Here is a 144,179-nt window from a genome sequence, read left to right on the forward strand (position 1 = left end):
GGCAGTTAGGAAATTTAAATTCAATTAATTAAATAAAATCTGAAATTAAAAAAAAACAAGTATCAGTAATGGTGACCATGAAACTATCGGATTGTCGTAAAAACCCATCTGGTTTACGAATGCCCTTTAGGGAAGGAAACCTGCCGTCCTTACCCGGTCTGGCCTACATGTGACTCCAGACCCACAGCAATGTGGTTGATTCTTAATCGCCCTCTGAAATGACCTAGCAAGCCACTCAGTTGTACAATCTCGCTACAAAAAGTCATAAGAAGAATAAAACCGGACGGACCACGCGGCATCAGACCACTAGGCACCGGACACGACAAAGGCAAACCAAGCCCAGTCGACCCTGCAAGGTCCTCCTCACTAACACCTGGGGACTTGTGCCAAAATTGGGAGAGTTGTCCCACAGACTAGTCAAACAACAGCCTGACATAGCCATACTCACAGAATCATATCTTTCAGCCAACGTCCCAGACTCTTCCATCACCATCCCTGGGTATGTCCTGTCCCACCGGCAGGATAGACCCACCAGAGGTGGCAGCACAGTGATATACAGTCAGGAGGGAGTGGCCCTGGGAAACATCCCCATTTCTTAGTATCACGTGGAGTGAATCGAATTGGCTGAAGACTGGCTTCTGTGATGGTGGCAATATCGGGAGGAGGCCGAAATGGCTGAGTGCACTGGATACAACGAAGGCTCTGGGCCCCGATAACATCCAGGCCGGCAGTAGTGCTTAAGACTTGTGCTCAAGAACTAGTCGCGCCTCTGGCCAAACTGTTCCAGTACAGCTACAACACTGGCATCTACCCGACAATGGAAAATTGCCCAGGTATGACCTGTCCACAAAAAGCAGGACAAATCCATTCCGGCCAATTACCGCCCCATCAGTCTACTCTCAATCATCAGCAAAGTGATAGAAGGTGTCGTCAACAGCGCTATCAGGCGGCACTTACTCACCAATAACCTGCTCACTGATGTTCAGTTTGGGTTCCGCCAGGACCACTCGGCTCCAGACCTCATTACACCCTTGGTCCAAACCTGGACAAAAGAGCTGAATTCCAGAGGTGAGGTGAGAGTGACTGCCCTTGACATCAAGGCAGCATTTGACCGAGTGTGGTACCAAGAAGCCCTAGTAAAATTGAAGTCAATGGGAATCAGGGGGAAAATGCTCCAGTGGCTGGAGTCATACCCAGTACAAAAAAAGATGGTAGTGGATGTTGGAGGCCAAGCATCTCAGCCCCAGGACATTGCTGCAGGAGTTCCTCAGGGCCGTGTCCTAGGCCCAACCATCTTCAGCTGCTTCATCAATGACCTTCACCCCATCATAAGGTCAGAAATGAGGATGTTCGCTGATGATTGCACAGTGTTCAGTTCCATTCGCAACCCCTCAGATAATGAAGCAGTCCATGCCCGCATGCAGCAAGACCTGGACAACATCCAGGCTTGGGCTGATAAGAGGCAAGTAACATTCGCGCCAGACAAGTGCCAGGCAATAACCATCTCCAATAATGGAGAGTCTAACCACCTCCCCTAGATATTCAACGGCATTACCATCACCGAATCCCCCACCATGAACATCCTGGAGGTCACCATTGACCAGAAACTTAACTGGATCAGCCACATAAATACTGTGGCCAAAAGAGCAGGTCAGAGGCTCGGTATTCTGCAGCGAGTGACTCACCTCCTGACTCCCCAAAGCCTTTCCACCATCTACAAGGCACAAGTCAGGAGTGTGATGGAATACTCTCCACTTGCCTGGATGAGTGCAGCTCCAACAACACTCAAGAAGCTCGACACCATCCAGGACAAAGCAGCCCACTTGATTGGCACCCCATCCACCACCCTAAACATTCACTCCCTTCACCACCGGTGCACTGCGGCTGCAGTGTGTACCATCCACAGGATGCACTGCTGCAACTCGCCAAGGCTTCTTCGACAGCACCTCCCAAACCCACGACCTCTACCACCTAGAAGAACAAGGGCAGCAGGCACATCAGAACAACACCACCTGCACGTTCCCCTCCAAGTCACACACCATCCCGACTTGGAAATATATCGGCGTTCCTTCATCGTCGCTGGGTCAAAATCCTGGAACTCCCTACCTAACAGCATTGTGGGAGAACCTTCACCACACGGGCTGCAGCCGTTCAAGAATCATAGAATCATAGAAAATAGGAGCAAGAATAGGCCATTCGGCCCTTTGGGCCTGCTCCGCCATTCAAAATGATCATGGCTGATTGTCTAACTCAGTACCCTGTTCCCGCTTTTTCCCCATACCCCTTGATGCCTTTAGCATTAAGAAATATATCTATCTTCTTCTTGAATATATTGAATGACTTGGCCTCCACTGCCTTCTGTGGTAGAGAATTCCACAGGTTCAACACCCTCTGAGTGAAGAAATTTCTCCTCATCTCGGTTCTAAATGGCATACCCCTTATCCTGAGACTGTGACCCCTGGTTATGGACTCCCCAGCCATCGGGAACATCTTCCCTGCATCTAGTCTGTCTAGTCCTGTTAGAATTTTATATGTTTCAATGAGATCAGCTCTCATTCTTCTAAACTCTCGTGAATATAGGCCTAGTCAACCCAATCTCTCCTCATTCGTCAGTCTTGCCATCCCAGGAATCAATCTGGTAAACCTTCGTTGCACTCCCTCCATGGCAAGGACTTCCTTCCTCAGATAAGGAGACCAAAACTGCACACAATACTCCAGATGTGGTCTCACCAAGGCCCTGTACAACTGCAGTAAGACATCCCTGTTCCTGAACTCAAATCCTCTTGCAATGAAGGCCAACATACCATTCACCTTCCTAACTGCTTGCTGCACCTGAATGCTCGCTTTCAGCGACTGGTGCACATGGACACCCAGGTCTCGTTGCACCTCCCCTTTTCCCAATCTATCAACCATTCAGATAATAATCTGTCTTTCTGTTTTTACAACCAAAGTAGATAACCTCACATTTATCCACGTTATACTGCATCTGCCATGTTCTTGCCCACTCACCCAACTTGTCTAAATCACATTGGAGCCGCTTTGCATCATCCTCACAGCTCACATTCCACCCCAGCTTTGTGTCGTCTGCAAACTTGCAAATGTTACATTTAGTTCCCTCATCCAAATCATTGATATATATTGTGAATAGCTGGGGTCCAAGCACTGATCCCTGTGGTACCCCACTAGTAACTGCCTGCCATCCGGAAAAAGCCCTGTTTATTCCTACTCTCTGCTTCCTGTCTGTCAAACAATTCTCAATCCATGCCAGTATATTCCCCCCAATCCCATGTGCTTTAATTTTGCACACTAACCTCTTGTGTGGGACCTTATCAAAAGCCTTCTGAAAATCCAAGTACACCACATCCACAGGTTCTCCCCTATCTAATCTACGAGTTACCTCCTCAAAAAACTTCAGTAGATTTGTTAAGCATGATTTCCCTTTCATAAACCCATGCTGACTTTGTCCCATCTGGTTAATGCCTTCCAAGTGTTCTGTTATCACATCCTTTATAATAGACTCTAGCATTTTCCCCATTATTGATGTTAGGCTAACTGTCCTGTAACTCCCTGTTTTTTCTCTCCCTCCTTTTTTAAATAGTGGGGTTATATTTGCCACCCGCCAATCTGTAGAAACTGTTCCAGAGTCTATAGAATTTTGGAAAATGATCACCAATGCATCCACTATTTCCAGGGCCACTTCCTTTAGTACTCTGGGATGTAGATTATCAGGCCCTGACGATTTGTCAGCCTTTAGCCCCATTAATTTCCCTAGCACTATTTTTTTATTAATACTGATTTCCTTCAGTTCCTCCCTCTCACTGGACCCTTGGTTCCCTAACATTTCCGGGAGGTTGTTTGCGTCCTCGTTTGTGAAGACAGAACCAAAGTATGTGTTTAATTGTTCTGCCATTTCTTCGTTCCCCATTATAATTTCCCCCGTTTCTGACTGTAAGGGACCTACATTTGTCTTCACTAATCTTTTTCTCTTGACATATTTATAGAAGCTTTTACAGTCAGTTTTTATGTTCTCTGCTAGTTTACTCTCATACTCTATTTTTCCCCTCTTAATCAATCTCTTTGTCCTCCTTTGCTGAATTCTAAACTGCTCCCAATCCTCAGGCTTGCCGCTTTTTCTGGCAATTTTATATGTCTCCTCTTTGGATCTAATACTATCCCTAATTTCTTTTGTAAGCCACGGTTGAGCCACCTTTCCTGTTTTATTTTTGCGCCAGACAGGAATGAATAATTGTTGTAATTCCTGCACACGTTCTTTAAATATTAGCCATTGCCTATCCACCATCATCCCTTTTAGTAAAGTTCCCCAATCTATCATAGCCAACTCACACCTCATACTTTCGTAATTTCCTTTATTTAGATTCAGGACCCTTGTTTCGGATTCAACTACTTCGCTCTCCATCTTAATGAGGAATTCTATCATGTTATGGTTGCTCTTCCCTAAGGACGGCTCACCACCACCTTCTCAAGGGCAATTAAGGATGGGCAATAAATGCTGCCCTTGCCAGCGACGCCCACATCCCATGAACGATTAAAAAAATTCAACTGTGAGGTCTTTCTGTTTAATTTAGTTCCTAGCTCCTGATACTCCCTTATCATGACCTCCTCCCTGTTTTTCCCTATGTCATTGGTCCCGACATGGACCACGACAACCGGGTCTTCCCTCTCCCTTTTCAGGTTCCTCTCCAGTTGCTCCGGACACCAGGTAGGCAACACACTCTCCTGGACTCTTTGTCATGACTGCAGAGGATGCTATCTATCCCCTAATTATCGAGTCCCCTATGACTACAACCTTTCTATTTCTATTTTGTTCCTCCCCCAGACTGCCTCTTGCTCCATGTTGCCATAGTTAGCATTCTGGCCATCTTCCTTGCAGCCTTTCTCCTTATCCCCACAACATTGTATCTGTTGGATTGGACCAGTGTCTGCAGTACGTCCTTCTCTGCCTCACCTCGGTTCCCCCTACCCCACTGACTGACAATCACACACTCTTATTGGCAAAAGAATGTGTAACCACCCCATTGGGAATGAAGTATGAACTATCAACATTGCAATGCATGCAAGAGAATTCACCACTATTTTACAGCACTTGGCTGGTGCAAACATTTAAATTTATCTGGTGTATGAAGGATTAAGATTAATGCACTAACAACGTCATGTATTTCCAAAGGTTACACAATAAAATATCCTGAAGCGGACCCAACAGGTGTCAAAATCTTTTTGCTCCTAATGACAGCTAAAGTCAGTTTTATTACATTATGTTTGCTGTTGTTTAATCACTTCTCAAAATCGTTTCTATTTTCCAAATCACTTCAATGTTTCTGCAATACCTTTTTCAAAGGAATGCATGTTTCCCTCTGGTCCAGGCTATTCAAAGTAACCACAGCAAACAATTCCAATTACACAACAGCTGGAGAATATGCAGGGCTCCAGGGAGGGGTCAGGCCAACTCATGCTTTGACGTTCATTTGTGTTTATTTTATTAATATCAAAAAAAGAGAAGGACATTGAAATAAATACAGAATCTTTATGACAAACCTGTTCAGAATTTTATTTATTTTGGGGGTGTTCCTGAAGAATGTTATCAAACTGCTCTTTCACCATTAGAATCTGGTTTGAATCCCACTCAAACTCTTTCTTCTGCCAGCTGTAAGGGTGTAAAGTGAAATGTCTCAACTCAGTTCCTGGTGAGCAATGGGCCACAGCACAAAACTGTCCATTATTTAGACTTAAATTGGCAATCTCATTCAAAAAAGCTAGAGGAATGGCTGGTGTAGGAAATGGAAATGTCGCTCTTGTCCACATGAGTTGCTTTTCTGAAGTTGGCTTTACAGCACATTATTGAGTTTCTAACCCATGCTGTTCCTGACCTAGGAGCGTTTGATGGGACAGTGAAGAGGGAGCTTTACTCTGTATCTAACCCGTGCTGTACCTGCCCTGGGAGTGTTTGATGGGACAGTGTAGAGGGAGCTTTACTCTGTATCTAACCCGTGCTGTACCTGCCCTGGGAGTGTTTGATGGGACAGTGTAGAGGGAGCTTTACTCTGTATCTAACCCGTGCTGTACCTGCCCTGAGAGTGTTTGATGGGACAGTGTAGAAGGAGCTTTACTCTGTATCTAACCCTGTACCTGCCCCGGGAGTGTTTGATGGGACAGTGTAGAAGGAGCTTTATTCTGTATCTAACCCGTGCTGTACCTGCCCTGAGAGTGTTTGATGGGACAGTGTAGAAGGAGCTTTACTCTGTATCTAACCTATGCTGTACCTGACCTGGAAATGCTTAGTTTCAACACAGGGTGACCAAAATAAGGATGTATTCTGTACACCAGCACTGGCATCTTCAAATTCAGAAATGTAGTAAAACCGTGAGGAGGATAGTAACAGACTCCAGGAGAACACAGACAGGCTGGTGAGGCAGGCAGACACATGGCAGATGAAATCTAATGCAGAGGAGTGCGAAGTGATTCATTTTGGTAGGAAGAATGAGGAGAGACAATATAAACTAGATGGTGCAATCTTAAAGGGGGCGCAGGAACAGAAAGAGATCTGGGGGTGTATATACACAAGTTTTTGAAGGTGACAGGACAAGTTGAGAAGGTTGTTAAAAAGGCATACAAGATCCGTGGCTTTATAAATAGAGGCATCGAGTACAAAAGCAAGGAAGTTATGCAAAATCTTTATAAAACACTGGTTAGGCCCCAGCTGGAGCATTGTGGCCAATTCTGGGCACCACACTTTAGGAAGGATGTCAAGGCCTTAGAGAGGGTGCAGAGGAGATTTACTAGAATGGTACCAGGCATGAAAGACTTCAGTTACGTGGAGAGACTAGAAAAGCTGGGGTTGCTCTCTTTAGGGCAGAGAAGGTTAAGGTTAAATTTGATAGCGATGTTCAAAATCATGAAGGGTTTTAATAAACAAGGAGAAACTGTTTCAAGTGGCAGAAGGGTCAGTAACCAGAGGCCACAGATTTAAGGTAAATAGCAAAAGAACCAAAGGCGAGATGAGGAGAAACTTTTTAACGCAGCGAGTTGTTATGATTTGGAATGCACTGCCTGAAATGGTGGTGGAAGCAGATTCAATAATAAGTTTCAAAAGTGAGTTGGATAAATACTTGAAGGGGAAAAATTTGAAGTGCTATTGGGAAAGGGTAGGGGTGTGGGACTAATTGGATTGTTCTTTCAAAGAACCGGCACAGGTACAATGGGCCGAATGGTCTCCTTCTGTGCTGTATCATTCTATGATTCTATGAACACATAAATCGCCCAAAAATTCAAAGATTAAACCTTAGTGTGGATGAATTAGTTAAAACAATGCTGGGAGGAGACTAGAATTTAAATCACAGCCTCAGTCTACATTTGTACTCAGGAGCCTCTCCTCACAGGTGAGTGCCAAACTCATCTGTGTTGGATGTGGGGGGTGGGTGGGGAAAGAGGAGAGGGAACTTGCCTGGTTGAGATGGCTACCTCCACCTCTCTGATATTTAGGGGACTTTTGACCAAGAAGATGTACTGATATTGCCCATAGCAATGAGAATGTGGTAGGGTAGCCTAGAGGTTATGATATAGGATTAGCAATCCAGAGATCTTGAGTTCATAATCCCACCAATTCAAGTTGTAAAATAGAATTCAAGAAATCTGGAAATTTGTGGACTAGCAGCATAAAAAAGCCCAGCCTGTTCACTAATGTCCTGTTACCCCTACATAGTTTGGCCTACATGTGAATTCAGTCCCACACAATGTAGTAGCCTCTTAATGCTCTCAGGGCAACTAGGGATGGGCAATAAATACTGCATTGTCAATGTTAATGACAAACCAAGAACAAATAATACTGGATCATCTGTTTTTCACAATGGTCAGATAACATGGATGGGGAGAAAATAGACGATAACTGCAACAAGCATTTTAAGTCTGTTACTATTTTATTTCCCCATTTTTTTAAACAACTTTTCTTTTTCCCTCTTCTTCAGCCATTTTCTGCCCCCTACTTCCTTGAAGGCACTAGAGTATAGCTCTATGGCTGTCAGGCACCTCCTGTACATAACCCAAATGGCCTTTCTCGACATGTAACCCTAGACAGTCAAAGTCAGTAGACTATACGGTCCTTAGACATAAGAAGCCAAGTCCAATCCTATCCCCCCCCTCCCAAATATCTCTCCAAGACTATACTATTGGGGCAGAGTGGGAAAAATGCTCCCATGGTGATATCCACTGCTCAGAACTGAGTATATTTTGAGAATATTGTTATATAGATCAACCCTCCTCCATAATGAGCCTTTGCGGATGTGTGTTGCTCCATCTGAGCCTTTGATGATGTCTCTTTCCCTTTCCTCACATTGAACCTTTACGGATATTTCTAGCTCCATATTGAGCTTTTGCGAATATCTCCTCCTCCATTGAGTGCTTGCGATGTCTCATCCTCTACCTCCATATTGAACTACGGATTTGCCATGTCTTCTCCTAGATATTCTGCCCTGCTCTGGGACTGTGGCAGTACATAGGCCAAAGCCATCCATCAGCATTGTGTTGTGCCTTGGTGATACAATTCTGTGAAATTACTCCTTGGTATCAAGGAAGTCAAAGAAACACTCCAAAATATCCAATTAATTTCAAAATCTGCATTTGTCCACCTTGAATGAAGCATTCCAGAAAATACGTTTGTATGCTCTCAGAATAATTAGGCCTATTCCAATTTGAGTATTTGAACAGCAATGCTACATTTGTCCTTTTACCATAATCCTGACCTCAACAGATAATCCTGTCTCTCCTTTTAAAGGATTTGATCAGCACAGTATTAATTGCTTCTGAAGGAGTCTACTATATGTCACTACTTTGTGGAAAAAAGAAAATTCTTCTCATCTCTAGCCTTGCTTACAACGTTAATTTGGTACTTCTGTGATCACGGTTTAAACTAGTCTCCATTCCCCTCAGCATTTGAGAAACTTGAATCCTGTCCTTCAATTGTCTTTTCTCAATTTAGAGTTCTAAATTCTGGAACAATCCTTGTCACTCTTCTCTGAACCCTTTTCAGTTCATCAATGTCCTTTTGGAATAAAAATAGAAAATGCTGGGAACATACAGAAACCTGACAGCATCTGCAAAGAGAAAAGACAAGTTTGTGTTTCAGATGAAGATCCTTTTATCAGGATCACAGCACATCTAACAGTGTCCCCACCCAAAATATTGCTCTGATTCAAATGCTGATAAACTTGCTGGATATTCCCAGTTTTTTTTCATTTCTTTTTGAAGATAAGGTGACCAAAACTGCACAAAATATTCCAAATGAGTTATATAGGATTAAAGTAACCTTTTTAGCTTATAATCAAAAGCAGCCCAGCTGCACCTTAGTACTTGAATAACTTTGTCATTAATTGCATACTAACTAAATACTTCCAATGAATAATCAATAATTGCACCCTTTATTAAATTTCTTCTCGAGATTTGGGAGATGCAGTATTACATGGATAGACTAAGTTGCAGTATTACATGGATAGACTAAGTTGCAGTGTTACATGGATAGACTAAGTTGCAGTGTTACATGAACAGATTGTGTCACAATATTACATGGAGAACTAAGTTGCAGTGTTACACGAACAGACTATGTCACAGTGTTACATGGATGGACTAAGTTGCAGTGTTACATGGACAGACTAAGTTGCAGTGTTATATGGATAGACTACGTTGCAGTGTTACATGGATAGACTAAGTTGCAGCATGCAGCGTTACATGGATATACTAAGTTGCAGCGTTACATGGATATACTAAGTTGCAGCATTACATGGATAGACTAAGTTGAAGCGTTACATGGATAGACTAAGTTGCAGTGTTACATGGATAGACTAAGTTGCAGTGTTACATGGATAGACTAAGTTGCAGCGTTACATGGATAGACTAAGTTGCAGTGTTACATGGATAGACTAAGTTGCAGTGTTACATGGATATACTAAGTTGCAGTGTTACATGGATAGACTATGTTGCAGTGTTACATGGATATACTAAGTTGCAGTGTTACATGGATAGACTAAGTTGCAGTGTTACATGGATAGACTAAGTTGCAGTGTTACATGGATAGACTAAGTTGCAGTGTTACATGGATAGATTACATGGATTTATGGACCTGTCGCAGAGTCTATCCACGTAACGCTGAAATGCAACGTACCCAAATAATGCTACTGTATAATCCACCCATAAGTCATGTAGTCCTTCCATATAATGCTGAAACATGGTGCTTCCAACTAATGCTGCAGCATAATCTACCCCTGTAACATTGCGATATAGTCTACGCATGTAACTGCAATAAGTTGTTGTGTTATATGGATGGACTAAGTTGCAGTGTTACATGAATAGACTAAGTTGCAGTGTTACATGAATAGACTAATTTGCTATGTTAAATGGATAGACTAAGTTGCAGTGTTACATGGATAGACTAAGTTGCAGTGTTACATGGATAGACTACAATGCTGCATTATGTGGATAACTAAGTTGCAGTATTGCATGAACAGACTATGTCGCAGTATTACATGAATAGACAATGTTGCAGCGTTATGTCGATAGACTACATCGCAGTGTTACATGGATAGACTGTGTTGCAGTGTTAAATGGATAGATTGTGTTGCAGTGTTAAATGGATAGACTGTGTTGCAGTGTTACTTGGATCGACTGTGTTGCAGTGTTACATGGATAGATTGTGTTGCAGTGTTACTTGGATCGACTGTGTGCAGTGTTAAATGGATAGACTGTGTTGCAGTGTTAAATGGATAGGCTAAGTAGCAGTATTACATGAATAGACGATGTTGAAGTGTCGTATGGATAGACTATGTCACAATGTTACGTGGATAACTAAGTTGCAGTGTAACATGAATAGTCTGTACCGCAGAGTTACATGGACAGACTATGTCTCAATATTATGTGGATAACAAAGTTGCAGGGTTACATGGTCGAATTATATTGCAGTTACATGCGTAGACTATATCGCAATGTTACAGGGGTAGATTATGCTGCAGCATTAGTTGGAAGCACCATGTTTCAGCATTATATGGAAGGACTACATGACTTATGGGTGGACTATACCGTAGCATTATTTGGGTACGTTGCATTTCAGTGTTACGTGGATAGACTCTGCAACAGGTCCATAAATGCAGACTACATTATGTTACCATCGGTGAACTCGCAGCAATCCCTGAAGTCTAGGATGTACTGCACAGTGTCACTGAAACAGATGAAGAATGCACTGATTTCCATGGTAAGATCCACCCACTGTATTGGAAGCAGCCATATGTGTACGTTAAAAATAAGGAAGGATAACATCCCCTTTACAACCACACCTCATAATAAATTTTATGGCCCTGAGCAAATGGTTTAAAAGGTGTGATCTCTGTGTGATCATCTTCTCAGAAAGGTTTCAAGTTTGGCCATCACCGAACCCGGTCTACCATGGGGCTGTGGAGTATAACAATATGGATGCTTAGCTGGGCTGTTTCATATACGTTCTGTGTGGATATCAAACATGGTGAGCTTGAATAATTGGAAAAAATTACTCTTTTGCAGGGTAGCAATAATCTGTTTAATTTAGGGATTTAATTAGGGATTTAAAAAGGATGAGAGGCAGACACTATGTTATGCAAAGACTTATGAAAAATGAGGGAACAGTTTTATTTTGCTTTATCTCATTTTGTATATTGCAGCTGTTTCTCAGTCTGTGTGTTTTTCACTGCCTTTACTAAATTTTAGACTTTGTATTTTGCAGCCAGATTACCTAACCACAGGGATCATGTCTGCAGCACGTGGGGAAACAATCACTTTAAGACCTTCGATGGGGATGTTTATCAGTTTCCTGGAACTTGTGCCTATAATTTTGTGTCTGACTGTAATCAGCGCTATAAAGATTTCTCCATTGAAATTAAACGTACCTTCTCCAAGGGGCACCCCAAGATACATTACATCATGACAACGATCAAGGATATTGAGATTTATATGACACCCAAAATTGTGGTAATCAATGAAGCAATGTAAGTGAGACAGTAAAATAATTTGTACTGAATATATATTTAATGGCAGTGTCTGGGCAGACCATGCGTCTTGGGTCTCAGGCAACTTATGTTACCCGTAGTCAGACCTCAACTGTACCATGTTCATCAACAAAATCCGACTTTTAACAAAGCATTTTCTCTCTCTCCTTTATGCCCCCTCCTGTCCTAAAGTCATGGAGATAAATTTTTGTCGTCGCCTACCGGCAGTAACCATTTGTTTCAATGGAATGAAAATTGGGCAGGTTCTATTATGGGCATGTGACCTGCTCCACCAGATGACTGCCCATGCGGTGAAGATGGAAATTCATCTAATTGACTCCTTGCTGGTGTAAAGTTCTGTGAGTCCATGAACCTCTCCCAAATGGTCATTGTTCTTGTGTGAGCCAAGACATGAATGTTAGCAGGCTATTTGACCTCAATAGCCATCACAGTGAACCTAATTCAGCTAACATAAGCTAACTCAGCATAGAGCAGATATGAAATTTAGGACCTGGTCTGCGTGGACCAGCTGCTGTGACACCAGGAAAGCCCAGAAACGAAATCCTAATGTTCAGTGTTTAATTAATCACTTATGACCAGCTGGGTCACGCTGGAGAATCGAGAACAGGCAAGTCAGGGTTTCTTCACCCTTCAATCAGTCTGTAAACTGCTTTAATCCAGGTTTTTTCTGCTTTTACTTTTCAGTCTGTGCTTCACAATATCTTGTGTTATCAAACTTTTACAGCATAAAAGAAATACTGCTAAAGGTTTCTTACTCCCCCTTACTCCCAATTTCCCCCTTTGCATCTCACGGATGGCTCAGGTGCTGTTCCACCATGCACTGGGAGCCCACCACTATCTCTCCCGAGTGCGAGCCCAGAGAGTACATCTTGGAAGGCTATTTTACTGCACAGGACATATCCGAGCTGTGATCCTGCCATATCCCCAACATCCACACAGATAATCTCAGTGGGGGTCACTGGATAGTGATCTGGGGTAAGAACCCCAGACAAACATCCACTCGTAATCCAAGGGTGCTCAGGCCAATTGTAAATCCCAAATCATCGATGTGACAGTGACGAGCTAACTCTGGACAGTTCTGTATGGTTGAGCTAGTGACTGCCTAAAGAGTATAAGAGTTTAAACAAGGAAAAGAGTTAATCATCCATTGCCAGGTATATTGCGGCAGGGGAATGATCAGTCCAACTCTGATTTGGAGTGTAAATTCTCTTGGGTCCTGCCTATCTGATGCCAATTTAATTTGAATGTCCTGTACTCAGTAAATCAGGGCACTGTATATTCAGATTTAATGAGCAATTACAAAATAAAGCACTAAACAGAAAGACAGTCAATGTATATGGACAGACTGGAAGATAGTATATAAGACAAGAAAACATGAGCAGAAAGGACAGTCAGTGCATGCAGACAGACAGGAGTTCAGTCAGTGTATGTGGACAGACAGGAGGACAGTCAGTGTACGTGGACAGACAGGAGGACAGTCAGTGTACGTGGACAGACAGGAGGACAGTCAGTGTACGTGGACAGACAGGAGGACAGTCAGTGTACGTGGACAGACAGGAGGACAGTCAGTGTATGTGGACAGACAGGAGGACAGTCAGTGTATGTGGACAGACAGGAGGACAGTCAGTGTACGTGGACAGACAGGAGGACAGTCAGTGTATGTGGACAGACAGGAGGACAGTCAGTGTCTGTGGATAGACAGGAGGTCAGTCAGTGTCTGTGGACAGGCAGGAGGACAGTCAGTGTATGTGGAAAGATAGGTAGACAGTCAGTGTATGTTGCCAGTCAGTTGGTCAATCAGTGTCTGTGGACACACAGGAGGTCAATCAGTGCATATGGACAGACAGGGGGACAATCAGTGTATGTGGACAGGCAGGAGTTCAGTTTATGAGGACAGACAGGGGGACAATCTGTGTATGTGGACAGACAGGAATGTCAGTGTACGTGGACAGACAGCAGGAAAGTCATTGAATGCGGACAGACAGGAGGTCATTCAGTGTATATGGACAAACAGGAGGACAGTCAGTGTATGTGGACAGACAGGAGGTCAGTCAGTGTCTGTGGACAGAGATGGAGTCAGTCAGTGAATGTGGACAGACAGGAGGTCAGCCAGTGTCTGTGGACAGAGATGGAGTCAGTCAGTGAATGTGGACAGACAGGGGTACAATCAGTGTTTGAGAACAGACAGGAGTTCAGCGCATGTGGACAGACAGGAGGATAGTCTCTGAATATGGAAGACAGGGGCCAATCAGTGTATGTGGACAGACTGGAGTTCAGTTTATGTGGACAGATAGGGGGGCAATCACTGTGTTGTGGACAGACAGGTGGTCAGTCGGTGTATGTGGACAGACAGGGTGACAATCAGTGTATGTGGACAGATAGGAATGTCAGTTTATGTGGACAGACAGGAAGTCAGTCAGTGTATGTGTTACAGGCAGCAGGAAAGTCATTGAATGTGGACAGACTGGTGGAGAATCAGTGTATGATTCTCCACCAGTCAGTGTATGTGGACAAATGGGAGGACAATGTATCTGGACAGACAGGAGGTCAGTCATTGTATGTGGACAGTCAGGAGGAAAGTCAATGAATACGGACAGACAGGAATTCAGTGTATGTGGTCAAACAGTAGGACAGTCAGTGATATTGGACAGACTGGTGGACAATTAGTGTACGATTTTTCACCAATCAGTGTACGTGGACAGACTAGATTCTGATTCGGTCCCAGTGAATTGGAAGGTAACAAATGTTAGCCCGCTGTTCAAGAAGGGAGGGAGAGAGAAAACAGGCAACTACAGGCCAGTTAGCCTGACATCGGTCATTGGGAAAATGCTGGAATCCATTATTAGGGAAGAAAATCATAATATGATTAGGCAGTGTTAACTTGGTTGTATGAAAGGGAAATCGTGTTTGACAAATTTATTAGGGTTTTTTGGGGATGTAACTAGCAGGGTAGATAAAGGAGAACCAGTGGATGTAGTATATTTGTATTTTCAAAAGACATTTGATAAGGTGCCACGGAAAAGGTTGTTACACAAGGTAAGGGCTCATGGGGTTGTGGGTAATATATTAGCATGGATAGAGGATTGGTTAAAGGACAGAAAACAGAGAGTAGGGATAAACGGGTCATTCTCAGGTTGGCAGGCTGTAACTAGTTGGGTGCCGCAAGAATTGGTGCTTGGGCCTCAGCTATTTACAATCTATATTAATGACTTAGATGAAGGTCCGAGTGTAATGTATCCAAGTTTGCAGACGATACAAAGCTAGGTGGGAAAGTAAGCTGTGAGGAGGACACAAAGAGTCTGAAAAGGGATATAGACAGGTTAAGTGAGTGGGCAAGAAGATGTCAGATGGAGTATAATGTGGGAAAATGTGAGGTTATTCACTTTGGTAGGAAGAATAGAAAAACAGGATTTGTTTTAAATGGTGAGAAACTATTAAATGTTGGTGTTCAGAGTGTAAAAAAAAGGTCAATTTTTTTTTTATTCGTTCATGGGATGTGGGCATCGCTGGCAAGGCCAGCATTTATTGCCCATCCCTAATTGCCCTTGAGAAGGTGGTGAGCCGCCTTCTTGAACCACTGCAGTCCGTGTGGCGAAGGTTCTCCCACAGTGCTGTTAGGTAGGGAGTTCCAGGATTTTGACCCAGCGACGATGAAGGAATGGCGATATATTTCCATGTCAGGATGGTGTGTGACTTGGAGGGGAACATGTTGTTTCCATGTGCCTGCTGCCCTTGTCCTTCCAGGTGGTAGAGGTCGCGGGTGATGTTGATGGTGGGGGATTTGGTGATGGTAATGCCGTTGAATGCCAAGGGGAGTTGGTTAGATTCTATCTTGTTGGAGATGGTCATTGCCTGGCACTTGTCTGGCGCGAATGTTACTTGCCACTTATCAGCCCAAGCCTGGATGTTGTCCAGGTCTTGCTGCATGTGGGCACGGAGTGCTTCATTGTTTCACCACTGTGTGTAGTCAGACAGGAGGACAGACGGCGAATGTGGACAGACAGGTGGACAGGCAGTGTATATGGACAGAGAGGAGGACAGTCAGTGTATTTGGACAGACTGGAGGTCAGTGTATGTGGAGACACAGGAGGACAGTCAGTGTATGAGACAAGCAGGACAGTCTGTATGTGTGGACAGACAGAAAGACAGTTAGTGTATGTGGAGAGACATGTGGAGAAGAAAGTCACTCTACGTAGACAGACAGGAGGACAGTAAGTGTATGAGACAGGCAGGATGATAGTCTGTGAATGCAGGAGGACAATCAGTGTATGTGGACAGACAGGAGGACAGTCAGTGTACGTGGACAGACAGGAGGACAGTCAGTGTACGTGGACAGACAGGAGGACAGTCAGTGTACGTGGACAGACAGGAGGACAGTCAGTGTACGTGGACAGACAGGAGGACAGTCAGTGTACGTGGACAGACAGGAGCACAGTCAGTGTACGTGGACAGACAGGAGGACAGTCAGTGTACGTGGACAGACAGGAGGACAGTCAGTGTACGTGGACAGACAGGAGGACAGTCAGTGTACGTGGACAGACAGGAGGACAGTCAGTGTACGTGGACAGACAGGAGCTCAGTCAGAATATATGGACAGATAGGTAGACAGTGAGTCTATGTGGAGAGACAGGTGGACAGTTAGTTTATGTGGACAGACAGGTGGACATTAAGTGTATGTGGTCAGACAGATGGTCAGTCAGCGTATGTGGACAGACATGAAGACACAGTCAGTGTATGTGGACAGACAGGAGGTCAGTCAGTTTATGTGGAAAGACAGGAGGTCGTTCAGTGTTTGTGGACTGACAGGAGGTCCATCAGTGTGTGTGTACAGAGAGGAGGTCAGTTGGTGTATGTGGACAGAGAGTTGGTCAGTCAGTGTATTTGGACAGAGAGGAGTACAACCAGTGGATGTGGTCAGACAGGAGGGCAGTCATTGTATATGGACCGACAGGAGGACAGTCACTGCATGTGGACAGGCAGGAGGGCAGTCGCTGTATGTGGAGAGAGTCAGTCAGTGTATATTTGAGAGGAGGACAATCAGTGAATAAGGACATAGAGGAGACAACGCCAGTGGATGTGAACCGACAGGAGGTTAGTCAGTGAATGTGGTCAGACAGGAGGATAGTTAGTATATTTAGACAAACACTTGGACAGTCAGTGTATGTCGATAGACAGGAGGATAGCCAGTGAATGTGGACAGACAGGAAGATAGACAGTCTATGTGGACAGACAGGCAGGCAGTCATTGTATGTTGACAGAGAGGAGGACAGTCATTATATGTGGATAGAGAAGCAGGAAGCTTATGTCATATTCCAAGAGCTCAATACTGCAGAAAAGGATAGACCAAGTAATTACAGACCAGTCAGTCTAACGTCGGTGGAGGGCAAATTATTGGAATCAATTCTGAGGGACCGGATAAACAGCCACTTAGAAAGGCACAGAGTAATCACGGACAGTCAGCATGGATTTGTTAAGGGAAGGTCATGTCTGACTAACTTGATTGAATTTTTTGAGGAGGTAACAAGGAGGGTCGATGAGGGTAGTGCATTTGATGTAGTCTACATGGATTTTAGCAAGACTTTTGACAAGGTTCCACATGGCAGACTGGTCAAAAAAGTAAAAGCTCATGGGAACCAAGGGAAAGTGGCTAGTTGGATCCAAAACTGGATTGGTGGCAGGAAGCAAAGGGTAATGGTTGATGGGTGTTTTTGCGAGTGGAAGGCTGTTTTCAGTGGGGTCCCGCCAGGCTCAGTACTAGGTCCCTTGCTTTTTGTCGTATATATTAATGATTTGGACTTGAATGTGGGGGGCTTGATCAAGAAGTTTGCAGATGATACAAAAATTGGCTGTGTGATTTATAGTGAGGAGGAAAGCTGTAGACTGTAGGAAGATATCAATGGACTGGTCAGGTAGGCAGAAAAGTGGCAAATGGAATTCAATCCAGAGAAGTGTGAGGTAATGCATTTGGGGAGAGCAAACAAGGCAAGGGAGTACAAGAGCAGCAGGCACATGGGAACAACACCACCTGCATGCTCCCCTCCAAGTCACACATCATCCCGATTTGGAAATATATCGCTGTTCCTTCATCGTCGCTGGGTCAAAATCTTGGAACTCCCTTCCTAACAGCACTGTGGGAGAACCTTCACCACACGGACTGCAGCGGTTCAAGAAGGCGGCTCACCACCACCTTCTCAAGGGCAATTAGGGTTGGGCAATAAATGCTGGCCTCGCCAGCAATGCCCACATCCCATGAACAAATAAAAAATAAATAAATGGGAGGATACTGAGAGGTATAGAGGAACAAAGGGACCTTGGAGTGCCTGTCCATAGATCCCTGAAGGTAGCAGGACAGGTAGATAAGGTGATTTAAAAGGCATACGGGATACTTTCCTTTATTAGCTGAGGCACAGCATATAAGAGCAGGGAGGTTATGCTCAAACTGCATAAAACATTGGTTAGTCCACAGCTTGAGTGCTGTGTACAGTTTTGCTCACCACATTACAGGAAAGGTGTGATTGCACTAGAGAGGATACAGAGGAGATTTACAAGGATGTTGCCAGGGCTGGAGAATTTTAGCTATGAGAAAAGATTGGATAGGCTGTGGTTGTTTTCTTTGGAACAAAGGAGGCTGAGGGGAGATTTAATTGATGTATATGAAATTATGTCGGGACTAGATAGAGTAGATAGGGAGGACCTATTTTCATTAGCAGAGGGGTCAGTGACCAGGGGGCATAGATTTAAAGTAATTGGTAGAAGGATTAGAGGGGAGCTGAGGAGAATTTTTTCACCCAGAGGGTGGTGGGGGGTCTGGAACTCACTGCCTGAAAGGGTGGTAGAGGCAGAAACTCTCAGCTCATTTAAAAAGTACTTGGATGAGTACTTGAAGTGCTGAAACCTTCAGTGCTAAGGACCAAGTGCTGGAAAGTGGGATTAAGCTGGATAGCTCTTTATTGGCCAGCCGGACATGATGGGCTGAATAGCCTCCTTCTGTGCCGGAACATTCTGTGATTCTACGATTCTGATTCTATGACAGAGAGGAAGACAGTCATTGTATATTGAACAACAGGAGGACAGTCAGTGTAAGTGGATAGAGAGTTGGTCAGTTGGTGTAGGTGGACAGACTACCGAAACCTCCACCCATATCATCCTGTGGCTCAGTTGGTAGCACTCTCGCCTGAGTCAGAAGGTTGTGTGTTCAAGTCTCACTCCAAAGACAGAGTGTAGAGTAGCTTTACCCTGTATCTAATCCTTACTGTCGCTGCCCTGTGAGTGTTAGACAGGACAGTGTAGAGGAAGCTTCACTCTGTCTCTAACCTGTGTTGTACCTGCCCTGATGGTGTTTGATGGGACAGTGTAGACTGTCTCTAACCCCTGCTATGCTTAATTTGCCAGTGGTTGATGCTGACACTAGGGGCAAACACTAAGGGGGTGAATCACTGCAGGGATTCTCCCAATCAGCTGTTGCAATTTCAATAGAAGAGCTAGGGAAACCCCAGAAAAATGATATAAATCCCATTTTCGTCCTTTTTATGGGGTTTCTGTAGCTCTTCCATCAAGATACGGTGGATAATTGGGAGAGCCCCTGCAGAAATTCACCCCAAGTATTCTCAATACACATACAAAATCAGTTATAAAAAGGGTAAAATGTCATTTTATATTTCACCATCAAGCATTCCCAGATCCATTCTCCCATACATCAGATAAAAAGATAAATCTCACTCTTCTCTGCCCCAATAGTGTCTTTACTCTAACATCATGTACCAAACCCTACTGCACCCACGCCAACCTTTTTTTCCCATTTCAGTGACACGACTTTCTGTGGACGATACTCCAATATCCTCTTTTAGTGATATTGATCACTTGGTAGCACTGCCCTCTCTAAGTGAGAGTGCTAATTTAGTTTAATATTTAGAACTTATACTGTGTGGGCCAGATTGAGCTGTGAGCGCCAGCCGTTCGTTAGACTTGCACTTGCCCATAGACTTTCTATGGGGTTTTGTCTGGCAAGTTCCTGTCAGCGGGACATCCAAACAGTGCAGTGCATTCTTCAGGGCATCTGGGACCTGTGTGAACAGGGCAAGCAACTGTGTATCTCCTTAACCAATCAGATTGAAGAATTGTAAATGAGCAACAAAGAATCTGAACCAGGAAGTGAAAGTTAGAAGAGTGAATTCAATGTCAAATTAGGTACAGAAAGTGAAATAAAGAGAGGGAAAGAAAGATTGGATTAAGAGAGATAAAAAAGACAGAAAGAAAAAGTAAAAAACAATGTTATTTAATTTTAAAAAAAATCTCCAACAACAATTAAAAGCTGAAGGAATGAGACTCCACACTTGTAAAAGTTAACTTTCAGTGCCAAGGAGGTTGTTTGGCAGTAATTAAGACTTACTACACTGTTAAAAGGGTACTTACACTGGAATCGACAAGCCCTAACTTTTTGTGGCGAGTTTAATCCGTATCTACCACATCAGTTCAGGAATTTCACACATTTGAATGGGGAACCGGAAGCCGAGAGGCCGTTTTCGCACAGCTTGCGGAGGGACAGCGCATCTCAGATAGCAACTTCCAGATTTTCGCGTTTAATTGCGCAGGTACGCTCGCCGGAAGTTACTGTCCGATTTGCGCAAAATAACGGTGAGCACTGTTAACCTCATCTTTATTTTCACAGCAAAATCCAGCCCACTGTTTTTGTATATGTACCATGTAAACAATGATAGTCATACAAAAACTGAAGTAGAAGTTTAGCCTGCCCACGTCTTTTACTCTGATAGTTTCAGTATATTTGTAAAATATTTCAATACATTTCTCGCTATCATCATAAAGAGGAATATCTGAACATAACCTGTTAGCATTAGTTAACATTAGTGTCAAAAAATGACTCAATGGCCTTAGGCCTTGCCTACTGTTTATTGAGCACATGGATCAATGTATCGCAATATGACTTCACAACGTTGTCTAAAAATGCACATCTGTAGATCCTGTCATATTCAGTGATGCACTGGTGTTTCTATAGTTGTAACCGCAGCACTAAAATCCAAGTAGTGACCTATTGGTGTCAACCCCACTTTGGACCTGGGTTGAGACTACCCAGACTTGTTTCACTTCGAACCCTTTCGGCCACCAAACAGAGGAGCCTTTCATCCATCAGTCCAAGCTGAATTTGATCTTGAGTCTGGAAGTTGAATAGCCAATGCGCTAAACTGTTACCTCACCTTGTCCCCTGGCAGAAGCTGTTCCCGAATGACAGGTATTAGGGTGGAGTTTGGGCCTGAGCAATTGTCTCTGGTTTCAGAACTTCATCTGTGAGCATTATGCAGGAAGTCTGGTAATATGTCTTTTAACTGATATTTTTCAGAGTCTCGCTCCCTTACTTTGGACCTGGTCTGTATGTAGAACGAAATGCTCAGTACACTAAGCTCTATGGAAAATTTGGGTTGTCTCTGATGTGGAACAGAGAGGATGCTCTCATGGTAAGTACTGACATTGGAGAAAATTTTATAAACAATTCGATAATTGTAATATGTTGCAACATATTATTATATTTGTACAGTATCGTATGTGGGTATAGGGAGGGAGGAACACATTACTTGTGTCATAAATTGTGAGCACTGTACAAGGTTAGATCTCTGTAGCTATCATGAACTCACTCACCATACAGTGTTTGGACTGAGGTCAAATCCTAGTGGAGCCAGTATGCTGTGTAACTGTGAGAATATTTTTAAAGCATATACAGTGTCTGCTATTCTCTGTAATATACACGGGCGCTGCTATTCTATACAATATACACAACACACTATTCTCTTGAAATAAGTACACAGTCTGCCACTCTCTACAATATACTCAGGATCTGCTGTTCTGAATAATACATAGGATATGACATTTTCCTGCAATCTACATAGGATCTGCTATTTTCTATCATATGTTTTATTTATCATATGTTTGTGATTTTACTATAAAGCAATGCACAGGAAATTCCCCCCCTTGTGATTAGTTAAAGAGTGTAATTATTTCTCAGTAAATTGGAATGCTCGGTTACACGGGGCTCACTCGGTACTTGGATCATGTGCACAGTCAAAAGCTATCCTATGTAGGACAAGCTGTATCATTCCTACCCTCATGTGTAAGGAGACACTGAAAGGTACCATTTGACTGCCTTTGGTGGTCATCAAAGCAACCCTGCAGAGGATGAGGTCACTAGTTTAGACAGGACCCTAACTCGGGTGAAGGGCATATCGAATAGACTGGAAAAGATTGTGCAAAGGGAGGAAGGGCAACCAGTTATTGAGGTTCAAGTGGGAGCCAATAATGTAAGGAAAGACAGGCCTGAATTGAGGAGATTCGTTAACAAACTTCAAGGAGCATTACTTCATGGGTGGTAAACTCAAGATTACTTCCCCATCTGTGCGCTAGAATAGGGAAGGACAGGAAGATTCGGGAGATCAATGCAGGACTAAAGGTGTGGTGTCAGGAAGAGGGAGTCCATTTTGTTGGGCATTGGCACCAGTTCTGGGACAGATGCGAGCTGTTCCGCAAGGATGAGCTACATCTGAACAGGCAAAACATTTGAATAGGGAAGGTTTTTAAACTAGGAAGGAAGGGGTGCTGAGATAATAAAAACAATCAGGTAATAGAAAAGGGAGAAATAGATGAGGATAATATTCATGCAGAAAACAATTTAGCAAGACGGATATGGAGTAGAGGAATAAAATCAAATGGACTAAATATAAACAGAGAAAAGATTGAAGTGAAGGTAGGGGGTAGCTTAGACAAAAAAATCATGGGAAAATGAGTAGTATTAAAAAACAAAAAACAATAAATGTTAAAATGCATATATTGTAATGCACAGAGTGAGGGTAATAAACTGGGGTGACTGGAAGCAATTATTTTACAGGAAGGTCTAGACTTAATAGCATTAACAGAAATCTTGCTGCAAACTAGACAAGAATGGAAAATTAACATATTGGGATATAATACATTGAGGTGGGATTGAAAAAGATAAGAAAGGAGGTAGAGTGCAATATTGTTTAAAGAGGGGATACATGCTGTAGGGAGGGTTGATATGGACAAAAAAGGGGTACAGAGAGAGTCAATATGGTTGAAGCTCAAAGATAAAAAGGGCTTGTTACATTGGTAGAGATGTATTAAAGATCTCCAAATTGTGGAAAAGAAATTGAAGAGGAAACCTGCAGTTCGATTAGAGTGATAAGTAGGAATAATAAAATTATTGTTCTGGGAGATTTTAATTATCCTCTTTTTGATTGGGACGGAGCGCAAGTAAATGTAGAAAAGGGAATGCAATTCCTAAAATGTGCACAGAAGTCCTTCTTTAAGCAATATGTTAGTTGGCCTACAAAGACGAAGAGATGCCGGTGATGGACTGGGGTGGACAAATGTAAGGAATCTTACAACACCAGGTTATAGTCCAACAAATTTATTTTAAAATCACAAGCTTTCGGAGATTATCCCCTTCGTCAGGTGAATGAGTTCTCAAATCGCTTATCTTATACTAGGCTGGGACAGCATCACACCAATCAAAAGGTGTCAACCGGAATCTTGGGTTCATGTCACGCTACACGTAACCCCACCAGCAAAAAGGGGAAAAAAAAGTTATGTTTTTAATATTCTCTCTCTCTCTGCCATTTGGGTTTCTTTCTGTCTGTCTGTGTAATTGACACAATGTATATCCAGTGTACTGGGACGTGCTGTTCTCCGTGACTGGCCTGTTTGAATAACAACGACACCTTTTGATTGGTGTGATGCTGTCCCAGCCTAGTATAAGATATGCGATTTGAGAACCTTTTTACTCATTCACTTGACGAAGGGGATAATCTCCGAAAGCTTGTGATTTTAAAGTAAATTTGTTGGACTATAACCTGGTGTTGTAAGATTCCTTACAAAGACGAAGGCATTGCTGGATTTGATTGTGACTAATGAAGTAGGTAAATGAGCTAAATGTGGGTGAGCACCTTGGTAATAGTGATCATAATATGACAAAACTTAAGATCCAACCAGAAAAGGAAAAAGTCAGGACAAAAACTCAAATACCAGATTGGATTACGGCAGATTTTAGAAAGATGAGGAGTGAACAAAGGTAAGGTGGAAGGAGAAATTGGCTGTAGAGCAACAGTGGGATTTTTACTAAAAATGAGATTGCAAACATACAGAATAAAAGGAGCAGTAAGGTATTTTACAAATATATCAGTAAAAAGAGAATTGTTAAAGGCAAGGTGGGATCCCCGAGAGGAGAGGTTTGTCAATTTGTACAGGATGATCAAAAAATGGTCGACGTATTTAATAAGTACTTTGCATCAGGCATTACTAAAGATGAGGATATTGGAGAGGAGGTGAATCCTGAAGTGGTTGAGAGCGACAAAGTACCACATGAGAGATTACTGGAGACGATTAAGGGGAATGGAATTAGGGGGAGGATTGCAAACTGAATTAAAATTGGTTCGAAGGGAGAAAAAAGAGAATAGGTGCTAAGGGTGGTTTTTCAGAGTGATTGGAAGTGAGTAGTGGTGTCCCTCTGGATTCATTTCTGGGACCGCTTCTGTTCACTGTGTATATCAATGATTTGGATATAGGCCTAGAGGAAGTGGTGTTGAAATTTGCAGATGATACCAAAATAGGAGGAATAGTTAATTCTTAAGAAGACCAAAGGAACTGCAAAGAGATGTTGATAAAATGGGGGAATAGGCTAAAAAGTGGCAGATGGAATTCAATGTCGGTAAGTATGAAGGGATTCATTTTGGTAAAAAGAATTAACAGCAGTAAATATACTCTGAATGGAAGTAGGCTCGGTGCTGTAGATTGAGGGACTTGGAAGGTACAGGTTCACAGAACATTAAAGGCAGCACCTCAAATTGATAAGGCTGTAAATAAAAAGCTAATAGAATTCCAGGTTGTATCTCAAGTGGTATGGAATATAAAAGGGGTGATGATGAACCTATATAAAACCTTAATAAAAGTTCAGTTAAAGTACTGTACGCAGTATTGAGCTCCACATTCTAGGAAGAATATTAAGGCTTTGGAGAGGTACAACACAGATGCTGCCAGGTATGAGGAAATACAAATAGAAGACTTGAAAATTGGGTCTTTTTTCATTAGAAGAATGCAGATTATGGGGCGATAATATAGAATTGTTCAAAATTATGAAAGGATGGGACAGGGTAAATAAAAGCAGACTGTTTCTAATAGTTGAGGGGTCAAGAACGAGGGGCCATAAATACAAGATTAAACCTAAGAGATTTAGAACAGACAGCAAGAAAAATTTCTTCACACAAAGACTTGTGAGGCTGTGGAATTCACTCCAGGGTTAGCGGTTGAGGCAAAAACTGCTCTCATGGAGGGTAAAAGTCGACACAGGCTGGTTAAGCCAAATAGACTGTTTCCGTGTTGTAACTTCTATGTATTTCTATAATAAACTCTGGTGCTTAAAGACACATCACAGTTTTCTGTTTGGACAAATAACATTCTTTCTCCCAAATACAGTGTTTTGATTGGAATCAGATCCAGGGGAAAGCAAAGCTTAGGCTCAGACAGTTTATTGCATGTCTGGCACCATTATGATGCTGACGTGGACTAGTTGGGCTGAATGGTCTGATTCCATGTTGTAACTTCTATATATTTCTATGAATTAACCGTCACTGAGTTGACAGCCATGTTTGACGTGCACAAAAGGCAATATAAGGTCATAAATAATCTGTGTGGAAACCTTGAGACTCTCTCATCAAATTAAGTATTAGTCAAATATCAATCAATTTATTATTCCATTATTTTAGGTTGAACTTGATGTAAAATTTCACAATAGGACTTGTGGGCTCTGTGGAGATTATAATGGCATTCCTTTATACAATGAATTCATTGCAGATGGTAAGTCAAGAACTCTTAAGTCTTTTCAAACTTTTTTGGAAAATAACCTTTTTAAACTAAATAGTTTTAAACTTTAACTATTGTGTTTTCATAAATTGCAGGACGGCAATTTTCACCCATTCATTTTGGAAACCTGCAGAAAATTCATCAGCCTAATGAGAGATGTCAAGATGTAGATGAGCATCTGCATAAGCACAAGAGAGAAACCAGTGCTTTGTGTGAACAATACGTAAGCTTTTGCTGATTTGTTTGAAGATTTTGATGCTGTATCCAGGGCTAGGAAATTCCTTGGAGCTGCTCCCACTCTGCTGGAGTTACTTAACTTGAAATTTTGTATCTGTGTGTAAGTGTTGGCTAAGGCATGGAATAGGTTTAGGTGGAGCCCGTCCCACCGGTACAGCTCCTCCCTGTCCCAGTCGGTTCAGTGGATAGGCCTGCTAAAGTCAAATAGTTAGTTAACACTCAGTACCTAGGCTTACACATGAGGAAAGACAACAAGAAAGCTGTTGCCACCTCTGGGACTGTGCCCTTATCCTGAAAAACTGCCTTTAGGGCAAAAAGAGTAAGCAGAGAAAATTTGAAATTTTAAAAGAAAATATCTCTGGGAATTGTCCTAGGGAATAGTTTGTAAAAGGTTCTCCTGTGAATATGTAAATATGGGTGGGATCAAACAAACTCACACACACTCATACATACTCACATTCACACCCAGACTCACACTCACACACTGATGCACATACATTTACACATCTCATATATACTCATACTTGAACTCACATATACAATCACAAACTCATATACACACACATATACATACTCACACATTCTCAATAACTCATGCACAAATACTCATATATACATCATTTTTAATGTATCTGCTGTATTTTTCAGACAATGAAGTTCTAAATATTACATTCATGTTTTTCAGAGAGAGGCTTGTGAAAATCTTCTCTTAAGAAGTGAATTCACAAGTTGCAAGTCCCGCTTAAATACTGAACTTTACATTCAAGCCTGCATGCAGGATATGTGCAGCTGCAACAAAGTTTTAGATTCATTCTGCCTGTGCAGCACAGTCTCTGAATATTCCAGGCAGTGCTCCCATGCTGGAGGGAAACCAGAAAACTGGAGGACAGAGACATTTTGCCGTAAGTATAATATCAAGGAACTGATCCAGTATAAAAGTTGGTGCAAGCAAATTGTTCACCTTGGCAAAGGGGGGAAGAGGAACATTAAACATTAAGAAGTTAGGAGTAAGAATGCACACCCAGTTACCAGGGAAGGCCATGGAAGCAGAAATAGTACACAGAGTTTCAAGAGGGAAATAAGGGACTAATTCTGTGATTCTGCTTTCCCAGCAGGGAGCCATGCTTACAGGGAGGGCGGGTTAGAGAATCGCGGCTATCTCTGACCTGAGCTCCCTTCCCCACGGGGAGTGTGGATTTAGCTCATAATTGTATTTCTAGTGAAAGAAAAGCTTGAGGGATATGGTGAGGATCAGGTGGGTGGATTTGACAGAGATGGGCTTGTTGTACCTGAAGATCTTTTTCTCTTTCTTAAATACATATGATCCTCCGGAGTCATATGCTTTAACATTTGCCAAACAGAGACTTTTAAACAGCAGTTATCACTGGAATACCAATCCTTAGCACTTTCCAGCAGCTTATTTCAGAAACTTTCTAAATAAAAAGATAAATTAAAAAAACGCATTCCTGAATCATCTCAATGTTTAGAGTCCTAGACTAAGGAAGGACAGAATGAAAGAGAGAGATAGAGGAAAAGAGAGAGACAGAGACTTTAAAAAGGATCAGCTGGCACTGGAACATGTTTTAACCCAGATTGATCTGGGAACCAACCCCTTATATGCACAGCTACTTTTCACTAAAATAGCAAACTGAGGAATACAGACTGCAATGCTTTTAACTGTGGAATACCTAATCTTTAACTACCTTTATGTAAGCAGATAGTGTCCAGTGATTGGAGAACCAAAACAGCTGTGCAGGTAGCTTCAGCCCCAATTTTCAATCTGTCACTTCATAGAAACATAGAATGATACAGGACAGAAGGAGGCTATTTGGCCCATCGTGTCTGTGCTGGCTCTTTGAAAGAGCTATACAGTTAGTCCCACATCCCTGCTCCATACCCATAGCCCTGCAAATTTTTCCCCTTCAAGTATTTATCCAAATATTTTTTCTAACTTTCTCTTTTGAAAGTTATTATTGAATCTGCTTCTACCAACCTTTCAGTCAGTGCATTACAGATCGTAACAACTCGTTGAGTCAAAAAAGTTTCCTCATGTCACCTCTGGTTCTTTTGCCAATCACCTTAAATCTGTGTCCTCTGGTTATCGACCCTTCTGCCACTGGAAACAGTTTCACCTTATTTACTCTATCAAAACCCTTCATGATTTTGAACAACTCTATTAAATCTCCCCTTAACTTCTCTGCTTTAAGTAGAACAACCCCAGTTTCTCTAGTTTCTCCACGTAACTGAAGTCTTTCATCCCTGGAATCATTCCAGTAAATCTCCTCTGTACCCTCTCTAACGTCTTGACGATCTTCCTAAAATGTGGTGCCCAGAATTGACCACAATACTCCAGCTGGGGCTTAACTAGAGTTTTATAAAGGTTTAGCATAATTTCCTTGCTTTTGTACTCTATACCTCTATTTATAAAGCCAGGGATCCCATATGCCATTTTAATAGCCTTCTCAACTTGTCCTGTCATCTTCAAAGGCTTGTGCATGTACACCCCCAGGTCTCTCTGTTTCTGCATCCCCTTTAAAATTGTGCCATTTAGTTTATATTGCCTTTCCTCATTCTTTCTTCAAAATAAATAACTTCACACTTCTCTGCAATAAATTTCATCTGCCATATCTACCCATTTCACCAACCTGTCTATGTCCTCCTGAAGTCTGTTATTATCTTCCTCACTATTTACTACATTTCCGAGTTTCGTGTCATTTGAAAACTTTGAAATTATGCCTTGTACACCCAAGTCCAGTTCATTAATATATATCAAAAAGAGCAGTGGTCCCAACATCAAACCCTGAGGAACACCACTGTACACTTCCCTCCAGCCTGAAAAACAACTGTTCACCACTACTCTCTGCTCTCTGTCCCTTAGCCAATCTCATATCCATGCTGCCACTGCCCCTTTAATCCCATGGGCTTCAATTTTGCTAACAAGGAGAAGATAAAAGGAATAGCTACCATACATTTTCCTAATTCTTACCATCTCAAATTTTGTCATTATGATGTGTACTGAAAGTCAACAAAATAAGAATAGGAGCCCAAGGCTGATCTGTTGTGATTAAAGAAACTTGGAGAATGATTCTTGAAGGTATACTTGTGGATTTGTACCTGATTTGATTTTGAGAAACAAGAAAAGACCTGTCAGCCCACCCAGCTCAGCCTTCTATTAGCCAGCTCACCCCATCAACCTTCTCCCCACTAGCCAGCTCACTCCATCCCCTTTCCCCACCTCCCATAGGTTAACTCACCCCTTTTGCTTAGAGCCTTCCTCTGGAGAACTTTCTGTCTCCCTCAGCCACACCTCCCTCTACTTCCTCCTAAATCAAGAATCTGCACGGCTCCTTCTCACTGTTTCCACAGAGTCCATGTTCACAGAGTCAGCAAGTTCCAGAAATGAATGTCAGTAAGCCAATTGGACAACAATGACCAAATATAAAATTATATCCCAAAACCGAATGTTCATGTACAAAATATTTGATGATTTTGAAAACTCAGTCATTGAAATCACAATCTCTAATTTGGGCTAATTGCTACATTAACATTTTTCTTGCTCACATCACAAAGTACGATTTCCACCCACATGAGATTTTGAATATTTTCAGTGACCACATGTGAACAGCTCAAAAACAGTAAAATTCATTGAGAATCTGCAATATTTATTCTGTCTGCAGTTCTGGTGCTGGTTGTAAATCTTTTCTATTAAGTTAGGAACTCTTTAGTATGAAGCGATTGTTCCTTGAAGTGGAAGGTGAGTCTAAGGCAGGTTCTTTTTCTATAAATGACACCCCCATTTCACAGGAAAAATGAATAGGGCTGATTCTCCTCATCCATGCCCCCAGGGAATGTTCAGTTCCTGGGTGCAAAGGTAAAATAAAAGGGACAGACCTGGAATCTGGGGCTTTGCTGGAGGGCATAGCTTGGCTTAAGCGCAGGCCAACAAATCCATCTAAATAAGATGGGAGGAGCATTCCTAGTTTCTCACCTCATTTTCCGTATTGAATGCTTGCTGGAAGCCCAGAGAGGGGGGTGATGAGAAAAGATGGTGCTGTGGCCTACCCCAAAACCCTGCTGACCAGAGGGTCCACAGTGATCCCAGGGGCAGGATGAGGAATTACAGGTAGGACATTAGAGTTTATGTTACCCTTTCCACCCCCATCCCCCAGGATCCTGAAGTCCTAGCGGGAATTTCCAGCTACTGATCTCCATCAACAACCAGAAGGTCCCAATTACCCGGGCCAGACTCACTGGTGCAGGCCTCCGAGGTGCCCTCGGGCAGTGTAAATGACCTGGGGCAGAAAATCCAGGCAATTCCGGGTTGAACAGGAAGTGTGCTGGGCCAGAGAAGGTCCAGAAATATCGGTCCTAATATGCTTAACAGAACTTTGTCTGCATCTCTAACCGACAGCACAGGGCCCCGTGTCTCCAGATCACTTGTCAGGCTAGATAAAAGTCATGGTCCCTGTTTTTGCCTGTGGATTCACTCAGGGACACACAAGGAGAATTCTGTAATGCCACTGCAGTGACCTAGCACAGAGGGAGACTTAATAAGCGGTATTCATGCCAGCTGTAAAATTGGCATTTTTGCATAAACATCAAAGGAAATTCTAGTGTTTGCTTTGTAATGCTCCATATAAAATGGGGAGAATATTCTCCCTCGATTTACATACCCCCACTAAATTACAGTAAGCTTCTGGCTTCTTAAGATTAAAGCTATATTCATTTTACAGGGATTACATCAGAATATATATCTTTTTGACAATCTAACCTCATTGTGTGTGTTATTTTGCAGCAAAGAAATGTCCTTTAAATATGATCTACAAGGAAAGTGGCTCTCCCTGTATGAACACTTGTTCTCACCTCGACACGACCAGCTTGTGTGAGGAGCACTTTATGGATGGCTGCTTCTGCCCACCAGGTATGCAATTGTGTCACCGCCTCTTCAAACAAAATATCTGTAATCATCAGCTTCCCTCCCTCACAAAGAAGCCTGCAGCAACCTCAGGATCTGCCCTGTTACTGAATGGTAGTATTGATAATGAATGGGAAAAGGAATCCTCAAATCCACATCCAGATTATTGCTTTGCTGATTTGTTTTACAAATCTATACATGGGAAGAAAAAACAAATCATCTTTGCAGATGTATATATGATCCACCCTTGGCAGATATGTGCACTGAATACAGAAAAAAGTGGCGGGCCATAATTTTATTATTGAGTTTTAAGCTGGTCCACTGCTGGCATTGGTTGTCCAAATTGGCTCACACATAGATGCCTTGATTGGCATTTCTGAGCATGGGACTTCTAGTGGGGATATAATTTCCAATCCCCATTGTGTGGGCCAGTAAGAACTTACATCTTGAGGCGACTTACCGTAGATTACTGTCTGTTTTGGGCTGATAGCTTCTGCTGACAAGTTACTTTGTGTCACCTTGAGTATTGACCACTTACATGCTGATCCTAGCAGTACAGAAATATTATAAATATAATAATTTTGACACAGGCAAAAATCCATTTCACCACATCTATAATCCCTTTGCTAACTTCTTATCCCGAAGTCTATGACTTTACGTTTATCTACATTAAATTGCATCTGCTGTCTTTCACTTCCACAGTTAAAGTCTTCCTGTAGCTTGTTCCCATCTTCCACTATATTAACCATTCCTGCTATTTTGATGTAATCTATAAACATTAAGATGCTGAAGAGTACTGGTTCCATCACTGAGCCCTGTTGGACGCCACTCATCACACCACTCCCCTAGAACACTTCCCATTTACAAAGACCCACTGTTCCTATCACCCAGCCACAATTTGCTCCGTCTCAACATGCTGCTGCCAAAATTGTGCCTGCTAATTTTCTCAACTAAGTTTCTGTGAGGTACCGTATCAAAAGCTTTACTAAAATATAACTCTGTATCACACTTGGAAATAATATATAAAGAGGAAGAAATCTAGTAATTTGCTGCTGGTTTCTTTTGACGGGGCAACTACCAATCTGCAGAAAAACTTCCTCAACAGCGGAAAACACCCTGCAGTTGATCTCAGGATCCTCAGCAACAGAAAGCATCTTTGAGTTGACCTAATAGCAATTTGCACCAATTTACTTCAGAATTTGTGCCCTTAACCATTACATGATATAATTCTCCTGTCCTTATAAAACTATATATCCTTTGCCTTATTGTGAGCAGTGCTATGGGAGATCTTCTTGTATTTAATTTATTCAAATTCATTTTGCATCTGTGTTCCACAAGCTTTAGAGTTCTTGAGTAGATCAGGTTACCTGCTGTCTATCTTGCTCCATAAGGGAGTGGCCAGCTTCTGGAAAATCCCACCAGTCACAGAGCTAAAACTATGTGATTTGACACTAAGAAGGAAAAGTGTTGGCACTTTAATTCCATAGCACCAGTAAACCTTTTCAAATCTTTTATCTTTTTAGTGTGGTCTGAGCTAAATTATTCCAAAACTATTAAGGGCCAAACTGCTGTCATTTCCTATAAAATCCTACACTTGCTGTGAAGCTACCGATGGTAGTGTCAGTTAATGCATTGGCCTTCAACACTCGAGGCCTAATTTGATTCCAGCCCAGATTGAAGGAATAAAAGTCTCTTTTTCCTAGCTGTCTATAAGGGTCCCATGTAAAATGACTTTGGGCAATCCGACTCCACATGGGCATGGACAAGTGGCATAAACCCGTCTATAATGCAGTGCAGATCAACAATCTCTCTCAGAGACATGATAAGAATGGTTGATGTCACACTAACATATAATGGGTGTTTGTCTGAAGTTGGTGTTAAGGTATATTGTTGGCACAGTGTAGAGGGAGCTATAACCTGTATGTAACCTGTGCTACACCTACCCTCAGTACTTGACGATTGAAGAAATAGCAAAGTGTTCCATTCCTCAACTTCAACACCCTTAACCTTGACAAGCACATAAGACTTGCAAAATATTTTGAAGTATCTTCCCTCCCGTACAAAACAACTTGAAGTCCATATTATTAATTATAGACATGCTTCATTTTTTCAGGAATGGTGATTGATGATTACTCTGATACTGGGTGCATCAGTGTGAAGGAATGCAAATGTACAATGAACGGCAAACATTACAATCCAGGCACCTTGATTTCAACAGAATGTGAAGAATGGTATGGTCAACATTAATTCTGATACTGTAAAAAAAGTACTTACAGTACTTTTCACTGCACTGCACTTTATTGCATCCCCATACAGCTTTTAATGAATGTACTAAATTGTTGTCCCTTGTGATTCAAGTGTCTGCAATGGAGGTAAATGGCTATGCAAAAATCTACCTTGTCCGGGTGTCTGCTCATTTGAGGGGGGAGCACATGTCTCCACTTTTGATGGCATGAAATATACATTCCACGGTGACTGTTATTACATTCTCTCCAAGGTAATACGGTCTTTTAAATATTTCTTTCTGCTACATGTTCAATTATGTGTATACAACAATATTAAGAAACATTTGTATCTGTTTTTCATGGTTGTACAGGTAGATCCAAAGGATATTACACCAATTGTACTACGTTGCTATTTTTGATACTTTTCCTCCTTTCTGATTTACTTTTTCTGCTGGGGGTTGGGGGTGGGGCTACCAGATATTATTCCATGACTGGAGGGTGGTTACAGGACCTGCCAATAAAACTATTAAATTGTCTGATGAAGGGGAATTGGGACCAAGACCCTTGTTTATCATACTATGGCTCCATGCATTAATGCATCAATGTGCTATGCCACTGAACTGTGCTCCAAAGCCAGAAACATTCTCATGTCTGCAATATCCTTTTTAACAAATACATCTTCTTAGTAATGTTCCTTCAATAGTTCTGTGGTTGGACCAACCTTTCAGTTTTTCTCTGCAATGTCTCTATGGCTGGCTGTTCTGCAGTCTTAGAAAAATATAGTAAGATGGTTTAAACAGCTCCAGAATTCATCTTGTGATGCTGTTGCTAATGTGATATCATTTCAGTACATCATGTTAGTGAGGAACTTAAATAAAGCAGTGCCTTGAAGCCCTGAAATACAGAGCAACATCTTTTAGACGTGAACTTAGAAGATTGGAGTTGAGAGGATGTGATCTTTTCATGACAATTTTGGTATGGCAATATTGAGTAAGAAACAAAAATGTGTAATCTACATATAAGTCTTGACTGATACATGTTCATCACACTCCAAATGTTACAGGTGCAAATCAATTTTAGACCTGGAGCATGAAATTTACAAACAATTTACTGACAACTAATTGACCTCGGCTACAAGCAGCTACAATTTCATAAATTTCCACAGGGAGTATTTGAACAAAAGTAAGCTTCAGACACCAGAGGATCCATGAGCAATGCCACAGGAGATGCACTAGTATAATATTGATTTTCTCCAGCATCACCACTAATCGGTACAGAATTGTTGCTGATTTTGTTGCATGGAGTAGAGGGCAATGGCACCACATGTGCCTGCTGGGCCTGGAGGGGGATATAACTAATGGATGCAGAGTGTAGGATAGAATTCAGAATCAATTGAAGTGGGTCAGAAAGCTGTACAATATGACAAAAATCAGTTAGCTTTATTTCACTAGTGCATGTGCTTTTTGTTCACCCACGAGAATCGAGCAAGAAAAAGCTGTTTGCTCCATCGAGTCTACTCCTAGCACGTGTAATCTGCACTTTCATGGATTCTCTCTAACTTACTTTATCTTGTGAGGGAGGTAAAACTTTCAAGAAAAGAAAACTCTCTGAAATTTGTCCATTTGACCTTAGCACCTGTAGAAAAGACCAGCCAGGGTTTCAACTCCTGTTAGCTATTCAATGACTCCTGCTAGAAAGTGCATGTAGGTACATGTTAGATGACGACAGGATTGGGTTCAGCTGTGATGCCCTGCCCCAGATGAATAGCCTGCCAATGCTTGCCGATCCCTATGTGCCTGCCGCTCGTTAGTTATAAACTGAACCACTAACTATTTGCGGGCCTTTGGGCGGTAACTTGCTTCAATGGTAAGCTGCAAAAAGTGCAGCTTTTTTTTCCTGGTGTTCTGTGAGCTGTGAGAGAGGGGAAATGATCGCTCTCCCCCCTCAACCAGTGAGCTTGAATCATCATTGACAAGTAACACAGAGTCAGGACCAGGAAGTGAAAGCTACGACAGTTAATTCAATGTAAAACCAGTTAGAGAAAGGAAAATAAAGAGAGGGTAAGAAATATCAAATTAAAAGACAGAGATAAATGAGACAGACAGAAAAAGTTTTTAAAAATTTAACATTTCTTTCATAAATTCCAACAACAATTAAAATCGGAAGTAAAGAGACTCCACATTTTTAAAAGTTAATTTTCCGTGCCAGAGAGGTTGTTTGGCAGTCATTAAGACTTACCACACCGTTAAAAGTTATTTAAACCTAAAAACCCAGCGTACCTTTTGTATGGATAGATTAGTTCGTTTCCAGCTGGGTAGGACAGCAAGTTCGCACTGGTCCATTCATTCAGCCAGCGAGCTGTCCTTCCCACGCAGCTTTCAAACGAGCAGGGCAAATGGCAGAGCAATTTCCAGATTTCCACGTTTGACTGCGCATGTGTGCTCGCCAGATATTACTCTTCCATTTGCCCTGAAATAACCTCACTGATATTTTAAGAGCAATTTTCGGGCCAATATGTTTAGGTAAGGAGAGGAGTGATGTGGACATTTGTCCCTGAGTCCTGAAGGCATTTGAGGGAAAATAACTGGTATCAATCAAAAATCTGAACTTATAAAATCAATTCAAAGCATCAAAGATGCCATAATGTTCAGCTTAAATTCATCTACATATATTATGTGTGTGAAACTGCAGGAATCTCTGCAATGTTATTAAAAAGAACAACACAGGCTCCTGATCTCACAATGAAGTCAGCATTTGGACCCACCCAAGTCAGAGAGAAAGCAATCAAAAGTATAATTTATGTTTTGATATCACACAAGACATAAGTTTCTTTGGAGTCCGAACATAGTCAAAGTCCAAGATGTTCAGTTCAACCTTGAAACATTCCAAAGTCTCTCTCTGACAATCTTCCATGACAGCCAGATTAAGACTGTATAGCTGTGCTGTTCAGCATTTGGTCATCTATGTTTATAGTTATCTTTATAACCTCCACTTCTGTAAGTAATCAGACACATTTTTTTTATAGGATCGAATCAATAGAGGATTAACTATGCTTGCTGCAATCTATTCCACATATCGAGCACTGTTTTGTTTCAGTCATTCTTGTTTCTGAATCTCAACTGATGGATAATAACCATCTTCATGTTTCTGTTAACAGGACTGCGATAAGCAGCAGTACACATTATTGGCAGAGATAGTTCCATGTGGAACAATACCAACAGAAACCTGCTTAAAAGCAGTCGTGTTATCAACTGACCACAAGCACAATGTAAGTTCCTTCAAAGCTACAGTTGCAAGCCGAACCAATAGCTATCACGATTAGCTTTTGATGCCTCCACTCTTAGTCCTACTTCATCTATTGCTATTCTTGGCCATTATATGTCTTCTGGTCTCAAATGGAACTCACACATTACCTCCATCACTTAAGCTGCCCCAAGAATCTTGTTTTCTTTTCATTTTAGCCAAACACTTTTTTTCCTGTCAGTTGCTCTCTACAACGCCCAAGTCCATCTAAAGCTAGAATATCGATCTCATAACTGAGGATGCTCTTCTAATAGATCTCTCATACTCCTCAAATGGATACAAGAGAAGGCAACCTCTCTGCCATCTATAGCCTAATACATCTCACTCTATTGTAAGCTTACTTGTCTCTTTATCTATTTTATATGTACTATTATGATCAGTGTTCCTCTGTTCCTTCCTCTCTTACACTGTCCAACACCCTCCTCCACCTCCCTAAAGGGAAGACTCATCGCACTACTCTAACTCATTGTTTCCACAACATCTCAAAATTGTGGCAATCCTTCAGTCTTTCTCCCTCCTACAATCTTCACACTTTTAAAACCCAATCCTGTTATCACCTAATCATTATTGCCTGATGTGTCTCATCTTCTCTCTTATTCTTTTTCAACTTTAAAAGTACGAAGACTGTATTATGTTCCTTGGCCTTTCACCTTAGTTCCTTAATAAGAAAAGGGCACTTGCCTCAAGAACGAAAGATTGTATTATCTCTTCATTCAAATCTTAAATTTGTACTTTGCTACATTCATCTAAAATTATTGTTTACATTTTCAGGTTCTAGTTTTTAAAGATAACGGGAATGTTCTTATTAACGGAGTAAAAGCGACATTACCACTGGTAACAGGTAGGAGCCAGCCCCTATGAAACTTGCTGCAGGCACCTTGTCACTGACTTAAAAGAGAGCTACTAGTATTGTAGGGTCTCAGAATACATCTGTATATGAATTCAGTGGAGCTTCAGAATTTATTTCTGTCACCAAACAGCATCACATAGACATGTTTGTCAAAATGTGTGTCAAGGAAGTATCAGTATTAGATCTTGTTATCAGAGGCAAGATTATCTGATTCAGCATGTTCTGCTGATAGTCTGATAATGCTTGTTTTGACAAATATTTTGGCATATGTAAACGAGGGATAAAAAGATGGATTCACAATACATTACATCATAATACAAAGATGGTCTGTGATCTTAGTAGTAGTATTACATGATGATCCTCTTGACAGTACAGCTTATGGAATGTGAATCGGGCTAAATTGAGATTCTACTAATAAGAGAGAGTATAGCAAGCATAGCAAGTTTAATTATTTAGAACACAATGAATACATTATAGCAGCTGTAATGCTATTTATCTTTAACTAAGCTGCTGTGGGCTGTTCTGCTATTTCATCAACTTTAACAACAACAATAACTTGCATTTATATAGCGCCTTTAAAGTAGTAAAATGTCCAAAGGCACTTCACAGGAGCGTTATCAAACAAAATTTGAAACCAAGCCACGTAAGGAGATATTAGGACAGGTGGCCAAAAACTTGGTCAAAGAGGTAGGTTTTAAGGAGCGTCTTAAAGGAGGAGAGAGAGGTAGTGAGGCGGAGAGGTTTAGGGAGAGAATTCCAGAGCTTAGGGCCTAGGCAGCTGAAGGCACGGCCACCAATGGTGGAGCAATTAAAATCGGGGATGCGCAAGAGGCCAGAATCGGAAGAGCGCAGAGATCTTGGAGGGTTGTAGGGCTGGAGGAGGTTACAGAGATAGGGAGGGGTGAGGCCATGGAGGGATTTGAAAACAAGGAATTTTAAAATTGAGGTGTTGCCAGACTGGGAGCCAATGTAGGTCAGCGAGCACAGGGGTGATGGGTGAACGGGACTTAGTGCGAGTTAGGATATGGGCAGCAGAGTTTTGGATGAGCTCAAGTTTGTAGAGGGTGGAAGATGGGAGGCCGGCCAGGAGAGCATTGGAATAGTCAAGTCTAGAGGTGACAAAGGCATGGATGAGGGTTTCAGCAGCAGACGATCTGAGGCAGGGGCAGAGGCGGGTGATGTTACGGGGGTGGAAGTAGGCAGTTTTGGTGATGGGGCAGATATGGGATCGGAAGCTCATCTCAGGGTCAAATAGGACGCCAAGGTTGAGAAAGGTCTGGTTCGGCCTCAGACAGTGGTTAGGGAGAGGGATCGAGTCGATGACTGGGAACAGAATTGTTGTGGGGACCGAAGTCAATAGCTTTGGTCTTCCCAATATTTAGTTGGAGGAAATTTTTGTTCATCCAGTACTGGATGTCGGATAAGCAGTGTGACAAATCAGAGACAGTGGAGGGGTCGAGAGATGTGGTGGTGAGATAGAGCTGGGTGCTATCAGCGTACATATGGAACCTGACATTGTGTTTTCAGATGATGTCTCCGAGGGGCAGCATGTAGATGAGAAATATGAGGGGGTTGAGGACAGAACCTTGGGGGATTCCAGAGTTAATAATGTGGTAGCAAGAATAAAGCCATTGCAGGTGATTCTCTGGCTACAACTGGACTGATAGGAATGGAACCAGATGAGGGCAGTTCCACCCAGCAGTATGATGGAGGAGAGGCTTTGGAGGAGGATAGTGTGGTCAACCGTGTCAAAGGCTGCTGGCAGGTCGAGAAGGATGAGGAGGTTATAATAGTGCACCATGGTCACAGTCACAGAGGATGCCATTTGTGACTTTGATAAGGGCCTATTCTGTGCTGTGGCAGAGGCTGAAACCTGATTGGAGGGGTTCAAACATGGAGTTGCAGGAAAGATGGGCACCAATTTGGTCCGTGTTACAAATTTCACGGCTATGCACTAGGTATTCCCTCAGTGTCACTGGTCACTCCCAAAAGCTGACTGTGTGTTCCCTATGATCTAGATTACTGCTCAATATCTATTCATATAATAGCATAACCTGGGGATCATAACATTGACCTCTTATGAATTATAGTGGATCCCATGATCTTGCATGTGCTGCCACGCACGGTCTCCTGTCTTTGTAACGTCAGACTGAAAAGCATTCTAGTGAGATGAGTCATGATTATAAAGCAACAAACCAATTTATTTTACATAGAAACATGAATGAACAGAATATCGTTTTCCAATGAGATACATCTATTTCCTCGTAACATAAAAATAATACATGTACGTGATTCTACCAATATACTAGCCAAAATCACTTTCAAGCTTACCATTCCTAAGCTAAAAGGTCCTAAATTCCTCTGTTGCAGGCTAACTCATATTGACTGTCTTTCTCGCTTTCCAGAGAGAAAGAAAATAAATGTAGTGTTCCATTTAAATAATGCACATGTTACGGTGACATTTTGAACTGAAGATCACTTCAGGCAGCACTTTGTATGTCGAGTGGAAGCTGTTGACAGTCTCTCCCTCAACTCTGTGGGTCAAGGATTGGCCGAGCAATCATTAAAGGTTACCATCTTGAATGAAATACTGCCCTCTTGATGTGGGAGCTTGCTGCACCTTCATGTTCTGTTCAGACAATGCCCCTGCTGGGCATACTGAATGAAATTCACTCTATCAAAATGGAGAGAAATACTTAAGAATCAAACCTGTTGCACTTCATTGTCTCAAAGCTAATGTGAGATGTTCATTTTCTCAAAGCTATTGTGAGATGTTTGGCTAATTAATATTCTAAATGATTTTAAATATTAAGTCAAAATCTGTACCTTCTGGAGTTAACCCTTTGTAAGCCAAATTTAACCTTTATAGCAATATTACAACATGAATTAAAACAAATTCTCTTCAGCCATGTAGGTAGAAATGCTATAGTCACATTGGGAAATGTATGGGTTTGAAGATAGATATCACATTACAAGGCATACGTTATAAGTAATAGCTAGACAGTACGGTGCAGAGCCATAGAATAGTCAGGCACTAGCTCAGCATCCACGATTCCTCACACAGCAATCTATGGCTTTTGGAGCAGGAGGAGTAATCAACTGAAGGGAGATCAAGTGTTTTCTCACAGCTAACTCGATACCACGTGGTGGGTGGAATGGAAGCAGGAAGGCTATGGAAAATCTTCCAGGATAGTTACAGAAGACAGGAATTATAAAAATATTGAACCATATTTATTTTCTTTTGCAGCAAATTATACTGTTTTCAAACCATCATCATTCCACATCCTGTTAGAGACACATTTTGGCCTGCAACTGCAGGTCCAGCTGGTTCCTCTGATGCAAGTCTACGTAACACTAGAGCAATCACACAAGGGGAAGACATGCGGTAGGTATTATACTCTAGGGTCTGGCATTGTTGAAAGTCACCTCCACTCACAGGCAATTCAAACAAAAGCAATTCCTGGTTCTAAATAAATCTTCATAGGTTTCCAATTAACCCTTAACCCAATCCTTCCTATCAAGCCATTTTTGTTCTGTGCAAATCTGTTTTTCCTGTCACATTTTTGTCTAGCCTCACATACTCCAATGCTACACTCCTATTTTATCTGTTTGTGATCTTCTCTTTTTGCTCTTTTTAGGTAAGTATAAAAAGGCATTAGGTTTAACATACTCTTGTTTTATTTCTCCTAGGTTTCTGTGGGAATTTTAATGATATTCTGTATGATGATTTCAAGGCAAGTAATGGCTTAGTTGAGGGGACAGCTGCATCCTTTGCAAACACATGGAAAGCCCAGCTGAGCTGCCCGGTTAAATCAGATCGTCTGGAGAACCCCTGTGCTATCAGTGTTGAAAACAGTAAGAGCAAAAGGGAACGACTTTGGGCTAGGGCTGGCAGGGGTAATTTCAAGTCAAAACTTTAAACTTCTGCCCTGTTTCAAACAAAATTCTTGGTCATTCTTCATACGGGGAAAAAGCAACCGAAATATTTTCACAAGATATAAATTTGTTCCCAGAGAATAGAAAGCTACTTCAATCTGAGGTAAATTTCGGTATTTATGCCCCAGCCAAGAACTAATCACCCTATGACCTGTGAACCTGCGGGCATACTTATATGTCGGCGTGAGTAACATTCAGCTGTTTAGGGTATGTGACTTTTATATCAATGTGAGCGGTGCAGTGAAATTTACCTATATTTACAGCAGGGTAGTCTTCTGTATGGGACTCAGGAAACATTCTAAGATATGTCCAAAATTCTCTTCCAGAAAACTATGCTGAGTATTGGTGCTCCCTTCTAAAAGAGCCAGGAGGGGATTTTTCTCCCTGCCATTCCACCATCGATCCAAACGAGCACTTCAAGGTAGGTCCATAATGTTTTATTTCCGCTTCTCGTGTTTTTTTCCGGCATTGCACTTCCTCTCAAGATACAGAAAAATTGTCTCCCACACTTAAAGTAATTAAATGCTCTAATTTTCCAGTGCTTATGTAACAACACCGACAAGTTTTTCATTGGATGTCCCTGGCCTATGCTGATGTGCATACGTGGGTGGATTATGGGATGGTAGAAGTGACTGTATGCTCCAGATTTTACCCCTTGTTAACCTCAATGGTGCAAGGAAGAAGAAGAATGAATGAATAATAATTTTCAAAAACACAGTTGTAACATGTTGATTTGGATTGCCACCCTGAAGTCAGGTATTCACGCAGAAGTGAAGATGAAGCAGTGGTTTTACCTTAACTCGCCACTCCAACTTATCTAGCCTTCGTGTTGTTTTTCTTGAAAGTACAAAGTAGTATTTGCTTTTTTTCTCCCTTTTTTTAGAAATGTACATATGACAGCTGCAACTGTGATAAAAATGAGGACTGCATGTGCGCTGCCCTCTATTCATATGTTCGAGCTTGCGCAAGCAAAGGTGTCATGTTAACCAACTGGCGGTCAAAAGTGTGTAGTAAGTAAGCTTTCATTATATTCATAATAACTTAGTCAAGCCAGACGCAACCATAACAAGCACATTCGTCTTAGAAATTTGACTCTAGTCGAAAATTGTACTGGGTTGGCAACTGGCAACAGATTTCCCATAGCTCCAGAAACTATGTTCAGCAAGTAACGACTAACTCTGTGTTCGAACATTTCTGCATAACAACATAGTTCTAGGCAATGGCAATGTGCCAAGAAAGAGAAGCAGCGTAAAGCATCAGTGCTTATATTCTGTTTGTATGTAGGTGTTTTTAAATAGTTCGTGCACCCACTATTTAAAAGAGTGGAGTTTGACAGAAGATCTTTGCATGTGAGATCACAGTGCAGTGAGAACATCACCATTGATATTGGCATTCATTACATCACTGATCTAGTCACATTTCCACAACAACAACAACAATAACTTGCACTTATATAAGAACATAAGAACATAAGAAATAGGAGCAGGAGTAGGCCAATCGGCCCCTCGAGCCTGCTCCGCCATTCAATAAGATCATGGCTGATCTGATCCTAACCTCAAATTTAAATTCATGTCCAATTTCCTGCCCGCTCCCCATAACCCCTAATTCCCTTTACTTCTAGGAAACTGTCTATTTCTGTTTTAAATTTATTTAATGATGTAGCTTCCACAGCTTCCTGGGGCAGCAAATTCCACAGACCTACTACCCTCTGAGTGAAGAAGTTTCTCCTCATCTCAGTTTTGAAAGAGCAGCCCCTTATTCTAAGATTATGCCCCCTAGTTCTAGTTTCACCCATCCTTGGGAACATCCTTACCGCATCCACCCGATCAAGCCCCTTCACAATCTTATATGTTTCAATAAGATCGCCTCTCATTCTTCTGAACTCCAATGAGTAGAGTCCCAATCTACTCAACCTCTCCTCATATGTCCGCCCCCTCATCCCCGGGATTAACCGAGTGAACCATCTTTGTACTGCCTCGAGAGCAAGTATGTCTTTTCTTAAGTTTGGACACCAAAACTGTATGCAGTATTCCAGGTGCGGTCTCACCAATACCTTATATAACTGTAGCAATACCTCGCTGTTTTTATATTCTATCCCCCTAGCAATAAAAGCCAACATTCCGTTGGCCTTCTTGATCACCTGCTGCACCTGCATACTAACTTTTTGATTTTCTTGCACTAGGACCCCCAGATCCCTTTGTACTGCAGTACTTTCCAGTTTCTTGCCATTAAGATAATAACTTGCTCTCTGACTTTTCCTGCCAAAGTGCATAACCTCACATTTTCCAATATTGTATTGCATCTGCCAAATCTCCGCCCACTCACCCAGCCTGTCTATATCCCCTTGTAGGTTTTTTATGTCCTCCTCGCTCTCTACTTTCCCTCCCATCTTTGTATCATCTGCAAACTTTGATATGTTACACTCGGTCCCCTCCTCCAAATCGTTAATATAGATTGTAAAGAGTTGGGGACCCAGCACCGACCCCTGCGGAACACCACTGGCTACTGGTTGCCAGTCCGAGAATGAACCATTTATCCCAACTCTCTGCTTCCTGTTAGATAACCAATCCTCCACCCATGCCAGAATATTACCCCCAATCCAGTGATTCTTTATCTTGAGCAATAATCTTTTATGTGGCACCTTGTCGAATGCCTTCTGGAAGTCTAAATACACTACGTCCACTGGTTCATTTTTATCCACCCTGGACGTTATATAGTGCCTTTAATGTAGTAAAACATCCCAATGCGCTTCACACGGAGCGTTATCAAACAGAATTTGACACTGAACCTCATAAGGAGATATTAGGACAGGTGACCAATAGCTTGGTCAAAGAGGTAGGTTTTAAGGAACGCCTTAAAAGAGGAGAGAGAGGTGGAGAGATGGAGAGGATTAGGGAGGGAATTCCAGAGCTGAGAGCCTAGGCAGCTGAAGCCTTGGCCGCCAATGGTGGAGCGATTAAAATTGGGGATGTGCAAGAGGCAAGAATTGAGATCTCGGAGGGTTGTATGGCTGGAGGACGTGATAGAGATAGGGAGGGGTGAGACCATGGAGGGACTTCAAAACAAGGATAAGAATTTTAAAATCGAGGCATTGCCAGACTGGGCGCCAATGTAGGTCAGCGAGTACAGTACTATTATACTAGTCTTTATTTAGCACAACTTCTGATGTTAATTTTGAGCTTGAATAATAATAATCTGAATTAAAACTAATTGTTTCTGAATATAAAAGTACTGTGGCGTCGCGATATTTTCACACAAGGACTACTCTAGGTCCTTTTCACACAAGAACTACTCTGTCATTAACTGTCAGCAAGGATTAATAGACATTACAGCAAGTTTCTTTGGCAGACTAGCCTTTTCTTAGCCTTGACTTTTCTTTGACTAATTTGTTACAGACTCTTACATAAAGACCTGCCCCGAGACGCTAACATACAGTTATGATATGAAGAGTTGCAGGCGCACTTGTCATTCTCTGAGTGAGAAGGATATTACATGTGGAATCCAACATGTACCAGTGGATGGATGTGGCTGTGCTGAAGGAATGTACATGAATGACAAAGGCAGATGTGTGCCCTCATACGAATGCCCTTGCCTCTATCAGGGCACCCTCTTGAATCCTGGAGAGATGATTCGTCAAGGAGATACCCATTGGTAAATTAAAGTGGCCGCTGTAGTGATTTTGCCCAATAATGATGATCATATGGAACTTATACAATTTGATCTTACAATTCTCCACCTATCTGTTACAGTGTGTGTCAAGATGGAAAAGTGCAGTGCATGACATCACTATATAGAGTGAATAGTAAGTCTTGCTGTCCAGTTTAAGATACATTTGTTCACAAATGCCTTGTTAATTTAAATATTAATATTTGAATATATGACACGACCTTACAAGCATTTTGTGTTGTACAGAGTGTTTCCCACCTAAGATCCATTTCAGCTGCAATACTACAGAGCCGGGCACAACAGGGGCAGAGTGTCGCAGGACTTGCGGAAACCAGAATCTGGACTGTGTGGGTATCCTGAGATTCATTTTCATAATGAAGTATTATAATTGTACAATTGTACATATATATCTAGATTTTCACTATTCTAGTCGGGGCCACAATATAGGGCTGTTATGAAATCAGATTTATGAGTTAGCATTAACAAAAACTGTTTATGCCATTTTGAAATGTTCTGTTCCTAGCTGAAAGTCTAAGTTGTATGAATACATCCTTAAATAATTAATTAGCATCCAGCCACAGAGTGTGAGAGTGGTTCACATCAAAGAGATTTTCTTCATCCTCCCCACCTAGGTGGAGGTATCACATCCCTGCTCGATTCCTCTAACAGACTGACCACATGGGTAAGATCAGGAACTCACTGTGATTGTGAACTGTAGAAATGAGACACTCTCCTGTTAATTCATGGCATTAGAATCTCTCGGTACAATGCTTAGCTCCATTTAAAAAAAAGGCAAATAAAATACGTAGTTTCATTGCCAGGGACGTAGGAGTAGATTATAATCCTTGGGTAGCTCACCTGCGGAGTGCGCTGGCAACCTGCCAGTGCTAAGACCGAAGAGGCCCGAAGCCATTTAGAGGCCCGGCTTCATTTAAATGGAACCAGCGAGTGCAGCTCACCAGGTCTGGGCCGGTGCAATGTTGGGCAGTCTGGAGGAACGGCAATCTATTTCCAAGTCAGGATGGTGTGTGACTTGGAGGGGAACATGCAGGTGGTGGTGTTCCCATGTGCCTTCTGCCATCGTCCTTCTTGGTGGTAGAGGTTGTGGCTTTGGGAGGTGCTGTTTAAGAAGCCTTGGCGAGTTGCTGCAGTGCATCTTGCAGATGGTACACAATGGTGCACCGGTGGTGAAGGGAGTGAATGTTTAAGATGGTGGATGGGGTGCCAATCAAGCGGGCTGCTTTGTCCTGGATGGTGTCGAGCTTCTTGAATGTTGTTGGAGCTGTACTCATCCAGGCAAGTGGACAGTATTCGATCACACTCCTGACTTGTGCTTTGTAGATGGTGGAAAGGCTTTGGGGAGTCAGGAGGTGAGTCACCCGCCGTAGAATACCCAGCATCTGACCTGCTCTTGTAGCAACAGTATTTATGTGGCTGGTCCAGTTAAGTTTCTGGTCAATGGTGACCCCCAGGATGTTGAAGGTGGGGGATTCGGTGATGGTAACGCCGTTGAATATCAAGGGGATATGGTTAGACTCTCTCCCGTTGGAGATGGTCATTGCCTGGCACTTATCAGGCGCGAATGTTACTTGCCACTTATCAAGCCTGGATGTTGTCCAGGTCTTGCTGCATGCGGGCACGGACTGCTTCATTATTTGAGGAGTTGCGAATGGAACTGAACACTGTGCAATCATCAGCAAACATCCCTACTTCTGACCTTATGATGGGGGGAAGGTCACTGATGAAGTAGTTGAAGATGGTTGTGCCTAGGACACTGCCCTGAGGAACTCCTGCAGAGGTGTCCTGGGGCTGAGATGATTGGCCTCAAAGTACAACTACCATCTTCCTTTGTGCTAGGTATGACTGGAGAGTTTTCCCCCTGATTCCCATTGACTTCAATTTTACTGGGGCTCCTTGGTGCCACACTCGGCCAAATACTGCCTTGATGTCAAGGGCAGTCACTCTCACCTCACCTCTGGAATTCAGCTCTTTTGTCCATGTTTGGACCAAGGCTGTAATGAGATCTGGAGCCGAGTGGTCCTGGCGGAACCCAAACTGAGCATCGGTGAGCAGGTTATTAGTGAGAACTTGCCGCTTCATAGCACTGTCGACGACACCTTCCATCACTTTGCTTCAATCAGGTAGATTGGTGAGGAAGATTTTGGGGCCTCTCCTGCAGTACCACCAATAAAACTGGACGAAGTGTCTCTCCCAAAATGGCAAACAAGATCCTATGTATGTTTTAAGACCCTAATTTGCATTTTAAAAGAGCCTATCCCCTGAAATAGGCGGGCGCTTCAGCCGCCCAGTGGTAAGCCCCACTAAAAATGCTGACGACCGGAGCATCGGGGTAAATGATGCGGTAAGTCCACTGACCCCATCTTAAGGCTGTTAGCGCCTTGTTAATGCCGATTTGGCCAAGTGAAAACTGGCTCCATAGAGTGAAAACCGAAAGACGTTGTAATGTTATTATATCAGGATTTGGTCACACTCCATCCATAGTACTGTGCACCATTTTGGTCATCTAATCATAGGAAGGACATTATTGGTATTGAGAGAGCAAGGAGGTGAGCAGTAAAGGTGATCCCAGGTATCAGGAATATAACTTATGAAGCAATGTTAAGGAAGTTGGCTTGTCTTTTTTCAAAAAGAGACCTCGAGGTCATCCAATTGAAGTTTTCAAGATCATGAAAGGAATTGACAAAAGTGATATGAGCAATTTTTTTCTATGATGACAGGTTCAGGTCCCAAGAGACACAAATTAAAATTTTGGAAGTTAGGAATAAGAAGGGAAGTCAAGGGAACTTTTTCACCCAAAGAGTCATAGAGTTGTGAAATAAGTTCCCAGGGAAGGTCATTGAAGCAGACAGTATAAATGGCTTCAAGCAACAATTGGATACAATTCTGGAGAAAGAAAGGATTGAAGGATTTGATAAGAAGGTGGGGTTATTTCAATAAAGAAAGAAGGTGGACTTTTTTCACCTTCCTTAAAACTCTTTTGTTCTTAATGCACTAGCGATAAGCAAAACAATGACTTGTACCTTATTCAGTTCGATTCCCACCTAATAAATATTACACCTCACGGGCTCCAAGATGTATTTCCATTTAAATACAGCAAAGAAAGAGCTACTAGAATAAGAATGCACTTAGGTCCTAAAATTTGTTTGAAAAAAGAGAGATAATTTTAACTTTCGGCAGTGGCATTAAATTGGATAGGCCACTCATTTATACATCCCGCCCGATTCTCCTTCACATGGAAAGGAAAATTGAACGGGGTGTATATTGGGCAGCCCGTCTGGTATCACCGGTTTTACGCCACTTTCAAAAGTTGAAAATTACCCCCAGAGACTCACTATCGTAAGCTGAAGTATAATCTTGATCTGAGGCAAGAATTGTCCTTTCTCTGCTATTAATTTTAATCCTAAAACCACCTGTTTCTTGGTTTCTACAGTACAGTGAGAAGTGTGTATCTGGCTGTGTTTGTCCTGAGGGGCTGCTGGACAATAGAAATGGAAGTTGTGTTATTGAGGACAAGTGCCCCTGTATGCACAATGATTTCAGTTACCAACCTGGAAGCAGAATCACAGTCGACTGTAACACCTGGTAATTTTCTAACTGCATTATAAATCTTTAAATGTTAAATGTATCATTATATTAAACCATATGGATCTAAACATTTTAGAAATATGAGCTATCAAAACGGTTCTCATTGTGCAGTAATGCTTTACATATGTAGAGTTAACACTGTATTCCAAACCCTTTATTCCCACCCTATGGTTCTATGTTTACCCATGTTTATATCACTGAAATTGCATCATAATGCCTAATATATATTGGGCTGGAATTGGGCAGCGAACGATCGGCGCCAGCCGTTTGTTACACTTGCACTTGCCCATAGACTTTCTATGAGCTTTTGCATGGCACGGGACAGCCAAACGACATGGCGCAAACTACAGGGCATCTGGGACCTTTGTGAACAGGGCAAGCAACTGTGTATCTCCTTTCCCAATCAGATTGAAGAATTGTTAATAACAGAGTGAGTCAGAACCAGGAAGTGTTAGCTGGAATTTTGAATTCAATGCCAAATCAGGTGCAGAAAGCGAAATAAAGAGGGAAAGAAAGATGGAATTAAGAGACAGAGATAAAAGAGTCAGAAAGAAAAAGTAAAAAAAAAATTTACATTTTTAAAAAAATGTTCAACAATAATTAAAATCTGAAGGAATGAGACTCCACACTTGTAAAAGTTAATTTTCAGTGCCAGAGAGGTTGTTTGGCAGTAAAATGGTACTTAGACTTGAAATAACTTTATTTGGCGAGTTTAGTTTGTATCTGCGACAACAGTACAGGAACTTCACACCGTTCAAGGGGGAGCCAGACAGCGAGATGCCCTTTCTGTGCAGCTTTTGGAGGAGCATCGCATCTCAAAGAGCAAGTTCCGGATTTCCGGATTTAACTGCGCATGTGTGGTATGCGGAAGTTGCCTTTCGATTTGCACATAAATAACGGTGAGTGCTGTTAGCCTCATTGTTATTTTTACAGCAAAATCAGGCTCACTATCTGCAGCAGTTCCGTTCTTCTGAAAAATCAAGAGACTTGAAATTTGCTGAAAAAATAATGGCATGATGCCGTTATTAATGCGCAAATTGGCCAGCAACTGTGGTGAGGAAGAGATACCTTATGAATTGCAAATCGCTACAAGTTGTTGGACGATTTACGCCACTCTGCTATTCGCTTCACGAAAACAACATCTCATCCTTCACCCCCCTGTGAGTTTCATGAAGTCGCAGCATTTGGACATTAATTGCCCATTAAACTCGCCACAGAACGTTAAGTCTCGTAATTAATAGCGTACGTACCCTTTTAACAACATTATAATCGTTAATGACTTCCAATCAACCTCTCTGACCCAGAAAGTGAATGATTAAAAGTATGGAGCCTCATTCCTTCAGATAGTCAATAGTTGTTGGAGATTTTTAAAATGTCCAATTTTAAATTTTAATTTTTTTTCTTACTTTTCCTTTCTGATTCTTTTCTCTCTCTCTCTTAATCCAATCTTTCTTTCCCTCTCTTTGGGGTCAATTTTCGGATGGCTGAGCGGGTGCGTTCATAGTGTGGGGGCTGTTAAAATTGGGGATTCCTGGGACGGGTCCGGAGCCCGGCTCCAACCCGCCCACTTCCGAGTTCCCCAATAACGCGCTTAGATGCGCACGCAGCCTCCGCACGCGGGACTCCCACCGGCAACTAAAGCTGGCGGGATCCCACTTGAAGCAATTATCCTCCCAATCAGGTCGTTTGCAGACCTGATTCGGAGGATATTTTAGGAGGGGTAGGATTTTCATCTTAACAGAGCGTGTTTCCCGTGCTGGGGGAAATACTCCCCGTTGAAACAGACGTGTTGCAGCCACCAGCCAGCGGGAGCTGCAAAGGTCCATTTGACAGGTGTGGGGAGGGGAGACCCTCACTCAATGCAGGAGGCCACTCTGTCACTTTGGACAAAGTTTGGCCTCCACCACCCTCCTCCTAACACTAAAATTCACCAACTTGGAACCTCAACCCCGGTGTGCAGACACATTTACCTACCTTGCGAACCCCCTCAAATATACATCTTCCTCAGAGGACGAACAGCATCACCAGCCTCGCCGTCCACCTCAGACACGTGGAGCTCCACAACACAGTGCTGTGACACAACCACCTGCACAGCAGGAGGGTGGGCAGCCACAGAGAGAGATGCGTCGCAGAGGGCACTAACCTCGCCACAGGGTCCACAGACCGAGGCTCAACTTCCTGGACCTCTCTGAGCAGCAGCGCACATGGAGGCTCAGAGTTACTCGACATGTAGTCGTGGACAACTGCAGCCTCCTTCATGCCGAGCTGCTCCTGGCTGGCCCGAGCACCATCTTCTTATCTGTCGCTGTCAAAGTCACCACTGCCCTCAACAACTTCTCCGGATCTTTCCAGGGTGCCACCGGGCACATCGCCGGCGTCTCTCAGTTGTCTGCACAAAAGAGCCCTACAAATACACCTACACCCACTCTGCAGTGACCCAATGGGTGGCATCAGGTGTGGATCTTCATGGTGATCCTCAGGAAAGGGAATTATTGCACAAACCAGACAAGATTTGCAAAGACGTGGCAGTAGTGGTGATAACAAAATTTAATGTGGTTGGCAAAAGAAACAAATCTGAATGAAAAACATGACATTCCATCATATACCCTTGTGCATCCCCTTTATGCTCACAAAACCTTAGCCTTACGTTTACGGGAACCCCTATGTAGTGCTACCCCTGTGGCTTCAGCAGAGGTAGTGGCAGGTTACTCTTGTCCATGCCCTGACCGATGAGATGCTTTGCGCGGATGCCCTCTGGGTTTCAGTGCCCATGTGGGGCCCTCCAAAGACTGCTCCACCTGCACCTGTGCAGGGGCAGACTCAGCCACCTGGAGAGGAGGCAACATTGCGGGTACTGTTTGAGAGGGGGGGCAACGGGTAAGACGTGGGAGCGCTTTGAGTGGCGTCCCCACTTCCATTTCCCCCTTCGCCATCATCCCTCTCCTGGGAACTTCTGGCATCTCTTCTCCTATCAAGGCAAAACACAGAGAGGCGTGATTGAGCGATGGTTGCATAGTGCATGCATTAGTGTGGGTGGGGGTGACCATGAGGGAGATGCATGGGAGGGTGTGTGTGAGACATAGCCATGAGATTGTATGAGGATTGGGTTGCGTGGTAGTGTTCGAATGGGAACTGGGGCGGTGAGTGCAGGCAAGGTGAGGATGATGGTTGAGTGGATGTGAGGAGTGATGCGAGAGCGTTGTGGTGGCAGTGCAGAAGGAGTTGTGTGGTGGTGGAGGTGATGTGGAAGACGGAGTGTGGGAGAATGCGTAAGTATACTCATTTTGGCTGACCTGGTTAGGTCATTAAATCTCTTCCTGCAATGGACCCAGGTTCGGAAGATGTTACTGCTGCTGCTGACCTCCTCGGCCAGATCCAGCCAGGACTTCTTGGTGGCAGAGGCAGGCCACTTCCTCCCGTCCGCTGAGAAAAACGTTTCCCTCCTCCTCCTGACCCCATCGAGCAGCACCTGGAGTGAGGAGTCTGAGAACCTTGGAGCAGCCTTGCCTCTGGCCTGCTCCATGCTGCCAATTTGGTTCTTTGCTGCAGGAGGAGCATTGGAGGACTGCCCCTTTAAATAGGGCTCCTCCTGCTGACAGCCTGTGATGCGGGTGTGCAGTGCGCCCGCTGCGCACTTTTGCAACGGGAAACCCGGAAGCCACACGTAAGTACCTTCTACTAGGCTGCCATCGCGTGCGGAGCACCCCGATTTCACTGGGCGCATTATCCACGCACCCAGTCGACCCCCCGCTGGCAACCCGCTTCCGTCCTAATAGCGGGCCCTTTATTTCTCTTTTTGTACCTTATTTGACACTGAATTCACCCACTCTAATTCACCATCCTTCTCAGTTGTTCCTCTGTTTATTTCTCAATCCTTAAATCTCATTGGTTAAGCACCGGTATCAGCTCGCACTTCCAGCAACTTACAGGCAAAACTTTTTGAGCTGAAGTGTGCAGGAAAAAGTCTGACTAACCGGGCACGCTGTGAGATGCATCGCTCCAGCAAATTCCGGCCCCAATGGGAAAAAAGGCACCAAATTTTAACAAACCTCTCAAGGCTGTGAGACATGAAGTCATTTGAAGTTAAGAAGGTACTAGGTTTTTGAGATCATAGTTCAATGTGTGCTTTCGTTAAAAAAAAAAGTTGATGTTTCCTGTATATTGCTCACATACCATTTTGCTTTATTTAGTGCTTGCCAGAAAGGCAGTTGGGTCTGCACAGATATTCCCTGCTTTGGAGCATGTACAATATATGGGAGTGGTCACTACATCACATTTGATGGCAAGCGTTACAACTTTGATGGGAACTGTGAATATGTTGCTGCCCAGGTAAGGCTTCTTCTACCTTTTTTTCGGATGGCACAAAGCCCTCAATTAGGACCTAAGAGGCTGGGGACCAGTAATTTGTTTCCAGGTGCCTGTAATGCAGTAACGAATCAGGCTGTCCCAGGAAATCCTAAGGCAACTCTACAACTGATTTTCATTCTCCTTCCCACCATGAGGAAGTGCTTGGCCTTTGCTCAAATCTTACCCAACCAATGTGGCTGAGATCTGGAAAGCAGTGGCACTGGGCATCACGGGCATGAATTCACCTATCGCTGTTCTGTAGCATCAGTGTTGGTCCCACAAGGATCTGAGTTCCTTTTAAGACAACAAGCTGCTTTATAAGTGCAATAGCACTAATAGTACAATATTATTTATTGAAGCAATTACATTATTTATTTATTACGCACTCTGAATTTGCAGGACTACTGTGGAGATAATCTTACCAACGGCACCTTCAGTGTGATCACAGAAAACGTCCCCTGTGGAACAACTGGAACAACATGTTCTAAATCAATCAAACTTTTTTTCGAGGTACTGTCTTTGAGTATTACAATTTCTCACTGATGCTTAATTCATTTCAGATTCATTCTGTTTGCATTTGTTTATGATTCTGAATTCTTGTTATTTTCTGTTCCAGAATTTTGAACTGAAGCTAGCTGAAGGGAAACATGAAGTAATACAGCGGAATGAGAACAAAAAGATCCCGTTCACTATCCGTACCCTTGGCCTTTATCTGACAGTGGAAGCTAACAACGGATTGATTCTGATATGGGACAAAAAGACCGGTGTTTTTATTAAGCTGAGTCCTTCTTACCAGGTATGAGTAAACTTATCCACAACCTGAGTCATTATCCACCTCAATTATTTCTAAAGTATTAGCATATATATAAGTGCTTTTTTAAAAATGCCAAAGTAAACTTATTTCAACAAAAGGGTGACTATTACTCTATGATTCTAGGGTAATATTTGCGGCTTATGTGGTAATTTCGATGGAAACGCCAACAATGACTTCATGACGAGAAGCCAGTCTGTTGTTACAGATGTAACTGAGTTTGGAAATACCTGGAAGCTGACCGCTAATTGCCCGAATGCTGTACCTGATGATGACCCTTGCACTGAGAAACCACACCGCAAGGGCTGGGCACAGAAGCAGTGCTCCATAATTACAAGTGACATCTTTACAAATTGTCACAGAATGGTTGTACAACTTCTTATTTTTTAAATGTCATCATTTGCTATATTTCTTTTTAAATCCTACTGGAGTTAGTAATCTATTTCATCAACAGGTTGACCCGAAGCCATTTTATGATGCTTGTGTACATGATTCCTGCTCTTGTGACAGTGGTGGAGACTGTGAATGTTTTTGCACAGCTGTAGCTGCCTATGCTTTCGCCTGCAATGAAACTGGAGTATGCATTGACTGGAGGACTCCTGAAATCTGTCGTAAGTATATTGCAGCCTTAACATACAAAGTGTCCAAACCGTGAAAATTTAATAGTCAGCATGGGACTATGTGTAGTCTTTTCTCAGCTCTTGTTTGATTCCAGCCTAGACTGGTGGTCTGAAAGCCTCCACTCTCTGCCTTAATGGTCCTCGCTTAAATGTCAGCATCGAACCCATAATATTCCTGGTCTCATCTGGAAATGCTTGGTGCTGACTGTTTGGTGCCCAAAGATTTCCGTTTCTTAACAGTGACATTGTATGAAGAGCAAAAAGATGATCCTAAACAAAAAAGAAAATGCACAGAATGTAAATATTTTCATTAGTTGTGGATGGATAATCAAATTTTCTAAACTACATATTTCTTAACAAATTTTAGAACAATACCAAGTAAACCAAAATTTTGCATTTGTCACATAGATTGAATTATTTTTGTATTACTTTAACTATTTCTTAAATTGCAGGATGTGATCATTTAATGAGCTGGAGCTCTGCTGCGAATTATATCTGCAAATCTATTATCATAAACAACACATAAAGGAAAGAAAAGAGACACTGATAAACCATTAGTGAATAATATCAATAAAAAGAGATACCAAGGGATTGCAAATAAACACAAGGATAGAAAAGAGATACTGAGGAATGGCCAGTGAACACAAGGATAGAAAAGGGATACTGAGGAATGGCCAGTGAACACAAGGATAGAAAAGAGATACCGAGGAATGGCCAGTGAACACAAGGATAGAAAAGAGATACCGAGGAATGGCCAGTGAACACAAGGATAGAAAAGGGATACTGAGGAACGGCCAGTGAACACAAGGATAGAAAAGAGATACTGAGGAATGGCCAGTGAACACAAGGATAGAAAAGAGATACTGAGGAACGGCCAGTGAACACAAGGATAGAAAAGAGATACCGAGGAATGGCCAGTGAACACAAGGATAGAAAAGAGATACTGAGGAATGGCCAGTGAACACCAGGATAGAAAAGAGATACCGAGGAATGGCCAGTGAACACAAGGATAGAAAAGAGATACCGAGGAATGGCCAGTGAACACAAGGATAGAAAAGGGATACTGAGGAACGGCCAGTGAACACAAGGATAGAAAAGAGATACTGAGGAATGGCCAGTGAACACAAGGATAGAAAAGAGATACTGAGGAACGGCCAGTGAACACAAGGATAGAAAAGAGATACCGAGGAATGGCAAGTGAACACAAGGATAGAAAAGGGATACTGAGGAATGGCCAGTGAACACAAGGATAGAAAAGAGATACTGAGGAACGGCCAGTGAACATAAGGATAGAAAAGAGATACTGAGGAATGGCCAGTGAACACAAGGATAGAAAAGGGATACTGAGGAATGGCCAGTGAACACAAGAATAGAAAAGAGATACTGAGGAACGGCCAGTGAACACAAGGATAGAAAAGAGATACTGAGGAATGGCCAGTGAACACAAGGATAGAAAAGAGATACTGAGGAACGGCCAGTGAACACAAGGATAGAAAAGAGATACCGAGGAATGGCCAGTGAACACAAGGATAGAAAAGGGATACTGAGAAATGGACAGTGAACACAAGGATAGAAAAGGGATTCTGAGGAATGGCCAGTGAACACAAGGATAGAAAAGAGATACTGAGGAACGGCCAGTGAACACAAGGATAGAAAAGAGATACCGAGGAATGGCAAGTGAACACAAGGATAGAAAAGGGATACTGAGGAATGGCCAGTGAACACAAGGATAGAAAAGAGATACTGAGGAACGGCCAGTGAACACAAGGATAGAAAAGAGATACTGAGGAACGGCCAGTGAACACAAGGATAGAAAAGGGTTACTGAGGAATGGCCAGTGAACACAAGAATAGAAAAGAGATACTGAGGAATGGCCAGTGAACACAAGAATAGAAAAGGGATTCTGAGGAATGGCCAGTGAACACAAGGATAGAAAAGAGATACTGAGGAACGGCCAGTGAACACAAGGATAGAAAAGGGTTACTGAGGAATGGCCAGTGAACACAAGAATGGAAAAGAGATACTGAGGAATGGCCAGTGAACACAAGAATAGAAAAGGGATTCTGAGGAATGGCCAGTGAACACAAGGATAGAAAAGAGATACTGAGGAATGGCCAGTGAACACAAGGATAGAAAAGAGATACTGAGGAATGGCCAGTGAACACAAGGATAGAAAAGAGATACCGAGGAATAGCCAGTGAACACAAGAATAGAAAAGAGATACTGAGGAATGGCCAGTGAACACAAGGAGAGAAAAGGGATTCTGAGGAATGGCCAATGAACACAAGGATAGAAAAGAGATACTGAGGAATGGCCAGTGAACACAAGGATAGAAAAGAGATACCGAGGAATGGCCAGTGAACACAAGGATAGAAAAGAGATACCGAGGAATGGCCAGTGAACACAAGGATAGAAAAGAGATACTGAGGAATGGCCAGTGAACACAAGGATAGAAAAGGGATTCTGAGGAATGGCCAGTGAACACAAGGATAGAAAAGAGATACTGAGGAATGGCCAGTGAACACAAGGATAGAAAAGGGATACTGAGGAATGGCCAGTGAACACAAGGATAGAAAAGAGATACTGAGGAACGGCCAGTGAACACAAGGATAGAAAAGAGATACTGAGGAACGGCCAGTGAACACAAGGATAGAAAAGAGATACTGAGGAATGGCCAGTGAACACAAGGATAGAAAAGAGATACTGAGGAATGGCCAGTGAACACAACGATAGAAAAGAGATACTGAGGAATGGCCAGTGAACACAAGGATAGAAAAGGGATTCTGAGGAATGGCCAGTGAACACAAGGATAGAAAAGGGATTCTGAGGAATGGCCAGTGAACACAAGGATAGAAAAGAGATACTGAGGAATGGCCAGTGAACACAAGGATAGAATGGAAATACTGAGGAATGGCCAGTGAACACAAGGATAGAAAAGGGATTCTGAAGAATGGCCAGTGAACACAAGGATAGAAAAGAGATACTGAGGAATGGCCAGTGAACACAAGGATAGAAAAGGGATTCTGAGGAATGGCCAGTGAACACAAGGATAGAAAAGGGATTCTGAGGAATGGCCAGTGAACACAAGGATAGAAAAGGGATTCTGAGGAATGGCCAGTGAACACAAGGATAGAAAAGAGATACTGAGGAATGGCCAGTGAACACAAGGATAGAAAAGGGATTCTGAGGAATGGCCAGTGAACACAAGGATAGAAAAGAGATACTGAGGAATGGCCAGTGAACACAAGGATAGAAAAGAGATACTGAGGAATGGCCAGTGAACACAAGGATAGAAAAGAGATACTGAGGAACGGCCAGTGAACACAAGGATAGAAAAGAGTTACTGAGGAATGGCCAGTGAACACAAGAATAGAAAAGAGATACTGAGGAATGGCCAGTGAACACAAGAATAGAAAAGGGATTCTGAGGAATGGCCAGTGAACACAAGGATAGAAAAGAGATACTGAGGAATGGCCAGTGAACACAAGGATAGAAAAGAGATACTGAGGAATGGCCAGTGAACACAAGGATAGAAAAGAGATACCGAGGAATAGCCAGTGAACACAAGAATAGAAAAGAGATACTGAGGAATGGCCAGTGAACACAAGGAGAGAAAAGGGATTCTGAGGAATGGCCAATGAACACAAGGATAGAAAAGAGATACTGAGGAATGGCCAGTGAACACAAGGATAGAAAAGAGATACCGAGGAATGGCCAGTGAACACAAGGATAGAAAAGAGATACCGAGGAATGGCCAGTGAACACAAGGATAGAAAAGAGATACTGAGGAATGGCCAGTGAACACAAGGATAGAAAAGGGATTCTGAGGAATGGCCAGTGAACACAAGGATAGAAAAGAGATACTGAGGAATGGCCAGTGAACACAAGGATAGAATGGAAATACTGAGGAATGGCCAGTGAACACAAGGATAGAAAAGGGATTCTGAAGAATGGCCAGTGAACACAAGGATAGAAAAGAGATACTGAGGAATGGCCAGTGAACACAAGGATAGAAAAGGGATTCTGAGGAATGGCCAGTGAACACAAGGATAGAAAAGGGATTCTGAGGAATGGCCAGTGAACGCAAGGATAGAAAAGGGATTCTGAGGAATGGCCAGTGAACACAAGGATAGAAAAGAGATACTGAGGAATGGCCAGTGAACACAAGGATAGAAAAGGGATTCTGAGGAATGGCCAGTGAACACAAGGATAGAAAAGAGATACTGAGGAATGGCCAGTGAACACAAGGATAGAAAAGAGATACTGAGGAATGGCCAGTGAACACAAGGATAGAAAAGAGATACTGAGGAATGGCCAGTGAACACAAGGATAGAAAAGAGATACTGAGGAATGGCCAGTGAACACAAGGATAGAAAAGGGATTCTGAGGAATGGCCAGTGAACACAAGGATAGAAAAGGGATTCTGAGGAATGGCCAGTGAACACAAGGATAGAAAAGAGATACTGAGGAATGGCCAGTGAACACAAGGATAGAAAAGAGATACTGAGGAACGGCCAGTGAACACAAGGATAGAAAAGAGATACTGAGGAATGGCCAGTGAACACAAGGATAGAAAAGAGATACCGAGGAATGGCAAGTGAACACAAGGATAGAAAAGAGATACTGAGGAACGGCCAGTGAACACAAGGATAGAAAAGAGATACTGAGGAATGGCCAGTGAACACAAGGATAGAAAAGAGATACTGAGGAACGGCCAGTGAACACATGGATAGAAAAGGGATTCTGAGGAATGGCCAGTGAACACAAGGATAGAAAAGGGATTCTGAGGAATGGCCAGTGAACACAAGGATAGAAAAGAGATACTGAGGAATGGCCAGTGAACACAAGGATAGAAAAGAGATACTGAGGAACGGCCAGTGAACACAAGGATAGAAAAGAGATACTGAGGAATGGCCAGTGAACACAAGGATAGAAAAGAGATACTGAGGAATGGCCAGTGAACACAAGGATAGAAAAGAGATACTGAGGAATGGCCAGTGAACACAAGGATAGAAAAGGGATTCTGAGGAATGGCCAGTGAACACAAGGATAGAAAAGGGATTCTGAGGAATGGCCAGTGAACACAAGGATAGAAAGGAGATACTGAGGAATGGCCAGTGAACACAAGGATAGAAAGGAGATACTGAGGAATGGCCAGTGAACACAAGGATAGAAAAGAGATACTGAGGAATGGCCAGTGAACACAAGGATAGAAAGGAGATACTGAGGAATGGCCAGTGAACACAAGGATAGAAAGGAGATACCGAGCGATGGCCAGTGAACACAAGGATACCAACTTTATTGAATTCTTTGAAGAAGTAACAGCAAGAGTAGACAAGGGTAATGCAGTCGATGTAAAATATTTGGATTTTCAAAAGGCCTTCGATAACTACCACGTAGTAGACTGATGACTACGGTCAGAGCATGTGGAGTCATAGGATGAGCAGCAGAATGGATAGCAAGCTGGCTACAAAACAGAAACAGAGAGTAGGAGTTAAAGGTAGTTACCAAGACTGGTAAAAGGTGGGAAGTGGTGTTCCACAAAGATCAGTGCTGGGACCACTGTTGTTCACCATTTACAGAAACAATTTGGACTTGGGAATTGGAAGTACAACTTCAAAATTTTAGACAACACCAAATTGGAGGATATACACTGAGGAGGACTTGGACAAAATACAGAAGACAGTGAACTTGCAGAAAGGGTGTGTAATTGGCAAATTAATTTCAGTATAGGTAAGTGTGGGGTGGCACATTTTAGTAAGAATAAGGGGGTCACATACTCCTTGGAAAATAAGAGTCTAAATGGGGTCGAGCAGCAGAGGGATCTGGGGGTACAGATACACAAATCACTAAAAGTAGCGACGCAGATTAATAAGGCCATTAAAAAAAAAAGCAAACCAAGGTTTATTTCTAGGGGGATAGAATTGAAAAACATAGAAATTATGTTAAACTTGCATAGAACCTTGGTTAGTCCACACTTGGAGTACTGTGAACAGTTCTCGTCTCCATATTATAAAAAGGATATGGAGGGACTGGAGAAGATGCAAAAAAGATTTACTAGGATGATGTCAGAACTGAGAGGTTATACCTATCAGAAAAGACTGAACAAGCTTGGGCTGTTTTCTCCAGAAAAGAGAAGACTGATGGAGGTCTTTAAGATTATAAAAGAGTTTGATAGGGTAGATGTAGTGAAGATGTTTCCACTTGCGGGGGAGACCAGAACTTGGGGCCATAAATATAAGATAATCACTAATAAATCCAATAGGAATTCAGGAGTAACTTCTTTCCCAGAGAGTGGTTAGAACGTGGAACTTGCCACCACAAAGAATAGTTGAGGTGAATAGCATAGATGCATTTAAGGGGAAGCTAGATAAACACATGAGGGAGAAAGGAATAGAAAGAAATGCTAATTTGGTTTGATGAAGTCGGGAGGGAGGAGTCTCGTGTAGAGCATAAACACTGGCATGGACCTGTTGGGCCAAATGGCCTGTTCCTGTGCTGTACGTTCTGTGTAAGGATAGAAAAGAAATAATGAGAAATGAAGATAAGAGAAAAGTAAATACTGAAAGAAAGACAAGAGAGAACAGTGATGGAAAGAGCCACTTGGGTGGTGAAAAGGGATGGAAAAGAGGTACTAAAGGAGAGACAAAAAATACCAGTGATGGAAAGAATATTCTGATGGATAGGTAAAATTACGAGATGTCAGGTAAACTTTTCAAATCAAGTAGTGAGGAATGACTATCTATTTTCTGCTGTTTCAGCCATGTACTGCAGTTTCTACAACCCTTTTCCTGAAATGTGTGAATGGCACTATTACCCTTGTGGATTTCCCTGCTTCAAATCTTGCCTAAACCCACATGGTCTCTGCAATATCACGTTCCAGCTGGAAGGTAAATGTCCTTTTGATTTTTAATAGAAACCTTCATACAATACAGGGATATATTTCTGGTCTGTTTATACTGTCAACTGTAACAACAATAACAACTTATATTTATATAGTGCCTTTAATGCAGGAAAATAACACAAAGTGTTTCAATATTTCAATTTCCTGTGTAATCCCAGTTTGTAACTGAAAGTGGAGACATTTCTGAGCTTCCAGGAGCAAACGGCTACAGATTGCTGCAGACCTCCACCTGTCGGTGTGGAAAGTAAGCTGCAGTAAAACATCTGGTGCGTTTCTCTGCACTAATGTCAGTCCGTATGACAGTGATAGTGCATAGTCTGACAGCGACATAGGCTGGAAATTTCCTGCTTTTTGGATGCAACTTAATGGGGTTGATTTTATCCCGGAGCTGCTTTCAGATTGTGTGGTGGTGGGGGGGAGGGGGGGGTAGGACAAATGAGAAATGCACTCGCTGGCCCAAATTTCAGGCCAAAGATATTTTAACTCCCGTGCTTTATTTAAATGCTGCTGGACCAATTCCCGCCAGAAACGGGCATGAAGAGAGTGCAGAGCGGCTGCCAGCCGGGAAAGATTGGGCAACCCTCGGCTGCCAGCCACTTCCAGTTAATCGGCGGGAAGGGCATTTCGGGAGGGTCTCACAGGAGGGAAAGGGAGGAATCCGGGGCAGGGAGGCCGCGACTTTCTTTGTGGGGCTCAGAGGAGCACTTCTGCTCCTTCTGGCCCCACAAAAGAATTTTTTTGACATACCTGGAGAGCCTCTTTGTCCTTCCCGTCAGCTGTTGACTCGCTTCATCCTGGCTGGAAAGCTGCGGCGGATTCCTCGCTCAGGCCCTGGTTAAAATGTCATCAGGGCCCTATGCATGTTCATAGTATCATAGTAGGTACAGCACAGGAGGAGGCCATTCGGCCCATCATGCCTGTGCCGGTTCTTTGAAAGAGTTATCAAAATAGTCCCATTCCCCAGCTCTTTCCCCATAGTCCTATAATTTTTTTCCCTTCAAGTATTTATCCAATTCCCTTTTGAAAGTTACTATTGAATCTGCTCCACCACCCTTTCAGGCAGTGCATTCCAGACTGTTACAGCTCGCTGCGTAAAAAAACGTTTCCTCATGTCGCCTCTGGCTCTTTTGCTGATTTTGAGCACCTCTATCAAATCTCTCCACCTTCCCTGTTCTAAGGAGGACAACCCCAGCTTCTCCAGTCTCTCCACATAACTGAAGTCCCTCATCCCTGGTACCATTCCAGTAAATTTCTTCTGCACCCTCTCTAAGGCCTTGACATCCTTCCTAAATTGTAGTGCCCAAAATTGAATACAATACTCCAGTGGAGGCCTAACCAGTGTTTTATACAGGTTTAGCATAACTTCCTTGCTTTTCTACTCTATGCCTCTATTAATAAATCCCAGGATCCCATATGCTTCTTTAACAGCCTTCTCAACTTGTCCTGTCACCTTCAAAGATTTGTGTACATATACCCCTAGGTCTCTTTGTTCCTGCACTCCCTTTAAAATTGTACCATTTAGTTTATATTGCCTCTCCTTATTCTTCCTACTTTACACTTCTCTGCACTAAATTTCATCTGCCATATGTCTACCCATTTCACCAGTCTATGTCCTCCTGAAGTCTGTTATTATCCTTCACATTGTTTACTACATTTCCGAGTTTCATGCCATCTGCAATCTTTAAAATTATACCCTCTATACCCAAGCCCAGGTCATAAATATATATCAAAAAGAGTAGTGGTCCTAATACTGACCCCTGCGGAACACCACTGTATACTTCCCTCCAGTTGGAAAAACAACTGCTCACCATTATTCTCTGCTTTCTGTCCTTTAGACAATTTTGTATCCATGCTGCCACTGTCCCTTAATCCCATGGGCTTTAATTTAGTTAACAAGTCTATTATGTGTTACTTTATCAAATGTCTTTTGAAAGTCCATATACACAACATCAACCGAACTACCCTCATCAACTCTCTCCATTACTTCATAAAAGAACTCAATCAAGTTAGTCAAACACGATTTTCCTTTAACAAATCTGTGCTGACTTTCATTTATTTGTCCATGCTTTTCCAAGTGCCAATTACTTTTGTCCCGATTATTGTGTCTAAAAGTTTCCCACCACTGACGTTAGGCTGACTGGCTTGTAATTGCTGGGTTCATCCCTCTCCCCATTTTTGAACAGGGGTGTGACATTTGCGATCCTCCAGTCCTTCGGCTCCATCCCCATATCTAAGGAGGATTGGAAGATTGTGGCCAGTGCCTCTGCAATTTCCACCCTTACTTCCCTCAATAACCTAGGATGCATCTCATCTGGACCGGGTGACTTTTCTACTTTGAGTACTGCCAATCTTTTAAGTACTGCCTCTTTATCTATTTTTTATCCGATCAAATATCACTACTACCTCCTCCTTTACTGCTACAATGGCAGCATCCTCTTCTCTAGTGAAGACGGATGCGAAGTATTCATTTAGTACCTCAGCCGTGCCCTCTGCCTCCATAAAAAATCTCCTTTTTTGTCCCAAATCAGTCCCACCTTTCCTTCGATTACCGTTTTACTATTTATATGTTTATAAGTATGAGAATAGATTAACAGCTAACACAAAAGGGAAAGACTTTTGGGTTCCCTTTTTATGTTAGCTGTTAATCTATTCTCATACTCTCTCTTTGCCCCTCTTATTCTCTTTTTTAGATCTCCTCTGTACTTTCTGTATTCAGCCTATATTATGAACCTTATATTCGTCAAAAGCCTCCTTCTTCCGTTTCATTTTAATCTCTATATCTTTAGTCATCCAGGGAGATTTTTCTTTGACCCCGTCAGCTACATCATCCTTTTCCAGTGCTATAATTGTTTATTTGATCAATACTGCCACTCCCTCCCTCCTTTCGTTCCTTCCCTATCTTTCCTGAATACCTTGTAGCCAGGAATATTAAGTACCGAATCCTCCCCCTCTGTGAGCCAGGTCTTTGTTATTGCCATTATATCATTTGGCAACTTGAGCCTGCAGCTCACTAACCTTATTTACCAGAGATTACTACCTTTGAGGTCCTGCTCTTTAACTTCCTCCCTCGCTCCTGAAACTCTGACTGCAGGACCTCAACCGTTTTCCTTCCTAGGTCATTGGTCATTGTCTGTTTCCCTTCCCCCCCTCAAAATGTCCTGCACCCTTTCAGTGATGTCCTTTACCCTGACACCAGGGAGGCAACACACCATGTGGGACTCACATCGGTGGTTGCAGAAACGCCTGTCTATCCCCCTGACTATTGAATCCCCTATAACAACTGCATTTCTTTTGCCCCCCCTGTGTAGCCGAGTCTCCCACGATGCCGTGGATTTGCTCCTGATGCACTGTCAACACCCTCACTGGGATCCAACACTGAATACCGCTTTGTGAGTGCCACACTCCCAGGGGACTCCTGCACTGCCTGCCTGTTCCCCCTAGTCTGTCTGGTGGTCACCCACTCCCTCTCCACCTGAATTCTCTGTAGTTGTGGGGTGACCACCTCCTGAAATGTGCTATGCACACAACTCTCAGCTTCCTGAAGTGATACCAGCCACCCCTCAAGCTCAGAAACTCTGAGCTTGAGCTCGAGCAGTTGGTGGCACTTCCTGCACATGTGGTTTTCCAGGACTCACAAAGGGTTCTGGAGTTCCCACATGCCACAGGATGGGCATGTGATGGGCCCCAGCTGTCCTACCATGTTAGTTAACAGTTATTTATACTGTTTGTTTAGCTTTAAGGCAATTTACAATTTATCTAACTCCATAACATTAACTACTAAAGACACTAACCACGAAGAATAATAACCACGAAAAACATTAATGTAAAAAGACAATGAACTAAATATTTACTGACTTACACACTGTGCTCTTCCTCGTCTTGTGATGTCACTTTTTGACTTTTTCTTGATTTTTTTGATTCCTCGCGTGGCTCCCTTTACGCCCCGCTCCTCCGCCCCTCCCGAGCTTTACGCCCCGACCCTCCGCCCCTTTTCCCGAGCTTTACGCCCCGCTCCGCCGCCCCTCCCGAGCTTTACGCCCCGCTCCTCCGCCCCTCCCGAGCTTTACGCCCCGCTCCTCCGCCCCTCCCGAGCTTTACGCCCCGCTCCGCCGCTCCTCCCGAGCTTTACGCCCCGCTCCGCCGCCCCTCCCGAGCTTTACGCCCCGCTCCTCCGCCCCTCCCGAGCTTTACGCCCCGCTCCTCCGCCCCTTCTCCCGAGCTTTACGCCCCGCTCCTCCGCCCCTCCCGAGCTTTACGCCCCGCTCCTCCGCCCCTCCCGAGCTTGACGCCCCGCTCGGCCCCTTCTCCCGAGCTTTACGCCGCACTCCTCCGCCCCTCCCGAGCTTTACGCCCCACTCGGCCCCTTCTCCCGAGCTTTACGCCCCGCTCCTCCGCCCCTCCCGAGCTTTACGCCCCGCTCCGCCGCTCCTCCTGAGCTTTACGCCCCGCTCGGCCCCTTCTCCCGAGCTTTACGCCCCGCTCGGCCCCTTCTCCCGAGCTTTACGCCCCGCTCGGCCCCTTCTCCCGAGCTTTACGCCCCGCTCCGCCGCTCCTCCCGAGCTTTACGCCCCGCTCCGCCGCCCCTCCCGAGCTTTACGCCACGCTCCGCCGCTTCTCCCGAGCTTTACGCCCCGCTCGGCCCCTTCTCCCGAGCTTTACGCCCCGCTCGGCCCCTTCTCCCGAGCTTTACGCCCCGCTCGGCCCCTTCTCCCGAGCTTTACGCCCCGCTCGGCCCCTTCTCCCGTGCTTTACGCTCCGCTCGGCCCCTTCTCCCGAGCTTTACGACCCTCTCGGCCCCTTCTCCCGAGCTTTACGCCCCCGCTCGGCCCCTTCTCCCGAGCTTTACGCCCCGCTCGGCCCCTTCTCCCGAGCTTTACGACCCGCTCGGCCCCTTCTCCCGAGCTTTACGCCCCGCTCGGCCCCTTCTCCCGAGCTTGACGCCCCGCTCGGTCCCTTCTCCCGAGCTTTACGCCCCGCTCGGCCCCTTCTCCCGAGCTTTACGCCCCGCTCGGCCCCTTCTCCCGAGCTTTACGCCCCGCTCGGCCCCTTCTCCCGAGCTTTACGCTCCGCTCGGCCCCTTCTCCCGAGCTTTACGCTCCGCTCGGCCCCTTCTCCCGAGCTTTACGTCCCGCTCGGCCCCTTCTCCCGAGCTTTACGCCCCGCTCGGCCCCTTCTCCCGAGCTTTACGACCCGCTCGGCCCCTTCTCCCGAGCTTTACGTCCAGCTCGGCCCCTTCTCCCGAGCTTTACGTCCCGCTCGGCCCCTTCTCCCGAGCTTTACGCCCCGCTCGGCCCCTTCTCCCGAGCTTTACGCCCCGCTCGGCCCCTTCTCCCGAGCTTCACCCCCCGCTCGGCCCCTTCTCCCGAGCTTTACGCCCCGCTCGGCCCCTTCTCCCGAGCTTTACGCCCCGCTCCGCCGCTCCTCCCGAGCTTTACGCCCCGCTCCGCCGCCCTTCCCGAGCTTTACGCCCCGCTCCGCCCCTTCTCCCGAGCTTTACGCCCCGCTCGGCCCCTTCTCCCGAGCTTTACGCCCCGCTCGGTCCCTTCTCCCGAGCTTTACGCCCCGCTCGGCCCCTTCTCCCGAGCTTTACGACCCGCTCGGCCCCTTCTCCCGAGCTTTACGCCCCCGCTCGGCCCCTTCTCCCGAGCTTTACGCCCCGCTCGGCCCCTTCTCCCGAGCTTTACGACCCGCTCGGCCCCTTCTCCCGAGCTTTACGCCCCGCTCGGCCCCTTCTCCCGAGCTTGACGCCCCGCTCGGTCCCTTCTCCCGAGCTTTACGCCCCGCTCGGCCCCTTCTCCCGAGCTTTACGCCCCGCTCGGCCCCTTCTCCCGAGCTTTACGCTCCGCTCGGCCCCTTCTCCCGAGCTTTACGCTCCGCTCGGCCCCTTCTCCCGAGCTTTACGCTCCGCTCGGCCCCTTCTCCCGAGCTTTACGTCCCGCTCGGCCCCTTCTCCCGAGCTTTACGCCCCGCTCGGCCCCTTCTCCCGAGCTTTACGACCCGCTCGGCCCCTTCTCCCGAGCTTTACGTCCAGCTCGGCCCCTTCTCCCGAGCTTTACGTCCCGCTCGGCCCCTTCTCCCGAGCTTTACGCCCCGCTCGGCCCCTTCTCCCGAGCTTTACGCCCCGCTCGGCCCCTTCTCCCGAGCTTCACCCCCCGCTCGGCCCCTTCTCCCGAGCTTTACGCCCCGCTCGGCCCCTTCTCCCGAGCTTTACGCCCCGCTCCGCCGCTCCTCCCGAGCTTTACGCCCCGCTCCGCCGCCCCTCCCGAGCTTTACGCCCCGCTCCGCCCCTTCTCCCGAGCTTTACGCCCCGCTCGGCCCCTTCTCCCGAGCTTTACGCCCCGCTCGGTCCCTTCTCCCGAGCTTTACGCCCCACTCGGCCCCTTCTCCCGAGCTTTACGACCCGCTCGGCCCCTTCTCCCGAGCTTTACGCCCCCGCTCGGCCCCTTCTCCCGAGCTTTACGCCCCGCTCGGCCCCTTCTCCCGAGCTTTACGACCCGCTCGGCCCCTTCTCCCGAGCTTTACGCCCCGCTCGGCCCCTTCTCCCGAGCTTTACGCCCCGCTCGGTCCCTTCTCCCGAGCTTTACGCCCCGCTCGGCCCCTTCTCCCGAGCTTTACGCCCCGCTCGGCCCCTTCTCCCGAGCTTTACGCCCCGCTCGGCCCCTTCTCCCGAGCTTTACGCTCCGCTCGGCCCCTTCTCCCGAGCTTTACGCTCCGCTCGGCCCCTTCTCCCGAGCTTTACGTCCCGCTCGGCCCCTTCTCCCGAGCTTTACGCCCCGCTCGGCCCCTTCTCCCGAGCTTTACGCTCCGCTCGGCCCCTTCTCCCGAGCTTTACGTCCCGCTCGGCCCCTTCTCCCGAGCTTTACGCCCCGCTCGGCCCCTTCTCCCGAGCTTCACCCCCCGCTCGGCCGCTTCTCCCGAGTATTAATATCAGAGATGATGGGGAAAGGTCGAGTTCTGAGCAGGTAAGTAACCTGCTCGTTTTTAACTGTCCACTGCGCAGGGCAGGTTAAAATCAACCTCAATGGCTTTGCTCACAGTGACATGTTGCACAAATCCAGCGACTACATCTGCGTGTTGCTAGTAGGTAATGTGTGCAAGCTTACATTTAACAGACAATGAAACTGCCATGAGTACCACAAATCACTTCAGGTGCACTGGGATGCAACTGGATTTGTGCCAAATCCAATAAGTTTAAGGCATTTAGTTAGTCTTGAATGTTTTGCTTAAAGTAGTCTAACAGTACCAATTTAGTTTTTTGGTCAAAAGCCCAAAAAAATACTTATTTCTTGTTTTATGTTGATTCTTTTTCTTAGGGTGTTACCCTAAATGCCCAGAGAATACGCCCATCTTCGATGAACATACCAAGCAGTGTGTTGCTGAGTGTGGCTGTTATGAAAATGGGAAGCATTATGAAATTAATGAAACTGTTGAAACCACCAACAACTGTGAGAAATGGTACATATTAATCTCTTACTTGTGTTTTTAATGAGCTAAGGAATCAGATTTTAAAATGTGACACTGGTATTTCATTACAAAGTTTCGACTTGGCTCAGTTGGTAGCACTTTCATCACTGAGTCAGAGGTTTGTGAGTGCAAATCCCACTCCAGCCTTTAATCTCGGCTAACCATTCAGTATAGTACCGAAGTTCGAAGTAAAATATCCCGTGGCATTATTTGAGCAGTGAGTTCTCCTGATATCATGGCCAACATTTGGTGGCTAACACTACTAAAAAAAGATTATTAATTGGGCATTCATCTCATTTGCCGTTTGTGGAATCTTGTGCAAAGTGGCTGCAGCATTTGCATGCATATCAACAGTGACTGCACTTCAAAATAATTTATTAGTTGTGAAATGCTTTGGGACTTTCAAAGGATGTGGTAATGTGCCATATAAGTTACAAATGCAAGTTCTTCTATTCACTATCATGATGCTGAGCTCTTATAAAATAGAAGGTTCATTTTTTTTTCAGCTTGTGCACACCAGGGGGCATTAAATGCATGAATGACAGCAGTGGCAAGTATTAGTTTCATTTGTTTATTATGAAATAAATTAATTACGCATTTTAGGAGAAAATTCTGAATTTCAATCCTCACACCATCCTGTGATTTTTCTTTACAGCTTGTGTCTGTATATACAATGGCACAGTGTACCATCCAAATGAAGTTATCTACAATATAACAGATGGCCTAGGGGATTGCATAGTAGCATATTGTGCTGACAATGGAACAATTATTAGAATAATAACGCCTTGTGAAACAACTACTACCCCCACGACAACACCGCTGACTGTTTCTTCATCTTCGATCACAGCTAGTACAGGTAATACTTTCGTGTCAATTTTTTTCCTTCTTTATTGATCAAACTGCTCAAAGAAGATACAAATAGAATGTAGGTGTATGTCCCTTTAAGGTTAGAATGCTCTGCCTTCTTGAAATAAATGGTGGAGTCACTGACAGAGATGTTATAGATCAATCGCTGACTTTGTTTGATTGATAGATCAATGGACAAGTTTGAACTTATAAGACTCACAAATGATTTAGCCATTCAGCACCAGATCTGGCTGGATCACATCAAGCATTATCCGGCATCTCCTCTTCCAAAACTGCTCATCATTCCAAGATAATCTTAGAATGCAAAGATAACCCCCAGCCTCTTTTCTCCACTATCAACTGTCTCCTTAAACAAACTCTTCCCTGCCTCCTCCACCCTCACCTCCAATAACAAGTCCGAGGAGCTCATGGACTTTTTGACACTAAGATTGAGACCATTGTTCCATCAGCTGCCTCTGCCAAATCATTCCCTTCCCCTTGCCCACCATGTGCCCCAGCCCTGAACTCATATCTTTCTCTAGTTTATCTCCCATCTCTTCATGCCCTCTCTGAGCTCAACTTTTCCTGAGACCCACCTCCTGCTCTCTCTACCCTTTTCCCACTAAACCGCTGAACAACAACTTCTCTTCCTGGCCCCCATGCTAGCTGATACTGTAAATGGTTCCCTCCCTGAGGTAACGTCTCCCTCCCTTTCAAATTTGCCATCATCATCCCCTCCTTAAAAAATCCACTCTTGATCCTTCTGTCCTTGCAAACTGTCGCCCCACCATCATCCTCCCTTTGCTCTCCAAAGTCCTTGAACGTGTTGTCACCTCTCAAATCCGTGCCCATCTTTCCCTCGACTCCATGTTTGAATCGTTCCAATCAGGTTTCTGCCCCTGCCACAGCACTGAAACGGCCTTAATCAAAGTCACAAATGACATCCTCTGTGACTGTGACTATGGTGCAATATACCTCCTTATCCTTCTCGACCTCTCTGCAGCTTTTCACATGGTTAACCACACCATCCTCCTCCAACACCTCTCTTCTGTTGTCCAGCTCAGTGGGACTACCCTGACCTGGTTCCACAATTTTCAGTTGTAGCCAGAAAATCTCCTGCAATCTCTTGCCATAGCTGTACCGTTACCTCTGGAGTCCCCCAAGGATCTAGCCTTGGGCCCCTCCTACTTCTGATCTACATTTCTCATCATCTGAAGACATGACATCAGGTTCCACATGCACGCTGATGACACCAGCTCTACCTCACTATCACCTCTCTCGGCCCCTCCACTGCCTACATGTTTTCTGACTGCTTGTCCGACATACAGTCCTGATTGAGCCGCGCTTTCCTCCAATTCAACATTGGGACGACTGAAGCCACCATCTTCAGCCCCCACCACATACACCATTAGTTAGCCTCTGATTCCATCCCCCTCCCTAGCCACTGTCTCAGTCTGAACCAGATTGTTCGCAACTTCAGCGTCCTTTTTGATCCTGAGTTGAGCTTCCGACTCAACAACAACAGTTACGGCAACTTGTATTTATATAGCACCTTTAATGTAATTAAAACGTCCCAAGACTTCACAGGAATGTTATCAGACAAAATTTGACATCGAGCTACATAAAGAGATATTAGGACAGGTGACCAAAAGCTTGGTCAAAGAAGTAGGTTTTAAGGAGAGACTTAAAGGAGGATAGAGAGGTAGTGAGGCAGAGAGGGTTAGGGAGGGAATTCCAGAGCTTAGGGCCTAGGCAGCTGAAGGCATGGAGTGATGAAAATCGAGGAAGTGCAAGAGGCCAGAATTGGAGGAGCACAAAAATCTTGGATGGTTATAGGGCTGGAGGAGGTTACAGAGATAGGGAGACCAAGGAGGGATTGAACACAAGAATGAAAATTTTAAAATCGAGGCATTGCTGGACCTGGAGCCAGAGCCAATGTAGGTCAGCGAGCACAGGGGTGATGGGTACACGGGACTTGGTGCGAGTTAGGATACGGGCAGCAGAGTTTTGGATGAGCTCAAGTTCATGGAGGGTGGAAGGTGGGACGCCGACCAGGAGGGCATTGGAATAGTTGAGTCTGGAGGTAACAAAGGCATGGATGAGGATTTCAGCAGCAGATGAACTGAAGCTGGGGTGGGGACGGGCAATATTACGGAGGTCGACGTAGGCGGTCTTGGTGATGGAGAGGATATGGGGTCAGAAGCTTATCTCAGGGTCAAATAGGACGCCAAGGTTGCAAACAGTCCGGTTCAACCTCAGACAGTGGCCAGGGAGGGGGATGGAGTTGGTGGCGAGGGAATGGAGTTTGTGGCGGGGACTGAAGTCAATGGTTTTGGTCTTCCCAATATTTAGTTGGAAGAAATTTCGGCTTATCCAATACTGGATGTCGAACAAGCAGACTCGCTATCCTCTCCATCACAAAGACCGCCTACTTCCAACTCCGTAACATTGCCTGTCTCCACTCCTGTCTCAGCTTATCTGCAGTTGAAACCCTGATCCATGCTTTTGTTACCTCTCGTCTGTTCCAATGCTCTCCTGGCCAGCCTCCCATCTTCCACCCTCCATTAACTTGAGCTCATCCAATACTCTGCTGGCCATATCCTAGCATGTACCATTTCGCTCACCCACTACTCCTGTGCTCGCTGACCTACATTGGCTCCCAGTACACCAGTGCATCGAATTTAAAATTCTCAACCTCATGTTCAAATCCTTCCAAGGCCTCACCTCTCACTATTTCTGTAACCTCCTCGAGCCCTCCAGAGATGACTGTGTTCCTTCAACTCTGGCCTCTTGTGCATCACCCACTCCCTTTGCCTCACCTTTGTCGACCATGCTTTCAGCTGTCAAGGCCCGAAACTATGGAATTCCCTTTCTAAACATCTCAGCTTCTCCATCTATCTCTCATCCTTTAAGACCCTTAAAACTTACCTCTTTGACCAAGCTTTTAGTTACCCCTCTTCATATTTCCTCCTTTGGCTCAATGTCAAACTTCTTGTGTGATCACGCTACAATTAAGTGCCCTGGGATGTTTTGCTATGTTAAAGACGCGATATAAATGCAAGTTGTTGATGCTATTGTTGTTGGAGACAACGCATAGCATTTAAAGACTGTTTTACGTCTGTGAGAAAGAGTCGTGTCGGAGATAGAATGTGTAAATTATTCCCCCGAAACCCATAAGAAAAGCCGTGGCCTCTCCTGCGACGGAATCCCTCTGCCCCTGCTCCATTCCTCCTGCGAGACCATTACTGCAGGCACAATATTCCAGAGGCTGGCAGCTGCTTCCCATTCTGGGAAGGAAATGGACTGGCGGCATGTTATGGAGGCCCAGGAGTTAAAATAGCCCGGTCTTAAGTTTTCTCCAGGGCATCCATTTCGCACTCGCCCTCTTTCCCACGCTCCAAAAACCAGTTCAGAGTTATAATTTACTCCAAGATTGGTATGAATGTTATCTTTTTTTTCATTATTTTAAAATCACTGTATCAAGCTGTGGGCATCACTCTGCTGCACAGCATTACTCTATCAAGATTGCAGATAGATGGCATGTTCTTGAGTATCTGTCAATGTTGCTCTTGGACCAGCCACCTGAAGTGCATGAGAATAGGCTGACTTGTCTCACCTTCTAATTGCCCTCTGCGCCCAGCATGTGCATTGGCACCCTGGTTGTGATCAGGAGATTACCAAGTAGGGAATTAAGAATGGGGCAGGATACATAAGTACCAGTAGTTTGTGGCATAGTCCTCTGTGCCAGCAGGCCGTCAATATACATTTTTATTAAAACAATTCATGGCACTGTATATGATCATAATATAATACATACATTTTTACAACCCCCTTTTTTCAAGTAAGTTTTTGATACTCCATTTGTAATAACACTGACATCATCTGTTCATTTTTGAGACGTGTATTTTGTTTTTTCTTCAGTGATTATGACATCAACTTCGACTGTTCCTACAACCAGCAAAACAATGACCAGTAAGTAACCTAAAAGATCAATAACAATGTGAAACATTTCTAAGGACATTTAAAATGGATCAATCACTGGACACTTGTTAATGCCAAACTGCCTTGAACAGTGTAATTTTATCCCCTGTTTCATGAGGAAACAGAGCTAAAAGCATCAGGAAGCAATTTTATTACAATGATATTATCAAGTGCAAATAACTTAATCCCACATTTCAACACATTTTGTCATTCTATAGTGCATTTAAAAGTAATTAACAAGAGACTTCATGAATATTTTTTTGTGAACAGGGTGCCCCTTTAATAGCAGTGGTTGGTTAAAGAGAGCATTTGCTTATGGATGGATACATTCTCCCTAAATTCTACAGTCCCAGCTTAATGGTAGTGATGACATAAAGTTTTGCATCTGTGTTGATACTTTTCATTAAATATCTTCAGAAGTGAATATAAATATTAGATTTCAATTCCAGTGTAAAACCATTGTATCTGTCACAGGAAGTCTTTTAATTCCCCACAGCTACTTGTGTGATAGTGGAACAATGCGAATGGACCAACTGGATAAGTATAGACAAACCTAACTCTGGTTATGAAGAAGGTGATTTTGAAACATATGATAAAATTAAGAAGCACGGACATGCAATCTGTGATGTTCCAAGCAAGATTGAGTGCAGAGCCGTACATGCACCAGATGTACAACTTGAAGACCTTGAACAAACAGTGTATTGCAATGTCTCCAATGGGCTCATATGCAAAAACAAGGACCAAATTTTCAACAAAAAATGCTACGACTATGAAATACAGGTGCTTTGCTGCGATTTCATATGTCAACCTCCTACAACGACACCTGAACAAACAACTACCACAGCTCAAATTACAACAACGTCCCCTGAACTATCGACTACACCCATCCCCACAACTTCACTCTCACAAAAAACATCTTCACCAATTACAATCCCAAGTGAAGGTCCAACCACTACCACCAGCTCACTGGCAACTCCCACAACAACAGCACTGGGACAGACAAGTACAGTAACAACAACACTCTGCACAACTGAAACAATAGAAAAAACTGAACCAACAATTTCGACGACAACTGCGACACCACCTATTGTCACCTCTACCCCAGTTACAGCAGTACCACCAAGTGAAACCACACCTGAGATTCCAACAACATCCCCACCTTCAACTACATCCACAACTACAAAAACCCCACCAACAACAACCACAACTCCACTCCCACCAACGAGCTCCACAACACCCCATTTAACCACCTCTCCACCTACAACGACATCGACTGGAACCCCTCCAACTACGACCACAACCCCGCCGACAACCACAACTCCACTCCCACCAACGAGCTCCACAACACCCCATTTAACCACCTCTCCACCTGCAACGACATCGACTGGAACCCCTCCAACTACGACCACAACCCCACCTACAACTACAACTCCAATCCCACCACCCGCCTCCACCACGCCACATTCAACCACAACTCCCCATTCAACCACATCCCCACCTACAACTGCATCCACAACCACAAAAACACCGACACCAACAACCACAACTCCACTCCCACCAACTAGCTCCACAACTCCACATTTAACCACATTTCCACCGTCAACTACATCCACGACCACAAAAAACCCTCCAACAACAACCACAACTCCACTCCCACCAACTAGCTCAACAACTCCACATTCAACCACCTCTCCACATTCAACCACATCGACAGGAACCTCTCCAACTACGACTACAACCCCACCTACAACTACAACTCCAATCCCACCACCCACCTCCAACACGCCACATTCAACCAAAACTCCCCATTCAACCACATCTCCACCTTCAACTACATCCACAACCACAAAACGCACTCCAACAACAAGCACAACATCAATCCCACCAACTATCTCCACATCTCCTCATTCAACCACATCTCCAATTTCAACTACATCATCAGGAACCCCTCCAACTACGACCACAACCCCACCTTCAACCACAACGACATCTCCAATCCCACCATCTACCTCCACCACTCCACATTCAACCACCTCTCCGCCTTCAACTACACCCACAACCACAAAAACCCCGCCAACAACAACCACAACTTCCACCCCACCAACTAGAACCACAACTCCACAGTCAACCATACCTCCACCAGCAACTCCATCCACGACCATAGCCCCACCTACAACTGGAAGCCCACCCACCAGCAGTACCACTGCAATAACCACCAGCCCTACAGCAACAAGCAAAGAGAGTTTTACAACTACTATCTGCACAACTGAAACAATAGAAACAACTGAACCAACAATTCCTACGGCAACTGGTACACCACCTATTGTTACCTCTACCCCAGTTACAGCAGTACCACCAAGTGAAACCACACCTGAGATCCCAACCACATCCACACCGTCGACTACATCCACAACCACAAAAACCCCTCCAACAACAACCATAACTCCAATCCCACCAACTAGCTCCACATCTCCACATTCAACCACCTCTCCACCTTCAACGACATCGACAGGAACCCCTCCAACTACGACCACAACCCCACCTACAACTACAACTACAATCTCACCACCCGCCTCCACCACGCCACATTCAACCACAACTCCCCATTCAACCACATCTCCACCTTCAACTACATCCACAACCACAAAAACCCCTCCAACAACAAACACAACTCCAATCCCACCAACCAGCTCCACAACTCCACATTCAACCACATCTCCAATTTCAACTACATCGTCAGGAACCCCTCCAACTACGACCACAACCCCACCTACAACCACGACGACAACTCCAATCCCACCACTTACCTCCACATCTCCACATTCAACCACCTCTCCGCCTTCAACTACATCCACAACCACAAAAACCCCGCCAACAACAAGCACAACTTCAACCCCACCAACTAGAACCACAACACCACAGTCAACCATACCTCCACCATCAACTCCATCGACGACCACAGCCCCACCTACAACTGGAAGCCCACCCACCAGCAGTACCACTGCAATAACCACCAGCCCTACAGCAACAACAACCAAAGAGAGTTTTACTACAACTATCTGCACAACTGAAACAATAGAAACAACTGAACCAACAATTCCTACGGCAGCTGCTACACCACCTATTGTTACCTCTACCCCAGTTACAGCAGTACCACCAAGTGAAACCACACCTGAGATCCCAACCACATCCCCACCTTCAACTACATCCACATCCACAAAAACCTCTCCAACAACAACCACAACTCCAATCCCACCAACTAGCTCAACATCTCCACATTCAACCACCTCTTCACCTTCAACAACATCGACCGGAACCCCTCCAACTACGACTACAACCCCACCTACAACTACAACTCCAATCCCACCACCCACCTCCACCAGGCCACATTCAACCACAACTCCCCATTCAACCACATCTCCACCTTCAACGACATCCACAACCACAAAACGCACTCCAACAACAAGCACAACATCAACCCCACCAACTATCTCCACATCTCCTCGTTCAACCACATCTCCAATTTCAACTACATCATCAGGAACCCCTCCAACTACGACCACAACCCCACCCACAACGACTACAACAACTCCAATCCCACCAACTAAAACCACAACTCCACAGTCAACCACCTCTCCGCCTTCAACTACATCCACAACCACAAAAGCCCCGCCAACAACGACAACTTCAACCCCACCAACTAAAACTACAACGCCACGATCAACCATACGTCCACCATCAACTTCATCCACGACCACAGCCCCACCTGCAACTAGAAGCCTACCCACCAGCAGTACCACTGCAATAACCACTAGCCCTACAGCAATAACAACCAAAGAGAGTTTTACAACTACTATCCGCACAACTGAAACAATAGAAACAACTGAACCAACAATTTCTACGGGAACTGCTACACCACCTATTGTTACCTCTACCCCAGTTACAGCAGTACCACCAAGTAAAACCACACCTGAGATCTCAACCACATCCCCACCGACAATGACATCCACAACCACAAAAACCCCTCCAACAACAACCACAACTCCACTCCCACCAACGAGCTCCACATCTCCACATTCAACCACATCGACAGGAACCCCTCCAACTACGACCACAACCCTTCCGACAACTACAACTCCAATCCAACCACCCGCCTCCACCAGGCCACATTCAACCACATCTTCTCCACCTTCAACGACATCCACAACCACAAAAACCCCTCCAACAACAACAACTCCAATCCCAACAACGAGCTCCACATCTCCACATTCAACCACATCTCCACCTTCAACTGCATCCACAACAACAAAGCACACTCCAACAACAATCACAACATCAATCCCACCAACTATATCCACAACTCCACATTCAACCACATCTCCAATGTCAACTACATCGTCAGGAACCCCTCCAACTACGACCACATCCCCACCTTCAACCACGACGACAACTCCAATCCCACCACCGACCTCCACTACTCCACATTCAACCACCTCTCCGCCATCAACTACATCCACAACCACAAAAACCCCGCCAACAACAACTACAACTTCAACACCACCAACAAGAAGCACAACTCCACGGTCAACCATACGTCCACCATCAACTCCATCCACGACCACAGCCCCACCTACAACTGGAGGCCCACCCACCAGCAGCACCACTGCAATAACCACCAGCCCTACAGCAATAACAACCAAAGAGAGTTTTACAACTACTATCTGCACAACTGAAACAATAGAAACAACTGAACCAACAATTTCTACGGCAACTGGTATACCACCTATTGTTACCTCTACCCCAGTTACAGCAGTACCACCAAGTAAAACCACACCTGAGATCTCAACCACATCCCCACCTACAACTACATCCACAACCACAAAAAACCCTCCAACAACAACCATAACTCCACTCCCACCAACCAGCTCCACAACTCCACATTCAACCACCTCTCCACCTTCAACGACATCGACAGGAACCCCTCCAACGACGACCACAACCCCACCTACAACTACAACTCCAATCCCACCACCCGCCTCCACCACGCCACATTCAACCACAACTCCACATTCAACCACATCTCCACCTTCAACGACATCCACAACCACAAAGCACACTCCAACAACAACCACGACATCAACCCCACCAACTATCTCCACAACTCCACATTCAACCACATCTCCAATTTCAACGACATCGCCTGGAACCCCTCCAACTACGACCGCAACCCCACCGTCAACCACGACGACAACTCCAATCCCACCACCTCCCTCCACTACTCCACATTCAACCACCTCTCCGCCTTCAACTACATCCACAACCACAAAAACCCCGCCAACAAAAGCCACAATTTCAACCCCACCAACTAGAACCACAACTCCACAGTCAACCATACCTCCACCATCAACTCCATCCACGACCACAGCCCCACCTACAACTGGAAGCCCACCCAGCAACAGTACTACGGCAATAACCACCAGCCCCATAGCAATAACAACCAAAGAGAGTTTTACAACTACTGTCTGCACAACTGAAACAATAAAAACAACTGAACCAACAATTCCGACGGCAGCTGCTACACCACCTATTGTTACCTCTACCCCAGTTACAGCAGTACCACCAAGTGAAACCACACCTGAGATCTCAACGACATCCCCACCTACAACTACATCCACAACCACAAAAACCCCTCCAACAACAACCACAACTCCACTCCCACCAACCAGCTCCACAACTCCACATTCAACCACCTCTCCACCTTCAACCACCTCTCCACCTTCAACCACAACTCCACCTTCAACCACCTCTCCACCTTCAACTGCATCCACAACCACAAAGCACACTCCAACAACAAGCACAACATCAATCCCACCAACTATCTCCACCACTCCACATTCAACCACATCTCCAATTTCAACTACATCGTCAGGAACCCCTCCAACTATGACCACATCCCCACCTTCAACCATGACGACAACTCCAATCCCACCACCTCCCTCCACTACTCCACATTCAACCACCTCTCCGCCGTCAACTACATCCACAGCCACAAAAACCCTGACAACAACAACGACAACTTCAACCCCACCAACTAGAATCACAACTCCACGGTCAACCATACGTCCACCATCAACTTCATCCACGACCACAGCCCCACCTACAACTAGAAGCCCACCCACCAGCAGTACCACTGCAATAACCACTAGCCCTACAGCAATAACAACCAAAGAGAGTTTTACAACTACTATCCGCACAACTGAAACAATAGAAACAACTGAACCAACAATTTCTACGGCAACTGCTACACCACCTATTCTTACCTCTACCCCAGTTACAGCAGTACCACCAAGTGAAACCACACCTGAGATCTCAACCACATCCCCACCTACAACTACATCCACAACCACAAAAACCCCTCCAACAACAACCACAACTTCTATCCCACCAACTAGCTCCACAACTCCACATTCAACCACATCTCCAATTTCAACGACATCATCAGGAACCCCTCCAACTATGACCACAACCCCACCGACAACCACAACGACAACTCCAATCCCACCACCTACCTCCACTACTCCACATTCAACCACCTCTCCGCCTTCAACTACATCCACAACCACAAAAACCCCTCCAACAACAACATCAATCCCACCAACTAGCTCCACAACTCCACCTTCAACCACATCTCCAATTTCAACGACATCGCCTGGAACCCCTCCAACTACGACCACATCCCCACCGTCAACCACGACGACAACTCCTATCCCACCACTTCCCTCGACTTCTCCACATTCAACCACCTCTCCGCCTTCAACTACATCTACAACCACAAAAACCCCGTCAACAACAACCACAACTTCAACCCCACCAACTAGAACCACAACTCCACAGTCAACCATACGTCCACCATCAACTCCATCCACGACCACAGCCCCACCTACAACTAGAAGCCCACCCACCAGCAGTACCACTGCAATAACCACTAGCCCTACAGCAATAACAACCAAAGAGAGTTTTACAACTACTATCCGCACAACTGAAACAATAGAAACAACTGAACCAACAATTTCTACGGCAACTGCTACACCACCTATTCTTACCTCTACCCCAGTTACAGCAGTACCACCAAGTGAAACCACACCTGAGATCTCAACCACATCCCCACCTACAACTACATCCACATCCACAAAAACCCCTCCAACAACAACCACAACTCCAATCCCACCAACTAGCTCCACATCTCCACATTCAACCACATCTCCACATTCAACCACCTCTCCACCTTCAACGACATCGACAGGAACCCCTCCAACTACGACCACAACCCCAACGACAACCACAACGACATCTCCAATCCCACCACCTACCTCCACTACTCCACATTCAACCACCTCTCCGCCTTCAACTACATCCACAACCACAAAAACCCCTCCAACAACAACATCAATCCCACCAACTAGCTCCACAACTCCACCTTCAACCACATCTCCAATTTCAACGACATCGCCTGGAACCCCTCCAACTACGACCACATCCCCACCGTCAACCACGACGACAACTCCTATCCCACCACTTCCCTCGACTTCTCCACATTCAACCACCTCTCCGCCTTCAACTACATCTACAACCACAAAAACCCCGTCAACAACAACCACAACTTCAACCCCACCAACTAGAACCACAACTCCACAGTCAACCATACGTCCACCATCAACTCCATCCACGACCACAGCCCCACCTACAACTGGAAGCCCACCCACCAGCAGCACCACTGCAATAACCACCAGCCCTACAGCAATAACAACCAAAGAGAGTTTTACAACTACTATCTGCACAACTGAAACAATAGAAACAACTGAACCAACAATTCCTACGGCAGCTGCTACACCACCTATTCTTACCTCTACCCCAGTTACAGCAGTACCACCAAGTGAAACCACACCTGAGATCCCAACGACATCCCCACCTTCAACTACATCCACATCCACAAAAACCCCTCCAACAACAACCACAACTCCAATTCCACCTACTAGCACCACAACTCCACATTCAACCACATCTACCCATTCAACCATATCTCCACCTCCAACTGCATCCACAACCACAAAGCACACTCCAACAACAAGCACAACATCAATCCCACCAACTATCTCCACAACTCCACATTCAACCACATCTCCAATTTCAACTACATCGTCAGGAACCCCTCCAACTACGACCACATCCCCACCTTCAACCACGACGACAACTCCAATCCCACCACCTCCCTCCACTACTCCACATTCAACCACCTCTCCGCCTTCAACTACATCTACAACCACAAAAACCCCGTCAACAACAACCACAACTTCAACCCCACCAACTAGAACCACAACTCCACAGTCAACCATACGTCCACCATCAACTCCATCCACGACCACAGCCCCACCTACAACTGGAAGCCCACCCACCAGCAGCACCACTGCAATAACCACCAGCCCTACAGCAATAACAACCAAAGAGAGTTTTACAACTACTATCTGCACAACTGAAACAATAGAAACAACTGAACCAACAATTCCTACGGCAGCTGCTACACCACCTATTCTTACCTCTACCCCAGTTACAGCAGTACCACCAAGTGAAACCACACCTGAGATCCCAACCACATCCCCACCTTCAACTACATCCACAACTACAAAAACCCCTCCAACAACAACCACAACTCCAATTCCACCTGCTAGCTCCACAACTCCACATTCAACCAAAACTCCCCATTCAACCACCTCTCCACCTCCAACTGCATCCACAACCACAAAGCACACTCTAACAACAAGCACAACATCAATCTCACCAACTATCTCCACAACTCCACATTCAACCACATCTCCAATGTCAACTACATCGTCAGGAACCCCTCCAACTATGACCACATCCCCACCTTCAACCACGACGACAACTCCAATCCCACCATCTACCTCCACTACTCCACATTCAACCAAAACTCCCCATTCAACCACATCTCTACCTTCAACTACATCCACAACCACAAAAACCCCTCCAACAACAACCACAACTCCACTCCCACCAACTATCTCCACAACTCCACATTCAACCACATCTCCAATTTCAACGACATCATCAGGAACCCCTTCAACTACGACCACAACCCCAACGACAACCACAACGACAACTCCAATCCCACCACCTCCCTCCACTACTCCACATTCAACCACATCTCCACCTTCAACCAGATCCACAACCACAAAACGCACTCCAACAACAACCACGACATCAATCCCACCAACTATCTCCACAACTCCACATTCAACCACATCTCCACCTTCAACTACATCCACAACCACAAAAACCCCTCCAACAACAACCACAACTTCTATCCCACCAACTAGCTCCACAACTCCACATTCAACCACATCTCCAATTTCAACGACATCATCAGGAACCCCTCCAACTATGACCACAACCCCACCGACAACCACAACGACAACTCCAATCCCACCACCTACCTCCACTACTCCACATTCAACCACCTCTCCGCCTTCAACTACATCCACAACCACAAAAACCCCTCCAACAACAACATCAATCCCACCAACTATCTCCACAACTCCACCTTCAACCACATCTCCAATTTCAACGACATCGCCTGGAACCCCTCCAACTACGACCACATCCCCACCGTCAACCACGACGACAACTCCTATCCCACCACTTCCCTCGACTTCTCCACATTCAACCACCTCTCCGCCTTCAACTACATCTACAACCACAAAAATCCCGTCAACAACAACCACAACTTCAACCCCACCAACTAGAACCACAACTCCACAGTCAACCATACGTCCACCATCAACTCCATCCACGACCACAGCCCCACCTACAACTGGAAGCCCACCCACCAGCAGCACCACTGCAATAACCACCAGCCCGACAGCAATAACAACCAAAGAGAGTTTTACAACTACTATCTGCACAACTGAAACAATAGAAACAACTGAACCAACAATTCCTACGGCAGCTGCTACACCACCTATTGTTACCTCTACCCCAGTTACAGCAGTACCACCAAGTGAAACCACACCTGAGATCCCAACGACATCCCCACCTACAACTACATCCACAACCACAAAAACCCCTCCAACAACAACCACAACTCCAATTCCACCTACTAGCACCACAACTCCACATTCAACCAAAACTCCCCATTCAACCACATCTCCACCTCCAACTGCATCCACAACCACAAAGCACACTCCAACAACAAGCACAACGTCAATCCCACCAACTATCTCCACAACTCCACATTCAACCACATCTCCAATTTCAACTACATCGTCAGGAACCCCTCCAACTATGACCACATCCCCACCTTCAACCACGACGACAACTCCAATCCCACCACCTCCCTCCACTACTCCACATTCAACCACCTCTCCGCCTTCAACTACATCCACAACCACAAAAACCCCTCCAACAACAAGCACAACTCCAATCCCACCAACTAGCTCCACAACTCCACATTCAACCACATCTCCAATTTCAACGACATCGCCTGGAACCCCTCCAACTACGACCACAACCCCACCGACAACCACAACTCCAATCCCACCACCCGCCTCCACCACGCCACATTCAACCACAACTCCCCATTCAACCACATCTCCACCTTCAACGACATCCACAACCACAAAAACCCCTCCAACAACAACCACAACTTCTATCCCACCAACTATCTCCACAACTCCACATTCAACCACCTCTCCACCTTCAACGACATCGTCAGGAACCCCTCCAACTACGACCACAACCCCACCGACAACCACAACGACAACTCTAATCCCACCACCCGCCTCCACATCTCCACATTCAACCACCTCTCCGCCTTCAACTACATCCACAACCACAAAAACCCCTCCAACAACAACAACAGCTTCAATCCCACCAACTAGCTCCACAACTCCACATTCAACCACCTCTCCACCTTCAACCACATCTCCACCTTCAACGACATCGCCTGGAACCCCTCCAACTACGACCACATCCCCACCGTCAACCACGACAACAACTCCAATCCCACCACCTCCCTCCACTTCTCCACATTCAACCACCTCTCCGCCTTCAACAACATCTACAACCACAAAAACCCCGCCAACAACAGCCACAACTTCAACCCCACCAACAAGAACCACAACTCCACGGTCAACCATACGTCCACCATCAACTCCATCCACGACCACAGCCCCACCTACAACTGGAAGCCTACCCACCAGCAGCACCACTGCAATAACCACCAGCCCTACAGCAATAACAACCAAAGAGAGTTTTACAACTACTATCTGCACAACTGAAACAATAGAAACAACTGAACCAACAATTCCTACGGCAACTGCTACACCACCTATTGTTACCTCTACCCCAGTTACAGCAGTACCACCAAGTGAAACCACACCTGAGATCGCAACCACATCCCCACCTTCAACTACATCCACAACCACAAAAACCCCTCCAACAACAACCACAACTCCAATTCCACCTGCTAGCTCCACAACTCCACATTCAACCAAAACTCCCCATTCAACCACCTCTCCACCTCCAACTGCATCCACAACCACAAAGCACACTCCAACAACAAGCACAACATCAATCTCACCAACTATCTCCACAACGCCACATTCAACCACATCTCCAATTTCAACTACATCGTCAGGAACCCCTCCAACTATGACCACATCCCCACCTTCAACCACGACGACAACTCCAATCCCACCATCTACCTCCACTACTCCACATTCAACCAAAACTCCCCATTCAACCACATCTCTACCTTCAACTACATCCACAACCACAAAAACCCCTCCAACAACAACCACAACTCCACTCCCACCAACTAGCTCCACAACTCCACATTCAACCACATCTCCAATTTCAACTACATCATCAGGAACCCCTTCAACTACGACCACAACCCCAACGACAACTCCAATCCCACCACCTCCCTCCACTACTCCACATTCAACCACCTCTCCGCCTTCAACTACATCCACAACCACAAAAACCCCTCCAACAACAACCACAACTCCAATCCCACCAACTATCTCCACAACTCCACATTCAACCACATCTCCAATTTCAACGACATCGCCTGGAACCCCTCCAACTACGACCACAACCCCACCGTCAACAACGACAACAACTCCAATCCCACCACCTCCCTCCACTTCTCCACATTCAACCACCTCTCCGCCTTCAACTACATCCACAACCACAAAAACCCCGCCAACAACAGCCACAACTTCAACCCCACCAACTAGAACCACAACTCCACAGTCAACCATACGTCCACCATCAACTCCATCCACGACCACAGCCCCACCTATAACTAGAAGCCTACCCACCAGCAGTACCACTGCAATAACCACCAGCCCTACAGCAATAACAACCAAAGAGAGTTTTACAACTACTATCTGCACAACTGAAACAATAGAAACAACTGAACCAACAATTCCTATGGCAACTGCTACACCACCTATTGTTACCTCTACCCCAGTTACAGCAGTACCACCAAGTGAAACTACACCTGAGATCTCAACCACATTCCCACCTACAACGACATCCACAACTACAAAAACCCCTCCAACAACAACCACAACTCCAATCCCACCAACTCGCTCCACATCTCCACATTCAACCACCTCTCCACCTTCAACGACATCAACAGGAACCCCTCCAACTACGACCACAACCCCACCTACAACTACAACTCCAAGCTCACCACCCATCTCCACCACGCCACATTCAACCACAACTCCCCATTCAACCACATCTCCACCTTCAACTACATCCACAACCACAAAAACCCCTCCAACAACAACCACAACTCCAATCCCACCAACTAGCTCCTCAACTCCACATTCAACCACATCTCCAATTTCAACGACATCGTCAGGAACCCCTCCAACTACGACCACAACCCCACCTACAACTACAACTCCTATCCCACCACCTCCCTCCACTACTCCACATTCAACCACCTCTCCGCCTTCAACTACATCCACAACCACAAAAACCCCGCCAACAACAGCCACAACTTCAACCCCACCAACTAGAACCACAACTCCACAGTCAACCATACCTCCACCATCAACTCCATCCACGACCACAGCCCCACCTACAACTGGAAGCCCACCCAGCAGCAGTACTACGGCAATAACCACCAGCCCTATAGCAATAACAACCAAAGAGAGTTTTACAACTACTGTCTGCACAACTGAAACAATAGAAACAACTGAACCAACAATTCCGACGGCAGCTGCTACACCACCTATTGTTACCTCTACCCCAGTTACAGCAGTACCACCAAGTAAAACCACACCTGAGATCTTAACGACATCCCCACCTACAACTACATCCACAACCACAAAAACCCCTCCAACAACAACCACAACTCCACTCCCACCAACTAGCTCCACAACTCCACATTCAACCACCTCTCCACCTTCAACTGCATCCACAACCACAAAGCACACTCCAACAACAAGCACAACATCAATCCCACCAACTATCTCCACATCTCCACATTCAACCACATCTCCAATTTCAACTACATCGTCAGGAACCCCTCCAACTATAACCACAACCCCACCTACAACTACAACTCCACTCTCACCACCCATCTCCACCACACCACATTCAACCACCTCTCCGCTGTCAACTACATCCACAACCACAAAAACCCCACCAACAACAACGACAACTTCAACCCCACCAACTAGAACCACAACTCCACCGTCAACCATACGTCCACCATCAACTTCATCCACGACCACCGCCCCACCTACAACTGGAAGCCCATCCACCAGCAGTACCACTGCAATAACCACTAGCCCTACAGCAATAACAACCAAAGAGAGTTTTACAACTACTATCTGCACAACTGAAACAATAGAAACAACTGAACCAACAATTTCTACGGCAACTGCTACACCACCTATTCTTACCTCTACCCCAGTTACAGCAGTACCACCAAGTAAAACCACACCTGAGATCTCAACCACATCCCCACCTACAACTACATCCACAACCACAAAAACCCCTCCAACAACAACCACAACTCCAATCCCACCAACTAGCTCCACATCTCCACATTCAACCACCTCTTCACCTTCAACGACATCGACCGGAACCCCTCCAACTACGACGACAACCCCACCTACAACTACAACTCCAATCTCACCACCCGCCTCCACCACGCCACATTCAACCACAACTCCCCATTCAACTACATCTCCACCTTCAACTACATTCACAACCACAAAAACTCCTCCAACAACAACTTCAACCCCATCAACCATCCCCGCAACTGCAACCCCATCAACTATCCCCACAACTCTACATTCAAGCACCACTCCACCATCAACTGCACCGACAGGAACCCCTCCAACTACGACCACAACCCCACCTACAACTAGAAGTCCACCCACCAGCCGTACCACTGCAGCATCCGCAAGCCCTACAGCAACAACAACCAGAGAGAGTGTTACAACAACTACTATCTGCACAACTGAAACAACGGAAACAACTAAACCAACAATTCCTCTGTCATCTGCTACACCACTTATTACTACCTCCACACCAGTTGCAACATTACCATCAAGTACACCAATAACACCATCCATTAGTACAATCACACGTCCCCCAACAACCACCACAACTCCACCTTCAACCACAACTACATCCCTTCGTCCACCTCCAATTACAACAACAACACCCACAACTACAACCGCAATTACACCTTCAGCTACGACCACAACCCCACCTTCAAGTACACCTACCACCACAACCAGAACAGTGTCTACAAATACTGCACCTCTGACATTGCCTACTACCCACACTAGCACTTTGAAATCGTCTACGACTGTTCCTCCTGCTGAGAGAATCACCGTAAATGCATCTTCCACCACTGCCACTGAATGGAGTACAACTGCTGCAGTCACTGTTTTGGTAACCAGATCTTCGTCCACAAGTGCTATATCTGCAACTACAATCAAGAGTCCTTCAACGTTTTCTCAACCAACACCTACTGCTTTCACAGTGCATTCTACCGTTTCTCCTACCACACGCTATTCATCTTCTGTCACCGAATGTTTCTGCATTGTGAATGGGACAGTGTATTCCCCAGGTAATCTACTTATGTTTTTTGTTCACAATGACAGGAAGGCCATTGTTGTGTTCTATGGGAGAAACCAGTTGTTTCTTAAATACCATTTGCAACACCATTCATATTAAACTATTTGCAACACTATTCACATTTGTTACACCGTTCACATTTAACAATTTGAAAACTGATCCCATCAGTTATGCCTCTAGTAGCTTTAGAAAGATGTTAGATTTACTCATCTACTTATTCAGTGTTGCAGATAGTTATTTATTGATGCAGATACTTTTCACTAACATGAGTGATTTAACAAATTGTTTGGGGAAATTGTTAAATGTGAATGGTGCAACAAATGATTTAAATGTGAATAGTGTTGCGAATAGTTTAATATGAATGGTGTTGCAAATAGTTTAATGTGAATAGCATAACAACAAATTTAACGCGAATGGTGAAGGATTCCACATTAATTGTGGTGAAAGTGGTAAAGTATGAATGATTTTGGAAATTGTTTATGACAATTTGGAAAGAGAGAGAGAGAGGGAGAGATAAACAGGAAAGAGAGGAACAGAAAAAAGTGAGTTAAGCAGAAAGCACAGCAAGAGAAAAGTACAATAGTGAAGCAGAGAGAGAAGGCAAGAAAGAGAGATGAGAGAGGAAAATGAGAGGAGCAAAGGAGAAACAGGAAAGGAGACATCATAGTATGATTGTAGGTACAGCATAGGAGGAGGCCATTTGACCCATTGTGCCTATGCCTGCTCTTTGAAAGAGCTATCCAAATTAGTCCCCTTCTCCTGCCCTTTTTAATTCGTTCATGGGATGTGGGCATCGCTGGCGAGACCAGCATTTATTGCCCATCCCTAATTGCCCTTGAGAAGGTGGTGGTGAGCACCAGTGGTAAACCGCTGCAGTCCGTGTGGTGACAGTTCTCCCACAGTGCTGTTACATAGGAACATAGGAACAGGAGTAGGCCATTCAGCCCCTCGTGCCTGCTCCGCCATTTGATAAGATCATGGCTGATCTGTGATCTAACTCCAGATACCTGCCTTTGGCCCATATCCCTTAATACCTTTGGTTGCCAAAAATCTATCTATCTCAGATTTATAGGAAGGGAGTTCCAGGATTTTGACCCAGCGACGATGAAGGAACGGCGATATATTTCCAAGTCGGGATGGTGTGTGACTTGGAGGGGAACGTGCAGGTGGTGTTGTTCCCATGTGCCTGCTGCCCTTGTCCTTCTTGGTAGTAGAGGTCGAGGGTTTGGGAGGTGCTGTCGAAGAAGCCTTGGCGAGTTGCTGCAGTGCATCCTGTGGATGGTACACTCTGCAGCTACAGTGCGCCGGTGGTGAAGGGAGTGAATGTTTAGGGTGGTGGATGGGATGCTAATCAAGCGGCTGCTTTGTCCTGGATGGTGTCGAGCTTCTTGAGTGTTGTTGGAGCTGCACTCATCCAGGCAAGTGGAGAGTATTCCATCACACTCCTGCCTTGTGCCTTGTAGATGGTGGAAAGGCTTTGGGGAGTCAGGAGGTGAGTCATTCGCTGCAGAATACCCAGCCTCTGACCTGCTCTTGTAGCCACAGTATTTATGTGGCTGGTCCAGTTAAGTTTCTGGTCAATGGTGACCCCCAGGATGTTGATGGTAGGGGATTCGGTGATGGTAATGCTGTTGAATGTCAAGGGGAGGTGGTTAGACTCTCTCTTGTTGGAGATGGTCATTGCCTGGCACTTGTCTGGTGTGAATGTTAATTGCCACTTATCAGTCCAAGCCTGGATTTTGTCCAGGTCTTGCTGCATGCGGGCACGGACTGCTTCATTATCTGAGGGGTTGCGAATGCAACTGAACATTGTGCAATCACCAGCGAACATCCCCATTTCTGACCTTATGATGGAGGGAAGGTCATTGATGAAGCAACTGAAGATAGTTGGGCCTAGGACACTGCCCTGAGGAACTCCTGCAGCACTCAGCGGCTGAGACGATTGGCCTCCAACAACCACTGCCATCTTCCTTTGTGCTAGGTATGACTCCAGCCACTGGAGAGTTTTCCCCCTGATTCCCATTAACTTCAATTTTACTAGGGCTCCTTGGTGCCACTCTCGGTCAAATGCTGCCTTGATGTCAAGGGCAGTCACTCTCACCTCACCTCTGGAATTCAGCTCTTTTGTCCATGTTTGGACCAAGGCTGCAATGAGGTCTGGAGCCGAATGATCCTGATGGAACCCAAACTGAGCATCAGTGAGCAGATTATTGGTGAGTAAGTGCTGCTTGATAGCACTGTCGACGACACCTTCCATCACTTTGCTGATGATTGAGAGTAGACTGATGGGGCGGTAATTGGCCGGATTGGATTTGTCCTGCTTTTTGTGAACAGGACATACTGGGCAATTTTCCACATTGTCGGGTAGATGCCAGTGTTGTAGCTGTACTGGAACAGTTTGGCTAGAGGCGCGGCTAGTTCTGGAGCACAATTCTTCAGCACTACAGCCGGGATGCTGTCGGGGCCCATAGCCTTTGCTGTACCCAGTGCACTCAGCCGTTTCTTGATTTCACGTGGAGTGAATTGAATTGGCTGAAGACTGGCTTCTGTGATGGTGGGGATATCGAGAGGAGGCCGAGTTGGATCATCCACTAGGCACTTCTGACTGAAGATGGTTGCAAACATTTCAGCCTTGTCTTTTGCACTCACATGCTGGACTCTGCCATAATTGAGGATGGGGATGTTTACAGAGCCTCCTCCTCACGTTAGTTGTTTAATTGTCCACCATCACTCACGAAGGATGTGGCAGGACTGCAGAGCTTTGATCTGATCCATTGGTTGTGGAATTGCTTAGCTCTGTCTATAGCATGTTGCTTCCGCTGTTTAGCATGCATGTAATCCTGAGCTGTAGCTTCACCAGGTTGGCACCTCATTTTTAGGTATGCCTGGTGCTGCTCCTGGCATGCTCTTCTGCACTCTTCATTGAACCAGGGTTGATCCCCTGCCTTGTTGGTAATGGTCCCTAATCAGTCCCACCCTTCCTTCGACTGCCCTTTTACTATATATATGTTTATAAAAGACTTGGGGTTCCCTTTTATTTTAGTCCCTAATCTATTCTCATATTCTCTCTTTGCCCCTCATTCCATTTTTTTAGATCTCATGTGTACTTTCTATATTCAGCCTGGTTCTCTACTGTGTTATAAACCTTCCATTCGCCATAAGCCTCCATTTTCAGTTTCATTTTAATCTCTATATCTTTAGTCATCCAGGGAGCTGTAGCTTTGGATGCCCTTCCTTTCTCCCTCGTAGGAATGTGTCTACTCTGTACCCGAACCAACTCTTCCCATTGTTCAACTGCTGTTTTGCCTACCAATTTTTGATTCCAATCCAACTGGGCAAGATCCCTTTTAACTCACTGAAATTTGCCTTCCTCCAGTTAAGTATTGGGGGTAGAAATTAGTCGGGCAGTGGCGGTGAACGGGCGGTATTGGATCAGCCGCCCGCCATACTCCCCGCCTGATATTCAGCTCCACTGACTTCAGTGTAAAGCGGGGCGTATATCAAGCGGCCTATGTGATACCACCCGTTTTGCGCCACCGCCCAAGAAAATATTTCAAAACAAAAATGAAATGGTGAATTTTCCTTTGTTCACATTTTTAGGTGCAACTATATATAACTACACTGACGAAGCTGGCTTTTGCATTTTTGCAAAATGCAATGACACTTGTAAGATTGAAAAACATATCTGGCCTTGTGGAAGCACAACACCTGCATCTACAAATGTACCTCCAAGTAGTGCCAGCTATACAACAACAGTTCCAAGTGTATCAGGTTGTCCGGATTTTGATCCTCCAAGAGATGCAAGTATATGTTACATTATACAGTCACACATCTTTGGCAACAAGACAATGCAATGAGCAATCAATCACCACAACTGCATACAGTTCAAGCTCTGCACATTTGGCATGTTTGATGGCTGAGATAATGTGACATTAATGACACAATATTGTGTTAATTATGTTACATGATTGATTACACTCTGTGAAATCAAATCAGTTATGCCACATATTAGTTAACATACCTGGTCTGTGACAATGTTGGGTTGGATACCTCCAACTGAGCTACTTGATGGAGCACTATGGAACACAGGAACATCGGACCAGAAGTAGGCCATTTAGCCCCTCGAGCCTGTTCCACCATTCAATGAGATCATGGCTGATCTTTGACCTAACTCTATCTACCCGCCTTAACCCCGTATCCCTTAATAACTTTGGTTAACAAATATCTATCAATCTCAGATTTAAAATTAACAATTCAGCTAGCATCAACTGCCGTTTGCGGAAGAGAGTTCCAAACTTCTACCACACTTTGTTAAAATTGGATCGCCAAATGATGAGGGATAGAATATTAGATCCCGGTCTTTAGTTGCTTCCAAGCCTTTATTCACAGAGATTCCCCTCACACATACTCCACACCCTAGATAAGCTCTACTATAAAAAAGATACAACAGTGTCCCCAATTGATACCCACCACCTGAATACAATTAACACTAATTGATATAAATCATATTATATCAATTATATAACATCATATATATTGCATGTAGAAATGTTTCCTAACTTTACTCCTGAAAGTTCTGGCTCTAATTTTTAGGCCACGGCCCCTAGTCCCCAGCCAGCGGAAATAGTTTTTCTCTATCTACCCTATCAGTTCCCCTTAATATCTTGAAAACTTTGATTAAATCATCCCTTAATCTTCTGAATTCCAGGGAATACAATTCTAGTTTGTGTAATCTGTCCTCGTAATTTAACCCTTGGAGTCCAGGTCTCATTCTAGTAAATCTACACTATACTCCCTCCAAGGCCAATATATCCTTCCTAAGGTGAGGTGCCCAGAACTGAACACAGTACTCCAGACATGGTCTAACCAGGGCTTTGTATAGCATAGCTAACTTCCACCCCTTGTATTCTCGGCCTTATTGATTATTTTCTGTACCTGTCCATGACATTTTAATGATCGATGTACATGGACCCCTAAGTCTCTTTGGACCTTCACTGTTTCAAGCTTTTCACCATTTAGAAAGTACTCTGATCTATCCTTTTTAGGTCTAAAGTGGATGACCTCACACTTGCCTACTTTGAAATCCATTTGCCACAGTTTTGCCCATTCACTTAATCTATTAACATCTCTCTGTAATTTTATGCTTCCATCTACACTTACAATGCTGCCTTTCTTTGTGTCATCGGCAAACTTGGATATGTGGCTCTCTATCCCATCATCTAAGTCGTTAATAAATACAGTGAATAGTTGAGGCCCCAACACAGATCCCTGTGAGACACCACTAGTCACATCCTGCCAATTTGCATACCTGCCCGTTATCCCTACTCTCTGTCTCTTGATGCTCAGCCAATTACCTAACCAGGTCAATAAATTTCCCTCAATTCCATGAGCTTTGACTTTAGCTAACAGTCTCTTATGAGGGACTTTATCGAATGCCTTCTGGAAGGCCATATAAACAACATCCATAGACATTCCCCTGTCCACTACTTTCGTCACCTCTTCAAAAAATTCAATCAGGATCGTCAGGCATGACCTACCCTTTATTAATCCATGCTAACTCTCCCTGATCAGTTGAAAATTTTCAAGGTTTTCAGTCACTCTATGTTTAATTACAGACTCTCGTAATTTCTCGACAACAGATGTCAGGCTAACTGGTCAATAATTGCCTGGTTTCCCTCTCTCACCTTTCTTAAATAGCGGAGTAACGTGTGCAATTTTCCAACCAAAGTGTCCTGAATCGAGTGAACTTTGGAAGATTATAATTAGGGCATCTGCAATGTGCTCACCTACTTCCTTTAAAACCCTGGAATGGAAACCATCTGTTCCTGGGGATTTGTCAATCTTCAGTGCCATTATTTTCTTCATTACTGTTAATTTGCTTAGGTTAATTATGGTGAGTCCCCATCCCTGATTCAAAATTAATTTCCTTGGGGTGTCTGGCATGCTACCTTTTTCCTCTACTGTAAATACTGATGCAAAGTAATTACTTAACATGTCTGCCATTTCCTTACTTTCATTTACAATATCATCATTATCAGTTTTTAAGGGCCCACATTGCTCTTGACCACCCTCTTTTTCCTAATATAATTGTAAAAAAAATTTGTGTTGATTTTGATATCCCTTGCAAGTTTCTTTTCGTAGTCCCTTTTTGTAGCTCTAACTATCTGTTTTGTCTCCCTTTACTGTACTTTGTGTCTTTCCCAGTCGCCAGGATCTGTGCTATTTTTTGCATTTCTGTATGCTTTTTTGTATGCTTTTTCTTTTAGTTTTATGTTGTCCCTTACCTCTCCATGGCTTTTTTGTTGGCAAGTAGAGCTATTGCCCCTTAGGGGTATAAACTCGTTCTGTCTCACGTTAAATTATTTTTTGAACACCTCCCATCGATTTTCTGTCGTTTTACCCATTAACAGATTTGACCAGTTAACTGTGGACAGTCTCTGTCTCATCCTGTTGAAGTTGGCCTTACCTAAATTTAGAATCTTAATAGCTGCTATGGGTTTCTCCCTTTCAAACACAACGTTGAACTCGATCATATCATGATCACTATTAGATAAATGTTCACACACAGTTAGGCTGTTAACTAAATCTGACTCATCACTCGTTATTAAATCTAATATGGCCTGCCCCCTTGTTGGTTCTAGGACAAATTCTAGGTTCAGGAAGCTGTCCTGAACACACTCAAGAAATTTGCTACCTTTCTGACACGAGCTCGACTGCTTATCCCAATTTATATGAAAGTTAAAATCCCCCATTAAAACCACTTTGTCTTTGATACACACTTGTCTAACCTCTGCATGTACACATTCTGCCACTTCATAGCTGCTGCCAGGGGGCCTATACACAACTCCCACAACAGTCTTAAATCCTTTTCTATTTCTTAATTCTACCCATAAAGTCTCCACTGCCTGCAGTAGTAAAATCTCAATAGAGAGAAAAAACTGTCAAGACTGGTGCTGTCCATCTCCCCTCACCACCAGAAAAAGTACATCCTTGGCACAAGGGTGTCAGTGTAGCATTGGTAATGGTAAGACATCTGTGGTGAGTGGAGGATCTCTGTGAATCAGACCATTCTGCCCATTCAGCTTAAGTTGTGAAGGTGGTAGTTGAACATTAGCAGTAACCATCCCATAAAAACAGGACGCATTATAAATACAATCATAATGCAAACTAAACATTTTATGAGGTCAGGACCAACTAATGCAGCAGGGATAATGAACACCAATGATAAATTAACCAGCAATAGGTGACAACACATACTCTCTAATAATAAATGCTTAAATATAATTTGATAATTACTGTATTGATTTCATGCCCACATGTTCTAGAAATCTCTAAAATATTTTTCTGTTCATTGCAGCATAATGAGACATGGCAGTTCTGTGGCTGTTTGATGGCGAAATGTATAAAAGAAAATATTGTTTCTGTAACACCTGTGGTGTGTCCCACCGTTGGACCTATCGAATGTGTCAATGGCCGTCCACCTGTCAAAGTGCATGATAAAAATGGTTGTTGCTACCATTACGAATGTGACTGTAAGTACATCCGAACTGGAAGACAAGAATTTTTTTTTTATAAAGTCTATTTTTATTGACTGTTTTTACATAGTTCCTGTTATTCCAAATTGTGAAATTTCTCTTCCTTCTGTCTGTCATTGTAAAATATTTTGCATGCAATACTTGAAGTAACAATACTGAATATGTTAAGTGTGTTTTGACTGTTATAATGTTAGTACTACCAATATTTTGCTTGATTCAGAATTTTTTTGTGCAAAATCATCATGCTATCATCTAATATTTAATGGGACTGATTATGTTTTATGAGGTCAGCATGCTAAACATGCACAATGCACTGTTTAAGAAGAATTTCAAATTCCCATATCTGTTTATGTCATATCTTCTTTATTCTCACACTGAGGCCGATTTTCAACTTGGGCGGATCGTGCTGGACCAGCACTCACATGCAGTTTGCAGGTCGGAAGGAATGGAAAATTTAGTGGCTCCACCGTGGTGCTCAGCTATGTTCAATGATAAAGGGGACGGGGGGGGAGGCATTAAGTCTGCGATGGTGGGAGGCAAGAAGGGGTCGGCAATGGGCAGAAAGATTTTTGTGGCGCCAAGAGAAGCATTCATGTGCCTTCTGGTCCCATGAGAATCTGTATAAAAAAAACCCATAAATGTATTTTGTTCTTTTAGATTAACTCCCTCACTCACACACCATTTCCTGTTCCTAGATGGAGAAAGCATGCAATCAAGCTACTGCCGGATGTCAGCCAAAAGTGATTTATATCCCAGAACCCAAAGTTATAGAAATTTTGGTTTAACTGATACTCTAATATTCTGGCTTTGCAGCAACCTGCTGTGTTCCCTTTAAGGGCTGCTAGTTAGGCTGCTCAATGCCTAGTACTAAAGGATGGAGCATGCGTGGTGCACACTCTGCTCATTGGTATAACAAAATTGCATTGGGGTCCTATAACCTGTATAGGACACCAATTTGCATACTATAAGTAGGGGGAGCCCCTAAAATAGGCAGCCATCTGGCCAGTCCATGTGAAGACCCCAACAAAATTGCCAATGGGCAGATCGGCAGTGGGAACAGGTTGTAAGTTCAGCCCCATGATTTTCAGAGTGTAATCACACCGTTCCTGTCCAAAAAAGGGACGCAAATCTCTCCCACTTTCTCCTTAAGAGGAACTAACATTTCTGTTTGGAACCTGTCCTGATGGTGCAGCATGATGCCCAAGAGTGATTGTGTGAGTTCTCTCTCTTTCTCAATGTGGTGAGCTCTCAATTTTATTTGAGGAATTTTCTCCTGTTCCACCTTCCCCTGTCTCTATGCTATTCCTCATTCTAGTATAAGAGGGTAGTTGAATAAGCAGCTCACAGGCCTCTGACCCAATGCTGTTCTGAAGTCAGCTGCTAGGAAGTACTTATGGGGGACCCTAAGATGACTCTCCCTCTGATTCCCCATTCCTCCTTATGGATTTTTCCATGATGCCTATCGGTGTGACATGATTGGAAATTTGGTGTTTTGGGGATCCTACATCCCGCTGTCCTTTGGCACTGTACTTCCATCTGACGAGCTCCCACTCTCATCTAGGCAATGGCAGGGCAGGCAGGGAAGAATATTGGAGTATCAGTTAATCCAAAATTTCTATAACTTTGAGTTCTGGGATATAAATCACTTTTGGCTGACATCCGGCAATAGCTTGATTGCGTGCTTTCTCCATCTAGGAACAGGAAATGGTGTGTGAATGAGGGAGTTAATCCAAAAGAACAAAATAAATTATTTCAGGGTGGCTTGATGCATGGTATTAGGTTCATGCCAATAAACCTTTATATTCTGAATTCACTCCCATTGTGGGACCATCTGGCACCAGGTGAATCACCTACAGGCAATAAGCGCGTCAAAGGACAATCTTCACCCTAGGCGCTCTCTTAATACCTCCTTGTAGCCGATTACAGAGCAGCAATATAAGAGTCCTGGAACCGTTGCCTTCGCACCATCTCAGCCAGAGATAGTTTGTTGCACGGAGAATAAGACAGTAATGGAGAAAGTAAGATAAATTGCTAGGGATCCCTCGTTGACAAATTGGGCAAATGTATCAAGTGCAGCTGTATTTTTTCACAGTTCTGTTAATTTTCCTTTTTTGTTTTAATCTTAACAGCATGAAATGTTGCTGATGGCCATTTTCTGCTGGGGGAATTCATTCAGTTGGATTTTGTCACCATCAGTACCAGAAACCTGATCAATCAGAGCTCACTTATCCTTCCTAAACAGCCACTTAGAGAAAGAAAAAAAAGACAGACTTGCATTTATATAGTGCCTTTCATGACCTCAGGATGTCCCAAAGTGCTTTACAACCAATGAAGTACTTTTGAATTGCAGTCACTGTTGAAAAGTAGGGAAATGCAGTAGCCAAATTGTGAACAGCAAGGATCCACAAACAGCAATGTGGTAATGACCATATACTCTGTTTTAGTGATGTTAGTTGAGGGATAAATATTGGCCAGGATACCAGGGAGAACTCCCCTGTTCTTCTTCGAAATGGTGCCATGGGATCTTTCATGTCCACCTGAGAGAGTATTACTATTCTAGTAATGGCCAAGGCTGTTAGCCCAGCTATGTAGAAAGGGAAGCGACAGAAAATTAAGCAGTGTTAAATTTCTGAAACCCAGTTCTTGGCTTATCTATATCTCTGCATTTGAACAAAAGGTTTACTTGGTAATACAACTAACTCTTATCATCTTCTCGCTGTATCCATAGGATTTACATCACACATTACTCTCATCCACTTCCTCATCTCCATATTCATTCTGAAAGGGATCATTATATGATTCTCTTGTTAATGCTAATAATAAATAATACCTCATTTGTATAGAGGTAAATTCAGCAATCCTGTGCTCCCTGTGGAAATGCACAATCGGTACTAGTGTTGCAGCCCTAATGGTGACCCATGCTTCTTTCGAGAGTGGCTACTCGCTCAAAGTACAGGATCGGTGAATTCAACCAAGAGTGCCTTATTATACCAAAATGTCACAAAGTGCTTGGCACAAATAATTATTTTTCATTGTAATGACTAATACGTCAGTATTAACTATTGTTACATCTATTCATTTTCTGTATCTAATTTTATTGTGGGAAAATTACTCTGGTTGCTATGTGTAACAGTTTGAGTCACTACTTTGAAGAAATAATAAAAAAGGTGAGGGAATATCTGAAATATATCAAAAGTTGAGTTGATTTTATAAGTTATGCTACTTTCTTTAGAAGAGACTATTTCTATGTTATTACTGAGATTAAATTGACATTAATGAAATTCAACCTCCGCACAGGCTCTTGCAATGGATGGGGAGGCTCACATTTTGTTACATTTGATGGGCAATATTACACCCACGAAGGAAATTGCACCTACATGCTCGTGGAAGAAATAAGAACATCACGTAACAATTTTGGTATTTACATTGACAACTACCACTGTGATGCACAAGACAAAGTCTCCTGTCCACGTGCTATTATAGTGAAATTTGAAAAACTGGACATACAGATTACAAATATTGCTGCAAATGGAATTCAGAATCTGGTAACTATCATTATTATTTATTTTCTTACTTGGGAGCACTTTACTATGTGTTCAATGCAGTCATGTAAAGCCACATTGCTATTTAGAAAATTCATGACGTTTTGTCTTATTATTCAGGTAACTGTTGATGGCAGTATTGTGTCACTACCATATTCAAGAGATGGTGTGAAGATCTCCAGTACAGGCATTAACGTGATGCTTGAAATTCCTGATATAAAGGCACTAGTTACCTTCAGTGGTTTAGCTTTCACAATCAAACTTCCAAGTGAAATATTTGGAAACAATACACAGGGGCAGTGTGGTAAGGATGCAGATTGTTTTTCAAACTCTTTAAAATAAGGCATTTAGAAGTTTGGGCTATAATTTAAAATATTAGCGTTGATATGCCTACAGCAAAGGCAGCTTCAGATTCAGGTCCAGATTCATCATTTGTTACGAATTGGGTGGTTCTACATAAGTTCCTGAAGGAAAATCTAAGTAACTACATTGTAATATGTATTTTATTTTCTATTTGTATCTTATTTCTAAATGCATCTGAAAGAATCTAAGTACCTACAGAGTGAAACAGGAATAACTTGAATGTCAAGGTGGGCACAATTCCTTATTCTGTGAGCTGCCAGCTGAAGCTGTATTGTCAAGAGGAGGGTGCCAAGTGAAGTGTATCTTTTCTCAGTGGTAAGGAGGAAAAATCAAAGACAAACCAATGTGGGCTGCTCTTATGCACCTCACAAATCACTGCAGAACGATGTTGGCAGAGGCTTACGATTAAGTAAATTGTCTGCCCTTGAATCTGTAGAATGATGCGTGGCACCAAGGGGTTGATGCTGCACACATAATCTAGCTAAAATCAGATCTCATTATAAATACATTCTGTTACGTTAGACCACTTTGCAAAATATATTACTTGTGGCCCTGGGTGAACTTCCTCACAGCATGGACGTTCCCTGGATACAATTCCACAGGGGACTCGTTACCATCTGGTGCATGTTCCTTAACACAGTGTCCTGGAAAGCTGTTTGATTATGGGGGTTATCACATCTAAGTCTGAACTTGTCTTTGCCCAAGTGGATATATATATATATATACTTTAAGCAGAGGTTGTTGGATAGCCATCAGGAGCAGGTACCCTGGATGATTTTCCCCTCCCTAAACCATGACCACTGTGGCCAACTCTAGTGACCTACTGTCACCACAGTTGAGATCAGCGAACTCAGTACACACTAAAGATCAAACATAGGATTTTCCTGATCTGTATGGTTCAGCTGCTCACTGAATAAACTCAGTGAGTCATCAGGCAGCCCAATGTATATCTTTTCAATTAAAAAAATTGAAAGAATATATGATCCATTTTTTAAAAGTGATGATATAGACGTAGCAGGTTACATAGATTAGGCTATGAGCACAGAACTAGAAGATGAGTACCAAATTAACAAGCCTCAAGCAAGCCTTGAGATTGGAAAGTTTTTCCTATAGATGACTGGATATGTGTGATATATTCTCAGGCATAGCAGATAAGAAAATACATATGCATCTTGAATGATATATGGAATATAATGATTTCTGAGCTATTGGGATAAAGTATAGTATAGGTTGCAATCTTATATAGGAATACATAGGTATATTTGTTCCTTCCAAAATTGTTTTGCTGCTTAAATCTGAAGTTTTCTAATTGTAGTCTGAGGTTGAAGTTCGACTGTGTGATATTTGTCGTACATTATTTACAAGTTTGCTTGAAATTCCTTTGTTCACTACTTTAATCAACATATTGACCCTTTTTTTAAACCAGTTAGTGACTTCATTAAAACAGTAGAGGACTTTCTCGCAAATATGTTAACCAATGCATTAGAAATATTGAATAGTGGAATTTCAATTCCCAGTTTTATATTTGACCCCAAAAATTCCGGCAGTTCTTTTTTACTAGAATTGAGGAAAAAAATAAAAATATAAAAATGCCCATACATAATAAATGTAAGGAGTTGCACAACACCAGGTTATAGTCCAACAGCTTTATTTGAAATCACAAGCTTTCGGAGCTTTGCTCCTTCGTCAGGTGAGTCACCTGACGAAGGAGGAAAGCTTGTGATTTCAAATAAAGCTGTTGGACTATAACCTGGTGTTGTGCAACTCCTTACATTTGTTCACCCCAGTCCATCACCGGCATCTCCACGCCATACATAATAAGGTTTGGCTACAAATTGCAAGATAAAAATCTGCATTGAGAGATCTTCTGACCTCATATTAAATGCATTGCCAGAATCATCACCAACATTATAGAAAGAGCTATCTGGAGAAACATGATTGTGTTCTCATGCCACCAATTAATTCTGCACTGAGACAAAATTGAATCCAAATTAACAAACAAAAATATCAAAAATATGTTGATGTGGCAGATCCACTGTTAATTTATCTTTTTGAGCAAAATGGAAGAGTTTTTGGAGCTATTCCTGAATAGTCCATGAAGTTTGCCATAATTCTCCAATGCATAACTGTGCCTCTTTTAATAGACAAAATGGCTCCTAAAGAGGATGTATACAATAGTATAAATAAACTGACATACTCCAACGATCTGTCTTCTCAGGAACATGTAATAATGATCAGAGTGATGACTGTATGCTGTCCAGCGGAAAGCCTATATCCTCCTGTTCTGAAATGGCTGATTACTGGCAAGTCAAAGATTCCAACAAGCCAAACTGCAATGGACCATCCACATCACCAACTACTCCAAGACCTCAAGTCACATTCAGTCCCCAAACAACACAACAGCCTTGTAGCTCTAATTCTCTTTGCAAGCTCATTACAAGCAAGTAAGAAATTTTACTGCATTTCCATTATCTGAGCTTTCCTAATGTCAAGCAGCTCTGAGTTTTTGATTAGTCCGCAAACTAAATAACTTACCAAAACAAATTTGTGCAAATCTGTTTTGAATATCACATGAGACTTACTAATTCACCTTTACCATTCTCTCAAGTCTTCAAAAATGAAGCACTGAACAATTATTTTTATGTGTTAACCAACCTCGATTTTTGTGAACTTTTTGCAAAAAACTTAATGCCAATTTTAGACCACAATGAGATGTGACAAGCTTAGAACATTTAGAGTCCTGGATGGCACAACTGTCTAGGTCAGTAAGCTTTTACCTCTCATAGAATCATAAAAGTTTACAATATGGCCCTTCGGCCCAACATGTCCATGTCGCCCAGTTTATACCACTAAGCTAGTCCCAATTGCCTGCACTTGGCCCATATCCCTCGATACCCATCTTCCCCATGTAACTGTCCAAATGCTTTTTAAAAGACAAAATTGTACCCGCCTCTACTACTGCCTCTGGCAGCTCGTTCCAGACACTCACCACCCTTTGAGTGAAAAAATTGCCCCTCTGGACCCTTTTGTATCTCTCCCCTCTCACCTTAAATCTATGTCCCCTCGTTATAGACTCCCCTACCTTTGGGAAAAGATTTTGACTATCTACCTTATCTATGCCCCTCATTATTTTATAGACTTCTATAAGATCACCCCTAAACCTCCAACTCTCCAGGGAAAAAAGTCTCAGTCTATCCAACCTCTCCCTATAAGTCAAACCATCAAGTCCCGGTAGCATCCTAGTAAATCTTTTCTGCACTCTTTCTAGTTTAATAATATCCTTTCTATAATAGGGTGACCAGAACTGTACACAGTATTCCAAGTGTGGCCTTACTAATGTCTTGTACAACTTCAACAAGACATCCCCAACTCCTGTATTCAATGTTCTGACCAATGAAACCAAGCATGCCGAATGCCTTCTTCACCACCCTATCCACCTGTGACTCCACTTTCAAGGAGCTATGAACCTGTACTCCTAGATCTCCTTGTTCTATAACTCTCCCCAACGCCCTACCATTAACGGAGTAGGTCCTGGCCTACATAGTTTGAAAATTAGATAAGACTGGTGGCGTGAAACTCTCTTTAGCTAATAAAATATAACTGACAATAATTGGTAATCAATGTCATTCCAGTGCCAATTTACTTAGATGATTACAACAACAACTTTCATTTGTATAGCGCCTTTAGTGTAGAAAAAGCATGCCAAGGGGCTTAACAGAGGAGTGAGGGAAAAAATGGATGCTGAACAAAGAAGGAGATATTAGGAGGGGAACTGGTGGATTTTAAGGAGGGTCTGAAAGGATGAGAGGGAGGTGGAGATGCAGAGGGGTTTAGGGAAGGAATTCCAGAGCAAGGGGCCTATGTGGCTAAAGACACGGCCACCAATGGTGGGGCAAAGGAAGGATTGATGCACAAAGCCAGAGTTAGAATAATGGAGTTTGGGGAGATGGATTGTCGTGCTGGAAGAGGTTACAGAAGTAGGGAGGAATGAGGGCATGGATGGATTTAAACTCAGGGACAAGAATTTTAAATTTGAGGAGGATCGAAAGCCAATGGAGGTCAGCAAGGACAGGGATGATGGGCGAGCAGGACAGTACAGGATAGGATATGGGTAGCAAAGTTTTGGATGAGCTGAAGGTTATAGAAGGTGGAAAATGGGAGGCTGGCCAGGAGAGCATTGGAACAATCAAATCTGGAGATGACAAGGCATGGATGAGGGTTTAATAGCAGATGGACTGAGTAAGGACAGAGGCATCTTTGTGATTGTGAGGATATGGAGGTTGGAAGCTCTGCTTGGAGTGAAACTAGATGTTGAAGTTGTGAACAGTTTGGCTCAACCTTAGAGAGTGGCCAGGGAGGGGGATGGAGTAAGTGGCAAGGGTAAGGAGTTTGTGGTGGGGGCTGAAGGTGATGGCTTCAGTCTTTCCAATGTTTAGCTGAAGGAAATTGCAGCTCATCCAAGGCTGAATGTCAGACAAGCAGTCTGACAGTACAGAGGCAGTGGAGCAGTTGAGAGTTTTGGTGGTGAGGTACAGCTGGAAGTCATTAGTGCACATGTGGAAACTGACCCCATGGCTTTGGATGATGTTGCCAGGGCATAGCATGTAGATGAGGAAAGAAGGGGTGGACTTCTGAGGTGTCATGTTAGGTGGGAAAAGAAGCCATTAGTAGAGCTGCTATGGCTAAGATTGGATTGGTAAGAGTGGAACCAAACAAGGGCAAAGGAAGAGAGGCATTGGAGGAGGATGGTGTGGTTGACCATGTCAAAGGCTGCTGAGAAGTTGAGAAGCGATAATGTACTACGGTTACAGCTACAGCAAAGGTTGTATGTGATTTTGGTTAGGCTCAATTTGGTGCTGTGGGAGGGGTGGAAACTTGATTGGATGGATTCAAATAAGGAGCTGCTGGAGAGATGGGCAGGATTTGGGAGGTAACAAAATGTTCAAGGACTTTGGAGAAGAAAGGAATATTGGAGATTTGGTGACAGTTTGCAAAGACTGAGGGGGGAAGAATGGATTGTTTGAGGATGAGGGTGATGACGGAAGTTTTGAAAGGGAGAGGGACAGTGCCTGAGCAGAGGGAATCATGTACAATGTCAGCTAGCATGGGGACCAGGAAGGGAAGCTGGGTTGTCAACAGTTTAGTGGGAATAGGATCCAGGGAAAAGGAGGTTGGTGTCATGGATGAGAGGAGTGTAAAAAATGCAAATAACACACTTGTGCAATGGGGATACTGGGGTTAAATCACGTTTTTGGGATAGAGTAGATGAAGTCTTATTTTTCATCTAACCCATTCTGAACCTGACCAGGGAATTCTTAATGGAGCAGTGTAGAGGGAGCTTTACTCTGGACCTATATTTTGCATCAAGTTACGTTGAGTCTACAGAACGGAAAAAGGCCATTCGGCCCAACTAGTCTATGCCGGCATTTATGCTCCACACCAGCTTTCTCCCTCCCCACTTCATCTAACCCTATCAGCATACCATACTATTCCTTTCTCCCTCATGTGCTTGTCTAGCTTCCCCTTAAATGCTATTTGCCTCAACTACTCCTTGTGGTAGCAAGTTCCACATTCTTACCACCCTTTGGGTAAAGAAGTTTCTCCTGAATTCCCTATTAGATTTATTAGTGACTATCTTACATTTATGACCTCTAGTTTTGGACTCCCCCACAAGTGGAAACACTTCCTCTACGTCTTCCCTATCAAACCCTTTCATTATCTTAAAGACCTCTATCAGGTCACCCCTCAGCCTTCTTTTTTCTAGAGAAAAGAGCCCCAGCCTGTTCAGAACTTTCCCAGCCTGGTATCATCCTCATGAATCTTTTTTGCACCTTCTCGAATACATCTATATCCTTTTTATAATATGGAGACCAGAACTGTGCACAGTACTCCAAGTGTGGTCTAACCAAGATTCTAAAAAAAGTTTAACATAACTTCTCTGCATTTCAATTCTATCCCTCTAGAAATGAACCCCAGTGCTTGGTTTGCCTTTTTTATGGCCTTATTAACCTGCATCGCTACTTTTAGTTATTTGGGAATGTGTACCCTTAAATCCCTTTGCTCCTCTACCCCATTTAGACTCTTATTATCCAAGTAGTATGTAGCCTCTTTATTCTTCCTACAAAATGCACCACTTCTCTCTTATCTATATTGAAATTCATTTGCCAATTACACGCCCATTCTGCAAGTTTATTAATGTCTTCTTGTATTTTGTTGCATTCGTCCTTTGCGTTAACTACACCCCCCAATTTGTATCGTCCGCAAGTTTTGAAAATTGTACTTCCGATTCCCAAGTCCAAATTGTTAATGTAAATTGTGAACAACAGTGGTTCCAGCACCGAACCATGTGGAACACCACTTCTCACCATTTGCCAGTCTAAGTAGCTACCCTTAACACCTACTCTCTGTTTTCTGTTTTGTAGCCAGCTTGCTAACCATTCTACTACCTGTCCCTTGACTCCACATGCTCTGATCTTAGTGTTCAATCATAGTTTCTCAGAAAGTTTAATGAGCTATAATATTTCTAGATTATTTGCAGAATGTCATTATCGTATTTCACCGGACCTCTACTATCAGGCATGCGTGCGCGATGAATGTCTAATGCCAAGTACCTCAGTGGTGTGCGCGAGCTTGCAAACCTATGCAACTGTGTGCATGTCGCACGGTATCTGCATTGATTGGAGAAATTTCACAGAAGGAGAATGCCGTAAGTACATACAAACTAAGCGAATGATTTAATTGTTTGTACTTTGTTCTACCTGAACATTTCCAGCACTATGGATAAATTTACTTATCGAGCGACTGATAGACTCTGGTAGCAATCAACAAATTTAATCATCAGCAGATCCCCTACTGTGCCTCATGTAAAAAAAATTAAGTTGAAAGAAAATAGGTCAGATAAAGAATGGGAAGGAAAATACAATAGGGGGGAGAAAGTGACAGCAGGTCAAGCAGAATTAGTGTTTAGAACTTTAATTAAAATTATATTTTGCTTGATTAATTTATTAGTTTAGCTAATTTTACAGCAATAAATTTAAGTATCATTTGAGCAGCTTTATATTGCTATATGCTAGTATTATATTAGTATACTGTTATATACTAGTATTAGAGCAGTATGGTACAGTATGTCACAATTTCCTCCCGTTAAACATTGGGACGACTAAAGCCATTGTCTTCAGCCCCCACCACAAACACCATTCTCTTGCCACCGATTCCATCACCCTCCCCAGGCACTATCTCAGATTGAACCAGACTGTTCACAACCTTGGCATCCTATCTGACCCCGAACTGAGCTTCCCACCCCATAATCGCTCCATTACAATGACCGCCTACTTCCACTTCTATAGCATCGTTCGCCTCTACCTCTGCCTCAGTCCATCTGCTGCTGAAACTCTCATCCATGCCCTTCATGCATATCTAAGCAGAAACTATCCTGTGATCTTTTAACTTTGGTGCACTTAGAGCAGGATTTTTTTTAAAAAAGTAGACCAGCCCCATGTACCCATTGAACACAATTCCCAAACCAGTCTGCTGAGTGGGAGCACATCTGATTGATATGTGCCTTCTATTTCTAGCAGCATTCATTTATCTCCACAGCTCTAATAAACTTTACGTCTGAAAGGACGACAGCAGAATAAGCTGAACTTCCAGAATAAAAAAAACATTGCACTGCTGGCTCTCTCAACAGAAGTGCTCATGAAAGAGTGCCTCCCATTTCCAGCGGTAGTCCTCCGATTTCTTGGGTTGGTCCTGATTGTAGGTGGGTGCAGCTGTGGAAGGTGATGGCATGAACCAACAACACTATGTATTTGGATGTTTAATTCCCCATTGGCAAAGCAATTGTTTTTGCCTACCGATTCTTTAGAACTTGTTAAAATTCGCAAAAGAATGTAATCTTCTCACTGTTTGTGACTCCGAGTTTAGCAGGTGAATTGAATTCTTGCACATGCACTTCTGCATGCAAGGCAGAGAGTTCCATGGGCAGGAGAACTGATATGTGAATCTTCCCTACTGGTATTTCAGACAGACTTTTTGTATTGATACAAAATGTTGAGGTATAGTTGCTTATGTTCCGAGCATGAACACTAATCTTTGTTTGGCTGTTTTCAATAACATAACATGCTTCAGATTTTTTTTTAATCCTTCAATCTTTAAGAAGTGCAAGTTCTATTAAAATGTAGTTCTATAACATTGTCGATAGTCTGACAAGAACTTTTTTATTTTTCAATACAGCTTTTAATTGTCCTTTAAACAAGGTTTACAAAGCATGTGAGATCTTTGAAAAGGAGCCTACTTGCACTTCAAGGTTAGTTAAGATGAGCACGGAAAAAGAATATCACAGTGTTTACAAAACCAAATATATTGGCAATTAAAATAGTTTTAATGCATTTAAAATTATTTGTTTCTATCAGACAAGATTAATATACAGTACTAACATATATGTATTTTTTTTACAGCAATTCAGAATTGACTGGTCTCAATTTATCAGAAGGCTGCTTCTGCTCAGAGGGTTCCATCCTTTTCAGCCCTGACACTGACCTATGTGTTGATAAATGTGGTAAATATTCTGACTCATTCTCATTTTTTCTTTATTTTAGAACTTCTTTGAATGTCTTCCCTCATTATTTGCATCCCTTCTGGAATTTTTCAGCTCCAAGGATTTATCAAAAAAATCTGATTTATCTATTCATATGTATGTTTGTTTTTGCAGGATGCATTGGGCCTGATGGATTACCCAAAGAGGTATGCATTTAATAAACATATACTGTCACTAAAAAATACCTGTTCAATTATTTGCCCAAGTATGCTTATTTTACTACTTGAATGAGGATAACAGGCAATTTATAAAACAATTCATTGTATCCTTTTTTTTATTCGTTCATGGGATGTGGGCGTCGCTGGCAAGGCCAGCATTTATTGCCCATCCCTAATTGTCCTTGAGAAGGTGGTGGTGAGCCGCCTTCTTGAACCGCTGCAGTCCGTGTGGTGAAGGTTCTCCCACAGTGCTGTTAGCAAGGGAGTTCCAGGATTTTGACCCAGCGACAATGAAGGAACGGCGATATATTTCCAAGTCGGGATGGTGTGTGTCTTGTAGGGGAACGTGCAGGTGATGTTGTTCCCAAGTGCCTGCTGCCCTTGTCCTTCTAGGTGGTAGAGGTTGCGGATTTGGGAGGTGCTGTCGAAGAAGCCTTGGCGAGTTGCTGCAGTGCATCCTGTGGATGGTACACACTGCAGTCACAGTGCGCCGGTGGTGAAGGGAGTGAATGTTTAGGGTGGTGGATGGGGTGCCAATCATGCGGGCTGCTTTGTCCTGGATGGTGTCGAGCTTCTTGAGTGTTGTTAGAGCTGCACTCCTCCAGGCAAGTGGAGAGTATTCCATCACACTCTTGACTTGTGCCTTGTAGATGGTGGAAAGGCTTTGGGGAGTCAGGAGGTGGGTCACTCGCCGCATAATACCCAGCCTCTGACCTGTTCTTGTAGCCACAGTATTTATATGGCTGGTCCAGTTAAATTTCTGGTCAATGGTGACCCCCAGGATGTTGACGGTGGGGGATTCGGCGATGGTAATGCCGTTGAATGACAAGGGGAGGTGGTTAGACCCTCTCTAGTTCGAGATGGTCATTGCCTGGCACTTGTCTGGCGTGAATGTTACTTGCCACTTATCAGCCCAAGCCTGGATGTTGTCCAGGTCTTGCTGCATGCGGGCACGGACTGATTCATTATCTGAGAAGTTGCGAATGGAACTGAGCACTGTGCCATCATCAGCGAACATCCCCATTTCTGACCTTATGATGGAGGGAAGGTCATTGATGAAGCAGCTGAAGATGGTTGGGCTTAGGACACTGCCCTGAGGAACTCCTGTAGCAATGTCCTGGGGCATGAGGTGATTGGTCTCCAACAACCACTGCCATCTTCCTTTGTGCTAGGTATGACTCCAGCCATTGGAGAGTTTTCCCCCGATTCCCATTGACTTCAATTTTACTAGGGCTCCTTGGTGCCACACTCGGTCAAATGCTGCATTGATGTCAAGGGCAGTCATCTCACCTCTGGAATTCAGCTCTTTTGTCCATGTTTGGTCCAAGGCTGTAATGAGGTCTGGAGCCGAGTGGTCTTGGCGGAATCCAAACTGAGCATCGGTGAGCAGGTTATTGGTGAGTAAGTGCCGCTTGATAGCACTGTCAACGACACCTTCCATCACTTTGCTGATGATTGAGAGTAGACTGATGGGGCGGTAATTGGCTGGATTAGATTTGTCCTGCTTTTTGTGGACAGGACATACCTGGGCAATTTTCCACATTGTCGGGTAGATGCCAGTGTTGTTGCTGTGCTGGAACAGTTTGGCTAGAGGCGCGGCTAGTTCTGGAGCACAATTCTTCAGCACTACAGCCGGGATGCTGTCGGGGCCCATAGCCTTTGCTGATCCATTGCACTCAGCTGTTTCTTGATATCACTTGGAGTGAATCGAATTGGCTGAAGACTGGCTTCTGTGATGGTGGGGATATCGGAAGGAGGCTGAGATGGATCATCCACTCAGCACTTCTGGCTGAAGATGCAAACGCTTCAGCCTTGTCTTTTGCACTCACGTGCTGGACTCCGCCATAATTGAGGATGGGGATGTTTACAGAGCCTCCTCCTCCCGTTAGTTGTTTAATTGTCCACCACCATTCACGACTGGATGTGGCAGGACTGCAGAGCTTTGATCTGATCCGTTGGTTGTGGAATCGCTTAGCTCTGTCTATAGCATGTTGCTTCCGCTGTTTAGCATGCATGTATTCCTGAGCTGTAGCTTCACTAGGTTGGCACCTCATTTTTAGGTACGCCTGGTGCTGCTCCTGGCATGCTCTTCTACACTCCTCATTGAACCAGGGTTGATCCCCTGGCTTGTTGGTAATGGTAGAGTGAAGAATATGCCGGGCTATGAGGTTACAGATTGTGCTGGAATACAATTCTGCTGCTGCTGATGGCCCACAGTGCCTCATGGATGCCCAGTTTTGAGCTGCTAGATCTGTTCTGAATCTATCCCATTTAGCATGGTGGTAGTGCCACACAACACGTTGGATGGTGTCCTCAGTGCGAAGACGGGACTTTGTCTCCACGAGGACTGTGTGGTGGTCACTCCTACCAATACTGTCATGGGCAGATGCATCTGTGACAGGTAGATTGGGGAGGACTAGGTCAAGTAGGTTTTTCCCTCGTGTTAGTTCGCTCACCACCTGCCGAAGGCCCAGTCTGGCAGCTATGTCCTTCAGGATTCAGCCAGCTCAGTCAGCAGTGGTGCTACCGAGCCACACTTGGTGATGGACATTGACGTCCCCACCCAGAGTACATTCTGTGCCCTTACTACCCTCAGTGCTTCCTCCAAGTGGTGCACAACATGGAGGAGGACTGATTCATCAGCTGAGGGAGGACGGTAGGTGGTAATCAGCAAGTGGTTTCCTTGCCCATCAGATGATTTAGATATGCCTGTAATGTTATGTGGCAATATCACTGCTATTAGGTGTCAGCCTTGGCTCACTGGTAGCACTCTCGCCTCTAACTCAGTGCGTTATTGAGGGAATGCTGCAATGTCGGAGGTGCTGTCTTTCAGATAAGACGTTAAACCAAGGCCCCGTCTGCCCTCTCAGGTGGATATAAAAGTTCCCACAACACTTTTCGAAGTGTTCAGGCCAACATTTGTCCCTCAACCAACATCACTAAAACAGATTATATGATCATTGCTGTTTGTGGGACCTTGCTGTGTGCAAATTGGCTGCTGTGTTTCTCTATATTACAACAGTGACTACACTTCATAAGTACTTCATTGGTTGTAAAGTACCTTGGGATGTCCTGAGGTCATGAAAGGTGCTATATAAATGTTCTTTCTTTCAATTGAAATGTTAATAATATTCACAAAAGACACAAAATAATAAGTTTACTTCAGTTATAGTGCAAGTTTTATCTAAATTATTTGATTGTGCAAAGATTAAGGGCTGTATTCTGAAATTTCAGGATAATTGGATCATTCCGCAGGTTATGGTAAATTCAATAATGATGTACTCCCCGCAGGTCAGAGAATCAGGGTTACCACATTGTAGATCCATCTCTGATTTGCTTCTCCGCTGGGATCTGAGTTTGAAAGAAGCTCAGAGTGATGAATGAAAGCTCCTTCTCTCTGCCAGGTGCATGGACCCTGTGCGAAATGAGTTTGGGAAGTCACAGTCCAGTTTTTGATGAATAGAAATCAACAGTTCAATTCCGAGGACGAGAAGTTAAAAATTAGAGGCCTATAAATTGAGCCGTGTAGCGCCCATTTTTCAGGCGCTACATGGCTTGGTAAGGACCCAAAATGGCATCTGGAATTCACGCCCACATTTCTTGTGTGACATGCGCTGGACGCCATCTTGATAAAGGCATTTGCGCAGTGCAGATAATGAACGCCGGCAGCATGTAAAGTAAGGAAAATGTGTTAGATCAGTGTGCAACGCTGATTTGAAAGGAAAGATGCGATTTTGGAATTTAACGCTCCAGCCAAAGCACTGTCTTAACCTTGCACAGCTGAACAGGTTGTAAACAGTATGGAGGACCCCCACCTGCGCTATTTAAAGGGATCATGCAGGATTTACAGGTTAGTTGCTGGATTATTGCTTCTGGCTGCTGATGCATTTGTATCTGTTTTTGGAAGTCTCCTATACTTGAATACTAGGACTAGGGGACATAGCCTAAAAATTAGAGTCAGGACTTTCAGGAGCGAAGTTAGGAAATGCTTCTACATGCAAAGGGTGGTAGAAGTTTGGACCTCCCTTCTGCAAGCAGCAGTTGATGTTAGCTCAATTGTTAATTTTAAATCTGAGATTGATAGATTTTTGTTAACCCAAGGTATTAAGGGATACGGGGCTAAGGCGAGTATATGGAGTTAGGTCACAGATCAGCCATGATCTGATTGAATGGCGGACCAGACTCGAGGGGCTAAATGGCCTACTCCTGTTCCTATGTTCCTATAATAAAGTTTCAATACTCTACAGGATGTGGGCTGGCTCGCTGACAGGCAACAGCAAGAGCACTGGCAGAGTGATAAGGGTGGGACAGGAATGCTGTCATCCTGAGAAAGGACAGCAGGTTCATGTTCCATGGATCCACTGCCACTTGCTGCCTCCTGTTATGCGCCACCTTCTCTTGCAAGAAAGCGGGACGTGTGTGTCGGTGAGTGTCCTGCAAGATGTTTGGATGATGTGCCTGTCATGGTTGAATAGCTGCCAGAGTGTTAGTTGTGGGTGTGCAGCTTGCAACAGTGGTAATGTGTGAGGGTGAGATGCAGCATCTGATTGGAAGAGTTAAGTACTGATTGGAAGAGTTTGTTGGGATGTGAGTGATGGGGGGGTGTAGTGCGTGGAGCAGTGGATGTGGCTAGTGGTGCAGTTGGTAGGAGATGCAACTTGACAGTTGACCTCACTCACCTTGACCACTCATGTCAAAGCATTGAACTTCTTCCTGCACTGCATCCATGTTCGTGGTGCTATGCGCCTGGCATTGACTTCATCCCCTACTGCTTCCCACTGCCTCTTCAGCATATGTCTGGAGGGCCTTGGCCCCCTACGAATATGATGCACCAAAGTTTCCAGTGCATCATCAGAGAACCTTGCTGCATGCTCTCTCGTAGGTCTGGTACAAACTCAGATCGGCAGATTGGTGAGGTCCGACATGCAGATTGGAGGATGTGGGATTTAGTAGTGCGCAACCTTTATTCAATATTTTAACATAACTCCACAGTTTGTAAACATAGGGATGGGACCTGCATCAGTGTTATACTTCTGCAATGTCTGATCTCCGTTCCGACTCCGTGCAGACCCGTGTCTTATATTTTGCAAATAAGAGGTGCAGGCTGCCTTTAAGAGGTGCCAGCTGCCTTTAAGAGGTGCAGGCTGCCTTTAAGAGGTGCAGGCTGCTTTTACGTGATGCTAGCCACTCACGCGATATCAGGACCCTCCTGCTGGTGAGCAGCCAGTCAACAGCGTAGCTCGGCCTGGCTGCTCACAGATATCAGGTAAATGACCAGGCAGCATGAAAGTTATATGCTGCCTGCATCTCAACGACCGGGCGCGAATTAGTCATGCACTGTGACCCCTGCGCCCGGTTTCGGGGGTTATCCAATTTAACCCCAGAAAACTAAGAGTAAAAAGGGAAGTTTTTTTACACAAAAGGTATTAAACTTGTGGTGTAAGTTGACAGAGGGAGTTACTGAAGTGGACAGTATAAATGGATTCAGGAGACTATTAGATGTATTTGGGGAGAGAAAAGGTGGTACAAGTTTTGGGTTTATCTTAGATATTCTCTGAGCATCTTATGTTCAGGTGTGTGCTCGTACTGCCAAATATTGAATTATACAATAGCGTAACCCAGGAGTATAACAATAGGACCCTTTTGTAATCTGAGCTGGATATCGTGTCTTTCGCATGAGTCCTCCAGTCTTTCCAAAGGCATCTGAAACACTTAATGAGATGAGACCAGACAGGAATCATTATGCTACTTTGACAGCAAGAGAACGTATAGGGTAACAGATGTAATCAAATTTCACCTTGATTCAACTATAAAGAACACTCACCGAGAACAAGAAAAAGAATAACAATATGCCACGCTGTCCCTATTAGTGGGCTTACTTAACTTTTTGTGGTCAGTCTTCTGATTCTAGCCAGCTTTGAGCTTAGCGAGTTTCCCCTTGGTATGCTCGGCAACCTCCCCACTTAGCTGGCTGACTCAATGCCCATGTATCTCTTTGCCCTTTTTTCCTCTGTATTTTCATAGGAAGTCAAAGGGCAGTCCGTCTGACTTCCTTTCGATTCAGTGATTCAGCAGTAGGTCTGTCAATAAAACCAGTTACTTCTTCCCCTTTCTTGAGATGCGGGTTCAAAGAAAGCATCTCCTTCTGTTCTCAAAATTAATAAGGGGCATTTTGGTTTAATAGGCTTGGGATGAGGCAGTTGACCCACTGCATCAGTTTGAAATAGACTGTGAGATGCAAGATTCCAAAAACTGGCTTGTCTGGATTCACTACACACCTTCAATACCCATAGTCTGTGTATTTTTTTTAAAGCTTTTGAAATAACTTTGTTTTAAAATACAACTTACGTCATTCTGAAATTCATTCCATAAAGAAAATAATAATCAAATGCCGAAAATGTAACAGAAGAGATCGAGGGATATGATGCGAAAGCAAATAGATGGGTTGGGATCTCGCAAAAGCGATCAGATTTATGAGGTGTAATGGTCTTTTCCTCTTTCCAAAAATGTTTATCTGCTGATTTTCATAGTATAAAACTGCTCACGAATTGTCATCAAACCAAAATTTAATTGGTGCAGTTGGGGATGTGCTTTTGAGGTTGAGTTTAAAATACTTTTGGCAGCAGTGTAGAGGAAGTTTTATTCTCTGATGAAATATCAGAGCTAGGAATGCTCAGCATCCAGCAGTGAACATAAAAATATATAAAAAGATCTATAGACCTGTTAATGAGCAGTTAGCCACGAGTCAGGTTTAGACGTTGACACAATGGCCAGGAATTTCCTCAGAGCTGCTCCCGTTCTGCTGCCGTAACTTTGGCGAAGGACCGGTGGAAACCCTGATTACGTGCTTAAACAGGGTTTTCGCTGCACTTCCGGTGAAGCAGCTCCGAAGAAATTCCCAGTCAATGGCCATGATATTTTTCTCTGTAATGCTCGGAGAAAACTTGTTTCCCAGATGCTCAAAGAGAAAAAGGAGGTCCATTACATAAGCTCTGCACCACTTATATGCAGCCCCATGATTTCTGGGACTTCCCAAAATGTATGGTGCAAAGCCTGTGCCTGTAATACGTGCAAGTCTAGCATTGCAATATAATTGAGATGCGAGAGGGCGTTTCCAGACCTCCCACCTCACTTTTCTTCCACAACAAAGAAGAGATGCCCACTGTCAATGGTACCCCAGAAAGCTGACCCCGGTCCTTATATGGCAACCCCTCTCAGCGGAGAGTCTAACAAGGCCTGGCAGAAAATGGAAGAAGATCCTAAAGGTAAGTTTTCTTTTACCTGTTCAGGGACCAAAAAAATCTTCAGCCCGAAGATGGTGGCCAGGCCCACATCTGTAGGTCTCTCAGGCCTGCAGATGTATCCCTGATTCCAACTCAGATTTGCAGTGCAAAACCCTGACAGGGGTGGGTCTGCGCCAGGGATGCAACCAGACCATGCTAATGGCCTGGCCCATCAGATTCAGGCAGGTGGTGGGCTGGACAGGCCGAGTGCATTTGGAATGCGCTCTGCCTGTCCTGCACTTGAGCAATGGGAAGAAGAATATTGGGACCAATATTTTCACAGTACATTTTTTATTAGATATGGAACTCTGGATTGCATGTGGCTTGTGCTACAGTTGATATTGTAGGGACTACTGTTGTACAAATTGTATAATATCCCCTTCCCAGCACGGTCATCCTGTCTGATAAGTACACAGAAATCACAATGTACCTGATCTAATGGTTAATCACCATTCTCTTATTGTTCTTTTCTCAATAGTTTGACGAAAGATTTAAGTTCAACTGCCAGGACTGCATCTGTGACAAAATCACACACCGTGTCATCTGTCAGCCACACAATTGTCCTAATTTCCCCACGGTGCCCTGCGAAGGAGAAGGATTTTTCAATATTAATATGACAATCCCAGATGATGATTGCTGCACAAAAACTGTGTGCAGTAAGTTGACTGTTACTTTGTTACACGGAATCTCATTGTATGATAACCTGGACCATGTACTTAATGAGACACAGTCTAAGTGAGAAGAACTCAAGGTCTATTTTTCACCTCATTCTGCCATCCTTTTGTATGAATATTTTTTCCAGCAGCCCATCTGAAAGTGGATGAAACTTCTCCAATTCAGACTAGTGACAGGAAACCCGTAAATTGAAAGTCAGTGGACAGATTTTCAACTTTCCACACGGGGCGTAAAACTGGCGTTGCAGATCAGCTTCCCATTACAGAAAGCACCTAATTTTCATTTCTATTGAAATGAAATAAAAATCAAGCAATTTCTGTAACAGGCGACCGATCCACAATGCCAATTTCATGCCTAGGCGGCAACTCCAATAACTTGAGAAGATGATCTTTACTTTTGAGTGGCTGACTGGCGGAACATACTGCCACCCATCAAGTCGGTGAGGGGATGCAAGCCATTTTGAGTGATGTACGCCATGAATGGGTATCCAACTACAGCTCGCCGGCTCTGTCAGCAGCTCGGTTGTCGAGTTGGCCCATAGGTAAATCATAGGACTTTGATATGCACAGTAAAGAGGTTTCCTGCCTGAAACAGGTGGGCACTCTGGCCGCATAGGGTGGGCCCTTTTAAAAATGGCGGTGGTTGGACTGTTGCCACTAATAGGGCAGTAAGTCTACCGACCCCATTTTGAGACTTTTACGGCCCCGTTAATATCAATTTGGCCCAGTTAAAATCGGCTCCAAGCACTTCAGCTATTAGCTGCTTACATTTTCTGCAATATAATGCTGCAGGTACCAGTACTCCTGTGACTGCGTGCCAATATTCTCAACTCAGACTAGCATCTCATAAATATAGATTTTAATGCTTCAGCATTGTAGTTACATTTTTTGATAATTGTTAAAATAATGTACATTGTGTTTTTTGAAAGTTAGATTAACTTTGTACATGTTGTACCACCTTATTAGAGCTTAAATGAGTAGAGGGGTGTGGTGTTTCTGCAGTTTAGCTCACCTCCTTTCACCTTATGACCAAGGTAAACTTAGCTCAGACTGATGGGGTTGAAATTTTCTTTTCCCTGCCATCCCTAAGGACTGACATGAAATGAGTTTCAGCAGTCTCAATCCAATTTCTATCAGGTCCACAGAAAACTACCCATAATTGAGTAAAGATGTCCATTAACTGCTATTCTTGCTCAGACAGGATATAAGAATAGCTGTTGTGGAAAATGGAAATTTACACTGGTGCAGGAGGGGTGCTCTTCTAAAACTGTGCTTAAGACATAGGAGCCTAACTCCCTCTGCAATGTAAGGAATCTTACAACACCAGGTTATAGTCCAAGATTCCTTACATTTGTCCACCCCAGTCCATCACCGGCATCTCCACATCCCGCTGCAATGGTTCGGGAAAAGACGAGGGTTTATATACGCTGGGTTCTGATCTCAGATGGGAATTCTCAGTTAGCTTTGTAAGGAGCGAAGCCTCTGCCTGCTTTGTATAAGGCCATTTACGTGGAGATGGTGGGGCCGGATGTGGGGATTCCATATGCTGGGACTTGCCTCTTCCCTGGCCCATAGGGACCCTGCATTAAACTGGAGGCTGGTATTCCCAGCAAGGTGAGGTGTACTGGTCTTTAGAAGAGCAAAGGACACCACCAAGGGAGAGTGGCCTCAACCCCCCCCCCTACCAAAGGAAGGTGAGAATTCTTTTTTAAAAAATGATATGGATCGACTGGGGTGAGAAATGTATAGGGTCTCTAAGGAGGGGTGCCTGGGCTCTGTCCCTCCCTAATAGTGGCCAGGTGCCGGAGTCTCCGACAGGATGAGGCAGGCGGGTTCCAGAGATGCCCCTGTAGAGGCATGGGCTCCTACCAGCCCTATGCAAATGAGTATCCCTCCCTATTGGCGGGGTCGGTGCTGGAGAACACTGACAGGCGTAAGCCCAAAATAGCTGCTGAGATGCGCCCACTGGGAACCTCTGACACTAACAGGAGGCAGGGAGAGGCTCCTTAGGCAGGTACCTGTGCCACTAGGGGCACATCTAGTGTATCCACTGGCTAAAGAAGCCGGAAAGGCTAGCCGAAGAGTGCCTGGGTGCGGTGGGGTTAGGGGGCGGTGGCTGGCAGGTTACCCCCTCCCCCCCAAAAAAAATAACATCCACTTTCTGCTCTCTGTGGGCCACCAAGGGGGCAGCAATGAAGTAATGGAAAAGATAATTACTTGCCTTTTCTTCGGCCTGGACCCCAGCTGCCTCCACATGTGTCATTTGGCACAGAGGTCAGAACAGGCATACCTCTACTGGTCCTATGCTGGGTGCTACTGGGGACACAACTCCCAACATAAGGAATCCCCATCCCACCCCTCCCCCCCTCACCCACATAATTATTTGGGATGGGCAGAGGCTTCAGCCCCCACAAAGCCATCCTGAATACTCAGACCTGACACTGGCATATCCAGGCCTTAGCACAATTTGCAGCCACCTCCTGCAAAATTTAGGGCCATGGATTTTTGGCCGATTGCTGGGCAGATTGAAGAGAGCTTTAATCTGCAACTCATCTTTGTTATACCTTAGTTGTGGGTACTCTATGGGCCATTAAGGGAGCATTTAATTCATGCTGTACTGAATGTGAGAGTGCTTCATTGAGCAGTGCAAAGACAGTTTCAGTCTGCAGCTATCACATTTTGCACCTAACCTGGAGTATCTAATGGGCAGTGTGGAGAGGGTTCAACTCTGCATGTATCTTGTCCCCTAGTTGACTTCGGAATTTCTGGTAACACTGTCTTTCCAAAAATAGAAAACAATTCCTTCCTCAGCACTCAGGCCACTTACTTTGATGAACATAAAATTAATGTTAGTTTATCAGTTATGCATTAACGTTAAGGGGCTTAAAACCAGAAATAACTTGTCAATCATTTAGAATGATTTGTTTTGACTCATGTATATCTTATGATTTATCTAGGGTGCAACAACAACCTTTGTTCTCCATCTGAAATTACATGCGAACTTGGATTTAAAATAGTGTCAAAGATTCCAGATGGACACTGTTGTCCAGTTTATAAATGTGGTAAGTTAACATAGCATTCTACATGGTTTTGAATGCATATAAATCATACACAAAAAATATGTGTAAAGAAGGACGAGGAAAGACCATCACAAGTATCAGTCTAACTCCTTCTAGTCGACAGTGCAATCTTGCACATTCTCCAGCCCTGGGTAGCAATGCTACCTCCTGGGAGAGGGGGAAAAAAAAACAGGAAAAAAAACTGCAGCCAATTCAGGATAAGCTCTGAGAAGTTCCTTTCTGACTGCTGAAGGCAATCAAGCAAGCTCCAGGAGCTGTCCATGACTCAGTACGGATTAACTTAACTAGCAACTCATCCACTATTGCTGGATATGCCCTCTTCTCTCAAGATCCTGTCAACTTCCATTCCAAGGACTGTAGTGACTCTGTACTCACCACATGTCTTAGCAGTTTGGTACAGAGGACAATGACTCTCTATGAAAAGAAATACTTCCTGGTATCTAACCTCTTTGCCCCCATATTTTATCAGCATGACCTTTAATCATCCATCCTATCCATCTCAAAGAACCTATCCATTCGTCTGTATCCAATTCCCTCATCATAAAAGCTTCAATCTTTTTCCCTCTAAGCCTACATTTCTTCAAAGATTCTGGGATTTAACCCCACAACTAAGAGCTCTCGGATTTGAATTTCATCTGCACCCTCTCAAGACCCTCGATATAATGGGAATATATTTTTCTTGAATCATAGTTAGAAAAGGAATCAGGGAAACCAGAGAAACTTGTGCTGACTTTTTCACTAACATCAGCAAACAAAGAAAAATATACCCATTTGTATTTATTTTAATGATTTGAAATTGAATTTTATTTTTTGACTCTAAACATGTAAACACACACACACACACACACACCTGATAGTAATCAATAAGACATACATTTTAGAGATGTTGGTTACTTTTTGACCCAGTGTAATGCAACTCAATGCACTGGTATTAATCTCTAACTGACACACATGCTCCCTGTTGAGTCGGTACATTAGTATTTATCAACTTCAGACCCAATTTATTAAGATTAATTACACAGATCCAATGTTTGAGACGAATCACTCATAGAAACAATGGCCTCAATTTTAACCCCCTCCCCCACACCGCCTGATAGGCAGGCGAGGGTCGGGGGTGGGTTAAAATATTGTGATTGAGCAAGCCGGCCCCTATCCTGGTCGCTGTAATATTTACGGCAGTGAATCAGGGCCTGGACGAGGCACCCACCAAAAGCAGGAAGAGGCCTACTTAACATGCAAAAGTTGCGTCCTGATGATCTCATCGGCGCTGCAACTTATTTTTAACCTCACCGCCAGGGGGAGTCCCATGCTGTCTGTTGCCCGGCAGCAGCAATAGGGAGCCGACTGTCTGGAAGAGGCACGGATAAGTTTTAAAACTTTGCATGTTTTTAAGCTCCTTGTGGGCTAGGAGGAGCAGGAGTGACCCCTCAGGCCTCATAAAGAGGTCTTTGGCCTCCCCAGCCCCGATCGTGGGCCCGATCTCTGAAACGCTCCCCCTCCCGATTGCGGGCCCAATCTCTGAAGTGCTCGCCCTTCCGATCGCGGGCCTGATCTCTGAACCGCTCACCTTCCCCATCGCAGGCCTGATCTCTGGAATGCTGCACCTCCCGATTGCAGCCCCGAGCCTTCTCCCCCTGCTGACTGCCGGTGACCATTTCCACTGCAGGGCCTCCAGGTCCCTGGCCTTGCCGGGTTCCTTGCACGCTACCGGGCTCTCCTGCACCCTCCCTGCCCCCTATTAATATCGGTGCCAACGTTACAAGATTTTTCAATTCAAAAGAAAAAGAAATAATTTGCATTTATATAGCACGTTTCATGACCTCAGAACATCTCACAGTGCTTTACAGCCAATTAAGTACTTTTGAAGTCTAGTCACTGTTTAATGTAGGAACCTCGGCAGCCAAATTGTGAACAGCAAGCTCCCACAAACAGCAATCTGATAATGACCAGATGCTGGATAAGGGATAAATATTGGCCAGGACACCAGGGAGTACTCCCCTGCTCTCCTTTGAATAGTGCCATGGGATCTTTTATGTCCACCTGAGAGGGCGGCCAGGGCCTCGGTTTAAAGACTCATCCAAAAGATGGCACCTCCAACAGTGCATCACTCCCTCAGGCCTCATAAGGAGTGTCAGCCTAGATCTTGTGCTCAAATTTCTGGAGTGGGACTTGAACCCAAAACCATCTGACTCAGAGGGGCGAGGACTACCACTGAGCCAAGGCTTGGCATCATAATGGATAATTTAAATTTATTCATCAGTCTCCCAACTGTTTCAGGTGCAAAATGTCTGTGCATCAAACTCCCCCATCCAAAAATTGGGCAGCACCAAAAGTGGGCAAGACAAATAACTAGATTTACCAACCATTATTGTTCCATTTTCACTTGAAATTGAGATGATATTAGTGCCCTTTGCACTATAATTGTGGATGCAAATGAGACAAAGATCATCTTAATGTACTCAAATGAATCACTCATAAAAACGATCCGGCTAGATTTTACTCATCTTTGTGTGCTCCCTTGGCAAAAAATGAAGGAAAGTACAGATGGAAGCTTAGTGCTAAAGCCCCGTCCAATAAAGCAGCCTACAAATGATAGCAGGAGGGCGGTCATAGCCCAACGGTCCATTGCCCTCCCATACCACCTCTGGCCAGCCTCCTGAAAAGAATGCTACAATGACAGAGCCATTGAGGCCTGCTTGTGGCATGCCACAGGTGCTGGAGCGTTGAAGGTCACAATGGGCCCGGAGCTATCTGCAAGAGACTGCTGTGCCCCTTCCTGACAACTTCAGGAGCTGCAGGTAAATTTCTTTAAAAAAAAATTCAATCTTACAACCTGGACCTTCAGAAATAATGAGGTTGCCTTTGGGCTTGCCCTGATCCTCTGATATAAGGAGGAAGCAGGGTAGAATCAGAAGAACCACCATAGAAGTGCAAGGCATATCAGGCACCAAAGGCAACCTCTGGTTCCTACCTACTGGTAACCATGGCTCTGGGTCTGATGATGTCAGTCAGACCCAAACGACATTTTAACATGTTTTCAGCAAGGTTGGTCTCTGGTGCTGGCCTTGCCAGCAACTACGGGCACCAAGATGCAGCAGGCCCAGAAGAGGGATGAAAAGGTAAGTTAACTCTTTTTTAAAGTTTCCTTGTGGGCCAGGAGGATCCAGAATGCTCCTCTGGGCTCCACAAGAAAACTTGGGGCCTCCTCTGCTTGCCCGTTCCCGCCCACCAGCACCACGTCATTGGCACCGGTTTCGGGCAGGAGTCAAGCCGAACTTATTTAAATGAGGCCCGTGGATTAAAATGACCCATGATTCTCGTCGGCGAGCTGGCTCAAGCCTGATACTCGCCCCTCGCCCAGTAAAAATCGGGGCCAACGTACTGAGAGTAGTTTCACATAGACTCTATGGGCCCGATATTAGGAGGGAGGCGGGTTGCCAGCGGGGGGTCGACTGGGCGGGTGGGTAACCCGCCCAGTAAAATCGGTGGGATTCCCACGCGATCATAAGTAAATTGAAGCCACTTACCTTGGCTTCCGGGTTTCGCGCTGGAAAGCTGCGCAGAGGGCAGACTGCGCACCCGCATCATAGGCTGTCAGCTGGACAGCCCTATTTAAAGGGGCAGTCCTCCACTGACTGATGCTGCAGAAAGAAGCCAAAATTACAGCATGGAGCAGCCCAGGGGGAAGGCTGCTCCCAGGTTTAATGATGCCTCACTCCAGGTCCTAATGGATGGGGTGAGGAGGAGGGGGAGGACAGAGATCTTCTCCCCGGCGGACGGGAGGAAGTGGCCTGTGTTTGCCACCACGAAGACCTGGCTCGAGGTGGCAGAGGAGGTCACCAGCACTACCAATATATCACGCACCTGCATACAGTGCAGGAGGTGCTTCAATGACCTAAGTAGGTCAGCCGAAGTGAGTACAATTACTCATTCCCCTACACTCCGTCTACCACATCACCACCCCCACCCCACATCTCCTTCTGCACTGCCACCACTACTCTATCACATCACCCCTCATACCCACTCAAAGCTCATCCTCATCTTACCTGCACTTACTCACCTCGCCAGTACTCATCCCACCCCTACCATTCAACCCAATCCTCATACAATCTCATGGCTCTGTCTCATACTCACCCTCTCATGCATCCCTTTCACGATCAGCCTCACCCCACCTGCCACTACCTGTGCTACAGCCACAGGGCATGCATCACGTATGTGTAGTAGGAAGCGTAAGGCAAATGTGTTGTGAGCACAAAGGGGATGCACAAGGGTGTTTGAGGGTTTGTCATGGTTTTTACTTATATTTGATTTCTGATCAACTCACATTACATATTACATTGTCACCACTACTGCCACGTCTTGGCCATTCTTGACTGCTTGTGCAATAATGCCTTTTCATGAGGTTCTCCATGAACACCCTTGATGCCACCCAGTCGGTCACCCTACAGTGGGTGTACGTGTAGTTGCACGACTACTTTGTGCAGGTGCCTGTTGCGCAGCACTGTGTTGTGTAGCTCCATATGGCGGAGGTGGACGGCATGCCTGGCGAGGCTGGTGATATTGCTCGTCCTCCAATGGAGTGATGAATGCAGCAATGGACCCCCCCCCCCCCGCCATCGCCAATCCTGATGGTGTGAGTGTGAGGGGGTCCACAAAGTAGGCAAATTTTGGACAGCAGAGTTTAGGGTATGATTTAATAATTTGGAGTGTGGAGACAACAGTGTGGCAGGCAAAACTTTGTCTGAGGTGACCGAGTGCTCTGCTGCAATGAATGAGGGTTTACCCCGCACCTGTTAAATGGATCTTTGCAGCTGCCACTGGCTGCTGGTTACAACATGTCTGTTTAAACAGGGAGTGTTTCCCCCAGCATGGGAAACACACTCTGGATCGTCCAAAATCCGAATCCTCCTGAAATCTCCAACTAATGAGATCTGTAAACGACCTCAATTGCCCAGATAATGATCTTAAGTGGGATCAAGTCCCGCATGCAGGGGCTGCGCGCGCACCGATTCGCGTCACTGGGGAACCCAGAAGTGGGCGGGTTGGAGCCGGGCTCCGGACCCGCTCCAGGAATCCCCAATTTTAGAAGCCCCCCCGCCACGAACGCACCTACTCAGCCATCCGAAAATTGACCCCTATGTATTTCTTTCTAACTCATTCTACTGGTATTCGTTACTCACATACTCAGTGTGCAGACATTAATTATTCATAGCCCAGTGCACTGGAAACGCAATGTATTTGACATTGTTAAAAGTTTGCACATCAGTGATTTATACCTGTCCTATTAGAAATAATTGTGCCACTGATTAGGATTAATTAGACACTTTATTTTAAAGCAGTATATTGTGTGTTTAACTTTTGTCTGCTGATATTAACTTGATGGTGCTTGTATTATTTCTTTGATAGAGCCATTGGGCGTTTGTGTAAATGAAGGGGCAGAGTACCGTGTAAGTTGGTTATTTTGAAAATGGCCTTTTCTTTCATTTTATTAGTTCAGTTTAATTAATGATAAAACAAATTGACTCATTTTCTCCTGCCCATACAGCCTGGAGCAGTTATTCCTCTCTCTCCCTGTCAAAGGTGTACTTGCACCAATGAAACAGATGCATCAACTCTGCTGAACACCATTGATTGTCGAAAGGTTGAATGCAACAAGAAATGTGGACAAGTAAGGATTTATATATTTGATTATCTGAGAATTGTCAATCATTTTCCAGTAATTACATGGAGGATCTGCAATGAGGGTTGGTGATTACAGAAAGGAAACCACCAAATGGCTGTATATTCACAAGTACCATAAATGGCACGAATGTTGTCCTCAGTCCTCTGCCAAGCAACTCCTGCCAGCAGTTCAGAGAAACTGTGATAGAAGCCTGGGAGTAGTTTGACCATGACTGGTCTGTGCCCTGTGAGAGGAAACAGCATTAAATTAAAAATGAGAGGCCAAGTACAATCAAATATTAATTTAGAAATTAAAAACAAATTACTATTTTACCTCTGAATTATAACAAAGATTTTGCACAAACACTTTAAATCTAGCTTTTATGTGGGAGTAACCAATGTATTTTGCAACAGGGATTTGAGTATCAAGAGGTGATCGAAGAATGTTGTGGTAAATGTGTCCAGATTAAATGCGTGGTACTTCGTGAAGACCAATCTGTCCATCTACTACCGGTTTGTATAATTATATTATTTTTGAATAAATAATCGATTCTCTGCTACTTTATTTTGTGCCAATCAGTCAGTAATTATTACTAATTGATCTCCTATAATGCACACAATAAATTGGAGAATTTGGTCACTTCCTTACTTGTCTCCACATCTTCGTGCTGCTATTTCTCTCTCACTCTCTATTTCCGGTTCGGCTTCTGTCTTTCTCTTTTCTTCATTTCTCTTTCTCCCCCATTAACTCTTTTGCCTCTGTGTGTTATCTTCTGCTTCTTACTTTGTCTTTTTTTTCTTTTTAGGTGGGAGGTGATGGGTGGTACGGCACGGCTTGGTGGGGAAAAGAGCCGCCAAATCCTGCAGGCTGCATTGGGATGAAAGTTTAGGGAAAATATGTCCCTCAGTGGCTCCTTTCCTATTGCCTACCCCAGGCACTCCTGCTTCCTTGCTCCCATCACATACCCTACCCCTCACCTTCCTCCCACTGCATCCATCCCATCACTACCCTACTTTTTAACAACTTACACCTGTATCTTTTCTTCCCACTTGCTCTGCTGTTATTCACCCTACTGTTAACCCTCCATCCACTCTCCCCCAGACCCACATGCTACCCAAAATCCCACTTGCTACCCTCTCTATTTGTCTCCCTCAAAGAGACTTTGTTTGCTTCCAAAAGATAACTTTTAAAAAGAAATCGAATTAGAATGAGGAAAGAAATTGCTGGAAACTAAAGTAAAATTAATCGATATAGCTGACTGAATGGTTCTGCTGCATTCTGGGAAATTACACTGCACGTGCTCAGACTGCACAATTCAAAAAAATCAAAAGAGTCAGAGCTCTGGGCAAAAATAACAAGTCCAAGCTTAGGTTTTTGGGAGAGGTGAGGCCTTCAAGTAAAAACTTTAATGAAGGCATTAAAAAATGTAAAAGATAATTTGGTGTATACATTTAATCTTGTTATTGTGATTTTTTTTTACCCTTGGTTAAATCTTTGTTTTAGACATTAGAAATTTCAGTTACTGACAAACAATGGTAATGAAAAAAATTTAGAAACATTCTGGGTGATTTCTGGAAGTCAGGTAGGAACATTGCAATAATAGGATGATATAGTGACACTGTTTAAAAAAAAGTTATTTTGTGTCACACAGTGTAACGTGTTTAATATTGAAAATATCTATTACAACATTATCTCAAGGAGTAACAGGTACTGCAGGTACTTATAATGAGATTTGATTGAAACACACACCCCACATACTGAACTTGATATATAATAGATTAGTGATACTTTTTGAACTCACTGTTATCTTCTTTTTGCATGCTGTTCTAGCCTGGGAATATGTGGCCTTCACCTGATGACAACTGTACAGTTTATGGATGCAAGCAAATTAATGACAGCTTCATATCTACCAGTTCCAAAGTTGTTTGTCCTGATTTTCATCCAGAGGACTGTGAACCAGTGAGTATGCACAAGTTTTAAGAAAATACTTAATGGAACTGCAACTTTGTATGAATTTATAAATGAGCTGCATTGTTTAAAATTAGGCCAAAAATAAATTTCTATTGAAGTTATTCTTACTTTGCCTTCCAGTAATTCCATAGCAATTTAAAATAAAATAGAAACAAAGCCTTTGCTAAGGTAGCATTCCAGAAATTCCAACTGGTACAAACTGGACTTGGTGCAAGTCGCACCGCAAGAACTTGCTGTTCTCCTCTGCTGTTATATGCATCCTCACATTCGCACTGGGGCTTGGTTGGGTAAAAGTATTTCAAGCAAATCTCAAAAAGCTTATGGGAAAGTTAGTTATTGTTGACTCAAGATCATATATTTGACTTCAATGTTAATTAGAACGATGAATAAAAATCATGTGTCAGCATGTTACTAGTTCTTGATCTTTCCAATTACTATCTTGTTATAAAATATATAATTCACCATAACATGGTTTTTAACATTACTTGAGATTTTACAATTAAAACCTTGTTTGATGTTGTAGGGCACAATTACTACAACTGGAGATGGCTGTTGTAAGACATGTGAGTGTTGAAAATTTATGGTATTATTAATAAAGTGTAAAAATATGTTACTAGTCCTTTAAATCTCTCAATAGAAAAACAACCCTCCATTTAAACATCTGGCTTTTTGATGAATGAAGATGTAAAAGATTAATCATAATGCTCAATGTCTTTCTACATGTAAGACATTGCTACACATTTCAGATCGGCACTAAGTATTCTCTCAGATTCTGAGTTACTGGTTTCTTCCCTAAGGAGACACCATGTTCCTTATGATCAGGATTTTAACTTTATTGACCGGTGTTTTGTCATATGATAACATGACTTGGAGGTGTAACAATGAACCACCTCCTAACAACATGTCCGATATGTGCAAATTTCATCAGAGTGTGTTGGAATGTACTAACGATTCCTCCATCATCTCAAACTGATAACGGTTTTAATGGCTAACCTATCCCATTTTAGGAGAATTCTTAAAACAGTCCCAGTCACACCTTTTGTTCTCTTGATCCCAGCCTTTTGAATTGGTATCATAAATATATCACACTTTAAACCAAAAATCTCTTCTAGGCTAAGTAGTCTAAAATCTTGAAACATGACAGGTATCCTCCATTTATGGCTGCCCGTGTTTATTCCCAGTCATCCTCATTTCTCACCCTAGCATTTAATCTCAAGTTACACACTTCCAGCTTTTCTATATATGTGTTCCCATGTTGACTTCAAGAGTCATGATTTCCTACACCTGGGTATTAGTGAATTGTCTCACTACAGCACAGTAAAGCACTTCCCTGTGCCATCAAACTGCAAGCTAACACTGAATCTGTGTTTTACCTTTCTATCGTCTTCCTCCACGTTGTCCAGGATTTGTGCATTTCTCAGCTGTATTAGCCCATACTTTGTTATTTGTAAATAGTAAATGGTTGTTTAGCTCACTAAGCAACATACCTGCAGGTACTTTTGGATTGATCACTCAATTATTTGTTAGTTTTAAGGCACCAAAATCGAGCAAGTGTAGAAATTAAAGTTATGCAGCCTTAAGTGCATGCACGAATGGATGACTCCCATTTAACACACTTTGGGGGTAATCTTGATTTTGTGCGATAGTGTGAAATGGGAGATAGAGAATCAGGCCGCTTTACATCTCTCCTGATTTTTATTTCCATTGACTTCGCAATCATCTGTTTCGCAACATAGCACATAGTCAAAATTACCTGCCATGTGTGTAATGAGGAATTGCACCCCGAAATTTTGTTATAGCCTGGAAATTGCTGTTACCGATTTTATTGTATGAAAGCTTAATGTATCTGGTACTTCAATGGAGGCCTCTGTTAAAATAGTGGAGAGAAGAATTTAATACAAGTGATTTAAGTGTTTGTATGATAAAGTCTTTCACAGTAATTTCTGCCCTGTGGTCTCCACAATCAATGAGATCGCATAGAAAAAGAATATAGTCATCATGAAATGGCAGTTATTGCTTGCCCAGTTATCAGATAACTATTTTATTAGGTTTTTAACTTATTCACTGCAAATACTTACTGATGTCCCACATGCAAATGTTACACACATGGGGTTGATTCTAACTTGGGATATATTCGGGGCAGGCAGGGTGTGGAGCAGGACGGAAATCCTGCGGGGAGTTCAGTGTGAGGCCTGGGGCATTTTAACTCCCAGGCCTCATTTATATATTCCACCACTGTCTCCCACCTCAAACCGGTGGGAGTGATATCAGGGCCGGCAGGCGGGAGCAGAAATGTAGTCAGGATTCCGAGGACGCTGGGGACGCAAGGGAACGGAACCCGGCATGCAATTAGTGCTGGAGAGGGAGTTGGGTGAAGATCCCAATGCTGGGAGTGGCAAGACGATGGCCGGGGAGAACCAAGGACTCCTTACGTGCCCGGGGTGCACTCCTGCTCCTCCTCGCCGAGAAGGGTTCCACATAAAAGTAACACTTGTTAGTTTACCTTGGCCTTTTCTGACCACTCCATGGACTCCCGACATTGTAGAACTGTTGGGGTTGGCCCCATACGGACCTCCTGAATCTGTAAATTAAAATGAGGTTGCTGTGTCGATGATGTCATCGGGCTATGACGTTTCCATGAAAAATAGGCCCCCGCCTGCCTGTTCTGAAGGAAATTATGTGCACAACTGCCCCCGCCATCTTAACCCCCTGCCCTCACCATTCCCGGGGTGTTAAAATCGATCCCATTAAATGAGTTGCCACTTCCTAATTTTATACACACACTGAAGTGTCACTGCTGATATTATACACACTGGCTGAGGTGCCACTTGCTAATGTTACCTCAGAAAGTGAGTTTACCACTCACAGGGGTGTCATTTGTTAAAACTGCATTCATTGGGGTGCCACTTGCTGATGTTAGAGACACACAGAAGTGTCATTTGCTAATATTACCACAGAAAGTGAGCAATCCAATTGTTAATGTTTCAAACTCAATGGGGTGCCACTTGCTAAAATTACACTCTCACTGGGGTACTACTTATTGTTGTTACACACACCCACTGAGATGCCATTTGATAATGTTGCACTCACTGAGGTATCATTTCTTTTACATAGAATTACATAGAATGTACAGCTCAGAAATAGGTATTCGGCCCAACAGGTCCATTCAGGTGTTTATGCTCCACACAAGCCTCCTCCCTCCCTATTTCATCTAACCCTATCAACCCTTTTAGTAAAGAACTGGCCAAATAGCCCCTCTGCATTGTAAACTTCCAGGGTTCCTAATGCTACTAATACACTTTGAGGTGCTACTTGCTTATGTTACCTCACAGAGTAAGTGTGCCACTTGCTAATGTTACACACACTGAGATGCCACTTGCTAAAATTTAAGACGTTCATTGGAATGCCACTTCCTGATGTTATACATGGTGTAAGAAGTTTAATATTTTCACTCACTTTTTTTGCTCAGTGAAAATAGCACTAACTTATATAAAAATATCAACATTTAAAATATAGACCAACAAAAATATGTAAGGTATGCTCACCTCCAGCTTTAGGAATAGAAAATTTGGATCTGTTTCATTAACCCCAATTTACATAAGCCTTTTTAGCCTTCAAACGTTTATCAAACCCATGCTATTAGTTAGAGTGAGTGCTGTTATTCTCTTTTCATATTGGAAGTCCTATACTCAGGCTCTAATATTTACAATCTTAACGCAGGCCAAGAAAAACAGAGTTGTAAGCGTACAAAAATGATGGTCCAGATTACAAACGATGGCTGTGAATCGTTAGACAAAGTGGAAGTGACAGCATGTGAAGGAATGTGTGGTACTTACTCTATGTAAGTAACAATTTTTTAATTTGGAGTGCCTGCTACCCCAAATGGTCTTTTTTTTATTATGTAAGAAGAGCTTTGTCTCATGCTTGCTCATGTTTTAATTCTCATATCCTATGTCTAATAATTAATAGATATTCTTCAGAAGCAAATTCAATGGAGCACAAATGTATTTGTTGTCAAGAGATGAAGACCCACCAAAGGAAAACTCTTCTGCGGTGCTCTGATGGAAGTACTGTTGAGTACCCTTACATCTATGTGGATACATGTGACTGTGTAGAAAATAACTGTGAGGAACCAACCAACCCACCCCTTAACAGCACAACATACAAAGTATCTCGAGTAAAACGCAGTCCAGACAGGAGCAACGAGTCTGCAGACAAGCACAGCTTGATCAGTTCAGAAAAAGAGACAGATATCACAAGCTTTAACAAAGCAAATGAATCCAACAAAGGTAAAGTAGAAGGTAAAGTGGAAATTAACCTTCAAGAAAACCGACCTAAGGAAAGAATGCAAAGGCACAGTAGGCGAGCGAATGCCAAGAGGCTTATAAAGCATGTATAAAATAAATCAAAGATGTTAGCAAATCAAATTCATTCTGTTTGCAAAATCTAATAGCTTCTCAGTTTCAAAGCTTACAGTGCTGCTGTTTATGGTTAACTCTTTTTTCTTTTATTCAAGTTAGTTTCTAATTAAACAATTTTATTGAGATGAAACTTTCTATTTATTGTCCTGCATGATATACCAATAAAGAAAATAGATATCTACCAATAATTCTAATATATTTATTTATCATATCACAGCTTTTGGTTTTTGCACTAGGTCTTTTCAGTGTCACCATTCACATCCCCAACAATCTGGAGTGCACCTTTCACTACCCAGTGTCTAGTTAAATGATAGCATGACCTGGAGATTGTAAGAGAGAACCTTGCTCTGCATACTGGCTACTGAAATATCACATGTACCACCATATGCATTATCTATTTACGGAAGGCGGACTTAAAAACTTTCTATTGAAACTGGCACAGCTTCAAACTATCAACTTATTTTTTGATAAAGTACATGAATGAACAATATGCAGTTTCCACAGAGAGAACAGTCAATTTCCTATGCTCCTCATTTCTGAAGACAAGAAATTTACTAAGTATTTGAACATTGCCTCACCTCTCCTACGGAAGGTAGTTGGCCTAGATTTTTAAAATGTAAGTTCCTATTGTTACTTGCCAGGGCACAGCTCACCAACTGTGTCTGAGTGAGTGAGAGAAAGAGACTGAAAGAAAGAGACCCTTACGTCATTGAGATCAGGGGTTTGGCTTACCAAAAAAGAAACAAGTGAGGAAAATGCTGATGTGTTAATCATAATTTTCCAAAGCTCTTTCGATTCAGGAATTGTGCCCCTAGATTGGAAAATTGCAAGTATCACCCCATTAATTAAGAGGGATGGGGGGGGGGAATGGGGGGGAGAGAAACTAGGTAACTACAGACCTATCAGTTTATCATCAGTTCTGGGGAAGTTACTGGAATCTATCATCAGGGACAGACTGAGCATTTGAACAAGTATGAGCTGATCAAAGAGAGTCAGTATGGATTTGTGAAGGGTAGGTCATGTATGACTAATCTAGTTATTTTTTTTGAGGTCACTAACAAGATGGACAGGGGAGTGTCTATGGATGTTATCTATATAGACGTCCTGAATGCATTTGATAAGATGTCACATAAGGGATTATTAGCAAAAATGAGAGCCCATGGAATTGAAGGTGACCGAATGACATGGGTTACTAATTGGTTGGATAGGTAGGAGACAGAGAGTAGGCATAAAGGGAACATTCTCTGATTGGTGGGATATGACAAGTGGGATCTGTACAGGAGCCTCAGCTTTTCACCATACAGTACATATTAATGACTTGGATGAAGAAATAGAGAATTGTATATCTGAGTTTGCCAAATTACACTAAATTAAGAGGCATAGTAAGCTCTGTGAATGTGAGGGGGAAGTTAAAAAGGTACACAGACAGACCAAGTGAGTAAGCAAAACTATGGCAGATGGAGTTCAAAGTGGGGAAGTGTGAGGTTATCTACTTTAGATCTGAGGAAGCAAATCGGAATATTTTCTTAATGGTGAGAAACTAGGAGGTGTGGAGGAGCAAAGGGGTCTAGGTGTCCATGAACAGAAATAACTAAAAGCTAGTTCACAGGTACAAAAAGTAATCAAAAAGAATAATGGAATATTAGCCTTTATCTCAAGGTGGTTGGATATCAAAAGTGAAGAAGTAATGCTTCAGTTGTACAGAGCCTTTAGACCCCATCTGCATTCAGTTTTGGGCACCGAACCTCAGAAAAGATATATTGGCCTTGGAAGTGGTACAGGACTGATTCATCAGAATGATTCCTGGACTTAAAGGGTTAAATTATGAGGTTGCATAAACTTGGCTTGTTTTCCCTTGAGTTTAGAAGGCAGAGGGATGATCTAATTGATGTGTTTAAAATGATAAAGGGATTCAATAGCGTAAATACAGAGAAACTAGCTCCTCGAATGGGGGAATCCAGTGCAAGAGGGCATTATCTTCAAATTAGAGCTAGGCCATTTAGGAGTGAAATCAGAAACTTTTCACACAAAGGGTAGTTTCACTCCTCAAAAAGCTGTGGATGCTGGGTCAATTGAAATTTTCAAGATGGAGATTTAGATTTTTGTTTGGTAAAGGTATCAATAGATATGAAACAAAGGTGGGTAAATGAAGTTGAGGTACAGATCAGCCATGATCTAACTGAATAGCAAAACAGAATCGAGGGGCTAAATAGTCAACTCCTGTTCCTAATGTTCCTATAAACCTTCCAAAGTCACCGCGCTGATTGAAACATCTCTTTGATGTGGGAGCACGAAGCTCCCAAATGTCTGCCGCACCCAAACCGCTGTTTGTGTGAATTGAATGAATTGATGTCTGGCCCTTAAAGTACCAACATCTTACATCTGCACGAAATAGCACCTGCCTTTGTTTACTAATTAACATTCCAAATCACTATGGAAACCAGTCAGTTTTAGCCTGTTGGTTTATTATTGAGATAAAATGCTGAGTTTACATTGTAGAAATATTGTAAACTATTATATACTAAATAATACAATTCAGGCAACACATGTAAAGTCCAAGTCATTATAACCATTATTATATGAATATACATCAAATGGAAAACCAATTCATGGCAGTTACTTGCATTCATCAATATGTCAGTCACAATTAAGTCTTCAACTCCATTCTCTTATTTGATGGAATTCAACAGTTTCTGCTGACAGTGGAGGGAGCACATTATTCTGAATTCAGCTGACTTAATTTTTTTTACAAATTATAATATAGTGAATCTTAATATTGACTAGGAGTCCAATGTTTTATTCCTAGTCTGTCCCGAATTCGCATGTGGCAGAAAGGATTTTAATTGGATCACTACAATCGGCCTCAGTGCCCAAGCTTGAGAGAGGGAAATTGGCCAGCATTGCTATTGCTAATTTTATCCAGTGAGCCCTGCTATAAAATGTGCATATTTGGACATTGGATTTGCCTGTGATACACCCCTCCATTAAATAGTCTGTTAGCATGCACTGTCTAGGCTCACACATGAAGATGCCATATTGGCAAAGTACCAGTGAATATCTGGCACATGCAGAACCAAATACAAGCAGAAGTTGCTGTTTTTAGGAGAGGAGGAGGGGATGATTTTGACATTAGTTGACAGCAAGTGCTTCGCCCATGAAGCCAAGGCCACTCTCCTGGACTGCTCTTAAGCAGTCCTGCAGCTCTGGAAGACTGACCTGCTGATCTGGAAGCCCCTGTCAACTGTGGCTTCAAAAGTAACAATGTCAGCTGTCGGACCTTCCATGGCAGCTGTGAGAACGGTTTCTAAGCTCTGTGCGAAGCCTTGATATAAGTTGAAGTTGGTCTCCTCCACGTTTGGCGACATTGTCCACAAGCTCTCTGGCAGGCTGCCCAGTGCACCGAGCATTTCCTGCTATATGCCCATTCATTGCCTGCACGCCTGCTTGGGGGACCGGATATCGGACGACTCTGACACCACTTAAGGGCAGCCAGCAGCTCTTAAAGAAGAGGTTAGCTTAGCTCTTAGGGCATGGTTGCAATGCCAAAAGAAGTTCAATGACCTCACTAGAGATGCCAAGGTAAGAATAGTGCTCTGTTACTCTCTGCTCACACCTCCACCACCTCCAGCCTCATTACTTACAATATTCTCCTTCACTCTCCTACAATTACTGCATCACACTTCACTCTATCTCCTTCTCCTCCTACTCACACACTCAGTGCAACCCTATTGCAACCTTCACTTAGAATCATAGAATCATAGAAGTTTACAACATGGAAACAGGCCCTTCGGCCCAACATGTCCATGTCGCCCAGTTTATACCACTAAGCTAGTCCCAATTGCCTGCACTTGGCCCATATCCCTCTATACCCATCTTACCCATGTAACTGTCCACAACTCACAACTGACACACTGCTTACCAGCTATACTATCATGATAGACACATTCTCTAAACGCCTCACAAGACTGTCACTAGGACACTCCCTTCTTCCTTGCAAGAAAATGTCGCCCACAATTTGAGACAGGAAGCTGCCACTGAAGGAGGCCGAGCCCGCTTATATACCCTCTCCTCATCGAAGAAAACATGCTGGCAGGGGGAGGGTCATGGCCGTGATGGCTGGCAACGTTGGAGGAGATATTGCACAAGGTTTCTTCACAAGTGGTCTTCATGTGGTGAATCACCAGCCACAAGTGTGCAGGAGCTAGGGCAGGGAGATAGGACACTACAGGTGCCAGCTTGTGGAAGGGCAAGATCACATAATAGCTGTGCTGCAGAAAACTCAGATGCTGACTTCAAGAGCTCAGCCTACAGAAGAAGGCTGATGGGCATATAGCAGGAAATGCTAGGTGCACTGGGCAGCCTGCCAGAGAGCTTGAGTAACATTGGCTGCATGCCCGAGTCATGATAGTTAGGAGGCAGCATGAATATTACATGCTGCCTGGGACAATAGTAACAGGTGCGTGCCCCACCTTATGCGTGCCCGCTTTTGGTGTGCTCAAATTTTTAGTTCTATCTGCTCAAACCACATTTATTTTCTGTAACAACATTCATCCAAAGGTGCCAGAAAATCCATTCACCCTTTGATAATGAATTCTTAACACTATGCCTATTCTTTGTTACAACTAACACACTTGCTCTGGCTCCTAGTCTACTATTTCTACAAGGTGCTCCCTGAGTGAGATAAGTTTAAGCAGTGGTGATTGGATTGATTCCCCTGAAGCTTTAAAACGTGACTCATCTCAGGGAAGCAGCTATCCTAAAGGGACTAGCTTCCGGAATCCTTTCTCTTGCAATGACAAGGGGTGCCAGGCCCATATTTGAAACTCCCTTATGTGTAGGCATTGGAGAGGGCCTTAAGAAACTATATTCTGCAGAGACAGCGACATATGTGAGCACTCCTTGCAGCTCACGAGTACTGTGCACAAACACTGCAGTACTACTGGTCGGTGTCATCACAGATGGAACAGTTCCAACCAGTGGCTGTCCAGGTCACAATCTCCCTTAACTTTTCTGCTTTGGCATTATTCCAGATTAATACTGGGGACAATTTAAGCCTTACAGCTACCCATATATTAACCAAGTCACTGATGCCTTGCTTGCTCAAGTAAGCAATTTCATCATCTTTCCCCTAGGACAAGTGGCAGCAACTTGATACAGCTATTCATTTTTACAGGGGTGGCAGGATTCCAATATGTTTAGAGGGTTATAAAGTTCCCTCATGTAGCCTACACATTATCATGCACAATGCCTCTACCTTCATGAATCAGGAAAGATTCTATTCCTTAGCTTGATTGTACCGTTGATTGTGCATTAATGTTTGCTTCCTGAGCAGTGGTTATGGTGTTTTATTTTAAAGCAATCCACCATTGTTTGACCCACAAAGGTAAATGGCGGCATGGTTCTTGGACAATCAAAACAGAAACAAAGCATTCTAGTTTAGCTTTGGCTTGGTAGCTGTCCCTTTTTATCCAGTCACAATAAAAAAGGAGTTTAAATGTTAAGTTGCAATTAAAATCCATGTTCCAGTCTAACTCAATGCAAATGTTGTAAAGTTTCCTCAGTTGTCTCCAAAGCTTAAGGTAGATCAAACAAACAAACCGTGTATGTGATTCACTCAGTTATATGTACAACTGTCAGTCACTTTTGAATCTGGTTGACAGTTATTCAAATACAGGAAGCCCCAGTGATTATTTTCAGGGGCATTTAACAAGTTGAAGCTAATTAACAAGGTGACTTGAGCTGAGTGTAGTTGAGTCAAGCTGATTGCAACCCTCACAGAAAGAGGTTAGACCAGCTAGCTCTTACAGTTAGAAAAGACTAAAAGAATAAATACTGCATATATAAAAGTTAACTGCAAGACTAGCTTAGCAGATAAATTGCAACCCCTTATCATTTTTTGTTTCAGGGGTGGTTAATAAAATAGTATAATAAATATAAATGTATTATATTGCTGTTTTATATTCACTTGTTGACCTGTTGTTCAATAAATGTGCTTGATAGATAAAAACCTAACATTAGATCTGATCTTGTGATGTTTTACTGCTTTTTGAAAAGGAAAAACATTCACACTGAGGTACAGGATAGATCCAATAGCAAAGCAATTAACTGAAACTGTTCACTGTCCTGGGCATATTACAACATAAGAGCATAAGAACATAAGAAATAGCATTGTAAGCAGTGTAGATGAAAACATAAAATTACAAAGGGATATTGATAGATTGGGCAAAACTGTGGCAAATGGAATTCAAATGTGAGGTAATCCACTTTGGATCAAAAAAGGATAGAACAGGGTACTTTCTAAATGGTAAAAAGTTAAAAACAGTGAATGTCCAAAGGGACTTAGGGGTTCAGGTACATAGATCATTGAAGTGTAATGAACAGGTGCAGAAAATAATCAATAAGGCTAATGGAATGCTGGCCTTTATATCTAGAGGACTGGAGTACAACGGGGCAGAAGTTGTGCTGCAGCTATACAAAACCCTGTTAGACCGCACCTGGAGTACTGTGAGCAGTTCTGGGCACTGCACCTTCGGAAGGACATATTGGCCTTGGAGGGAGTGCAGCGTAGGTTTACTAGAATGATACCCGGACTTTAAGGGTTAAGTTATGAGGAGAGATTACACAAATTGGGGTTGTATTCTCTCGAGTTTAGAAGGTTAAGGGGTGATCTGATCAAAGTTTATAAGATATTAAGGGGAACGGATAGGGTGGATAGAGAGAAACTATTTCCGCTGGTTGGGGATTCTAGGAGTAGGGGGCACAGTCTAAAAATTAGAGCCAGACCTTTCAGGAGCGAGATTAGAAAACATTTCTACACACAAAGGGTGGTAGAAGTTTGGAACTCTCTTCTGCAAACGGCAATTGATACTAGCTCAATTGCTAAATTTAAATCTGAGATAGATAGCTTTTTGGCAACCAAAGGCATTAAGGGATATGGGCCAAAGGCAGGTATATGGAGCTAGATCACAGATCAGCCATGATCTTATCAAATGGCGGAGCAGGCACGAGGGGCTGAATGGCCTACTCCTGTTCCTATGTTCCTAGGAGCAGGAGTAGGCCATATGGCCCCTTAAGCCTGCTCTGCCATTCAATATGATCATGGCTGATCTTCGACCTCAACTCCACTTTCCCTCCCGATCCCCATAACCATTGATTCCCCTAGAGTCCAAAAAGCTATCTATTTCAGCCTTGAATATACTCAACAACTGAGCATCCACAGCCCTCTGGGATAAAGAATTCCAAAAATTCACAACCCTCTGAGTGAAGAAATTTCTCCTCATCTCAGTCTTAAATGGCCGACCCCTTATCCTGAGATTATGCCCCCTAATTCTAGACTCTCCAGCCAGAGGAAAAAACCTTTCAGCATCAACCCTCAGAATCTTGTATGTTTCAATAAGATCACCTCTCATTCTTCTAAAATCCAGAGAGTGTAGGCCCAGGAATCAATCTAGTGAACCCTTGATGCACTGCCTCTAAGGTTGGTAAGGAGGCCAAAACTGTACACAGTATTCCAGGTGAAGTTTCACTAAAGCCCTGTACAATTGTTGCAGGACTTCCTTTCTCTTGTACTCCAACCCCCTTGCAATAAAGGCCAACATGCCATTTGCCTTCCTAATTACTTGCTGTACCTGCATGCTAACTTTTCGTGCTTCTTGCACGAGGACACCCAAATCTCTCAGAACACCAACATTTAATAGTTTCTCACCATTTAAAAAAATATTCTGTTTTTCTATTCTTCCTACCAAAGTGAATAACCTCACATTTCCTCACATTATACTCCATCTTCTTGCCCACTCACTTAACCTGTCTATATCCCTTTGCAGACTCTATGGGCTCAATTTTGAAATGGTGGTGGGTTGGCAGCAGGGGAGTGAAGGTGCGCATGGTAAACCAGAATAAACAAAATTTACCGTTTCCGACGTGATCGCATGGTAATTGATGGTGATTAGCGTGCTCTCCAGGTTTCCCACCCGGCAGCCAGCCTGATTAACAGGCTGGCTGCCGTCAGGAGCTGCAATGTGGGGTGGGGGGGAGAGAAAGAGAGAGAGTGAGACGTCATCCGGCGCTGGAACGGAAGATTGGGGGGGAGAAGAGAAGATCGGGGGGGGGGGAGGGGAGGAAGAAGCAGAGATCGGGGGACATCGGAGGGGGTGAAGAGGGGGAGATCGGGGGGACATCAGGGGGGTGAAGAGGGGGAGATCGGAGAGAGAGACATCGGATCAGGGTGGAAAGGTAGGTTGATTTTGTGTTTTAACTTTGTGCAATGGTTTTTTATTTAATTTATTTCATTTCTTTTTGCCTGATCTGGCATTCACACCTGGTTTCACCAGGCGTGAATCAGAAGCCGTAAGTTAAAAATTGTTCCAGCTATCTAATATGTCACAAGTAAAGTGCCTTAAGCACCTTAATGAGGTACATTTGGCTCTTTAACTATCATCCCGCTGACTTTAATTGCCAGCGTGACTTCTGGATTCGGGACGCCTGCGCGCACATAGGTGCGTCCGTGGGGAACTCAGAAGTCGGCGGGTTGGAGCCGGCTTCTGAACCCGAATGGGATTTCCCTGATTTTCGGAGCCCCCCCAGCCCCCACAATTTCCTGGGAAAATCGAGCCCCTTGTATCCTCCTTACAGCTTACTTTCCCGCCCAGCTTTGTATCGTCAGCAAACTTGGATACATTACACTCGGTCCCTTCATCTAAGTCATTAATATAGATTGACTGAGGCCCAAGCACCGATCCTTGCGGCACTCGACTAGGTACAGCCTGCCAACCTGAAAATGACCCATTTATCCCTCCTCTCTGTTTTCTGTCTGTTTACCAATCCTCTATCCATGCTGATATATTACCCCCAATCACATGAGCCCTTATCTTGCATAACAACCTTTTATGTGGCACTTTATCGAATGCCTTTTGAAAATCCAAATCTACTACATCCATTGGTTCCCCTTTATCTACCCTGCTAGTTATATCCTCAAAAAACTCGAATAAATTTGTCAAACACGATTTCCCTTTCACAAAACCATGTTAACTCTGCCTAATCATATTATGATTTTCTAAGTGCCCTGTTACCACTTCCTTAATAATGGATTCCAGCATTTTCCTGATGATGAATGTCAGGCTAACTGACCTGTAATTCCCTGTTTTCTCTCTCCCTACGGGGTTATATTTGCTACCTTCCAAACCACTGGGACCATTCTAGAATCTAGGGAAATTTGGAAGATCACAACCAATGCATCTACTATCTCTGCAGCCACTTCTTTTAGAACCCTAGGATATAGGCCATCAGATCCAGGGGATTTATCGGCTTTTAGTCCCATTAGTTTCTCCAGTACTTTTTCTCCACTGATATTAATTACGTTAAGTTCCTCACTCTCATTAGCCCCTTGGTTCCCCACTATTTCTGATATGCTTTTTGTGTCTTCCACTTTGAAGACAGGTACAAAATATTTGTTTAACATCTCTGCCATTTCCTTATTCCCCATTATAATTTCTCCTTATTCAGTCTCTCAGGGACCAGCGTTTACTTTTGATACTCTCTTCCTTTTTACATATTTGTAGACGCTCTTACAATCCGTTTTTATATTTCTTGCTAGTTTACTTTCATATTCTATTTTCTCCCTTTTTATCAATTTTTTGGTCATCCTTTGCTGGTTTCTAAAACTCTCCCAATCCTCATTATAGGCATTATATTATACACCTCTTCTTTAAATCGAATACTATCCTTAGCTTCTTTAGTTAGCCTCAGATGAATCACTTTTCCCTTGGAGTTTTTATTTCTCAATCGAATGTATATTCATTGAGAATATTGAAATATTTCTTTAAATGTTTCCATTGCTTATCTACGGTCATACCTTTTAATCTAATTTCCCATATTATCAAAAACTTACCTGGATATCAGAGCCAGTGAAGATACTCGTAAAACCGTAGAGAGCTAAGACACACCTACAAGAGCAATCTAAAGATGCAGCAGTCAAAAGCTCCAAAGTTTAGCAGATGCAAGGCCAGTGGGTCTATCTGGGGAATTAGAATTTGGGACTTAAGAAAAGATATGCCAGTTTTACTCCAAATTTAAGCTCTGCTTTCAATTCTGCTGAAGTGCCGAGTGGATGATCCATCTCGGCCTCCTCCCGATATCCCCACCATCACAGAAGCCAGTCTTCAGCCAATTCGATTCACTCCACGTGATATCAAGAAACGGTTGAGTGCACTGGATACAGCAAAGGCTATGGGTCCCGACAACATCCCGGCTGTCGTGCTGAAGACCTGTGCTCCAGAACTAGCTGCGCCTCTAGCCAAGCTGTTCCAGTGCAGCTACAACACTGGCATCTACCCGACAATGTGGAAAATTGCCCAGGTATGTCCTGTCCACAAAAAGCAGGACAAATCCAATCCGGCCAATTAACGCTGCATCAGTCGACTCTCAATCATCAGCAAAGTGATGGAAGGTGTCGTCGACAGTGCTATCAAGCGGCACTTACTCACCAATAACCTGCTTACATATGCGCAGTTTGGGTTCCGCCAGGACCACTCGGCTCCAGACTTCATTACAGCCTTGGTCCAAACATGGACAAAAGAGCTGAATTCCAGAGGTGAGGTGAGAGTGACTGCCCCTGACATCAAGGCAGCATTTGACCGAGTGTGGCACCAAGGAGCCCTAGTAAAATTGAAATCAGTGGGAAAACTCTCCAGTGGCTGGAGTCATACCTAGCACAAAGGAAGATGGTAGTGGTTGTTGAAGGCCAATCATCTCAGCCCCAGGACATTGCTGCAGGAGTTCCTCAAGGTAGTGTCCTAGGCCCAACCATCTTCAGCTGCTTCATCAATGACTTCCCTCCATTATAAGGTCAGAAATGGGGATGTGCGCTGATGATTGCACAGTGTTCAGTTCCATTCGCAACCCCTCAGATAATGAAGCAGTCCGAGCCCACATGCAGCAAGACCTGGACAACATCCAGGCTTTGGCTTGTAAGTGGCAAGTAACATTCGCGCCAGACAAGTGCCAGGCAATGACCATCTCCAACGAGAGAGAGTCTAACCACCTCCCCTTGACATTCAACGGCATTACCATCGCTGAATCCCCCACCATCAACATCCTGGGGGTCACCATTGACCAGAAACTTAACTGGACCAGCCATATAAATATTGTGGCTACAAGAGCAGGTCAGAGGCTGGGTATTCTGCGGCGAGTGACTCACCTCCTGACTCCCCAAAGCCTCCCCACCATCTACAAGGCACAAGCCAGGAGTGTGATGGAATACTTTCCACTTGCCTGGATGAATGCAGCTCCAACAACACTCAAGAAGCTCGACACCATCCAGGACAAAGCAGCCCGCTTCATTGGCACCCCATCCACCACCATAAACATTCACTCCCTTCACCACCGGCGCACTGTGGCTGCAGTGTGTACCATCCACAGGATGCACTGCAGCAACTCGCCAAGGCTACTTCGACAGCACCTCCCAAACCCGTGACCTCTACCACCTAGAAGGACAAGAGCAGCAGGTACATGGGAACAACACCACCTGCACGTTCCCGTCCAAGTCACACACCATCCCGACTTGGAAATATATCGACGTTCCTCCATCGTCGCTGGGTCAAAATCCTGGAACTCCCTTGCTAACAGCAACGTGGGAGAACCTTCACCACACGGACTGCAGCGGTTCAAGATGGCAGCTCACCACCACCTTCTCAAGGGCAATTAGGGATGGGCAATAAATGCCGGCCTTGCCAGCGACGCCCATATCCCATGAACGAATGAGAAAAAAGCCAATTTTGTATCCCTGCTGCCACTGCCCCTTTAATCCCATGACTAATTGGATCTTATTTTGTCCATAAGATTGATAATGACTTTACAGCTCAAAACTTCGTCTTAATTTTGGTATCTTAGCACTATTTGAGCATCTTCACTGACAGCTTGCATGATTTGGTAACCAGGAATATAAAAATAAAGCATTGGTATGGTAGGTTGGGTGTATCTTTACTGGATTTAAGATGTAATACATAGTCAAGACTATGGGAATACTGGGAGCCGGCCTAGCATCCGATGAAGCAATCATTAGTTCCAAAGTTGAATAAATTT

The 144,179-nt window shown here is 43.9% G+C and overlaps 1 protein-coding gene across 1 annotated transcript; it reads left to right on the forward strand.

Annotated features, from left to right (window-relative positions):
• Positions 1-11,029: 11,029 nt before the first annotated feature.
• On the forward strand, positions 11,030-112,394 carry LOC137328120 (mucin-2-like). The gene is made up of 43 exons (XM_067994298.1): positions 11,030-11,251; positions 11,740-12,017; positions 21,394-21,508; positions 25,820-25,910; positions 26,012-26,139; positions 26,839-27,055; positions 30,949-31,074; positions 33,182-33,299; positions 33,427-33,565; positions 36,451-36,561; positions 37,368-37,437; positions 40,694-40,831; positions 41,137-41,301; positions 41,709-41,803; positions 42,266-42,392; positions 44,778-45,014; positions 45,295-45,395; positions 48,500-48,651; positions 52,845-52,983; positions 53,401-53,511; positions 53,618-53,797; positions 53,939-54,178; positions 54,267-54,423; positions 61,194-61,322; positions 68,650-68,781; positions 73,568-73,618; positions 74,124-75,416; positions 75,573-75,976; positions 76,090-76,508; positions 77,721-78,332; positions 78,603-78,861; positions 80,290-80,469; positions 82,354-82,880; positions 83,070-83,409; positions 84,580-84,950; positions 85,572-85,806; positions 96,174-96,348; positions 99,649-99,896; positions 100,014-100,197; positions 102,475-102,700; positions 106,784-106,962; positions 108,967-108,998; positions 112,266-112,394. The coding sequence occupies exons 1-43, from the start codon at positions 11,030-11,032 to the stop codon at positions 112,392-112,394; spliced, it is 9,582 nt and encodes a 3,193-aa protein (XP_067850399.1).
• Positions 112,395-144,179: the final 31,785 nt, after the last annotated feature.

Source organism: Heptranchias perlo, chromosome 12 (genome assembly GCF_035084215.1).
Source record: "Heptranchias perlo isolate sHepPer1 chromosome 12, sHepPer1.hap1, whole genome shotgun sequence".
In the NCBI taxonomy this organism is placed as follows: domain Eukaryota; kingdom Metazoa; phylum Chordata; class Chondrichthyes; order Hexanchiformes; family Hexanchidae; genus Heptranchias; species Heptranchias perlo.

Coding starts and splice junctions, on each gene's coding strand:
- LOC137328120 (XM_067994298.1), top strand. CDS start 11,030: ATGTTTCAGCATTATATGGAAGGACTACATGACTTATGGGTGGACTAT. Junction 41,804..42,265: donor ATCCAAACGAGCACTTCAAG/GTAGGTCCATAA, acceptor CCCTTTTTTTAG/AAATGTACATATGACAGCTG. Junction 68,782..73,567: donor TGTTGAAACCACCAACAACT/GTGAGAAATGGT, acceptor TTTTTTCTTCAG/TGATTATGACATCAACTTCG.